This window comes from Cupressus sempervirens, chromosome 8 (assembly GCF_028749045.1).
Source record: "Cupressus sempervirens isolate cs-2001-9-10 chromosome 8, ASM2874904v1, whole genome shotgun sequence".
NCBI classification, from domain to species: domain Eukaryota; kingdom Viridiplantae; phylum Streptophyta; class Pinopsida; order Cupressales; family Cupressaceae; genus Cupressus; species Cupressus sempervirens.
The window spans coordinates 364,918,938-365,063,116 of NC_143125.1; the positions used below are offsets into that span (position 1 = coordinate 364,918,938).

Below are 144,179 nucleotides of genomic sequence, written 5' to 3' on the forward strand. Positions count from 1 at the left end.
TGAGAGATAATTCTTCATTTCCTCCATTTTCTTGGCAAGGGTATTTACGTCTGAGGCATTGTGTGGGCCATGAATGGAATTGTATGGAGGGATATGAGAGCTAGAAAATGAAGGACACATAGCAAAGAAAATGACCTTTTCTTGCGAACTTATTTTGTCCAAGAGTGTATTCTTTATTTCCTCAATTCCTATGGCGAGGTCATTTATGACAGAGGAATTATATTGGCTATGGATGGAATTGTCTACAGATGAAGGATAAGGAGATAGATTTCCCTTGTCAAAGGTAGGAGAATGACGAACATGAGATATATTAGAATTGAAGTGTTGAGAAAGAATTTGATATGGAGGAGGTACGAGACCATGTTGTCGTGCAACATTGTCAATCATTGGAAGAAGCGGATTTGAATCCATGGATGCAAGATGAAAAGTGATGAAAAGATTTGAAGAGGGAATTTGAACTTGGAATTAGGAGCTTTGTGCTGATTGGACTTTGATTTGATTTGATTTGAAATTGATTGCACTTGATATGATTCGATTTGATTGAATTTGAATTGATTTGATATTGATTTGGTTTGGATTTGGATTGGATGAGGGTTCGATTTGATTTGATAAGAACCCTATGATAGTGCAAACAAAGTGAATGTTTGATTTGAATGAAAGTCCAATGATAAAACAATGCTCCTATGTCCGAAGTAGAATATGTGATGTCAAATTGAAATAGAAGAAGACGTGAATGAAGTTTTTGAAAGATTGATTATGACTTGGATGACTGAATTTGACAAGGGATTGGATTAGAAGAATGCTGATTTGAAGGATCGAATTAAGAATGCATGATGAGCTTGACTAGGGAAAATTGAATATGAATAATGATGAATCATGACTAAGATGAAGATTAGGAATGTGATTGAATGACAAGGAAATGATTTAGATAAATAAAGAGGATGAAGATGTCAAGCAACGTTTTGAATGATGAAGGTAAGATATGTAAGAGGGAACGATGTCTTGGATGGAAGGAATATGTGATGTGAAATGATTTGGAATGATGATTAAGAAGAGGTGTTTTTTATGTTTTTGAAATGTTTTTTTTTTTTTTTTGGATTTTTGAACTTTTATGATTTTTTTTTGAATTTTTAGGTTTAAGATGCAAAAGCAAACAATGAAATATGTACAATACAAATGTGTTTCAAACACTCCAAACATACCAACAGTCCTATAAGGTTGAACTAGGCTGTACAAGGCTCAACTAGGGGGCGTCCTCGTTATACGCAAGGTACGTGAGGCCCAAATCTGTAGATGAAAGGAAATACTGCCACACAGCCGGGGGGAGACGGTAACCCAATCTCCTCCTTCACTTCCCAAAGGTATAAAGTTCTTTGGGGCTTAGCCAAGAGTGAGAATATTTACACTTCCAAGAGAGGTGTCTTTCGATTCACCTCTCGATTTTTATACTCCGCCAGAACGCTGGAGTTGAGGTCGTCCCAAAGGGTGATAAAATCCCCAAGCAGGCCTCCTAATAAAATGAAAAACAAATCTACTTATTTCTTGTGCACCCAAGGTCGCCCAAAGGCGCGAGGGGAGAGAATACGTAAGTGGACTTGGGGTTTAAAAGACACTTGTTCATTATCCACAAAAATTTAAGCTTGCTACTCTAATTGAAGACACGCGTGTTTAGAACATACAAGGTTCTTTCCAACTTTAAATAGCAGAAAATAAAATACTAAAAGAAAATGCTAAAAATGAAAATGCTGAAATGAAATTAATTTTCCTTAAGGCTTTGGATGTGATTTCATTTTAAGGCCCAAATCCAAATGTGCTCTATATACTAAATGTACCCGTTTAAAATGCTCCAATTTCAAATGTGACCAAGCCTTTTACACTCTAGTTCGTCCTCTAACATAAATCCTCGACCTGCAAACTCACAAAATGCTCAAGAAATAGTTAACCGTTAGTTTAAACCTCAAAAGTCACAGACGCTAATATTCGAAGATGCTTAAACTTGAAGACGACAAAGTACAGAGTGCAGACACCAAAGTGCAGAGCGCAGACGCCAAAGTGCAGAGCGCAGACGCCAAAATGTAGAGCGCAGACGCCAATTTCAGATCGCAGACGATAGATCACAGTGTGCAAATGACAGAGAAATTAGCGCAGACGACAAAACCCTAACTTAGACGACAGAATAAATTAGACGGAGACGCAAAAAAACGGAACCTGATTTTTTTTTTTTGGCGGCGGCGCAGACGCTTGTTCTGGGAGATGTTGATCTACGGAGACGCTGATATGCGTAGACGCTCAATGTAGACGACACAGAGACTATCAGAGACGACAAAATGCTAATCCGAACTGCAGAAAGTTTTATTGGCGGACTTCTGAAGTGAGATCAGGGACGTGGGTCCCACCGGGCGTGCCAAAATGTATTGCATAAAATTGTAACCAAGATTATGCAAACCTCAAACTATGAACAAATGAATAAGCAAATGACAAACAAAGACCATTCCACATCTACAACTCAACAAAGGCGTCCATAAGAAGCCCTATTGGTGTATCTTAGATGGAGAGTATGTTTGGTATGCTCTTAGGAACACAACAATGGATGAATCTCTTGGATGCGTGAATGCAAGTGTGAGTGATGGAATATGTACCTAGACTAGATGATATGAGAAATCAAAATGACAGAATAATGATGCAATGATAAGAGATTCTAATGGTACCTAATGGATGATAATTACTTCTAATGACTCCTAACCCGGCCCCCTCAGGGGAAAGCTTGAGACAAGACGTCTATTTAAAGTAGATGGAGGAAGCATCTAGAATGTGCTTAGAAGCCACTAGGAGATAAGGTTAAGGATTGACAACTAAGCACCTTATCTCACATTCTAGATAGATGGATAAGACTGATGAGGTAGCATGTGTGTGTAGAAGGTTCCTAGGGTGTAGACAACATGTGCTTAAAAGATATATGGACCCATGTGATGAAAACTCATATGAATGCACATACTTCTAGGCAGTTTGGATGAAATTTAATTTAATCAAGGTCTAGAAGAATTAATGGGAATATGGAGGATTTTAAATAAATAAAATTTATTTAAAAAAGGAATATGTGGAGAATCATGTGTTAATTTAAATTAACACATTAGAGCTAGGAGTATTTAAATTAAATTTAAATACTTAGGCAAAAATGAACCTATTTAATTAAATAAGTATAGGAATGTGACTAGTATTAATTAGATTAATATAGTCATTTGGGACGATTTTTGGTGTCTACAGAAGGTTATGGTAATGATGAGTTGGCACGATTTGAATTAGTGAAAAATATAAGGCAATTTTGAAGTGGTGCTTTGGGGAGTCAAAACATGTTTGACTACCTTGAATAATCGACAAGGAAAATCTTGTTGAAGGTTGACATGGTCATGATAAAAATGTATTGGGATAGTGGGATATGCAATTTTCTTAAGGTGTTTGAGTGGGAATCTTAATGTTTGAATTGATGGTTACGATTAAGAGGCAACAAGACATGTCTAATAGAGTTGTTCTTAAGAAGGTTTGTGATAAGAAAAAGAGGTTGGAATTGTGAAGTGTGAAGGTTGCAATTGAGATACAAAAAGAGCAAAGCAGAGAACAATTGGAGGAGTGCATAAAGCAGTTTGGATCTGATAGGCAAGTAGTGCCATATCCAGATCATAGATCTTGTTGTTTCCTAACTATTGCAAGAGACAAACCCTTGAATGGGGTGAAATCTAATAAGTTTTTATTATAAATCCTTTAACTGGGTAGACTCTTAGAAGAGTTTTGAAATCCTCTCACAACGTAGATCTTCATAGATCTATTTATACTTCTAACAAGGTACAAATCACTATTAACACGATGAATCCTCATAAAGGGTAATCATAAGCTCCCAATAGGGAAACACATTTATTGTAATAGTGAGGTTGTGGTATCATCCCCACCACGATTTTCACCCTATAATAAGGGTTTCCACGATACCAAAATATTTGTGTTTTGTGTGATGGCTATGTGGTTGTTTGACATTGTTATCTTTTATTTACTAGCATCAATTATATGTTTTGTTGTTTGAAAGTTATTATTTTAGTTGAGAAAATAAGAATCTTTACATTACATGTTTGTACTGATTCACCCCCTCTTGGTACCTAAGAATCCTAATGATGAAAGTCATTTAAGTATACTATTTTTTGATCTCTTAGACTATTCAGTCTCATGAACATAATTATCTCATTTAATTAATTAATTAATATTTCATTAAGGGTTGCTAACACTTGTCCACAAATATTTTCTTGGTGTTAATGGTCGTGATGTATCATGCCTTGCTTTGGTTGGCAAGGGATCCTGTGTTTGGGACACTCTTCAAAAGGGAGCTCAACTTATTAAGGATGGTCTCTTATGGATTCAGGAGGCTTTGATGCTTTGTTTTGGCATGACCCTTGGGATGGTCATCCTCCCAATCTTTTTAACTTCCCTCAATTTCAACCCCTCTCCCATAAATTTATTGATGTTGGGTGGATTAAGGTGGAGCATTTCAAAATTGTTAGGCACATATTGGTGGAGGTGAATTGTCAGAAGGGTCCTCATGAGTGGCCCTTGGGTGGTTCTAATGAGGAGCACATTATTTCGAGAAAAGTCTTAGAGGGTAGGATCTTCATCTCCCTTAAAGTGATAAACACTTTGGCTTAGAGCCCCAACTCAAATGATAAATTCATTGTTGGTTATGCTATGTTGGATAGACAATTACTTGACCCAAATGCAAATTTCTCTTATGGTTGGTTGTTGAGAAGAAATGCCTTACTTGGGAGAATATACACAAGAGAGGTTTGTAGGATTCATGTATTTGCTCTCTCGATTTCCATAGTGAGGAATGTAACTCCCATCTATTCTTTCACTGCCCCTTTTCTAGGGAGATCTAGCATAGGAGGTGGGAGACATGTCAACATGGTTGTATTCATGTTTCTTCTCTTATTGAATTCTGGGAGAGCTTGGATAGGCCTTTGACACAGACATCATTTCTTCAAGTGGCTTGGGCAATCGATCCCATTTTCATTATATGGAAGCTTTGGTTGGAAAGAAATTGTATTTTTTTGTGAGTCCAAATTGGAGGGTTGCGGTTATGGAAGAAAATAATCAACAAGCTCAATGAGACTATTTTTGCTAAGTGTGACATCTCTAAAAATATTGACCTTGGTGATCATGATATTATGAGAAACTTGAAATTGGGGGATAGTGGAGAGGGATGTCATGCTGGCATGCAACTATGTCATGTTAATCAAAAGGTTTGTTGTGCAAGGAGATGGTTGTCTCCCCCTTGATTGAGTCCTCAAGATTAATCAAGATGGATCCTCCCATGGAAACCCATAGAATGCTGGTATTGGTAGGAGCCGTGATAGGGATGCTATTTTTTTTTCTTCTCTATTTATAAGGGGCTATAGTCTAACAATTTGATGGAGGCCCTGACTCTTAAGAGGGTCACTTAGAGAGGATACTCTTTAGGTTAGAGGCATATTATTTGTGAGTCAAACTCGTAGATTCTTGTGAATATGTTGAGTAGTCAAAATTTTGATAATATTAATTGATAATATTAATTGATAATTAGCTTTAATGACTAGACAAATTCCAAATTTTTAAAGCTCCTTGGAGTATGTCTCCTCCTACTATATTCCTATAGAATAGAATAAAGTGTTAAAACTGTTTGGGAAAATGGACATCTAAGAATGTTGACAATTGGAATATTGATGAAAGGGATTATTGATGGAAGATAAGGTATAAGTAGTGATGTTGTTAGATCTTTCTCTAGCTGTCCTTGTGCTTTTGTCTTGTTTGGCTGTGGCCTTTACCAAGTATTTTGGTTATGATTGAAAAAATTTGATGGGCTCCCCAAATGAATTTAAACTTACGTGGTCACAACCTACAATAGCACGAGTCTTGAGGAGGTATATTCTAGCATGAATCCCGGACACATACCAATCTCTAGCACGTAAATAGTATATCTGCTTCTTTGTAGATTCGCACTCAATTAGGCGTTGACGGAGGGCCCACCGGCTCAGGGATACTAAAGCCTTCTCTCCTAACCACTATTAGGTCTCCACGTCACTCCAATCATAAGCGTCCTTACGTCCACGTGTCACTGACTTGAGTACGTGGCAGATGGCGGGCCCAGAAACGTGTCGTGTCGCGGAGCCCACACTGAGCCCTAAACCACCAGAGGAACCAAACCGTGTCGTGTTGCCAACAGAAGATGTTTCTCCATGTGAGCGCGGAGACCTGCAAAGCGGCGCCGCCAGCGGTTTGAGTTTTGTCTGAAATTGGCGGAAGGGGATTTGAGTGCGTGAATAGGTAGAGGAGTAAATAGAGATTCAAAGATAGACTCAAGAGTAGTGGAAAGCCACATTTACGTGTATATTGCCTGCTCTCAAGGTATTCAAGACCGCCTTCCTTAGGCTAAATAACGTTTTTTATACAGCTGTGAAAATCTCTATGGCAAGTCTTCTGTTTAAACTATCTTCATGCCTTTTGTGTTTATTTTTAAACGTTCTTTATTAACTGCAAGGGGCTTTCCGGAAGTTTGTAGCAAGCTTCATTTTAGTTTTAGCTTTGGCATCTTTTAGGCGACGTTTGTGCGATTTGTTTAAATGCTCGGCATGTTTTCAATCGCTTGTTTGGCATGAGCTTATTTGTTTTCCAGCAAATGCAAGGGTTTAGTTTAGATACATCATTTGTTGGAAAGCTTTTTATTATTGGAATACTCAATGAATTGTGTTCCTTTTCGCTGAGAATGTATTAATGCCGCTAATTCCAGAAACCATGCTTGTTTACTTATCTGCATATTTATATAATTTGAAGTGCTTGTCTTGTTCTCCACATTATTAATTTATCGTTGTTTTTACTTACCCGTTGTCGTATCAGATGCTATTTATTGTGGTATTAAAATCCAGAATTTACTTCCGAGTTTAAGTAACTTCAGGACCCTGTATCTCTTCGCTCTTCTTCCTTCAACTTTTTTTAATAAGTTTTTCGTAGTGCTTCTGATTTACTTAGTATACACTGTTAAATTGTCAATAAAATATGCGATTTTCTTTATTAAAAAATCAATCTGCTTTCGGTAGATTTGTTTCTTTCATGTTTGATACTCTCGATGCAACGCCTACAATGATCGATTGTATGCTCAACCAGAAAATATCTATTTATGATTCTTTCTAAGCTTTATTTGCTTGCTTGTTTATTGTGATTTTCGTTTTGCAATTATGGTTCCAATCCCACGTTAACTACTATCATCATTATGTTATTGGATGATCTCCATACATTGTAGTTAATGTTTCACGGTTAATTAGAAGACGTGCTTCTTTATGCATATTTTGAAGTTTATGGTTTCTGTTTACAGTCGGTCATCTTAGAATTCTATACATCTCAGCGATTGTATTAGTTTGTGTTCTTTCTTTAATTATATCTGTTTAGATTTTCTTTACATATCCTTGTTTTGCAAAAAATTACGCTGCCTTGATGGTAATTTAGAGTCTTTTACGTCTGCTGAAAAATACGACATCTGTTTTTGGTTTTAGCCATGGATCGGTACCAGAGGGTTGAAAAACCACGGCAGGAGGCTACAATAAATGAGAATGAAATCCGTATTACCACGCAAGGTAGAATGCGAAATTATATTACATATGCAACTACATTGCTTAAGGTGAGATTCATAGATCCGTTATTTATGCTTTATAAAGGTCTGAAAAGTTTTGAAGTTCGAGAAAGGGAAATGTTTGCCAGAATTTGAAAATCTTAGGAAGGTTCTAAACTATGTAAAAAATTAAAATGAAAACTAATCGTCACATAAGTAGTTATGAAGAGTGACATAGATGATTACTATTGCTTAGTTCATATTAGATGAAAGCTCGATACATATTAATACTATGCAACATTCGAAAAATAGCATAGCTCACTTCATGCCATTGGGGACTCTTTGCTTTAGAAAACTTAAAATCAAAAGCTATGTGATTATTAAATTCGTAGTCATTAGCAGCTTTCCAACATCATCTTTTAATGCATCTGCAGTACCACCAATTCTGCCAAAATGATTTATATTATTATGTTCATCTTTTTGAAATTACGCTTCCCTGATATGAGAGCTGTTATCCTCAAATTGAAGAAAATGTTCAAGCAATTGCATATTGCTATGAACAGGCTTAAGATTTCAATTTGTTGAGCTTCTATTTGATTCCTCTTGCTGCTGTGGGTTAGAAGCACCATAATTTTACGCTGTATCAGCCATTGCATACCTTATACCAAACAATTTCTTCTGAACCTTGAAAATGGTTAGTGGCCCACTAGCTCTTTCCCCAACTCGATCTTGAGGGACCAACGTATATGTTGCTTCAAATAAGCCTGATTTTATCTCATCTTCTCTGTTACAATCAACTTTTACTATTTTTATATCTAAATAAGTAGTAATTGCATATAAAGGACGGTGTAGAATATTTCATCTTTTGTCCACCATTTTCCAAATACTCCTAATCTCTTCCCCATCTTCTCTAAGGGCTTTTTGAATATCTTCCTTTGCTTTTTTTCATATCATTAAAAAATTACAAATGAAATCTGTGTAAAGTTTATCTTCATCAACCCTTATCAACATTTGGAATAGGGATACACACATTTTCAAGATGTTCTCAGCTCCCTCACAATATAGCTTTCTTGGGAAATGCTTTCAATGCATTTGTAACTGTTTTCCTTAGAAAGCTTGGAGCTCACTCATTTATCACTCCGTCTACCTTTGTCAAAACTGTCCTCTCTTCTAATTCTCTCTGCAAGTTGTGGCAAACCTTGTTTCATCAGGAAAGATTTTCCCTCATTTCGCAGAGTGCAAGCCTGGCCTTTTCCTTCTTATCTGCTTGGACACCTTTTGATCTCTCTATTTATGATAAATCCTCCAACAAAACATCTATTAAATGTGTAGCAAGTTATGTACAAAAGAGGTGAGAAAGCCTTTTCATAAGCCACCTTTCTGCACCTTTTGCAATTTGACGTGTTTTATAACAAATTTCACCAATCTCTAAAGTGGCAGCCTGGATGCACTGAGAATGAATTTAAAGTCTTTCTGTCATTGCTATGTTCAGTTGATTTTTAAAACACTGCACCATTAAGAAATGATATCAAAATATTTACCAATGTTTTATGCTTTGTATCACACTGTCCATGACTCATTATTGTGCAGCCTGTCCACCTAAGATTTCCAAACATCCTGTAATTCAAAGTTTAAAGTTTTCCACCTCTCTTTTTTACAAGGGCAGTCTTTAATGTCTAAATATTTGATAGTTTATAAACTTTGCCACAACTGAGAGCTCGTCTACGAAAGCTTTTTAGTAGGGTAAATGAATGACATGTAAAGGAATTGCTTCTGCAAAAAAGAATTTATCTGCCAAACCATTTACTTCATAGTTCAGTTCTTGACATGGCTTCTAGCCTTCTACATAGCCTTAAGTATAAGATGAAATTTTTCAGTTCCAAAAGATGATGCACGTGTAATGGGTATGATCATTGTGCAGTAGGTGTAAAATTGGGAGATTACTTGAAACTTGTAGTTTCTTTGCAGCTGATGCCAATAATGCAGCCATGCGCATACCATAGTTGAACCTTAACCGCTAAAAAATGCCTTTTGTCTGTAAGAATCTGGATCCAAAATGATCCTGATCCTGATTCCTCTACACTCTACCACTGCTTTTATAACTCAAAAAAGACAGATTGCGAAGAAATAATCTCAGAAATAAAGGGCAATCAACTGTATTTGTAAACAGATTATTTATATGCTTGTATTTGAGATTACAGAGTGCTAGTAACAATCTGAATAGGATACATAAGAAGTTTATTAAATGTCTAATTCTTGGCTAACTCGAGGATTCGGGACAATTACCTTGAATTTCTCCTCACTAAAAATTACAGTAAGTCTTGTAGACTTATGCCACTGATAATAAATAGATAATAATAATAGTTTCAAGAGTAATATGTATTATATCACCTTATAGAATGGTTGTTCTTCATTAACACTGCTTTCTCTGCAATAAATATGCAAATGATCTTATGCCTATTAGCTATCTCGGATTTGGCACTAAAAGATATGCTATAATCTTGATTGATAATCACTTATAGCATTTAATTGCCGTCATATGATCCTTAATTATGTGCAATGTATTAACTGATAATCAGTTATACCCTACGTTGCCGGTTTGGATTCAGGTACTTGTTCAACTTTTTTTGGGTTGGGTTCAGATTCATTTGGGATCGTCCATACAAGAATACATGTTTATATATATATAGATATACATAAACATATGGAGCAGCAAATAAGTTCATACACCACGTAGCTCACAAATTCACAAATGACACATAAAACAACCTTTTTGGTCTTTTTAGTGGTCAGTAGGGTCTAATAGGCCTAACTTGGCAAAAAAATCTTTTATCAAAAAGTGAACAAAAGGTCTTTTTGGAGTAAATTCTGCAAAATTCTGTCTGGATTCCTGCACTGGAAACCAAAGTTGCCCAAAATTTGTCTAAATTCTGCCTGGGTTCCTCTGTGAGAATGCCCAGACAATTTTGATCTCTGAGGCAGAATTTTGCTCTGACAAAGACCAGACTTTGGAATGAACTGAACTGGGAATTCCCAGGTCCAGGAGTGAATTTAGTAATGTAGTTTAAAGTGAAATGGTTGCTACTTCAGATTTGAAGTCATAATATTGCAACAAGTATGGATGCCATTTCTAATCTGAACTCTTTATCCGTGCAACTATGGTGCCTTCTCTGATTTGTACTTAGATTCTTGCAATCGATTTTATGTCAAATAGGCGGATGCTCTATTGAGCAGATCCAAAAATGGATAAGTAAAAGAGACATGTTTTCCAATGCTACTTGAAGGACTGAATATCATCTTCCTTATTTATCATTTCATAATTTATCGATAGTGTATTCTACTATTCCTTGATTTGTATTTTGATATAGTTGAGAACCACTATTCGTTGCCATTACCTTTACGCATTAAAATGCTTCTATGAATTGATCGGTTCTTTGGAGAATCACTTTTCATCTATGGGTGGCATTAATGCTTGCCTAACCATATCTGATCACTATCTCTCCTCTGTTTTAGTTGCTGCATAATATATAGTACTATATCCTTATTGTTACGGACTCCTCTATCATTGATTGCCACCTTTCCTTTGTATTATGATTGTCACCAACAAGATAGTTGCTGACCATATCTTTAATCATAGATTAGAGGATATTGTCAGATGATACCAAGTTTCAATTACCCTATGTTGATTGACATTGGAAGTGCATTACTGTTATTTAGAAGAGGTTGCCGCTATTACGATAATAGTTAGTCATCTATTATTAGTTAATGGTTATCTATTGTAAATATCTAGTTAGCTTTAGTTTGCTTTTGCTTTTTTAGCTTTCTCTATTAGAATAGAATGTTTTCGTTTCCCAAGGAAACATCGTTTTTTATTTTGTAAATAATAACCTTTCAGTCTTTGTTAATAACAAGCAAGTATTTACCAATTACTTCATAATATGGTATCAAAGCCAATACTTCAAATTTTTTTGAAAATTTTATAATTTCTTTCGAAATTATTTGCTCTAAATTTTTGAAATTATTTTTGGGTTTCTTCTTTCTCTACAACCTGACAAGGGTTTTCTGCTTTGAGAAGTTCTGATTGCCATTTTAGGGTTCCGTTTTTTGTTTGAAGATCAGCAAATCGCAAGCAAGAGAAAATCACGATTTTTTGCATGACTGAAAATTGCGGCTCCAAAATCTCTTTTGTTTTGATTGCCTCTGGTCTACAAACGTGGGTTTCTGCCATTGATGATCGTTTGCAGCAAAATCGCGGCTTAAAAACTCATGGTTTTTTGTGCATAAATCATGTTTTTTATCAGACAGCTCTGCCTCTCTTTCAAGCGCTTGTGACTGCACATTCTGCCATTTTTTTGTGTCAATACAATCATCTTAAATGCCATGTCTGCCTATAGCTGCGATCTGTGATGAAAAATGGCCATTTTTTTGAATTTTTCTTCTACCATTGCTGTCGACTACGATTTTCTTCGAAACCCTAATTTTTGGGCTTGAATTTTTTTTGAAAATTTTATAATTTCTTTCGAAATTATCTAATCTAAATTTTCGAAATTATTTCTGGGTTTCTTCTTTCTCTACAACCCGACAAGGGTTTTTTGCCTCGAGAAATTCTGATTGCCATTTTTTGTTTGAAGATCAGCAAATCGCAAGCAAGAGAAAATTGCGATTTTTTGCATGACTGAAAATCGTGGCTCCAAAATCTCTTTCGTTTTGATCGCCTCTAGTCTACAAACATGGGTTTCTTTTTGCAAATTTGGGTTTTTGCCGTTGATGATCATTTCCAGCAAAATCGTGGCTTAAAATCTCATGGTTTTTTTGTGCATAAATCACATTTTTTATGAAACAGCTCCGCCTCTCTTTCAAGCACCCATGATTGCACATTCTGCCATTTTTTTGAGTCAATACAATCATCTTAAATGCCACATCTTCCTGCAGCTATGATCTGTGACGAAAAACGATCATTTTTTTCGAATTTTTCTTCTACCATTGTTGTCTACTAAGGTTTTCTTTGAAACCCTAATTTTTGGGCTTGACATTTTTTTTGATCACAAATTCTCGGTGGGTTTGTTTGAGAGCTCAATTGAGTTGTTGGATTTTTCTGGGTGCCTCGATTTCATGTCTCGATTTTCAAGCCAGTGGATCCAAAAACGACACCATAGTCCTTATGGGTTTTCCAAGCTCTCATCTAGGTCACTCTCTGATTTTTCTGGGTCTTCCATTTTTTTGCCTTGAAGAATGTGCCTTCATAGATTTTCACAAATTTTCATTGGAAAATGTGCCATGGCATCTCTAACAAACATTCTGCTCGAGCACAACTCCAAAGTCAATGGTCGAAATTATGGCACTTGGAAGCAGTTGATCATCGCAATTTTTGAATATTGGAACATCGATCAACTTGTTTTGGGTGTTATGAAGCGTTCGACTTCTCCTGGTTTTGATCAAGATACATGGGATCTGAATAATCGAGAGGCAGTGATGCTTCTCAAATTATCCGTGGCTGATGATCAGCTTTCTTAGATTCCATTCGACAAGACAGCTGCTGAGATCTGAACACATCTCAAAGGTCTTCATGAGACTTCTGACAAAAGCAAAGCTTTCTTTTTGAAAAACATTGTTTTCTATTGTCATGTATGAAGGCACCTCGCTCCAGGCACACTTGAATAGGATTCAAGAAATTTGTGATTAGTTACGTGCCATCGGTCGCAAGATGGAGGAAGAGGATATTGTGGTTATCACTCTTCAGAGTTTACCAAAGTCCTACGGGCATTTTTTCGAGACTCTCAACACCACGTCTACTGGTGTTGATTTGGAGTTCACTAATCTCTGCACACTACTGCTTTAGTAAGATCGATAGAAACAACAGTTTGGTAGCAGCTCCAGCTCCACCTCTACAGAGCAAGCCTTTGCTGCTAAATCCTTTCAAAAGGATAAAGGCAAGTTTCAACAACCATCTTAGTAGAAGTCTTCTGCTCCAGCATCAGATGGTTCCCAAAAGAAGAACATTCAGTGCAACTACTGCCACAAGTTTGGACACATGAAGGTTGAATGTCGAAAATGCTTAGTTGCACAATCTAAGCAATCAGGGTCGCAACCCAAAGCGAATAGTGCAAAGCACATTGAGCAGGCGGAATTTGCCTTTTACACCTTCATGGCTAAAAGACCTGCAGATCATGTCAAGTCATTTGCCTGGTACATTGATTCAGGGGCCTCCCATCATTTCACTCATCGCAGAGATTGGGTTATTGACTACTGGCCTTATTCAGACTCTGTTATTTTTGGTGGTGGAGAAGAGTACACGGTTGTTGGCAAAGGCAACATTCAGATTCAGTCTTCTGGGAGGAATCTCATATTCCTCGATGTGTACTATGTTCCAGGGATGGAACTAAATCTACTCTCAGTCAGTTAGTTACTGCGACATTCTCCACACTTGGATGTCACCTTTAGTTCACATTAGTGCACCATCACTGATCGGGAGATGAAATCTACTATTACAGTGGGTCTTGAGGATCATGGTCTTTTCAGACTTACTGATTCTGGTGATTCTCAGGACTTAGCTATGGCTGCTCGATAGTCTTCTATTAGCACACTTTGGCATCAACGATATGGGCACTTAAATGTGCATTATCTCTCACAGCTTGCTCGGGATGAGCTTGTTCTTGGTTTGCCAGAGATTTATACTCAATAGCTTGGAGTTTGTGATGCATACTAAGCTGGGAAGCAACATCGCACACCTTTCACTAGTGGCGCTTCATGGCGAGCTTCTTAGGTACTTCAACTTGTTCATGCCGATATCTGCGGCCCTATGACAACTCCTGTTCTTGGGTCTAGGTATTTTCTGTTGTTTGTTGATGATTTCAATAGACAAATGTGGGTGTATTTCCTTAAAAAGAAATTAGATGCATTTCCTATATTTCAGAAGTTTAAACCTTTAGTTGAAAAGAGTCTGGGAAATCTATTATTACTCTTAGATTAAACAATGGGGGGAAATTTTGTTCTAATGTTTTCTCCAGCTTTTTGGATACACATGGCATCAAACGCCAGTTAACCACAACCCACACGCTACAGCAGAACAATGTAGTTGAACGTTAGAACAGGACAATCACCGAGATGGCTCGATCCATGCTTGAACATAGAAGCAGTTAACACTGCAGTTTATTTGTTGAACCGGTCACCCACAATGGCGGTTAAAGGTAAAACTTCGAAAGAGGCCTAGTCAGGCCGCAAGCCCAGAATCAGTCATTTGAAGCTTTTTGGCTCCCTTGCTTTTGTTTGGATCCTTGATGTGTCACACACCAAGTTGGATGCCAAGAGTCAAAAACTCATGCTTTCTGGATATAGCAATCTTCACAAAGCCTATCGCTTGATCGATGTTGAGACATCTCGTCTCATCTATAGTCGTGACGTAGTCTTTGATGAGCAGCGAGGACCTTTCATGCCTATTTCTTCTGTTCTTGATCCAACAGACTAGCCTATGAAGGCTCATGATTTGGGAGTTCGACTTCCATTAGGTCCACTTGATGGGAGGGCTCTAGTAGCTCTTGCAGCTCCAGTTATACTAGTGATTCTTGTACAGACACCTCCAGCTTCTCCTGTAGGATCACCTCGCTTTGTAGATGCTTCACCTGAGTTTGATCTAGATTCTTCTGATGAGGAACTTGATAATCAAGCATCTCCTAATACTAATATTGGTCATTCTCCTATTTGGCCTAAGTGGTGGGCTAAGACGCTGCTCTTCGTGATGATGAGCTCATAGATGGGAGAACTGCTCGGAAAAAGAGCAAAACTACATAGTTTGTTAACTTTGCTCTCATGGCCAACATTCACAGTGTGTTTGAACCTCAAACATACTTCGAGGCTAAAGGAATTCTAGAGTGGGAACAGGCCATGAATCTGAACACCAAAGCTTGTTGAAGAACAACACCTGGGTCCTTTCTGATCTTCCACCAGGGAAGAAACCCATTGGCTGCAAATGGGTTTACAAAATCAAATACAAATCAGATGGTACATTGGATAAGTACAAAGCTTGTTTAGTTGCGAAGGACTTCTCTCAGCGTTAGGGCATTGATTATGAGGAGAGCTTTGCTCCCACTACAAAGATGAGCACCATCAGACTAGTCCTAGCCATGGCAGCATAGTTTGGCTGGAAGGTCCATCAGATGGACGTTAAGAGTGCTTTCTTGAATGGTGATCTCCATGAAGAGGTTTACATGACGCAACCTCCTACTTTCAAGGTTGCTGGTAAAGACCATCAGGTTCTCAAATTGGTAAAAGCTCTTTATGGTTTGAAGCCTCGGGCATGGTACATAAAAATTGATAAGTACCTCAGTGATTAAGGCTTTAAGAAGAGTTCTTCAGACTCAAATTTGTACATCAAGACTACTGACAGTGACATCATCCTTCTGGTTATTTATGTGGATGATTTGATCATTACTGGCAGTTTGGCATCTTTGATTCAAGGAATTTTATCGAATTTATGCTAGTCTTTTGATATGACTGACCTTGGGCTCATGCATTATTGCCTAGGTGTTGAAGTTTGGGAATTCTTCTGGTATACTCATCTCTCAGTCCAAATATGCCAGGGCCTTATTAGACAAATTCCATATGCAGGATTGCAAGCTTGCATCTACACCTATGGAGAAAGGTCTGAAGTTATCCACAAAGTCCGTTTCTCCTTCTGTTGATGATACTACATACAGGCAACTAGTAGGCAGTTTCATCTACCTCTCTGCTACTAGGCCTGACATCAGCTTCGCAGTCAACTATACCTCACGCTTTATGACAGCTCTTAAGGCTGATCATTGGATGCGAAGTTCTAATCCTAAACTCAATGGGTTCACAAATTTAGATTGGGCAGGCTCTGTTGATGATAAAAAGTCAACTTCTGGATATGTGTTCAGTTTGGGATCCGGTGCAGTCACATGGACCAGTAAGAAGCAACAGGTAGTTTCTCTCTCCTCTACAGAGGTTGAATACAGAGGGACTGTTAAGGCAGGATGTAAAGCTGTTTGGCTTCGTCGGATGCTTGGAGATATGCATATGTCACCAGTAGGACCGACTACTTTGTTTGTTGATAACTCCTTATCAAGTTAGCAAGAAATCCTGTCTTCCATGAACAAACCAAGCATGTGTATGTTCACTGTCGTTACATACGATAGCTGATTGAAGATGTGACTATAGATTTGCAGTATGTTCCTACCATAGATCAGACTACAGACATTCTCACCAAACCTCTTGGTCCTGATAAGTTTGTCAAATTCAGAGGACAGCTTGGTGTTCTAGATAGATTAACCATTAAGGGAGGGTATTACGATAATAGATAGTCATCTATTATTAGTTAAGGGTTATCTATTGTAAATATTTAGTTAGCTTTAGTTTGCTTTCGCTTTTTTAGCTTTCTCTGTTAGAATAAAATGTTTCTATTCTTTACGATCATTTCTTAAATAAACATCGTTTTTTTCTTTTGTATATAATGACCTTTCGGTCTCTGTTAATAACAAGCAAATATTTAACAATTACTTCATAATAGCCGCTGCATATCGATATTCCCTTAATCCTGATTTGCCCATTGCTTGTAATCATTGGTTGACATTTCTTAAACGTTGTTCATTATCAACTCAGGTAATGTTCTTAAGTCAACATTATTATTCATGGTACTATCTATCTTTTCATCATTATGCACAGCTTTGCTTAATGATTATTCTCCCATATAGTGAGTCAACTATTGTTCATTGCTTAATGTTGTTCACTTGATAATATTTGATACCCACACAGAACCACTGCTTACTTGCTGGGGTTAAATCGACTTCTCATATCATTCTCAGTATTATACTTGCTGTTCTCTCATTTACAATTATGCATATCAATCTACTTGTCTTCTTTGATTCTATTAATTGTGTCGTTGAGACATAATCAATCTTCACAATGATGTCAGTTAGAAGCTGGTTTGCCACCTTTTGATGTTATTATCCTTAATGGCAATAATATAATTGCCAACTATAGTTTGTTTATATTACGGTATCTTTAGTCAATAAACACTTTGTCACTTCCTCCTATATACTCAATCTGCTTATAAGACACCTTTGTTGACATTATTACTGCTCCTTGCATACCTTAGTTATATAATGGATTCATTCTTGGTATTGTTCTTATAAGCTCTAGTCAAACTGATCACATAATCAATGATCTGCAGTTTGATAACTTTGGGTTATATTTTTGTCTTCAATCAACATTGATTCAATCATCTTCATCTAGTATTAATGTCCATATTGGTTATTGCCCTTCTCTAACTTTTGTATTGTTTGTCTTCAAGTAAAATCAAGACCCAATAATGATCTTAAAATGCTGACTTCTTTCGGTTCATTATCGCAATTTTGTCTCTTTAGAGACTTCACAAAATTGACATGTTTGGTTGCCGTCAAGTGAAAAAGGTGGGGACGTTATAGTTTATTTTGCAAAATATTGTGAACATACATTATTTCTTGTTGGTTCCCAAATCAACAGATAGGAAATCCAATGAGCTTGTCTGACTCAATGCTTGGACTTCCAACTGATTTGGCCAACGAATGGGAATGATTGTCTATGATCTTTTCCTGCTCTTTAGGTTTTGTAGGCCAAGATGGGTGCACTTATACTTGAACACTATCTCCTTGTTAAAGCTTTTTGTAGCACATTTATGATTGTATTTTGAACGTTTTAGTTGATCTCTCAAGATGACAATAGGATCTTGAGGAGAATCGAATTGTGTACTTTACAGTTAATGCATTTACTGAACTTGTGTTTTGAGAGTATTGAATGTGATTTTGATTGGTTGTTTATAATGATTACTTATTACTGCTTCCTACTAAGTATGGTCTAAATGATTTCACAGCCTTAACCAATGCATATGCTTGCTTCCCATTTATGTCATAGTTTAGTTCTGCTGTTCGCAAGGTTGTGCTAAAGAAGACAATTGGCTGCTCACATCCTTCTTCATTCTTCTGCAACATCACTGCAGCTATGGTGTGGAAAGAGACAAATGAATAGATCTAAAATGGCTTGGAAAAATCAGTACTTTAAAACAGGGGCTTCTTTGATTGCTCTTTTGATCTTTATGAAAGCTTCTAGGGCTTCTAATGTCTAATTCAATGCTATTCCTTTCTATAACATCTTGACAATTGGTTTCGCAATCTTTGCAAAGTTTGATATGAACCTTATGACAAAATTAATTTGCCCAAAAAATGATTGGATTGCCTTTACAATTTTGGGGATTGGAATCTTGTCAATGGCCTCTATTCATTTAGGGTCTATCCTCACTCAATCCTTTGATATATTGTGCCCCAAAAATTTCCCTTTTGTAACACCAAAGCGACATTTCTTAGGATTAATGGATATCCCATATTTCAATGCCCTCAAGAAAATGTTATCTGAATGTTTGTAGTGGTCTTCTACTTTCTTTGAAGAGGCAGTTAAATCATCTTGAAACACCACTAAGATGTCATCAATCAATTTTTCAAATGCCACCTCCATGGCCCTCTAGAATATGGCACTAGCACTTGTCCGTCTGAATGGAATTCTAACATACACATATGTGCCCCATGGTGTAGTAAAGGCAGTTTTATATTGCTCCGACTCCCGTACCTTGATTTGATTATACCCAGAGAAGCCATCCATCATACATAACAATTCATTTCCTGTCACCTTTAGTAAAAACGGTTCCATGTTTTGTAAAGCATAGTTATCTTTTAGGGAAGATATATTCAAGTTTCTGAAGTCCATGCATAGCCTTATATCACCATTCTTTTTTCTAATTGGTACCATGTTGGATACCCATGTGGAATATCTGATAGGTCTTATAATTCCTCCATCTCTCAGTTTCATCAATTCTTTTTTCATCTTGGGGCTAAAGTGGGATTGATCACCCTTTGTTTTTGTCTAAAGGGTTTAGCATTTGGTTTCAATGGTATTTCATGTTGGAACAAATCTTCTCTATATGCCTTAAGGTCATCATATGACCATGCGAGTACATGTCTATATTTCCTCAACAATGCTACCATCTCTGACCTGATTTCAGGGTTGAGTTTTCTTCCAATGTATACTTCATTGGGTGCATTATCTGTTCCTAAATTTATTTTTTCAGTATCTTCATCTTTAGTGAATGATGCCTTCATTTTAGTTCTATCATTATTATAAAAAATTCTTTCCAATGACACTAATCCTTTAGGAATTTTATTTGTTTTTAATTGCACAATTTCTTTCCTAATAAAGACTATTTTCCATTTTCTTCCTTTTCATACGTAGTAAAATCAATCTATTGTGATTCATACTGATCCTCGCACATTAAGAACTTCAGTATGTCATGGTTATCTTAAAAAATTTGCCAACTGTAGATATTATCTGGAACTGCAAGCCTAGTCTTGATCTCAACTTGTGCTATTTCATCAAAAAGACATATCTTCCTATTGGATAGCCAGGTTGGCCAGAAAGTCTGCCATGATATTTTTAGATCTGTCCATCCATTCAATAGAGAAAGTATCAAAAGCTTTAATCAGATCCCAAGCTTTATGCTCATAAAGTTTCAGTCTTGCATTTTTAGTTGTAAAATTGTCTCTAATTTTGGAAACAATCAATTTTAGATCACCCCATACCCTCACCATCTTGATCTTACATTTGGCAGCAATATTTAGACCTAATATTAGAGCTTCATACTCAACTACATTAGTTGTGCATTCAAATCTTAGAAGAAATGAATATTTGAAACTTTTCCCAACTGGAGCAATGAACACTATCCCGACACCATTTCCTTTTTTGCTGTAGGCCCCATCAAAGGACATCTGCCATAATTGATTTGATCTTTCCTCTGTGTGAACACTTATTGGTTCAGTGTTTTGCAATGTTGGTTTTGTGAGCTCTACCCTGAAGTTATCCATGCCTGAATGACAAAAGCATGTAATCTGATTTGGGTCTTCATCTTCTATGATGTAAAAGGATCTCAGCTCTCTATCTATGTGGAATCTTTTCCATTTACACGTACGGTGGCATAAGACAAATCTAGTTGAACATGTCTTCCCACAAGATTAGACCATTGCCTGGATAGTAACATCCCATAGTTAGGGGGAACATCCACTATTGTAATATCTCTTTTGTATGATGCTTTTGAACAGGCAACAATTTTGAACTCTGAATCCTTGCAGATCTGATTTTCATAGCATAACACTTACTATAAGTAGTATCCACCCACATTTCAAGCTCTTTCATGACTTCAAATGGCATGATAGTCACAGCTGCACCTATCATACAATTTTTTACAAGGTTGTTGTTTATAAGAAAAGTCATGTAACAGTAAATTGGATCCACCTGTGAAGGATTCTGGTGCATCTTGTCCTTTTGGTGAATCTCCAGCAAGATCTGATAGTAGTTTTATTGTCTTGTCTTTATGCTCTGGGAACTTCATCAGTTCCAAGAAGGGAATTGAGACTTCCATCTGTGATAGATCCTGTATGATGTCAAATGTAGATACACTCTCTTTAGATACTGGTTCAACAATGTATACTTCTCATTGAGTGGATTTACTAGTTTTGGGGTGTCAGCTACCTCAGGATTAGCACTCTTCTTTTCTATCTCTTGTGTTTTTTTTCATTTTTGATTACTGTCCTTCATGAATGTTCTTGCTGGCCTCCCTTGATCAACATTCACCATTCTATTTTTCAACTGGTAATTACTCCTTGCTTGTGCCATTGAGGCAATGTGTATGCTCTCTTTTCCTCATCAATAAGCTTCCTTAGCACTGAATTGTCTTTCTCATCATTTGAAATTTTTTTTGCATGCTGTATTGCTATCTACATCTTTGTGAGTCAATATCTATTTCATATTCATCCTAAAATGAATCATACTCATCTGTACCCCAACATGGTTCTATTGAAATAGCATTTACAATTGTTCTTGGTCATATTCAATCTCCTCAACAACATCCTCTTGCAAGCTCTTTGCTATCACACACTGTCGAGGTGAATGAGGCATGTTGCATGCTTCATGCCACGGGCTAACATTCACCATATGATTAGCCCTACCCAATGGATCACGGGGATCCCTATTTAAATTTTGCTAGGATGCTCAGGTTTCCCATCCTTCCAATTGGCATTGTATGGCATGTCATGTAATCTTGGTCTTTCATTTATGTAAATTTGCTGCTTATCTCCCTTACTTTGCTTTAATTATAAAACTTTTATCATACTTAGAATTTTATCAAACTTGTCCTCTCCAGTCTATTTGGGAGCCTTAAGATTATGCAATTTGGATCTTCCCTTTTGCTAATCCTCCCTGCAACATTTCGGTTGTTTTCAATGGTGAGTTCTACTTTGTGGGCTTCTTGCAAAGTAGTAGGGTTATATGATCTAATCTTTTAGTTTGTTTTACTGTCAAATGCACTCATGTAGGATCCCACGAGGAATGAATCAACTGGCCTCATACTCTTAAGTATTCTATTCAATAACTTATTGAACCTTCTATTGACCTCTGCAACAAATTCATTATAACCTTTCTTGAAACTTGTAAGCTTATGTAATGCAACTATGCGGTCATTGTGATCACCAAATTCTTCCAAGAATTGTGTTGCAAAATCAAGTCAACTTGTAATTGAATTATTTGGGAGTCCCTTATATCAATTGCCAACTTCACCAATCAAGGATTGCACAAACAATTTCATGAATATATCTTCCGGTTGAATCTCATAATTGCCTAGCGCATCTTGAAATCTTTTCACATGTTCTTCTTCCGACTTTGAATTATTACCATTGAATTTTGGAATAATAGTTCTCCATTCATTTTGTATATCATTGGGATATCCCACTATTCCAGTGAAATCCATTTGCTTGTATCCTATCTTTCGTTCATTAGGGTCTTCTCATAATTGTGTTATTTCCTACTTGATTATTCAATCTAGGACCATTGTTCTGTTGGTTTATACCATCTTGATTATGACATCCTCCATTTTATTGCCCCCCATGTTTATTATCATATTGTCTACCATTATTATACTGTCCACCACTGTTGTTATGTGCAGTATTATTATTGTTGTGTTGCTCCCCATGGTTGCTCTACCCACCACCATTGTTGTATTGTCCCTTCCGTCTGTGTACAAACTGATAGTTTCCATTTGTGTTCAAGCTGATAGTTTCCATTTCTAACTCTTCCATCTTCTTTGTTGTTAGGTTCAAACAATGGATTGTGGTGGTTTGTCCTCAAGTTTTGATCTCCTTTCCTATGGGGTGGATTATATTTGGGTACCTTGTCTTGTCTTCTTGGTTCTCCTTTTACTTATACCCAGTGAGTTAAGATCCTCCTGAAGATTTATCCCCTGTACCCCCACAACATGCTGTGGGAGATTTTTCATAAATCCATGCACCTTTTCATTAAGATCATGTACTCCTTTCGTGTTGACTATGGCAGCCAAGATTTCTTCTACCCTTCAGGTTGCTTCCTCCTGATCTATCTTAGGTTTGAACTTTGATGGGTATGACACTCAGAAGCTTCATTAAAATTGGTATTTCAGGGATTTCTACTCATCATAATCCCTATTTATGTTGTCCTCAAAATTATGTTCACTTGTGATGAGTATATCATTCTAATGATAGGTTTCACTCTCCCTAGTAGGGAACCTCTCAAACCCCCCCAATGTCATTTGGAATTTGGATCTCTAACATTACTTAGATTATGTCTTCTTTTAGGGCTCAATTCAATGTGGTTGCTTTGTCCTCTATTTAGTGACATTCTGCCCCACATAAATCTTAGTGTCAAATATCTTGGATGTCTTCTTGTCCTTTTACAAGTTACACCTTCATTCATATCCTATGTTTTGCTTTGGTAGAGTTGCCACCTCTCTTAAGAGGAAAATGTTGTATTAGTGTTCTGAGTTCTTCCTTTCAGTAGAGTAGCTTCTAGAGTCGCCAATCTGTTGGTTCCCAAATCAATATACCGCAAATCCCTTGAGCTTGTTTGACTCAATGCTTGGACTTTCCAATCGATTTGGCTAGCGATCGGGAATGATCGATTATGATCCTCTTCCCCTGTTCTTTAGGCTCTGCAGGACCATGGAGGGTGTACCTATACTTAAACATTATCTCCTTGTTAAAGCTTTTTATAAGAGATCTATGGCTTTATTCTGAACCTTTTAGTTGACCTCTCAAGAGGACGATAGGGTCTTGAGCAGAATCGAATTGTGAACTTCACACTTTATAAATTACTGAACTTGTGTTTTGAGAGTATTGAATGTTTTTAGATTTTGATTGCTTGTTAATAATGAGTACTTATTACTGCTTGCTACTTGTAATCTTTCTGACAAAAACTTCCAAAAGGATTATAGACCAGTGCCTTTCTTCAATTGGGTTATTGAGACAATTCCTTTTTCAACCCCATGTATGCTGATGTTTAATAGCTTCAGTTGGATAAACTATGAGACTGAATTGCAAATATATATATATATATATATATATATATATATATTATATGTGTGTGAGATATAATATATATCTATTAAATAATATATTATTATGTGAGATATTATTATTTTTTATTATATTAATATCTAATTATCGAATAGACATGTCATTTTGCAGAAAATAATCGTATGTCTTTATACCCCCATGAAGGGACATTTCTCTTCATAGCCTTTGCTCATTATAAATTAGAGATTGCTTCACTTGGAACATACATACCAATATAAATGGCAGTGTTAATACATTTGCAGCAGATCTGAAAATCAACATGGTATCAGAACCAACTACAAATGTAATAAAGAGAATAAAGACATGATAGATAGATTCAAATTTAGAGACTTAACACATAATAGCAGACTTATAGTCAGTGAATCAACTATGTTAGAGAAGATTATTCTTAAATGTTAAAAATATAAATTTTTCCACATTGGAAAGGGGTCATCACAACTGACTCTCAGATGCTTGATGCGGTGTGATACATGAGACTTATTGGACTATGGTATGAATAAGAAAAGTAGACAGCAATAATGACAGAAGTAAAACATTAGGGCATCAACAACCTTATGGAAAATGTACTTTGTACTCTGACAGATGTTTGTTTATTCTTCTTCTTGTGTCTATTGGTTATATATCTTGAACAGATTAGTTTTCAGTTGAGATGTTCTCTCTTTGCAATGACCTCAATACTTAATCGAAACCATAAGAATCACCATCATTTGGAATAAAATATTTGGTTTGAAATTTCCAAAGATATATCTAGTTTGAAACATACCTGACATGTGTAGTATGTAGATTATCAACAAATATTTTTTATAAGGGACAAGCCTCGATATTTATGAGTAATGCGATGTTTTTGTGTTTTGGCCAAGTCAAATTGTTTAAAGAAAAGCCATGAAACTACAAGTCAAGCGACCAAGATGCACACCAATTTACCATTCACAGATTACAAACACATAAAGAATAGATCGCAGAGGAGGTCAAATTCACTTGACACGTCGGAGAGGTCATTGTATCGCCACCTTTCCAAGACCCTTTCTATTTCAACTGAAAAGGATTGTCGGGATGAATAAATATGGAAGTAGATAAATGTCCTTAGATACGCCACACAAGTCATAGACCTTGTGTTGATAGTGGAGAAGTGATTACATGCGAACAAGTAAAATTCGTTTGGTAAGTGTAGTCAGTCAAAGTACGAGGGAATAGAAACATGTGAAATGCTGGCTTGGATGCCAACTTAGACGAATTGAGAGCTGAGGAGGTCTACGTGTAATATAGGACCCATTTCCAAAAGTTAAAGTGGCAAGAGGAAAATAAGAAATATCAACTAGCTCGATGCATACATATCGATGGGTCATGTTTAAGGAATCTAATAGAAACAAAGAAAAGCATAAGAGCCCCAAATTTGCCGATAATGTGAGGTACAAACCCCTTACCTTTACTATACAATATCAATTAGAATATGTTCTATATATTAAAGAGTTATGTGATTAAAACATGTTAGAGAGTAATAATATTACCCTGCATATATGATATGATACGAGGAAATCATATAAAGACTACTATTTTATATACATACATACACACACACATAGAGAGAGAGAGCATTATGTATTTTCATTCAATTGCAGATTATTGAATATAAATCTATATATATAGATATGTATATATATATATATATATATATATATATATATATATATATATATATATATATATATATATATATGTATATGTATATATAGATAGATAGATAGAGAGAGAGAGAGAGAGAGAGAGAGAGAGAGAGAGAATTATATATTTTCATTTTATAAGTATGACATTATTTTCTCTCAATTGCAGATTATTGAATATATATATATATATATACAATTTAGAATTATAATGTGAATCATGATAATAATGAGAAATATATTTATGTTGTTAGTAACAGGGATGAGTTAAACTACTAACATTCTTATTTGTATTATAAGTATTGTTTGCCTTATCTTTTTAGAGGATGCTATTGCAGGATAGTGAGGGTTGATATCTGATTTAGAGGGAATCTAGTGCTCCATCAAAAGTATCATTAGATAAGGAACTCAGATGATTGATATTCAGAGGGAGTTTGATAGTCCATATGTGTGATTGTATGATTTTAATGGGCCTACCCCTTGTGTACATCATGAAGAAGTGACGACTTCCAAATGATCATCACTTGTATTTGCAGAAGTTATTGTAAGGTGACGATCTTACAATAACTTAAGTCATGATATACATTTTATATAAATGTTGAAATAGATCATGATGGATTGTATCTTGTAAGTCAACAATTAAGTGTTAGATGTCATTCACTTGACAGTCTATGAGTTGTTTGTTTAGATATATGATAGGTAGTTGGTGAATATCACATGTTGATATTCTGCAGGCCATTACTCAGAGTATTGGATGAATATCATATGTTGATATTCTAGAGGCCAATACTCATGATATCAAAATGATGAATATCATGTGTTGATATTCTGCAAATCTTTACTTAGAGTATTTGGTGGATATCATATGTTGATATTCTAGAGGCCAATACTCATGATATCAAATGTGATATCAAAATGGTGGATATTTTTTGATCAAAGATATCCTTAAAATTTACCATTACTAATATTACCAATGGTGTAATATCTGTCTTGTGTTTATCCTCCCTAGCTAAGAGGGAGTGTTGATGTTTAATAGCTTCAATTGGATAAACTATGAGACTAAAGTGCATATACATATATGTGTGTGTGTGTGTGTGTGTGTGTGTGTGTGTGTGTGTGTGTGAGATATAATATATATCTATTAAATAATATATTATTATGTGAGATATTATTATTTGTTATTATATTAATATCTAATTATCTGAAGGAAATGGACCAATGGATGAATTATTTCTCCTAGCACTGCAAGTGGTGAAACAAACACTTTATTTTCTTGACAATAGCTTTGGGATGAAGATGCCTCTCAAATCCCTGATATATACTCAGGCTACATAATCTGCAAGTTTGTATGCTGCAGCAAGGCACAATCCCAATTCCAGCAAAACACATTTCCCAATTCTGGAAACTTTCAACCTTTCCATAGGTATTCATCATCGGAAGAATTTAATTTGGATCCCCTGCGATCCCACAATTTGTTCCACGGCCCACCTATACCTTCTCTTGGTTTTAATTGATGCAACTTTGATTGTGGCAGAGTCAGACAAGTGTAATTCACTGTGAGGTCTTGTTGATTTGATGTGTTTGACACTACAGAGTCGTGCCTGTCGGGGTTCGAACTCTGATTCTGAACCTTCCTCTCTTGGCCCTCACTTTCTCTTTTGCCATCGACACCGGATAATAGATTGTAGCTTATTATCACTTAAAATAAAACACACAGAAAAACAACCGACAACATCTATAGACACTCGACACACCCTTTTTGCTGTTCATAATGAATTTTATCTGAAGACACGAACATGAAATATATCTGCCCGAAGGTATATCAATTTGCAGGCATTAAACCAAGTAGACAAAAAAAACACCCCTAATGATTGATAGATGCTTAAATGGCAAAATGATCAATTATTGATCACCTGAGGAAGAACGCATCACACTGTAAAATGAAAATATGAGAAGAGTATCAAACACAAGGTAACGCCCACAGAAGACTCTTCTCAGCATGCAAAATCATAGGAATTGTTATGGTGATTAAAACCACCACCCAAAATAATAAAGGGTGGGCACGATAACATCACCGCACATAAATAAAAAATGAGACACAATGACCCGTTATGGAAGAAACTTATAACAGAATAAAAAAAGCCGCCATTGATACTTTTCCAAACCAAAAAAAAAATAAAAAAAAAATGATCGACAACTTATAATATGACAAAACGTTACATCGTCATAGAGCATATGAAGGGTAAACATTGACGACAGAGGAAGATGAATGGCATAGGAACCAAAAAAATATTAAACTCCAGTCATCGATTACCAAGGTGAAAGCTTCAGTTTCACTTAATCAGAATAAAATATAACAACCTGCTTAGAGTTTACAATATACCTGACCAAAATTAAGAAATTATTTGCATGATTTTCACAACGTGCGACTTAAATAAAAGCGTGAATAGACTTAACATTACACTACATGGTATTGAAACAGATGCCCGATATTGAAGACACACGAAATCGATAGAAGAGACAACATAAGAATTAGAGACAGAGATCAAAGAAAACTTCCTAATCGATAATCAATCTGAGCATCATTTAGACACATCCGCCCATGAGAGATTAGTCGGAAGGCACTGAACCACCTGCCGGGCATGTCACAACAGGATTTGAGCAAAAGAAAAACATAAAATGACTCTTGGGAAGTGATGACACAGAAAGAAATTCAAAAGATAATTTAATGCAGACAATATTATGGATCTGAAGACTCAGACACAGATATACAAACTGAAATAAGAAAAACGTCCTTATAAGCTGATATCTAACCAGGCTTTGATACCATGTTGGAATTAGTCCAAAAATCAAAGATAAAGGAACAACTCTTTTGTAAAGGAACAATACCAACTATGGTAATTGTTGTTTGTGCAAAGAGGAAATACAGTTGTACAGTGCTGATATGCAACAGTGGAATGCAATATGTTCGATTAGTACTGTTGTGTGATCTGAGTTATGAAGTACACACTATGGAATAGAAATGCTGCTATGAATATATGCATTATGGCACATGGATGCTGCTATGAATGTATGCAGGGAATATGCTAATGCAAACAGTAGAGACTTAATCGAAGCATGAAGCATGAATGCATTGTAGTTATGTAATGATTGTGGACTGAGCATAATTATGAAATACAAATGAGATTTGATGGTATGTAATTGTGAATTATGCCAAAGTGATGAACATATGAAATGGTAGTGAATATCAATACAATGGATGGATGCAATTTATTGAAATGTGAACATGAAGGTGGTTACATGATGATGGGTGGACTTAGCTGACCATCATGTTACTGCTCTTTCATCTAGTCAATATCACATGGTGCAATTCATAAGTGATCATGTAGGTCACTCATAAATTGCATCATAATTGTTCTGGCTTCGTGGAGAATTAATGTCAGGGATATCAGAGTTGGCAACTTTGGAGTTAAGGAGTTAGTATGAACAAGAAAAATTTAGTTGAAGCAACTGCCAAGTTCTAGGGATAAAATCAGTTGGAGTTAGATTGAAACAATCAAGCTAATTAAATTCTTAATGGATGTCGTCTCCTATATTGTAGCCATTCTTAATTGATCATTCTACATTTCAATGATGGTGGTAAGAATCTTAATTATTTCTCAAATGAAAATTACTTATTAGCTGAAATACGATTAAAAATATTCATGGTGGTAAAATAGTAAAGGTTAACTCTCTATCTAGGAGGGTAAAATAGAGTTGTAACTATTGAAAAGGTTGACTTGAAGCTAAATTTTTATGGGCCGACTTAATGAAGATGAAGGTCGTGAAAATGATTAAAGATAGTATACAAATACAGTGAAGTAGATTCATAGAAAGTGGTTGACAATATGATTAGAGAAGGAAATCATACAAAAGTGGTTAAAATTTGACACTAATCATTGAAATCGATATTAAATAAGCTTGTGGTGACTTGTTTTAATAAAGAACACCTACGATGTATTTGCCAAAAAGAAAAAGAAGCCAGTAGCATGAGTTTGTTGTTTAGAGATCTTCCAGGACTTAAAACCTTGAACAATGCAAAGGTACACATGTCTATTTGCTAGATTACAGCAACTAATACAAATGCACAGAGACTTTTCAAAGGAACAGCAATGAAAGATAAAGACCAAACAAATTAGAGGTTTGTGTTCAAGATTAGTGATTTGTCAGTCAAAAAGACATGTCAGAAAATCTAATAAAGGAGATAACTATTAAATAGGCAGCAATTAATAACTCTCAAGGCAGTAACTCAAGCAAAGATAATATGCAGTTACCTAATCTGCAACAAAGGTGGCAATTTGATTAAGATATCACTCAGCATTTGAAAAGGAATAATGACAGAAACTTGTGAAGTAAGGGCAGCTATAAATACAAAGAGCAAGGCACTGATACAGACTCAGAGATGGCAGATTCATACAAAGCAAGTCAGCAACTAGAACTATCTAATATGCAGCAATTTCTTCTATAGCTCTGTTGTGATTCATCTAAGAAAACCACACCGCCTATAAATAAGAACAATATGATTTGTTTCATATAGTGTTACCCAGGTGTGGGGGGACGTCGGACGAGTTTTGGGTGCGTGAAAAAAATGGCCTTAATTTGGGGACGGTGGGGGGGCGGCGGGGGTGCAGAGTGGGGGGGGGGGGGACGAGGGGTAGGTGGTTGCATAGTATATATAATATATATATGAATGAAAGTGCTAGTTATGAAATGATACTTCAATATATTATATAACATACTAAATATAGTTGAATAGAGAAAATTGAAATGTGATTCACAAACCATAAGTTCAAACTTGAAACTTGAAACTTTATAACCATTAACAATGACCATTTAACAAATTAACTTAGTTCAAGATGCAAGGTTCAAAATTTATTGTTCAAAGATGAATATCATATATGATATATCATAAAGATGCTCATGATGACAATGAGCTTAGTAGCATGAAACAAGGAAATGAAATAATGTATCATAGCCATATCAAAGTGAGTACAATCAACAAAATGACAAAATGTCAATAATGAGAATGGAATCATCCCAACTGCTCTCTAAGCATGCATAAAAAACAAATTAAAAAAGAAAAGAAAAAATCATTTAAAAAAAAAAACTTTTTGGGCCATTCAGCCGGCCGCACCTTGCGAGCACCTTGGGAGCACCCCCGCACCCAAGCACCCGAGCACTCGCAAACCACCGGGGTGCTCGACTGGTGCGGCCGAGGTGTGGCAGCGCATTTTCGGCCAGCGAGGGTACTTGGGTGCGTGATGCACCCGCACCGGGTGCTTTGGGTTTTTGACCCGGGTGCATGCACCAGGGTTACATTGGTTTCATATGCAAATGACAAATATATCAAGGTTCAAATTATTAAGACAATAAAATTTGGATGATTGGGGCCAATAAGAAGTAATAAACATTAGCAGTTTATAAGAGATGATAAAAGACATTGATTTGACGCAACCTCATTAACATCGCAATATTAGCGGCTAGTCATTATTGTTAAGAAGCAAACAGCAGTGATTATATATTTTGGCAAGCAATATCTATGAAGTTGGTGATAAATGTTTGGCAAGCAGCAGCGACTCATGGAAATTTGAGTGACTTATGCAATTCAAATTGGAATGATTTTCAAAGAAAGGGATTTGAATAATAACTATATTGCAGTGATAAATGTTTAAAGCAGCAACTAGTTTTATGTCTAAATGGCAACAATAATTGGTAAGCTTTATGTTTAAGGAGGTGTGATTAATACCAAGGAAGAAAATGATTTTTTTTGTTTAAAAGTATTTAGGGAAAAGAAACAACCAGCCAATGGTTGTATTTGCTTTGAAAAGTCATAGTCTTTCCACAAGACGTCATATGGAAGATATAAAAGGCACTTGTAAATTTTTGAGAAGGGTGTGTGAGTTGATTGAAAATATAATATATTATTCAGACTTTGATAAAGAGTAGATATACAATGTATATGTGAAGGGTATGCATGGAAATAATATGAAGAATATAGAAGATTCTTGAAGCAGAAGATATGTAAATTATTGAAGGTAAGAGCAGATTAATGGAGAATCTATAGCAGAGCTTTAACAGACCTTGAACAGATTTATAGAGAACACTTCTAGTAGATTCAAGAGCAGATTTATAACATCATTCACAACAGATTTATGAGTAGAGTATGTGCAGATTTAAAGAAGAAAAGCAAATGAAAGGGATTGCATCAAATAGATGAACAAAGGATAATCAAAATTTGCAAGGACGGTATATACTATATACAGATGTGTGAAGGAAAATATATGCAATTGAGAAGAGGAATATCTGCAGATTTGAAAATATTGTTATGTCCATCATTGAAGAAGCGACATCTTGGTGGTGGAACATGAATTTGGAAGTTGGTTCTTTCTAAAGGAGAGATTGGTGTTTCTTGCTAAGTTGGTGCTTCCAGTAGGTTGTTGCCTACAAATTTTGAAGAGAAATTAGTACTTCTAGTGTGTTTGTGCTTACAAACTTAGGGGTTGGTGCCTGCAAACATTCTTAAAGAATTATATAAATTTTTTGATTTGCAATGGTTTTCCCCCATTAGGGTTTCCACATAAACATTGTGTTCTTCTTATATGCATGATTGTTGAAAGTTAGCGAATAATGTTATCATGATTGATAAAGTGTAAATTGGTAAATATGGTTGTTACACTGATTCGCCCCTGCCTTCTCAATATAATTGTGCGCTCTTCACATATGTAAATATAAAATTCAAACACAGTTCAAGAACGGGTCAGGCTTCCTAACCTACCACTTCACTTGTGGGTGAATGCTCTCCTTGAGGTGGTTGGCGAGGCTCTTGGAGATTTTTTAATGGTAGATTCAGAGTCCTCCAACATTTTTCAGTCCACCTATGCTCATATTCTTGTTGATATTGATGCTTCTAAAAGTCTTCCCGTGGAGATAAAGCTCTGCTTTCATAAAGGCTCATGGATTCAGCCTTTAGATTATGAAGGATTCCCTTTCAACTGTAGAAAGTGTCTCAAGACTGGGCATGTGGTGGCTAAGTGTGATGTTGAAAACTTGAAAGATTTAAGTCTAAAATTCCCTCCACCTGATGGAAAGGGGCTCTTCTCAGCACTACACGGTATACAAAAATTCTTCCCAAGCAGTTCGGATTCAAATGTTCTTGGTTTGGGCTTGGCACAGGATGCTCTGGATGGGAGTGAAGCCCCCCTTGCTAGATCTGCATCTAAAGTTGTTTCAGATAAGGCTTCAGAGGTTCCATCTTTGTTGGATATCAATGATCCTGTTGGTGTGTCTGCTGTGTATGGACAAAAGACTGATCTGACCCCTGCTGGTCTGACTGCTAGACCTGTTGCTGGGGTGAATGCTGGTTATGACCAAATAGTTGTTGCTGTTTCTGCTACGGGTATGTCTTCTTGTTTTGCCCAGAATTTTGACCCTCACTCAGCTGTCACGGGTTCTCTTGTTGTGTGTGTTGGCTTCTCATTGCTTGCTTGGCAGGATGAGGCTGCCAAAGTGGAAGAAGGTTGGATCCCGGTTACTGGTAACACTCTAAGAAATTGTCTCCTCCTTGTGTTATAACGTATGACTCTATGCTCCCATAAGAAGGGAGCCAAAGGGAAATCTTAATTGTTTCCTTTTGTCTTGCAGGTTGTTTTCAAAACCCATTGGGGCAGTTTAGGCATACTGTGTATCTTTCTTTGCTGCCATTCCTTGGTCTTCGAGGTTGGTACTGCCTTCAGTAGTTTTTCGTATGGATGCATTGGGCTACTAGACATTTTTTGTTATAATTGTGGCATTATTTGGTTTTTATGGGGTTCTCTCCTCCACTCTGCTGGTCGCAGGTTGTTAGCTAGTTTTTAAAGTTATGTTCCAGCATTCTGGGGTATCTATTGCTTAATCTTTTGTGCTCTTTTGTAAAGGGTTTTTGGTACCTTCAAAACCTTTTTTTGCATTTAATCAAAAAAAGACAATGGGCAAGAGCTCTGCCTTTGGATGACTAGAAGGGAAAATCTCACTTCTAAATGGAGGTTACAATGTTTCTCTCAAATTAATGCATTTGTGCCACCAATATTGGCACAAAGCAGAAAGCTTTAAGTAGTTGTATTTCTGATCTTAAAAGAGTCAGACAATAGCTATCTGTTCCATTGGACAATCACTACACCTTATTTTCTTTTCAGGCATATGAATATGCCAGTTAATTGTTAAAGGCCTGTTCATTGGTCCATGATTGATGTGAGAGATTCTATATGTTATTCAGACTTGTAAGTTCTCACATGCTGTGCACTGTTTCCAGAAAGATGTTAAATTGATAATAATAAATTGCTTTCCCTGAGTCATGTTATTTTTGTTCATTCTGCAGTATAATTAAACTACATTTCAGTCTTCTCTACCACTACTTACCTTGACAGTGATTAAATTACTTATTTTGAAGGTTACTAATTTAATCTTATCTTTCCGAATTTCCAAGTATGCAATAACTATTTGTTTACTTCTGTGTTGGTTTCGTACATTTCTTTGATGCCTTATAGGTGTTGGAGAGATGATTTCCTCCTAATACCTTTATAGTGTGTCTTATGATATATTGACTTTGGCGCAAGCACTGTGATTTGTCATGAAATGTATATAGTAAGGTTGCATAGGGACGGGGGCACTTAAGAGTATTGGTATGGGTACGGCTATTTAAAAAAACTAGGGGATGAGGGTACTTGGGTATGTCAACTTTTCTAATATAATTTAATATCTTATAAAAAATCTGAAAATATGAGTCATGGCAATGAGTTTTCAAAAGGAGAACAGTGACAAAGTTAGTAAATGTAATGTATTTTTTCAGTTTCAGATTTGCAACATGTTTGTAATAAATTATAATAAAATATGCTAAATGTTCAGATGCATAATAGAGAAGGCAAGCATTAAACATGAATGAGAAGATAGTAGATCATATAACAGTGACAAATTGCAAATGATTAACTTCCAACTTGAACAGTGATAAAGTTAACTAATCAGTATTATATCAAAGTTTCGAACTGACTATGTATTGAATTAAGTTTGATTAACAAAAATATGATATGCAAAGAAAAAACTGAAACAAAAATCAGAAATCTTAATCAAGGACCTTAGCTATTATGCTCTCTACTGAGTACCCACCGATTGCCCATCAAGTATCCAGTACTCAGGTACGTATACCAGTACCCAGTACACGTCCCAGGGGTATGGGTATGAGTACCCATGCAACATAGTTTTCTATAAACTAGGGATCAAGTTCACTATAATGGGCCTCAGTAATTATTTTTTTTAGAGATGAATTTGTTCTCATCCTTAAAAAAATCATAAGAATTTCAAAACCTTGTTTGTTGCAGATGTGTTAGATGCCAATCTTCCTCATTTATGCAATAGCTATGGTTTTCTTCTGCACTGTTTCATACTTTTCTATGATGCATATCATGTTTTGGAGATATTTTTTCCTCTTGATACCTTTATAGTGTGCCTTATGATATATTGACATTGGTGTAAGCGCTGTAATTTGTCATGAAACGTATTTGTAAACTGGTGATCAAGTTGCCTATAATGGGCCTCAGTAAATCAATATTTCAGAAATGAATTTGTCCTCATCCTTAAAAAAATTGATAAGAATGTCTAATCTTTGTTTATTGCAGATGTGTTAGATGCCAATCTTCCTCAATTGTGTTTAGGTTTGTTTCTGATTTGCTTTGTATAGAATTCATATGATATAATGATTCATTTGGTACAATTTGTATCCTCTGTATCTTCTGGAAGGTGAAGTATTATATTTGACTGCTTCCCTGAATAGTTTGCATAACATTTGGTCTTAACTTGTTAGTTGTTGAGGCAGAGAAGTGGATGAATTGGCACATCTGAGAGCAATGGAGAGAGCATCAAACTATCATTTAATGTTACAAATTGCTTAACAAGTTAAATTTACTGTATGATATGTGTTTACTTGTGAACTCGTGATGTTGGTTACGCTTTTTAGTGTAGATCTGAATGCAATTACCTATTTTTTTTTGTCAGTGGAATCTGGTATGAATGCTAGTCATTACCTTCTGCTATGTATAGGTGCATATAGCGGACAGTCTATAGCAGGATATCTAGAGACTGTTCTTCTCTAAAGCATAATATTTATTTCAGTATTTTGCTTTAAGCATATTTATTCACCACCTTTATTGTATGTTTATGCTTCTATCTATTTTTCAGTTTTCTGTTACTGTATGCAAGGCTTTTCATGCTAGTCATTACCTCCTGCTATGTATAGGTGCGTAAAGCGGGTGGACAGTCTATAGCAGGATATCTAGAGACTGTTATTCTCTAAAGCATAATATTTATTTCAGTATTTTGCTTTAAGCATATTTATACACCACCTTTATTGCATGTTTATGCTTCTATCTATTTTTCAGTTTTCTGTTACTGCATGCAAGGCTTTTCATGTTCTTTTCCTGGATGATTTTTGTGCTAATAAAATTTGCTTTATGTTTTAAGGATAAGGGATCATCTGAAATAGTCCTGAAAGCTATGGGAAGAGCAATTAACAAGACTGTGACTATTGCCGAATTAATCAAGGTAATTCACAGTTATACTTGGTCTCTTGTTAGGATCAAATTTTAAATAAATCAGGAGTTGGACTCTATAGCACAATTGGACAGTTGCAATGATTCTCATGCAATGTTTTTTGTTATATGCAATTTGTCAATCTGCACCTATTTTTATCCCGCAGAGAAGGATTGCTGGTCTTCATCAAAATACAAGCATTGGATCAACCGATATTACAGATACATGGGAGCCTCTAGAGGAGGGGCTTCTACCGTAAGCATTATTTGAAAAAGTCCTGTTTTTGTTTTTATAATCTGGAAAGATTTCCTACAGGAACACAGATTTTTACTGGTATGAATTGGCATGAAGTTTATAGGTTTAGTTTCTTGCTTTTTGACTAATGGCTAGTTGCTTACAGGCTTGAAACTACACGACATGTCTCTATGATTACAATTACTCTGTCTACCAAAGAGCTGGACACAAGCTCAATTGGGTAAATGATGATGTATCGGTTCTTTTGTTGTCTGTTCCTCTTTGTTGTATTTTATTTTACAAGTTATTTGCAGGGGGCTAAATGCCTTTTCCTTGTTCAGGTATCAACCACCTCTGCCAGAAGATCAAGTTAAACCATGGACTGAATCCGAGTATGAAGGAGGTAGGTATCACTTTGAAAGTATGTCTTGGATTGTTTAGTTGGGCTTCATCTTGTCAGAGTATGCCACTCATAAATTCAATTCCTTCCTCATTCGTTCTGTAGAGGGTTCACATGGAGGAAGAGGCAGGGTACGTGGTGCTCGGGGGAAAGGCAGATCAAGAGGTAATTAGCATGTTTCAGAATAGTGTCTTTGTAAATATTTTCATCAAATTTCTTGATCATCTAGTTATACGCCTTTGTTGAGTCTGATGATGAGAGTGTCCCCATTCCAGGGAATGGCAGATTTGGTGGTGAACATACTAGTGATGCGAATTGGGAAAGGAGCCGTGGTTCAGGTCAAAGTAGTAGTAGAAGAGAAGGAAAGGATTATGGTGCTGCATCAGTTGAGCAGAATGCAGGTGGATTCAATGATATTGACACATCAGAAATGCCTGTACAAGACTCCAGTAATCATCTTTGTGCACCCAGCTTTTGTGTTTCTCTTTTATTGTAAATTGCACATTCTTTTTACTGCCAAATGCTCTTAATATTGCTCACAATATTCACAAACGTCTTGACTTGTCTACTAGTTAGGATGGCTATAATTTGAACTTTTTAAATATGCAATTTCTCAATGTTTTCTTTTCAACTATCCTAAACAGCTTTTCAAGTTTTTGAAAAGAGATAAAAATTTATTTTTGTAATAGTATGAGCACCAGACAATCATATGCAATTCTGCAGAAAAACTATTTTTAAATATTGGAATCCAATTTAGACCATCAAAACAGTATCTTGTGATTGCAATAAGTAATTAATGAAATATTTCCATTGGTCAATCTTATACCGTGTACTTCACATTGTTGATCAATATCCTTTTACCACTCATGGCTTTCAAGTTCAAATAAGTTTAGATTCAAGTTAATACTAAAAACTTTTGTAGAAACACACTAAATCTGTTGTTTAGAATAGAATACTAAACTTTCCAAATAGAACCTTCCTATCACCAGCCGCTTTCTATGGCAATGTCATAACAAGATCGTATAAACAAAAAAGGACCATTTTTTTTGATCGGTAAATGACTGAAGCCTTATATTATAATAGATGAATGAAAATGTAGCTACAGAAGTCCTCCGTTCAAATGGGCACTGGTAAGAAAAAACGGAGTAAGAAAACCTCTAGTCTTGCCCAGGACCGAAGTCCTATATTATACAAATTTAAAAGGGGCATACCCCAGTATTAATATAATCACTTCTCTTTCAGAGTTATTCATACATAGATGAGTCAATTTTTACAGAGTAACTTCCTTGAAAAATTGAACGCAGTTTGTTCAAGGAGATGTCAGTTTCCAATTCTTGCATCGAATATCCTTCCTTGGTATACAGATCTAATTAGCATCTCCATGATAAAAACACAGCTAGCTTCCAAATTGGGGTCAGAAGTCAGCATCCAAGTTTAAGTAATAAAAGGAACGCGCCAAAAATCAGAACACAAAGAATAGAGCGGTCTATAAAGCAGAATCATTTAATAAAGCTTCCTTTCCTTCCTTATTAATAGTTAGTGCACTGTCTTATTGTCAATAAATAAAATCAAATTATATATAAATGGGAGGGGATTACCCCCTATTTTTTATCTATGTTGATTGAATTATACCATTTGTGTTTAAGCTTTTTTATAATTGTTTCCTAATCTAATTCTCTACCCATTTATTTTCAATATCTTTCTAAGATTATATTATTATCTAGCTCCTACCTAGTCCATAATGTTTATGTATAGTATTCATATCTATCATGCCTCATTTAACACAATGTGTTAGATTATTATACTCATCATTCCTGTTATTTAGTATCTTATGATTCCTACTTATTATAAGTTCATGTGGTGATGATTCAACATTGTGTTTGTCCTCAGTCCCCACTACGATTACCTATTTATAATATTGCCTATAATCATTATTAATTAATCTCCTTATATTTGTTTATTTTATAATTTGGTTTGATTAATATGTAATTCTACTCTTATAAATGAAAAATGGTTTATGTTTTATTGGTTATGATATATAAATATATCCTCTCCATCCACTCCCTTGTTTGCCAGATAATCTGCTTTTTGGTTTCCTTCTCGAAATATATGTTGAATCTTTGTTTCTTCAATAAGGTTAAATAATTTTAAAACCTCTTCTAGTTTTGAGTTTAATACCCAATTTGGGGTATCCCTTTTTCTTAAAGCATTAAGCACTATTTGTGAGTCCCCAACTAATATAAGCTTTTTAATACATAAATTAAAACTTAATTTTAGGTCCTCTTGTAGGGCTTCTAATTCTACTAAGTTATTTGTTATGTTACCCATAAATTTTGCTCTTTTAATGATCCTTTCTCCAAAATCCTTGTTTATAATGCATCCTATTCCTACTTTTCTTAGATTGCCCCTAGAAGCGCCATCAAAGTTTAATTTTGAGCATCCTCTTGAAGGCAGTTTCGATCTACATTTAGCCCTTGCCTCCTCGCTGCTTTTCTTATATATTAGTGTTATTCAATTTACTCCAATTTCTTCTCATCTTGTCATCCCAGTTTGTGAACTTACCTTCCTCTTTTACTGTTTTTTGTAAATGAGTGTTCATGACTTCAACTATGCATGCTTCTATTTTGTTAATTAATGTAGAGGTATTCATTTCCTTCTCACGAAAAATCCATCTGTTTCTTTCTTTCCATATTTCCCACATAAGGATGGAAGGGCAGATATTCCATATTTTTTTGTAGATATTGAGTGGGCAACCATTAGGCCATCCGATTAGGTTGCTCTTAAGGTTATCAAGCAGTGGTGATGTCCAGGAAAGCTTTTTCCGTAGCGATTTCCAACATTCTTTTGCATACGTACATTGGAATAATAGATGTTCTGTAGACTCACTTTCTTTTTTGCACAAAACACATCTCGACAGTCCCTTAATCCCTATTTTCCTAGGTCTTTCTGCTGTTGAAATCCTCTTTTGGAGAACTGCCTAGAGGAAAATTCTTGCTTTTGAAGGCATGTAGTGTCCCAGCATAGTTTATAAGAGACATATTAATTGCTTCCCATCTTTGCGATTGAATAATAAGGTTATATCCTCTTTTGACACTGTATTTACCACCTTTGGATGCTCCCCATATAAGTCCATCTCTTCTTTCTATTTGATTCACTTTTCTCTGTTGTAAGATATTTTCGAATGTCTCCTTTCTTTGGGTTCAAGATTTATATTTCCTAATGATTTCCATACCCACGTTTCTGTCCCATTTTCCACCTTCAAATATTTGTAGTTGCTTACTTTTGTCCCCCATAAATTTACTAATGTGTTTTTAACGTTTGCTGGAATACCTAGGCTATCCAGGGGGGGATGACCATCCCATGAATCCTCCCAGAATAATGCTTCCTCTCCCCTACCTGTGTCCCATGTGATAAATTTTCTAGCCAGAGATCCACATTTTACTATGAAACTCTAGCTTCTTGAGCCTTTTGATAAATTGTGCATTCTGAAAAGGGAAGTGGGATTAGTTGCATTAAAATATTTATTATAAAGAATTTTTGCCCATTTTTATCCCTTTCTTGATATATACACCATACTAATTTTGCTCCTAGGGCTTTGTTCTGCCAGTTCAGATTTTTTATTCCTAACCCTCCTTGCTCCTTGGGTTTGCAGATATTCTCCCATTTTATGAGTGCCATTTTCTTATGATCCTCTGTGTCATTCCAGAAGAAGCTTTTGAGCTTTGCTTCTAGCTTCTTATTTACTTTTTTAGGGAGTGGTAGGCATGAGAGTTGATAAGTTGGAAGAGTTGAAAGTACTGCTTTAATTTTTGTAACTTTGCCTGCTTTTGATGGTCACCATCCTTTCCAATTTCCAACTTTCTTATCCATTCTATCTAGGATATTATTCCAGCCTTTATTGTGTCCCGTACCGTTTTCCAACTCTATGCCTGGATATTTACACGGGAGTTTTCCTTTTTTATAACCCATAATATTGCATATCTGGTTTTCTACTGCAGTTTAGTATTAATAAAGAAAATTTCAGATTTGTCAGCGTTTACTTTTTGACCTGAAGCTTCCATATATTGATGAATTATAGTTTTGAAGTTTTGGGCCTCCTTTTGTGAGCTTTCTCTTGGCAGAATTGTGTCATCAGCAAATTGTTGATGCATTATATTTGGGATATTATTTGTAACCGTAACACCTTTAATTATACCTGCTGATTGTGCTGTTTTAATAGCCCTCCTGAAAGCTTCTGCCATAAATTTAAACAGGAAAGGAGACAAAGAATCTCCTTGTCTTATACCTCTTGAGATATTGAAATATCCTTTTGGGGTCCCATTAATAAGGAGTGATATTTTAGGGGTTGATATGCATTTGAAAACGAAGTTTATCCATTGATGGGAAAAGGACCTTTTATTAATCATTAAAATATTATATATTAATACATGGTAAAAGCCATGCTTTTTTAATCCTTATTCCTCCTTGCAAGATTTAAATTTTTTTTTATAATAATTGTATTGCATCTCCGAATGTGTCTTCTTATTTTGCCTTTTTTTGGTCTCCTATTTATATAGGAATGAAAAGCTGTGAACGGATGAACATGTTGCTTCATTTAAGTAACTAATATTAATTAATAGTAGTTTAATTGTTCATTTATCTTAGCATGGAAGATGACCTGGGTATCAAGCTTTATAAACTTGTTTTGTGATCAATATGGGGCATCTGTAGATAATGGTTGCCAGGTTGAGCATTGTCTCCAAAAGCTCTCTATCTTCTTCACCTTGCTGCCTGTCACGCTACTTATCAATTCAGAGGTTCATAGAGACTTATTTTGTAGAACATGGAAGCCCCTCTTAACTCCCCAGATTCATATATCAACAGATGCTGAAATTGCCTTACACACACCTGTGATTGTCTATCTTTTTCACTCATGGCTTATGTATTATCTCGCAATCTTGAAGGTATACGGGGTGCAGGGGCTGATGAACTGAAACCACCCAATGTCCTGCCGGCACCATGAAAAGGTCTATATGCTTGTTCCTGAACACAGCAGTCCTCATCCCTCCTTGATTAGAGTTGACTAAGTCTCTGTGTTTAGATGGTGTTCTATACTGATACAGAACTGGATGTGATTATATACTGATAGAGAAAGTGACATGTCTGGACTGGGTGTTCGCTCTAGAGCTTTATGCAAGTAGCATTTGATGCACCTGTCTGGATGTTGACTCTTTAGCCATACGGTGATGCGATTGTTATATCTGATGTGATCTTTATTATAAATGCAATGATGTCTGATATGTTGCTTATAGCAATATTATTGCCATCTCAAATGTGGATTTTAAATACTTGCGTTGTTTGATATCAATATGGCTTTAGCAGTGATAGAGCTGCTGTTTTACATATGGTTATATAATCATGTAACATTAATCTGATGCTTTCCATGATATATCTGTGACTATCCCTTTCAATCAATGGTGGATCTTGTGTCTGATATATATTCCTTATTCTCTGCAATCCTTAGATGCCGTCACTGATTGCCATCTATGAAGCGTAGTCTGAAAAACATTTCTTTTTGTCTTGTGTGTCGTCAACACCCTCCTCATGTTTCCACAGAGGTTCACTATTTCAACACTCCTGATGGTAAATGGTCTTCGCACGTCATATTTAGGCTCGCTTCTCTTCACGGGAGTGCACATATACTTCCAGGTCTAGTATATTGAATACTTCCTATTGCCTGAAGCTGAACACACAGAAAATAATATCTATCTACAGTATGTGCAACTCCAGTCTCCGTGATGTTACAATTGCCATCAGAGGCCCTGCCAATTCCATTTATCCCTCCTTGAATGGAGATACCAACTTTCTTGATTTCCTGAGAATGATGCACCATCAGATTGCTGAAGTCCCAAAGTAACTGACACGCTACCACTTCCAGAAAACCTGCTGATGAATGAATCTTGTTCGTACCTATTAATACAACTGAACTGGTATGCCCCTGAGCTTTCATTAACATTTGCAAGAACCATGTGATTCTGAGCAACACTGTAGCCATCATTGTTATGTCTTCCCCTATTGTACTTGTTATCACAAGTATCTGCAGGACAACTTAATGTCCAGTTATTGTTATAATTTGAATCAAAAGAGTGCTCAGACTTAAAGCTGTCACTCGTCATATTTTGTTCTTCACAGACTACATCCTGTATCTTGCTACCAAGGTGTGATACTGCATGTTTCTGCTCATGACTATAGTCGCTGTTGCTAGGCCCTTATCCAACTTTACCTCTTCCTTTTTTTCAACATTTTCCTCGCTATGTTTTTCATTTGATGTTGTCCTGACTCAACTTCATTATTTTCTTCCATATACATTTCTTCTACCATGGGCTTCCAAAGGTGTACATGTGCATTTACACGTGCATTTATGAACCAATTAGATACCTAACTTCTAGTCAGCCCTGCTTGCCTTGCTTTGTAATGGCAATGGTTTATTTCTCTGAAAGATGCAATCCTCGAACAGCCTTTTGTTTTAAATGTATAATTTTCATAATGAACTACGCAATGAAAACATAAGACAGTGCAATTGCTGAGTTAAAAGATATGGTGACCTTTTTATAATTGGTTGATGGAAGACAATGACTTATGTGAATTTCAAGGCTTATGAAGTTGTGACTTAGAGATAAAATAAAATTCATATCAAAAGGTCATAAAATTGCAAAATATAACACTAGTTTTTGCATAGAAGATTAGAGAGGGTGCTCAAATGGGAGCCTGAAATTTTACAAAAATTTGGGTTCCATCACTAAGTATCTCAAGGACCGTATGTTACAAGGACTAACTTTTGGTTGGAATTTCCCTTAAAAGACTGAGCATTAGGAGTGGCCTTGGGTACCGTCTGGATGCTACTGCAGTAGTATTTGAAGTTCAGGAGGATACACTCAAAAACTTTGTTATTGAAGTCTTAGCAGTTGGGCTATACACTCAGGCAATTACACTACCATTACAAATAGCTTATGAAATTCGATAGAATTTCCTACCTCTTGAATTTGTGAATAATTTCTATAACCGCTTGTATTTTGATGTGTTGAATGATTAATAAACTTCCAAAGATGGTAGTTTCAACAGGTATAGGTGTTATTCTGTTTGGAGGAATCTAGTGGACACACATTTATCAATAAAGAAACAGTGACTAGATTAATTTGAAGGCTAGGCTTGCAATAGTTATTGATATTTGTGCCAGATTTCACTGTAAGTGCCGTGATTAATATTCGAACCCATAGTGCCATGAATTTTGTTCAAACTGTGGTGGATTTCCCTTGGCTAGACATGCATTACGGCTGGAGGCAATGATTTGTATTTTCCAGTGGAGTCGATAAAGATGCTTATTACGGGTTCAAATGGTTAAGTCTGAATTATTCTTGGGTGTTTCAATGAGCCGTTGGAAATGTTAGAATTTCTCCATCAAGACTGGCCACTTGCCACTACTGAAGCACAAACTTTATTGGTAGAGAAATAACACCTTATTGTATGACACTTTTGCATTACATGGCTGCAGAGTTATGGGGGTCGGAAGAGAATCAAGCCATTTATTGCTTGTTGAATGACGATGTCGTTATCACATGGATATGAAGCTGAAATTTCTGGGAAATATTGCTCTGGAAGGTGTTAACGAGACTGGTTCTATAGAAGATTATAGCTGGTGCTCGGATATTGCCATTTGTTTTTTATCTTGAACTTGGCCTCTATTCCATTGTTGTAAGGGCTAATTTATTTCCGTCATGAGGTTGTTGAGACATTTTTCCGCTTATCTCGTTGGTATAAACATTATATTCCGTAGCATCAAGGGTTGAAACTCAGTTCTGAGCAAGTATTTAGAGGCAGCTAGACTTCATTGAGCAGCAGTAGTCAAGAGACATGCTCAGATTTGAATGTTCTGACTTCAGCCCTTTCTAGTCCAATGTGGGACTGATCTGAGGGCTTCATAATTACCTATCTTCCTACTTGTCATGCAATTATGGCATTTCAACTATAGGCATTCAGATTGGTACACAACTATAGAGGTGGTTAAATATGTACACAAATCTCTTGGTGTATGCAAAGCTATACAAAATTCAAACTGTGATAATGCTGTTGATATTAATAAATGTACAAGTTTTTCTTTCTTACAAATGCATGCTGATTTAATTGTCTGCTGAAACTGTATCATTCAACTGATCAATCAAAACATACAGAAAACATCTAAACTGAAATAAGCAAACCATTTGTCAAAATTGTAACTAGTGGAAGCAGTGCAAAAGAAAATTAGTGGCAAACTGAGTTGCTTATTACAGCCTATTGGGCAGTTCAAAATAAAAATTTCTCAGTTTTAAATGACGCCAAAGGACATGTTAGGGTGGGCCAAAATGCTTTATGAGACGGCTAGCAAAATCAAGTTGTAATCACTGACAAGGAGAATATTCTCAACATTTTGATCTGTTTGGAAGGATATTTGTCCATTGTAGGGCAGTCACCCTCTGATTTGCTGCATGTTGCTCTTGTTCCTATAGTAATAGCATTGAATCAACACAAGTGGCTGAAATATTCAGATGGCAAGATAAAACACTGTCACAAGAATTCTAGCACCTCAAGAACCTTATGAAGAAGACATAATGAATGAGGTCCATCAACTTATCGTTGATGGTTTTCAAAATCTTGGGAACATCAATAGTTGTCACTTCTCTAGAAGGGTTGTCATATCAAAATCATTTGCAGAAATCCGATTGTGCAATCTTCTCCTTGACTTAGGATTGTATGATTTAATTTGTACCACGTTTCAACATTGCTTGGGCAAAATTGGGGAAGAGCACCATGCAGATACTTTTGTAGCTATGGAAACTGTTATGGCTATGACCATAAATGAGAGTGATACTCATTTTCAGCCTCATATGTTGTTAGCAATTTCAAGGCAAGACCAAGATGCTTCAAAATTTGCTTATAAGTTGGTCAACAAGGTGGTCAAACAATGTGAGCCAAAAATTGAGAATTGCAAACAACAATAGGCTAAAGAAGAATTAAATACAATGGGTTTATAAGTTTCAAGATCTCCAACAAAGACTAAAAACCAGATGAGGAAAGACCAGATTTGCTTCTCATGTCAAGAGGCCTGGACGCTTGAACATATTTGTGGTATTATTCAAGAAGAGGACATATTGCAGCTTTGTGGTGATGAAGGAAAAGTTGTAGATGAAAGAAGTGTCATGACTAATGAGGAGCAGATTAAAGATACAACTTTGAATATATCTGTTACCAAGCAATGCACACGATGAAAGAACAAAGGTTCAGGTCTCCAATCAGCCGAGTTGGATACCATAGAGGAAGAATCAATCATTAAAGGTTAGGAGTATTCAAAACTTTTTATTGGTGATTTGCAGATCCATATTGACAACAAACGTGAGGAGAGAAACTCCTTTGAGGATTCCTTAGACAGTCATAATGCTGTTCCATTTGTGCCACCTAAAGATTGCATGACATCTTCTAGAGATTTAATGGAGTGTAGTGCAATTGATGTTTTCACAGTTGAGAACAAATCAGAAAATTTAATGTGTGACAAGCATTTACCCTAGATGACTTTGAACTAAAGCCCAGATTTGAAGGAAAGATAATTGGTGACGGAAGAGAGGGTTGTAGAACTTTTAACAAGGAAAAATGAGTCTCACAAATACATTGAAGACCTTATGCAAAAAACTCAAACTAATGAGAGGCAAAAGGGAAATTCATGTGGAATCACTAGTACTCAATTGCACACAATTAAAAAAGACTTTGAAAGGATGAAATCAGATTATTTGTACTTGTTATGTGATAAAGATTTTGCTATGAAGTTTGCAGAAGATAAGGAAAGAGAGGTGGATGAACTTTGTTTGCAGTTGAGCATGACTCACCACTCATTAAACAGGACTGAAAATCAAACTTCTATTGCAGTCATTCACAAGGAAGATGAGATAAAATTTAGGACTATGAAGATGATGCAGATTGTTGAAGGAGTTAACACCATTTGTGAAGATGCAAGTGAACATATCATTCCCACCTCTCTCTATTCAAATGAGACATATGATATTATGCTAATAATGATCAAAGAGAACAGCAAGAAGTCAGATTCAAGAATTCAGATTTTTACAATAGCTATTGTATGCCTTCACATGTTGATGAGGCTACAACATTTTCGCATAAGAATGATGATAAATCAAGTGATATTAGTTTAGAAATCTCAATTGGTGATGATCATTTTGTTGATGAAGGTCAAGAATTGATTGGTAATACTCCCAATAAAGCAGAAAATCCAGAGTTGTCATTAATGTGTACTGATAGTTTTGGCAGTTTGTCTAGAGATTTACTACCAAGTTTTCATGAGATAGCTGCTATCTATTTATTGATTGGATATCTTGTTTATAGGCCTACTCGGTCTACCATTCTATTCTCTAATTGGGCTTGGCCTATAGGGTTTAGTGAGTTGCAAGCAGATGCATGGGGACATCACACTTTGCAATGTATGCCTTATGAGATATTTATCTCTCTAGTTCAGTGGCTTAGTGATGACATTATTGACATTCTTGTTGCTGATCTGGTTTATCGCAGCAATATCTGGAGATTCGATGAGTTGATTTTTATGCATATGCGGGGTGTATTTGGCATCGACTTGTTCAATTGGCTGATTCAGGAGGTTGGTGGATTATAGGACATCTATTCCTACTCCCAAGATTGTGTCGATAGGTTGATTTGGGATCTAGGAGTTTACAGGATAAGTGTCTTGCATTTTTTGGATTGTGTTGGGTTGACTATTTGAGGCAAGGAGCAGTTGGGTTTAGAGTAGTGCAATGGACAAAGGCTGCAGTTTCTCTTGGGTTGACTTGGGATTGAGGGATCTCACTGACGGATGATTTGCATCCTTCTTTTTGGTTTCACGACATGATAGGTTCTGGTCTCAGAGCTACCAGTGTTGTCCTTCATTTTGTCATCACAAAATGGAGGCAACACTATGAAACTTTTCCAATTGACTTTCTCTTTTCTCTAAGGTAACTCATTATTTTATTGGCAAAAATTGATCAAACGAGTGTCACCAATTCATACAATGAATCCTTTTATTGAAGGCTCTTGTAAAATCTTTTTTGTTTTTTCAGTATGTCAGTCTATACTTGATTTTTGAGACTTCGAAAGTCCCCTTTGCATTTTGAAGTGTTTGTTTAGATTGTTTTAGTCTTTTTGTTTCCTTCAATCTCTTGCTTTTGATCATTTGAGATATCTTGGGGCATGAACGAAATTGTTAGTCAAAAGATATTAAGGATTAAGCGCTCAAAAATGGGTTCTCCAACCTCAACTGCATAATTAAAATATTAACCTTATATTTTAATGTTGAGTTGCACTTTTTCAAAAATATAACTTAAATTCACTTTATGCTATGCTTTTAAGTTACTTTATGACTTTTAATTCATCACTTAAGTAATTTAAGTCATTATAGTGCACTTCATGTTATAATTTGATGTTGAGATTTACTTTAATGTTTTAATTCAAAACAGTTAAGTGAAATATCACTTTTTAAATATATTTACACAGGATATGTAAAATATATTAGTGTAAATATGTATTTGACCCCTTTAAGTGAATTTTGTAATGTCCCTATCTTTTTAGCATCTTAGTGGAGTTCTTAGCTTTTACATTCTCCGAAGGCTAAGTGGAGAAATAAGGAGAAATTGATTAAATTAATTTCTTATAAAGTCAAAGAAAAACTAAAATTAAAACATGATTTTATATTTAATTAATTTAATTTTCTAGAAGCACAATTAATTATTGTATTGCAAGGGAAAAGCTTCTAGAGAGTGCATTTTATAGAAATACAATTAATTATTGTATTGGAAAGGGGGAAGCTTCTAGAGAATGCAATTAAATAATATTTTATTTCCTTCTAGAAGGGTGAAGGAAAAGAACAAATAGAAGTGAGAGCTTCATTGTTAATCATCCGATTATTGTGAATTGCATTTGATATAAAATTGAGAGAAGAAACTAAGGTTTCCGATTTTAGTTAGCCATTGGAGAACGTCAAGTCTTTAGTGTTGCAACCATTTGAGGTGGCGAAATATCCACTGAATTTGGTATTCAAGAGAGCTTCAATTCAGGAGTTCTATTTGTGCTAAAATTGGATAATACATTTATTGTTGGCTGCTACAGTACGCAAGAATGATGCCGTGCTACAATACTTATGCTTGATTCATCTCCATTCTTGGGCATCACTATTATCAGGTTCCTCTTGCAACTATTAGTAGTTAGCATTGTAATTTTTAGGCATATGATTTTGCTGTGATAATTCAAAATCAGATTTTGGCATTACTGTAGTCATTATTGTAAGCCCATTTGTCTTGGCAAACTCATAGCAACATTGTACATGAGAATGAATTCAATAAAGGAGATACATGTTGCATACCATTTGTTTGACAAAATGTCCATCTAATAGCATATATGATCAACATAATTGTTGTATGTCAATTGTTTGTCAAAATGTCAATTGGATGTAGGTATGCATTCCATATCTAGTTTCCATGTATCTGCATTGAACCAAAAGAATTGTACTTGCATATTAGTTCATTGTAAGAGGCATTGTAATATCATTTGCGAACATTCTAAATTTCTTAGCATTGAGAGGTAGCATACAAGTGTTTGACAATATTCCTTGAGCTAAAATCATTCAGTTTGGGCAAGGGATATTACATTGGTATCAAAGCTTGCTTGCAAAGTGTTTCACGAAGTTATAACCGGTTGGCAGCAGAAGTGGGTGAACAAGTTATAGTCCTATAACTTTTATATTACATCTTTTAAGGGGACATAGAATGTAGTTGCTGATGCTTTATCACGTAGGCCCCATTTGAGCTTATTGACAGACATGTCGGAGGATTGGAGACACTTGATTCTTGCAGAGTATGCAAAGGATGCGTGGATAGTCGGATTTATAGATGGAGCTATTCAGGACAACAGATACACCCTTGTGAATGAGCTCATCATTTACAAAGGGCGAATATTTTTTGTCCTAGGCTCAACAGTGAGGAGGATGGTTCTGAAATCTTTTCATGTTTCACCTATGGTAGGACATCCTGGTTTCTACAAGACATACCGGTAGATTAGAGAGCGCTTCAAATGGAAAGGGCTCAAAGCAGAGGTACTTCAGTATGTTAGGGAGTGTCCCACCTGCCAGCAGAATAAGCAGGAACACTCCTATTCAGCTGTTTTACTTCAGCCACTTCCAGTTCCTGATAGGAAGTGGGAGTGTTTATCTATGGACTTCATCACAGGATTGCCTAGAGCCCAAGGTAGGGACTGCATATATGTGGTTGTGGATCGCCTTACGAAGTTTGCACACTTCTTTCCGATCATTGCTACATACATTGCTACACAAGTGGCAGAGTTGTTCTTCAAAGAGATATTCAGATTACATGGCTTACCTTGGAGCATTGTGAGTGACAAAGACAACAGGTTTATGAGTCTCTTTTGGAAGGAGCTATTCAGGTTGTGTGCGACAGAGCTTACTCCGAGTACTAGCTACCACCCTCAGACAAATGGTCAGATGGAGATAGTGAATAAATGGGTGGAGGGATATTTCATAAATTATATAGCAGGGCAACAAAAGGCATGGGTAAGGTGGATTTATCTCTGTGAGTATTGCTACAATACCACTTATCACATGTCTATTAAGATGTCACCCATTATGGCCCTGTATGGGTATGAGACACCCAATTTTATGGATCTGCTTTTGAGTGACAGTAGAGTGCCTAGTGCAAGTGATTTGTTACAGGAGAGTCAAGACATTGTTAACACTCTCAAGGATAATATAACCAAGGCACAGAATCAGCAGAAGCAGTATGCAGACTAGAAGAGGACTAAGAAGACTTTTGAGGTTGGAGATATGGTGTATCTTATGTTGCAGCCTTACCGTCAATCCACTCTCAAGAAGAGTGGTTTTGAGAAACTTAAGCCACGATACCATGGTCCATTCAGGATTATCAGGAAAGTGGGAGAGGTGGCTTATGAGTTAGATTTGCTGGTGGAGAGCAAGTTGCACAACAATTTTCATGTGTCATGCCTCAAGAAGGTGCTAGGGCATCATATTGTTCCTTCTACAATGCTTCCACCCTTGGATGATGAGGGAAAATTGGTATTGGTGCCAGAGGCTATCATTGATTTCAAGGAAAGGAACTTGAGGCGACGTACTATAAGGGAGTATTTGGTGAAATGGAAGGACTTGCCCTTAGAGGATGCGACATGGGAGAATGAGGAGATTTTGCACCATCCGGACTTGAAGTTGCTTGAGGACAAGCAATTTCAGGGAGGGCAGATTTTAATGCCCCCATCTTTTTAGCATCTTAGTGGAGTTCTTAGCCTTTACATTCTCCGAAGGCTAAGTGGAGAAATAAGGAGAAATTGATTAAATTAATTTCTTATAAAGTAAAAAAAAATTAAAACTTAAAGGTGACTTTATATTTAATTAATTTAATTTTCTACAAGCACAATTAATTATTGTAATGCAAAGGAGAAGCTTCTAGAGAGAGTGCATTTTCTAGAAATACAATTAATTATTGTATTGGAAAAGGGGACGCTTCTAGAGAATGCAATTAAATAATATTTTATTTCTTTCTAGAAGGGTGAAGGAAAAGAATAAATAGAGGCGAGAGCTTCATTGTTAATCATCTAATTATTGTGAATTTCATTTGATATAAAATTGAGAGAAGAAACTAAGGTTTCCGATTTCAGTCAGCCATTGGAGAACGTCAACTCTTCAGTGTTGCAACCATTTGATGTGGTGAAATATCCACTAAATTTGGTATTTAGGAGAGCTTCAATTCAGGAGTTCTATTTGTGCTTAAATTGGAGAATACATTTATTGTTGGCTGCTACAGTACGCAAGAACGATGCCGCGCTACAGCACTTATGCTTGATTCATCTCCATTCTTGGGCATCACTATTATCAGGTTCCTCTTGCAACTATTAGGAGTTAGCAATTGTAATTTTTAGGCATATGATTTTGCTGTGATAATTCAAAATCAGATTTTGGCATTATTGTAGTCATTATTGTAAGCTCATTTGTCTTGGCAAACTCATAGCAACATTGTATAGGAGAATGAATTCAATAAAAGAGATACATGTTGCATAGCATTTGTTTGACGAAATGCCCATCTAATAGCATATATGATCAGCATAATAGTTGTATGTCAATTGTTTGTCAAAATGTCAGTTGGCTGTAGGTATGCATTCCATATCTAGTTTCCATGTATCTGCATTAAAAATACCAAAAGAACTGCACTTGCATATTAGTTCATTGTAAGAGGCATTGCAATATCATTTGCAAACATTCTAAATTTCTTAGCATTGAGAGGCAACATACAAATGTTTGACAATATTCCTTGAGCTAAAATCATTCAGTTTGGGCAAGGGATATTACATTGGTATCAAAGCTTGTTTGCAAAGTGTTTCACGAAGTTATAACCGGTTGGGGTTATTACAAGATTCACTTAAGTGAATCAATTAGACATGAGCTAAATAGAAAACTTAAGTGATGCAAGTCCATTACATGTTATTTTTGTTTGAAATACATGTAACTGCTCCGCCAAACCATGTTTTTGGCATGCGAACCACTAGTATCTCAACAAAACAACTTGCTAGGTGGTTGCACTTGCATTTTAAAACATGTAGATGGATCCTCTAACCCCAATTTTCCTCTTTACACATAAATGCATCACATGTAATGGCATCTTGTAACCCCGATTTGCTAAATAATTTCATTTACATATAAATGCAAGTCAGGAAACTATGCAATTACCCTTTTTAAGCCCGATTTTGGCATGGGCTCCAAATGCATGCAAGTGCATTGCATATTTAAAACATGCAATCACTTCCTCTAACCTCGATTTTCCAAAGGAATGAAATTTTGGTCAAATGCAATGCAAAACGTCACATGCAATGGGCTTTCCTAAACCCACTTTTGACTTACATATGTTTTCATTGGACATTTTAAATATGTAATCTCCCCTACAAGAACCCGATTTTGGACTTCAAGACTAAAATCATTGCATGTAATGTCCTCTAGAGAACTAGATTTTACTTTTGAAGTGATTTATTTGCATCTCCATTGCATATATAAGATATGCGTTAGAGTCTAGTGTCATGTCCCCTCTCTAGTTTGACTAGCAGAGTCATGAGAGTTGGCCTATTATTGGAGTCTCGTAGGCTAGCAATGGTGGATAGAGACTCATACTAGATACTCAGTGACCAGAGTTGGTTCTACAGTCAGTTAGAGAGCCAGTTGGGGCAATTCCTTAATTTTAGGTATTTTCGTAAAATTTAGAAGGTTGTGGCAGTGATTAGGTTTGAGGCTCCTTGGGACCAGTATACGGTTTCAGTTTCAGGGTGACAGGGTATATTCCCTAGCTTCTAGGAGCATCCCTAGTTTTTAGGGATGGGATTGCCAGTTCGCCCACATTGCCCCACATTAGTCACAGGCAGGTGACAGGACCCATTTATTGATTATTTGGTTGGTTTGGCTTTCCAATTGAATAAAAGGGAAATATTTTTAATATTTCCTAAGTTTGTGTTTAAAAAAATTAAAATAAAGCTATTTATATAGCTAATTGGAGTAATAAGGGGATTTTGGCTTCATCTGGTCAAGTAGGCCTATGTTATAGCTCGTTGGAAAGGTCTTGAATTATTATAATTTACTTTCATCATCCGGAGACCTTCAGGTAGCTAGAGTTATGTTATTTGTGGATAGGGGTGTTTTCCCTATAACATAAAGGCCTTTTAATTGAGAAGGTGCCATTTTATAATAAAGGGAAAGGCATACTCTCCCTTTAGGGTTCAATTGGCTTTGAGAGGGAGATAAAAAGAGATGTTAGCTCATTCTTTCATTATCTTTTACATCTTCATTCTTGGTATTTGCAATTTTGCTCCAAAGAGCAATTCTAGAGGACTGAGACGCAAACCCTAGAGCTCGGCTATTGGGAGGCAAACCCCAATAGATGGTTTCAACAACATTTTACAATATTATTTCAGCAGTTGACAAAGATTGTTAAGTTCAGCATTTGGGGGTGCTTTTGCATTGCACATTGAGGGTCTTGTTTGACACATTGGGAGCTGCTTGCTGTCTTGGCGTGACTATAGCAGCCATACGGCTGCCTTTCAGCTGGCACGTGATTTGTTGGTTGACTTACATCAGCGATCTCTACCCTTTTGGTGCGTGGCTGGTCCATTCTTGCAGCTGGCGTCTTCATTCCTTGTTTGTAAACACCTTTGCTGACATATTGATTACATATCTTGCCTGATACGATTTGTATCTATTCTGGTTGACTGAATATTATATTATTTGCTGCTGTTATTAATTATTGTTTTACTTATATCTGGAAATACAAAAAAAAAGAAGAAACAATCTTTCTGCAACTTCTGTCTAATTCTCTAAGATCACAAAGAAAGCACAAGAAAATCTATTATTTTAACTAAATTCTACAGAAGTTCAATGAAAGGATCCTTTTGGGATCTTTCATCTAGGGATCTTTCATCAAGAGACCCCAATTTTGGTTTGTCAATGAAAACGTGGCATTCAAAGGCTCTTTCTAAACCTGATTTGCATTGGACATTGGAAAGAGAAAGTCTTAGGAATGCATTTACATAAAAAATGTTGCATGTAATACATCTTTCTAAACCTGATTTTGACTTGGGAATGAGTTATATGGAATTCATTGCATGTTTAAAACATGCGTTTGAGTTTGGAGTCCATGCAATAGGGCATCCAAACCACGTTTTTCCAAGCAGCTTGAAAGGAAAGGTATTTACAACAAGTTTTTTGCATCAAATACATGTACATGTAATGCAGTTCCTAGACCACGATTTGCATTGAAGAGGAACATTTCAAACATGCAAATCACTCCAAGAAGTGTGATCTGCACTTAAAAATGCATTTGCCACAACATTGGCAACATCTTGCACATGCATTTGCATCTCTAAAACACGATTTTAATCTTTCAACGGCATTTGGTCATTACATGCAAACACACTCATAGAATTTGATTTTGGAGAGAACAAATTCATTCCAACTACTTCTTCCAAATTTCTCTCTTTGCTCTCCAGTAAGTGCAAGAATCCAGTTTTGTTTGCATTTCTTCATCACTTTTCTATTTGTTGCATTCTTTGGCTCTTTATCATCCATTTGTTCAAATGCAGCCCTAGTTTTTTGCTTCAAGTTATTTAAGTTTGAAACTTTAATTTTTTTTGCAAATGCAAAAAGTCTCTCATTGCAAAAACAAAATTGCATGCAAAGTGAAGTTTTGAAGTTTATCAAGTTTGATTCAAAGCAAGATGTATGTTTTTCTTTTTGTTTTAAAGTTATTATATTTTTAGTTGCTTGTTTTGGCTTGTTTTTGGAGAAAAGTTGGAGATCATCCCTCAAGAATGCAAGTACATTTCCATGCTTTCACCTTCCCATTTCATCCATCATCCAAATACATCCAAACTCCATATTCCTAAATATGTAATCTCTTCTCCAAAACCTAGTTACATATTTTCACCAAGAAAAATGATGAGTATTTACCACATGTAATTGCATCTCCTAAACCCGATTTTGGTTAAAACTCTCATTTTTTTACATAAAAACTTTTATCCTACACAAATCCATATGCGTCCAAGTTGCATTCTAAGCCATCCAAAGCAAAAGCCCAATTTTGCTCACATGTAATCCACTATCTAAACCCCGATCTTGGCCATCTTTGCCCAAAATACAAGTTGTTCCATTCATTTCCAGCCTTCCAAAGCGTTCAGTAAGTATTTAATCCATACTTTGAACACACCTAGCCTTCATAGATCTGTCATTGCAATTTAAATCCCAAAGCTTTCATGGATCCAATCACATTGCAAGATGTTTTCATTCTTTGGAATTCTCATGCTGCAGCAAACTCTTAAAGTCAATATATTTTAGAATTTCTTCAAAGAATAGAGACATCATGCCAAGAAGATATGCTTCGAATCAAAAGAAGCAATATTCATTTGGTCTCCACTTTCCCAATGGCTACCCTAGAATCTGAGTTTGTGTGGGAATGAGGCAAGCACTTTGATTCAAAAAATAAAAATAAAATAAATATAAAAAGTTAAAGATGCTGATGGGAAAGTTGTTTTGAGTTTACATTCAGACATCATTGAGAAGGTTTTCAAGTGCCAGAAAATCTAGAATGTGCAAATCTGACAAAGGAGAATTCACAACTTGGAATCAGAAAAAGCTTGGTTACATCAGGTTTTCAAATGACAAATGACAATTCATCAAAGAGAATCAGGAGGCTATTAAAGGATGCAGCACGACAATTATCAAGGTGAATGGAGTGGTGCGAAATACAACAACTCACGAAATACAAGAATTTCCGATCCCGCGACCATTCATGATTGCAACACCAAGTACAAGGTCTTTGCTAATAATTTACATGGTTGATACACTCAGACTCAACAATTTCAACATTTTTTTGAGTGTATTTTCAGTTTTGTAATTTCCAAAGATAGATTGCATGTAATCCACGTGCATGTAATCTGATTACACGAACCTTTAGTCATGTAATCTAATAAATCTTCTTTCTTATTAGACATAGTCAAGGTGGTTGAGTTCCTCCCACACCTTTCTCCATTTTTCTCTCCTTTTTCCTATATAAAGGAATGCCTTCCACTGTAAATATCATCTTTTAATATATGCAAAAAAGCTCTGTCAAATTTGTGCAACCATAATCGTGATTGTGTAGTGCAATTTTGAAAAGAAAAAATAATATTTTGTTTCGAAGCTGTCTTTATAAACATATGTAATAGAATCAAATTGGAAGTTGTGACTGCAATTTGAGTTTATTATTTTTTATTTATGATAATCTTGTATGTGTTTTAGAACATAGTGAGTATGAGAAGCAACTGAATTCGAAGTTGTGACTGTGAGCAATTACGGTAATATACATTGGAAGTTGTGGCTGTGGTTTTATATTATATTTTGTATGCCATATAGAGTTATAGTGTAGAAATCATCTACTTCTAGAAGTCTTTGTGCCCCAATGGTAGAGATTTACTCTTGTTTTATAGTTGTTCTTATAGATTAGAAAATATAGACATAGATCTAAGCCGATACACTTTCAATCAGCCTTTGAGTTGATGTTTGGTATTGGTATCACTTTTTCCAAATGTTAGATAGATGTGTAGTTATAGAGATCAAGCTTGCCCATTACTCGCTCCGCGAGTAAGTGGAATCTTTCTTGAAATAAGAGGAAAGAATATTGGTTACACCCCTTTACAATATCTCTTAACTTCTTGCTTACCTTGAGTTGATCCAAGGAACGGCGAGAAGAGGGAGCCTTCCGTTTAAGGTAGGAGAGATTCTGTCTCACATGCTGTGGTTGGTCAACCTATTTTGCGACTGGATTTGCATAAATTGTCGGTTGCAAAATATCCACCCAACAACTAGTATGAACTCCAAAGTGGCTTGCAGATTGATATGGGATCCTAGTAACAATTTATAGATCCGTGATTGCTTGACGACAAGCAATCTCAAGGAGGGAGGACTCTAATGTCCCCTTTTTGGGACATTAAGAAATTTAAGCCAAATTCATGTAATATTAAAATCGCCCTATGAGAGCTTAATGGAGATTTATAAAAAGGACAATTTAATATTATAAAGTGGATTAAAAGGTGACAAAGGGGGGAAAAGATGAAAATACTAGAGAAATAGTTGAAGGGTTACAACTTTGAGCAGTAAAAGAAGAAAGCTAGTTGATTTTCAGCATACTTGGATTTGGATATTGTTTTGAAATTTCTCTTTGAGAAAGTGGAAGCTTGTTACTTTCAATTTCAGAACCTTAGGATGGAACCCCTTCAGGCTTCTCGTAGTGAATCAGACGCAAAACCAGTTCAACATTAACTGTGGTGAATATACATCTGAGTTGACATCTAGAGTTATAGGTGAATATCATCATTTTTTTTCCAATCTGACTTTTGGCATTGTTTTTAAGATTGGATATTAATCATGTTATTAGATTGCTGGTTTATAATACAATAACGAATTCTGGAGAATTTTAATATGAGCATTGTGCTGGTTATTTGCTGGTTTTTATTGCATGACAATTATCTGCTATATTCTGAAAATTGTTGGTGAGAAAATTGGGGAAAAATATCTAGTTGAATATTACAATTGGCTCGGTGAGTTCTAATATACTCCATACGGCCCCACCAATCATCATTTATATCATTGCTTTCACTTTTTGGGCCCTTATTGTGCCCAATTGGTTGCTAATCACCACTTGTGACAACGCCTCTTTTATCATCACAAGTTGTCTCAAGATGATTGTGTGAGAGGCAAAATGAGTTTCAACCATCGAAAAACATGTTAATAGTAAGTTAGTAACACATTTAAAATATGTAAACAATTTTTTTTAAAATTTTCATTCGATTATGCAAAACATAACATAAAATGATAAATGAAACTAAATAAATTAAATTGTTTACCTTCAATAGTTCCAATTTGAAGAAAGTTCTGAAATTGCTTGTGCAATATGGTCATTTGTCACAAACATATGAATCTCCTCACCCTCGTAAATTTGTTTCACCCAGTCTTCTTGGGTGCCAATTGCTTGCATCACCGAATTAAGAGTGTACAGCTTATGGTGTCCAAAAGATGTGATCATTGTTGGAAATATTCAAGATATAACAGGTTACTGAGAGGGGAGGGGTGAATCAGTAACAATACACCTTTTAATCAATTCAACATAAACCAATAAAGTATTCATTCACCTAATCTGCAGCATGTAAGAGATAAATAAACATCCAAAACATATATACACAAAGCTTTTGGTGACCCAGAAACCTTCCAAAATAGAAAGTAAAACTGGGGTGGGGATGAAACCCACAAATCTTCTTTACTGCAGTAGGAAGTTAGCCGGTTAAGGCATACAATGATCACTTATGGTGATTTGCCCTGTTAAGAGCATGAAGGATTGCTAGATCCACCTTGTTAAAGGATTTGAAACACACTTTATAAGTATGCACTCTATTAGGAGATTTTATACAAAGACTGTTAAGTCTACCTGGTTAGAGGATTTACAAGATGATTCACCTGTTAGGATGAACCAATAAGATCTATATATGACTTGATTAGATCTTTTACAATTGATCACCTCTTGTGATTGATGAAGTCTTTGCTGCACCTTGTAGACCTTGCTAATATACTGTTCTGCTGCTATATTCGCATCACACATCCTTTCATTGTTATTATTATTATTGTTGTCTCCTTTTTACAAAATGTAAAGCATTATTTATACCATTCCAGTAATAATAGATGCAAGGTCGGCTGAACACAAGTAAACAAAATACAACTGAGTCGGCCAAATGGTAAAATAAACTCGGGCTCTTCAGACAGACATGATGACCTTTTGATACACGGCAACCACCACGTTACACGGCATCGTCATGCACTAGGTAGAGGTAGGGGCGCGGTTCATACTAGTCATACAACGTTGCCTGGAACTCGGTAACCATTGGTGACTCGGTAGATATAGTGTCACTCGGCAGAAACTAACTTCTTTGCTTACCGACTGAGCTCGGTTAACGTTGAGTCCTTCTTTACTCGGTTAATACTGCTTTCGTCTTCACTCGGTTAATACTACACTCGGTTATCACTGCTTCTGTCTTCACTCGGTTAACACTAAGTTCTTAATTAACCGACTGAACTCGGTTAATATTGAGTTCTATGTTAACTGACTGAACTCGGTTAATATTGAGTCCATCTGCTCGGTTTGAATTGTTGTCACCGACGCTCGGTTTGAATTGAGTCTTCAACACTCGGTTTGAACTGTATCTTCGATGCTCGGTTTGGACTGTGAGAAAAGTGTTGTCACTAATGGCAAATAACTTTATGCCAACAATCTCCCCCTTTGGCATTAGTGACAAAAACAATTGACATACAGTTCAAAAGTTTTCAAAAATGCAAATCTTATTAGATGTGTCTACATATATGTCTCCCCCATACAATATGCACAGTATTTACAAGTCAATACATATGTCTTTGCATAGTTAGCTCTTGAAGTTCTATCTCCCCCTTTTTGACAATAATGCCAAACAATTTACACAGAGATTCCAAAATGAGAGATAAATCCTGAATGTACCTTGAGAATAAGAGCCAAAGTCTTATCCCAATTTTCTTGCAAAATTTTGCTGGCGGAGAGTGCTATTTGAATTTCTGCAGAAAGTTCAATCATATGATCTGCAATTGAGAAGTTGTTGTCATGGATCAATGTTTTGGAATGGGCAATATGCTTTTGCATTGTATCCATGATAGGAAGAATCATATTTTGGATATCAATCAGAGTAGACCTGATTCTTGCTTCCTCTCTCAGCAATTCTGCCTGTTTCTCTGACAAAAATCTTATTTTATGATGATGGGATGAACTTGCACTGTGGTCAGATTACAGCATTTGGGCACTGACCTTCATGTCTTCATCAATTTTATTCAACTTTTCTTTGATTTCTTTGGTATACTCGGTAACATCACAAAGTTTGCCAAAAAGTGAAGTTACATTATTAAAAGAATTCTCAAAATTACTCAGAATTGTAGACAATTCTACCTGTTTTAATGCAATATGCTGAGCAATGTGCTCAAGCACCTTATTGTCAAATTTTTTCTCTGCCTTTTCAATCAATTTTTCTTGGCCGGAGGTATCCTCATTGAATTTATATACAGCCTCTTCCAACTGAATCAAAATGTGTTGAGTAGAATCTACTTCAACACCTATAGCCTCTGTTATTATATTTTTAGCACTTTCAATAATGCTATATTCCTGGTCTCTTTCATGCCTGAGCTGTTTTTGCCTAGCCTTCTGCTCTAATAGCTGACTGAGCATTCTCATTTCATCAACAGATGATGTATCTAGATCTATTTTAGGAATGACAATGTCCTTATCCAAGTCAATTTCCTCATCCATTGTCTTGCTGGAAAACATGTATCTTTTTGCTTTTCTTGCAAAGACTTCACCTTGACCCTTGGAAACTGAGATTATAGTTGATGAGGCAGGGCTGGCTGACAAAACTAGAATAGGACTAAGTAGAGGAAGACTGAGAGATGTGCTAATAGTATCAAAAATTGATGTTACTCCCAAAATTGCTGTACAGGATGGAGTGGGAGAACTAACAGTTGCCAAAATTGGAGCAGGAGAAGTCAAAATTGTAGTACCTGTAGGTACACTTACTATACACTCTGTAGTAGAAGTTGATGTGCTTGATGATCTTACTGCTGTGACTGAGGAAGACTCGGTCAATGAAGGTGGCTGCAGCTCGGTTGATGAAGTGGTTGACACTTGCATAGATGGTACCCGGAGCTGAGAGGAGACAGGTGAAGATTGATCAATTGATGAGGTCAGTGAGCTCACAATCTCACCAGTAGAAGCTGTAACTGTTTTAGGTGGAGAGTGTGGAAGAGATGCAATGACTTCAGCTGCAATTTTTACTGGATCTTCTTCCTCTTTGTCTTGTTCATCTTCTTCTTCCTCCATTTCTTTTTCAGCTTCTTCTTCCTCAATTTCTTTTCTAGCTTCTTCTTCAACTTCTAACATTATTGAATGGAGATCCCCTGGAATATCTTCAATATCATCATCATCATCATCATCATCACTGTTGTCAATGTCCTTGATTTCAACAGTATCATCACTGGATTTGTGTAGATGATAGATGTTTTTCCACATGTTTGTTGCATCATTTACCACATGCTCAATATCTTTGACAAGTATCAAACAGGTGTGGAATCTAATCATCATGTTACCTTCGTGGTCTTTCAGTGATGTCTTCACTTCAGCATCAGTGAGACTCGGCAGGAGATTCCTCAGGGTCTGCTCATAGATGTCTTTGACAGTCTTGGTTGTAGCTTCCCATCTTGATTGCAACCTCTCCAATAGTTCTTTGGAGATCTGAGAGGCTATCTGATCCGGTGAGTATTTCCATTTACCCATCTTGTTCAGTACCAGTTCCTCAATCTGCATCTTTTCCTGTTTTGTTCTGGTTTCAAACTTCAATGCTTTGAAGTTTGTGAAGCTAGCACCTGCTTCTAATTGCTTCAATCTTGCCTCAAATGTGAGTGGAGGCTTAACGAGTACAGGTTCCTTCTTCCCCTGTCTTGTTCTTCTGGAGAAAACTACAGAAGTTTCCCTTTTAGGTTTGGTGATGATCACCTTACCTTTCTTTCGTTGAGGCTCTTTTTCTTTTTCTGACTCGGTTTCCTCTTCTTCTTCGTCATCTTCTCCTTTGCCTTCTGTTATCATAAGAGAACCAACTTCTGTTTTTAGTTGGGCTATCATTCTCTTTCCTTTGCTAATGGCCTGAGGGATTTTAATTTGAAGCTCAATTCTGGCCTTAGCTTGATCATATGTTCCAAAAACTAGTTGCCTTGGGTCTACTGGTTCATTCACCAGTGCTTCTATGATGTCCCTAGTTTCATCAATATTTACCTCATAGGGAAGAGGTTTCACCCATGCTACCCGAGGCCCGATTGCCTGTATGTATACCTTGTCGCAGTCTACCATGAAGCATACTTCTTCCTTGTATTCTTCAACAAGTCTGGGTGGAATTCGGAACCTATGGTTCATTCTTTCCTTAAAATCTTCAAAATAGTTATACAAAACACTGTCAAAATTTTCGCCTAATTCTGCAATGAACTCATTTATCTGATAAAGAATTGGAATATCTTTACTCCATACTACTGACCCCTTTGATGGAAAAGACTTTTGAATATAGAAAAATAAACAAATCAAAAGCGAACCGAACTTGCAGGGATTGTTTTTGGAGGTTCTTATGCTTTCCATATTCTTATTGAATTGGGACAAAAGCAATTCCGATAAATCAAATTCTACATTCTTCTTTACTATTTTGTATGCCAAATCCATAGCTTCACAGGATACACTGTTTGGACGGCTTGAACTGTAGATTTTGTGAGCAATGACGTGAATACCAAATCTCAATTCAACGTCAGCTATTGTACTGGGCTTAAGTCCCCTACCATCCCATTCTGCTTGGGTCAGTCTCTGCAATTCTTCCCGACCTAGGGTTTTGGTAGTCTTGGCTTTGCTCAACATAGGGAGTTCAGTAATTTTGCTAATCATTTTCTTTGTGATGGGCACTGGTTGCTCTAACCACAATTGGCCATTGTGAACCCGACTGAGTACATACCTAACCCATTTTACATGAAATTTCCTTGGCAAGTGCGAAATGTGGGTTAACCCTTTTGTTTCAAGATGTTTATGTTCGGGTTTCAGGTTTCCATTTATGCTCATTTCACCTAGGGCATTATCAATTTCTAGGTTTCCAAGTTCTTGAATGGAGCATTTGAAATGAGAGCGGATATCATTAATAAGTACCTTTGTAGGGATTTGAGATTGAGCACCGTTAGGGTCCAGTGATTCTGCAATAGCTGGTGCCAATTTGAAGTTCGGCACCTTCCATTCTTCTCCTTTAACCAGCATTTCTAAACCTTTCTTGGTCTTGGAGCTGCCACTTCCAGATGCCATTGCTACTCGGTAGGTGTAGAAGAATTCTAAACTGATTCTTTCTCCCTTTTGAAAAATTCGCTCGAGAATGTTTTAAGCTCGCTCTGAAATCGCAGAAGATAACTTAGCTCTTTCTTCGCAGTAAAAATTAAGATCAAATTTTGCTCCTTTTGATAACAAATTCGCCATAAATGTTTTGGTACGATGGTAGATGAAATGACAGGTTGTCATCCACTAGCTCGGTAGATATTATCAACTCGGCGATCGAATGAAAATATTGAAGTACCGACCTAACTCGGTTAGGTCACGAACCGACCTCGCTCGGTTGACACAACTTGGTTAATGAAACTTTGTTGCGTCCGACCGAACTTGGTAAAGTCTCTTACCGACTCAACTCGGTAACTGCTACTCGGTTAATGAAGCTTTGTTACAACCGACCGAACTCGGTAAAGTGTTGAACAGACCTGGAATCAAAGTGTATCTGAAATACTGATTTGATCATTCTTCTTCCTTTGGAGCTGCTTAGGATAAATCTTGGAGGATGCAGTTCCAATATTTCTTATATGAATATTAATTGGAAATGGTGGAGTCACCCATTTCTTGAGTGACATTTCTATCTGACTTATCTTGCTCGGTAGATTTTGGAATCCATTGCTATTTCATTTGCTTTCGAATGTTGTCTGTTTTGATTTTCTTCTCATCTTCAATTCTTTTGATATTCATGCAATTTTTAGCTATATGACCAAGTTCTGTACATGTATAGCACCTTACAGTAGTGTCCTTCTTCCTTAGGTGATGTCTAGCACAATTTATGCCAGTATGTCCATATTCTCCACAATAGTGACATCTGCACCAGGTGTTGTAGTCCCATCCGAATATAGCTTTGACAAGTTGTTCAGCTGGATTGAATGATTTGGATTTGCACTGGAATGCCTTATGACCATGCTTTTTGCATTTGTGACAATTGCCCTCAAATTTTGGTTTTTCTTTACACTCATTTGCCTTGTGACCATGCTGATTGCAGTTGAAGCATTTACCATTGAATTTTGCTTTCCCATTGCTCCAGCATTTGTTTGATGTATGACCTAACTTGCCACAGTGATTACAAGTGAGTCTTTTATTCCTTTGTTCACCTTGTTTGGAGGATTCACCAGCTTCCTTGTATCCAAGACCAGCTTTGCCTGTTTGTCTGTGAAGATTCTGCTCATTTAATTGATTCACATCTGCCTGAGATTTCATCATCCTTTCATTGACTTGCCTTTCAGAGATTAGGTCATTTTCCAAGCCTTCATTGATTTGTCTCTCAAATCTTAAGTCACTCTGTAGACTTTCATTGATTTGCTTTTCAGTGTTTAAATCATTCCTTATTCTTTCATTTTGTGCTCTGAGAATCCTGATTTCTTCATTTGCATTGGCAAGTTGGTCTATAAGATCATCATGCTGATGAGATTGATTGTAGATTTCATGACTTCTATCTTCCAGTTCTTCTTGTGCTTTGTTTCTTTGATCCAAAACTTCACATAGCCTGATTGACTGTATTTCTTGTTCTCTCTTAAGCTTTCTTACCTCTTCTTGTAGAGATCCATTCTTTCCTAGAAGTTCTTTGATTGCTTTGTCAGCTTCTTCTGAATTGCTTGATGGTAATAGATCTTCAATCCTTTCTTCAACATAAAGATGGTCACTCATTTGTTTTGCAAGTACCCTTCTTCTTTTTAGGGATTGAGAAAGATGTTCCTTTGCTTCTTTGAGTTGAACCATGGCCATTTCTAGATCTAACTTTTCATTTTCTATAACTTTCTCAAGTCTGAATATCTCCATTGACTTTGATCTTTGCTCAAGCTGTCAAGCTTTGTCCTGAGAACCAAAAAAGCTCTGATACCAATTGTTGGAAATATTCAAGATATAACAGGTTACTGAGAGGGGAGGGGTGAATCAGTAACAATACACCTTTTAATCAATTCAACATAAACCAGTAAAGTATTCATTCACCTAATCTGCAGCATGTAAGAGATAAATAAACATCCAAAACATATATACACAAAGCTTTTGGTGACCCAGAAACCTTCCAAAATAGAAAGTAAAACTGGGTGGGGATGAAACCCACAAATCTTCTTTACTGCAGTAGGAAGTTAGCCGGTTAAGGCATACAATGATCACTTCTGGTGATCTGCCCTGTTAAGAGCATGAAGGATTGCTAGATCCACCTTGTTAAAGGATTTGAAACACACTTTATAAGTATGCACTCTGTTAGGAGATTTTATACAAAGACTGTTAAGTCTACCTGGTTAGAGGATTTACAAGATGATTCACCTGTTAGGATGAAACAATCAGATCTATGTATGACTTGATTAGATCTTTTACAATTGATCACCTCTTGTGATTGATGAAGTCTTTGCTGCACCTTGTAGACCTTGCTAATACACTGTTCTGCTGCTATATTCGCATCACACATCCTTTCATTGTTATTATTATTATTGTTGTCTCCGTTTTACAAAATGTAAAGCATTATTTATACCATTCCAGTAATAATAGATGCAAGGTCGGCTGAACACAAGTAAACAAAATACAACTGAGTCGGCCAAATGGTAAAATAAACTCGGGTTCTTCAGACAGACATGATGACCTTCTGATACACGGCAACCACCACGTTACACGACATCGTCATGCACTAGGTAGAGGTAGGGGCGCGGTTCATACTAGTCATACAACGTTGCCTGGAACTCGGTAACCATTGGTGACTTGGTAGATATAGTGTCACTCGGCAGAAACTAACTTCTTTGCTTACCGACTGAGCTCGGTTAATGTTGAGTCCTTCTTTACTCGGTTAATACTGCTTCCGTCTTCACTCGGTTAGTACTACACTCGGTTACCACTGCTTCCGTCTTCACTCAGTTAACACTAAGTTCTTAATTAACCGACTGAACTCGGTTAATACTGAGTTCTATGTTAACCGACTGAACTTGGTTAATACTGAGTCCATCTGCTCGGTTTGAACTGTTGTCACCGACGCTCGGTTTGAACTGAGTCTTCAACACTCGGTTTGAACTGTGTCTTCGATGCTCGGTTTGGACTGTGAGAAAAGTGTTGTCACTAATGGCAAATAACTTTATGTCAACAATATCTAGCCTCTATCAAAGCACCTACTGCCCTGCAATTTTTTGCATTATCTATAATTACTTGGACAACATTATCATTATCCACTACCTCTATAGAGTCTCTCTGAGAATCTGGGAAATAAACTCCACATCTTTTTACTTCTGCCTCACAGTGAACCACTGTCACAAACATTGCTCCGTTGGGGGACAAAACAATAACATTGATCAAGAGACAGTTTTGCAATCTTTCCATCCATCATAGACAATCGATACATTTGTTTGGACCTAGAATCTCTAATTGGTTTTAATTGGGCCTCTACATTTTTTCTCTCTTTATACAATAAGGTGGTGCACACCTTTCCAAATCCAGGACCTTTGTAACCAATAAGTTCTTTATTTATTCATATTGCTGTCACCATCTCCCTCCAATAGGGTGACATCACTAGGTTAAATGGAAGACCATTCGCATAGAGGCAACGTGCAATTTTTTCATAAGCAATGTCTCTTGCCTCGTTTTGAAATGCTTGATGTAGTGGGCCTCTCTTGCGCATGCTGACTTTTGGTTCATCTACATCTTCATCCTTCTCCCTAGAAGGTATAGGCAAGAAGGGATGTCTAGAGGTTGGTTGAGTGGGTGGTGGTGGTTTTGGTTTTGTTTTTTTTAACCGAAACTATAACCACTTTGTTTTTCTTTTGCAACTAATTTATCCACATCTTCTTTTTCTTTAACGAGTACTGTTATTTGTCCAAGTGGCAGCCCCTTCTTATCTCCCCTGTTGGTCCCTCACACATACTAATCCCTTTACCCCCCAAGGCCCATAAAATGAAGTTTTACTCAGTAGTGGAAGCTTCTATATTCTGAGTTACAAAAAATACATTTCCATACAAACCCCCCATGTCTAGGATATTGAGAAATTCTTTAGTGTATTTCCATAGAGGACAACCTTTATCAATTTTAAATTTATGAGACCCACCCACTGAACTTTGACTACTCATTGGTGCAATCTATAACAAAAATGGGGAAAAAGAAACATAATTCAAAACTTCTACGAAATCAAAAAATAAAATTAAAATGTTTTAATTTTTTGTAACAATCTATAAAAAACAAAAGAATATGGTTGAAATGCATACCTTAAACACTTAAATTTGCTCTTAGAAAAGTATTTGCAACTCCACAATCAGTCTCCTTCCAATCAAATCGCCTCACTTCAAACTTGCAAGATGGAGAGAGCCAAATGAGAGAGCAAACGTGAAATGGAATGTGTTTGTAGCCTCCTTTTTAGGGTCCTTTGAGGGTTAGGAGAATACAAAAAATGAAAAATGCAATCTAATATGTTTTTGGGCGCACAATCTTCTTTTTTGGCCACGGGTCCATGGCGGTCTGCATGGATCCACACAGAGTGCGGGTTGGGTACCTCCAAATCCGCACTTGGGCCTGTGGTTTTGTGATGATTCACACCCACACGGATCCATAGGTCCAAGTGTAGACCATATGACGAACCCAGACTGGGTTTACACCCGGACCCAGTTCAAGGGTCCAGGGTGTGAGCCTAGTAGTGATAATGTAGAATGAGGGACATAGACAATGATTAATTAGGTGGTTTTTAAAATGTGCTAAGTATACTTTCTTAAAATATCCAAATCCTTTTCAGTGATAAAAGTTTGTGCCCATCCACTATTGAATTAAACCACCTTTTCTAATGAAAATACTTTTCAGGCTTCGAACAATCGGGAAAGGATTATAAACTTGATATTACACTTGTGAAATCAATTCTTCTTCTTCACTAGTAAGCAAAAACTCTACCATCTTCTGTTGCAACAATTTACCATTATGCACATCCTGTAATCCTGATTCCTTATATTCTTCATACCATCTGTCAACCAGTTCAATTTGTTTTCTGTGCACTTTCACAGGCATATCAGGGCAATTACACATGCAACATCCCAAAAATTCTTGCTTATTGTGATTAATCTCGATACCCTGTTTCTAAATGTCCATTTTTTGACATGTTGGGAGGATGTTAGCAGATGTTATGAAGCTTAGTTTTGTATCTTCCTGTTGCATTTGATCAAAGAATTCTCTAAGGGAATTTCAACAAGCCAAAAATAAAGGTTTCCTACAATGTTTGCCATCAATAAGACACAAGCCAGTGAAGTGTTCTGCTAAAGCACTTCATAGCTTCTGAATATTTTTCTTGTCTTTGCTTCATATGCATTCAAGATTCCTTTTGAGAACCCTCCAACTTGCTGACAATGCATTCTATCTTATATTGTTGCTTTACAAATAACTTGACTGCTATTTTCAGCCTCCGTAAACTTGGTAAATATGGTCTTCTGAATATGTAGTATATTGTTTTCATATTTCAAGGCTGAAATAACGTTAATGGTTGACCAATGAGCCTGTATACTGTGTCAACTCATCAGTGGTTTCAGTCTAGTTAGCTACAGCTTACTCAAGCAATGATGAAGCGGTGCTTGTAGTAAAGTTCAAATTCATTTAGTGCAAAGGCACACTGAAATAAATCAACTAATTTTAACTTTTATGTTGAGGGTACTTTTTATCTAGCATCAACAAAACTTAATGCGTAGCTATTTTAATTTGAATGTATGGAAAATATTTATTTTTTAAACTGTTGAAAGTTTTGGCATATGCTTTCCCTTTCATGTTTCTGAATAGGCTCAAATTTAATAACTTGCTTGCTAAACTAAATTCACCCAATGTGGTGAATTGATGCAACTGCTGTTTCCTTTATGATACAGTTTTTATGGTTTGATTCACATGTATAAATGTCCGGCACCATGCTCTGGTTAAGAGATTTCATTGTAATAAAAGTTCATGGTTTTTGCTTGACAAACCATTCATATAGTTTCAATATTGGAGATATGATTTACAGATTGAAGTGAGTTTAGTATAAGGTTTCAAATAGTGCATTTCCACTTTTATAATGAAGAGATTCTTACTATGAGAATGCTGTCTCAAATTTTGGTGTCTGAAATATCATTGTTTCCATTATGATGTTTTGTAGGGCGAGGTCGAGGTCGTGGTCGCGGTCATGGTCGTGGTCGTGGCAGAGGAAGAGGCCGGGAAAGAATGTACAATGTCATATCAGATGGACCAATTGAAGGAGGACCTGTGGCAGCTTGACTATGGGAACATCAGCATTACAATATATGAATGTCTGGTCTATGGTCGTGGAATTTTCACAAAGTTCATTGTATTTTTATCTTGGTATCTGTCAAAGAGTCTCCCCTTGTGAGGGATGACTGCTTTTGTATATCTTTTTCAAAAATGTTTCATTCATTGTTAAACTTGTTTTTTCTTTCAGTTTCATGGGAGGTAATTTCTATGTTTTCTGTTTTAAAAAATAGAACAATACATTCAATTTTCAGATACTTTAATATGCCTTTAAGATTCCATTATTCATTTAAAGCTAAAATTCATATCAAGCTCAAGCTAGGTGGTAATATGGCATACTTGGGACACATCCTTGCCTAGTTGGTGCATCATCCCCATTCCCTTAGTTTGATCTTTTGTCATCCAGCTATTTTGTTTTGAAAATGTTATCCTTAAGACTTTGGGCTTACTTCTACTGATGCCCTTTTTTGTATTCCTGATTTTAGACTTGATGGAGCAGTCTTACGAGAAACATTCAAGAAGACCTTGAATGGGACAATGTTTAGTTTGGGACGCATCTAGAGCTAAGTTACCATAATCGATCATACATAGGAAAAGTTGAGGGTCAATTCCTAGTAAAGTTGTAGTCGGTTCAAAATCATTCTAAATTCAATATTCCTCAGAGTAATTTGCTTCAAATTCGGTAAAATGGGCCTTGAACGAATTTAATTACATTTGCAGCGAGTTTTGATTTGAGCGTGCGAGCCTAGGGCAAATTTGGGTGAGTTTGAGCAAATGTCAGACGATTTTGGGCGAATTTGGGATTCTTGATTCTTGTTGATTTTGCAAGACAATTTTTAAATATATATTTTTTCAAACAAAACTTTAAAGACAAATTTTTGGCACCCACGAAGTTTCTATCTCACTCAACATTGTTTGGTCTTGCACAATATTATTTGGTCTTACATGACATTCTCCAAACATTTTTGGTGTCCATTACGAGTCTTTCCTCAGCAACAAGTTCCACTCTTCATTCTGAGGCATGATAGTTTATTATTATTATTATTTTCCAAACAAAACTTAAAAGACACGCATTTTAGCACCCACAACGTTTTTATCTCTCACACGAAATTGTTTGGTTTTACACAACACTATTTGGTCTTGCACGACATTCTCCAAACATTTTTGGTCTCTGTTTTGAGTCTCTCCTCAGCAGCAGGTTCCACTCTCCATTCTGAGCGTCTTTCCCTAGCAAGATTTTTGGTCTCCATTTATCGATGTTGGTTCCACTCTCCACTCTCAATTTAAATATTTTTCCACTCCACTCTTCCTCGGTGGCGTCTTCTAACAGCAGAGCCCCGTGGACGCTGCTACAGGTTGAGGCAATTTTTTTTTTAAAGTATCAGTTTATTTTTACAATTTTAGTCTAGGTCCGAAGACTCTGAGTGGATATATTTGCGTGATGATCTTAAATGGAGAAAAACTAGAGCTAAATATCACGTAGCTGAACATCCTCACTTTAGTAGCACCAGACCTCAATGTATTGCATGTAATTACGGGATACTAGATTACAAACAAGCTTTTGAACAACCTAATTGCTACAAAATGAGATCATTGATTGTATATGTTATAGATGGCAAACTCACCGATTAAACGTTGAGTCAAACACACTTCGAGTAATTCAGAAAAAAAACAATCTCACCACTCCGACAAGACGAGTTTTTGTCGGTCAAAAAATTGCCCACACGGCAATGACAACATTAAGATGCGTAAAAAAACGAAGTTCTTCATTTCGTTTTTGATTTGCAACGTCTTGACTTGTGAGTGGAGGAGGAAAGTAGTCTTCCAAGCCCTTGTTAGGTGATTGCGAAGTATTAGAGGCAGATTCGAGTGGAATTAAGGGGGATTGTTGTTTGGTGGAAACTATTTACTATATTGTTTCTACCCATCATCGTTATGCACAAGAATGTGATTTTATACATACTTTGCATTATATGTATCTAAATTTGCTTGTTTCTTTTGTGTTGTAATTAATTAACTCATTTGATGCATCTTCTTATTGGATTTTACAATTTAAAAACATAAAATAATTAAATTTAAGTTGTTTGTAATGTCCTTTTTTCTAGCCATTTACATTTGACACGTCGTTAGCCTTTTTCATTATGGTCTTGTGGGCTAACTAGGTCTTTGCCAAGGGTCAGTATGAGTTTGACACATGCTTCTTCACTTTCAAGCCAATCAAAGCCGAGATAACAAGGGGGTCTTGATACTTACTATATATAGTAAGTCAGTTGGGGTCTATATTTCTAGGTTTGCAGCATGGGACTTCGAGCGTCTTGTTGAGAACTTTCTGACAAGCTATTATACATAGCTTTCTAAGTGCGACAGGATATTTATTTTAATGTTTGAAGATCAACTTTTTTTAATAAAGTGACTTTAAAATTAAAATGAGAATTAATAAGTCCTTTTAGCTTATAAAGTTATATTACTCTCTTAAGTTGGGAAAAGACAATTGAAAGTGAAAAGAGAATAAAAATTGAAGAGAAGGTAAGGGAATATGAAGAGCCATTATGTTGTGTTTAAAGCAGATTAGAGAGCTCTTTTTCAACATGTTTGGATATTGATTTGGTTTGAGATTTATCTTGAAGAAATTAGGGAAGCTTAAGCTTCTATTTAGAATTTGAGGACACAAACTCCTAGATTCTTCTTGGCTAGATTGGACATAGCCTCGATTCATCAGCTGTGGTGAATTCATGAGGAGTTAACAATTACATTTCAGGTTCATTTATGATTATCTAATTTGTCTATTATCAATATTTATACGATTTGATCGTTATTTTATTGTTGGTTTATAATGAAATAATGAATTCTGAAGTATTTGTTGGTTATTTACTGGTTAATGTTGCTGGGTATTCACTAGTTATTATTGTATGAATTCTTGTTTATGGTTCTGAAAGAAAAATTGGAGAGAATATTCGACTGGGATATTATAGTGGTATCAGAGCTAAATTCCTGTGGAATATGTTGAGAATAGTTTTTAGAAAGGTTTATCAGATTTTTTTTATTAGAAAAGCTTTATTAGAGGTCATTACAACATAGTATAGATGAAGTAATATGCATTTGCAGATCTGGAACTTTAATTAGAGTTGGATAAATAGTTGAACAAATGTTTTCTATGTCATTAAGGATAGTGGATTTTCACAAATTAGCATTTTCTCAGAAGAAATTATGAAGCCAAATTTGTTGAAATACTATATTATTTAGGATTGGAATTTTTTTTGGAAGACAACATATTATTTGAGGCCTTGTTATGGAAAATATTTTTTGTGAAATGTATGTTGGCAAAAGTAGCTCTATAAATAATATAGAGACAAAAATATCTAGGGCTTGCAGTTTGGATGAAAACCTAAACTTATTTGGGCGCTGACAACATAATTTTTCGTTGAGCTATAGATGGTCTATAGGAATTGTTGGAAACTACAATTGAACAATTGTTATGTTGTCATTGATGTCAAATCTTATTGGTAAGACAATTTGCTATTCGATTTGAGTGCCATGTCTAGATGATTTTGATGAAGAGGATTTGAGAAGTTGGTCATAAGAAAAACACCTAGAGGAAATGTTGAGTTATAAGTGAAGAAGACAGTTGTACAAATGCCTTGAAGAAGTGATCAAAGATTAACCTAAGCATAGGCTTGACCGAGCAACATAGCAGAAGACTAAGAAACTTGAAGTGCATGTCGAGTGATGCTAGTGTTAACCGAGCCACAATATGTGCTGAGTAGAAGTAGTGTTGACTGAGCATCAGTATTGACCGAGCGTCAATATATGTGTCGAACAAAAAGTTAGTAGCGACCACGTAACCTAGTGATGATCGGGTGTTAGAACACAATATTGGCCGAGGGACAACATTTTAATAGTTTATGAGGAAATCATGATTTCTAGTTGACAGAGTTGATTTTTTGGAATATGTAAAGCATGTGGAAGGTAATGATGGATGACCTGGAACATTTAATGCAAAGAAAGAGTTAGGTAAGTGATCAATGAATTAATTTAAGAGAAGTTTTTAGAAAAGAAGAGAATGAATGAGAAGGTGGACATATTCATTGTAGGTATTGAATATAATAGAAACCCTAATATTTGTGGTGGTGTTTAAGTGACAAAAGATCAAAATTACCTATTTAAAAGAGGCACAAGAGCTAAGCTCATGTGTGCACGAGTGAGTGTGAAGATCTAGCAAGGTTGGAGCAGTTGTTGATGCTATTGATTCGTAAACTTAAGTAAGAGGTTGAATAGAGTTGCTAAGAAGCAAACAGTGATTACTTGAAGGTTTGCCAAGCGAATCAAAGATTGAGATGACAATGAAGGCCAGCTAGTGGATTAACATTTGAGTTGAATTGTGATACGTATTTGCAAAGTGAGTTGTACTTATTCAGATCAAAACTCGCCGTTACTTTCTAACCATTGTATTAGTATTGAAATCCTTTAATCAAGGTTGACCTAACAATCATATGTCAAAAAGCGACATTCTAATGGAATGTTCTAAAGTCCTTTAACAAGGCCACTCTTAACATGGTGATTAAATCCTTTAACAAGGTCACATTTAAGAGTGTGTTTTTTAATCTTTAATAGGGGGTATGAGTGGTTGTGAAGATCTAGCAAGTTTGGAGCAGTTGTTGATGCTATTGATTCATAAACTTAAGCAAGAGGTTGAATAGAGTTGCTAAGAAGCAAAGGGTGATTACTTGAAGGTTTGCCAAGCGAATCAGAGATTGAGATGACAATGAAGGCCAACCAGTGGATCAGCATTTGAGCTGAACTGTGATATGTATTTGCAAAGTGAGTTGTACTTATTCAGATCAAAACTTGCTGTTACTTTCTAATCATTGTATTAGTATTGAAATCCTTTAATCAAGGTTGACCTAGCAATCATATGTCAAGGCGACATTCTAATGGAATGTTCTAAAGTCCTGTAACAAGGCCACTCCTAACATGGTGATTAAATCTTTTAACAAGGTCACATTTAACAGTGTGTTTTTAAATTTTTAATAGGGTTGGCTCCTAACAAAGCTCATTTCAGAAGAGTGAAAAGATTGGTGACATGTTACTGGTGCTTTTTCCCAAATTGGGTTTCCATGTTAAATTCTAATGTCAAACTTGTGTGGATGTTATTTGTGATGTTTTACTATTAATGTTTAGATTCTGTAAGTTTGTTATATTTAGGACAATGGGCTGCAAGTTTATCTTACTGAAAGTTTACAATAGAGGTCGAGCTAATGGATGTTGAGATTTGAAGTGGTTTAAGTGTTTGTTTGTTCAATTGGTACATTTAGACCTTCGATAACTGATTCACCCCCTCCTCTCAATTATTCTAATCATTCTAACAATTGGTATTAGAGCGTTGGTGCTTGTATCAAAAAGTTTGAAGGTACTTGAAGCTAAAGATCAAGATGTACAGGGAGGTGCCAAGGTTGAACAAAGAGATCTTCCTCGCATAACAAAGTTTGATGAGGCTACATCTAGTAGGAATTTGAGATGGTGCAATACATTTTGTGGACAATGCATATGTGGAGATAACTCTTCTTCCTTTGACAGCTCAACAGTTGAAGGAGAAGTAAGAACACAACCAAGCTATGCTGGAGATTGCATCACCTCTAAGCTATGATGACTTTGATGACATAAAAGATTGCAAGACTGCTAAGGAAATGTGGGATACATTGCAGACCATCTATGGGGGAGACAAGAATGTCTTGAGGGAAAAATCAGAAAGCTTGAGAGGCAAGTTTAATGAAATGAGAACGATGGAAGGAGAAAATATAGTCCAGTATTGTGGACGAATCAAAGAGGTTGTAAATGCCATAACAGGAGCACATGGAAAGATTGATGATGAGATTGTAATAAAAAAAGTATCGAGAACTCTACTTCCCATCTGTGCAAGTAGATTTTTGCAATACAAGAACTAAGACGTACTCCTGTTAATGACCTAACTTTAGAAGGTGTGATTGGTAGGCTTACTGCTTTTGAGATGTCAAATTTTGACAATTTATTCCTACCACTATTGAATTTACTTTTAAATCACAATTAGTTCTTAGCAAGAAAGAAAAAAGAAAATATGTGAAAAGTGACAGTGAAACTTCTGATGATGAACTTGATGGGCTTGAAGCACTAATGGCTAGAAGACTTCCAAGAGGCAAAGGAAAATACAAAGGTAAACTTCCTATAATATGTTTTTCATGTAACAAAGTTGGTCATATTGCTGCAAGATGTCTTGACAAAAAAGAGGGAAAACAAGTACAAAGGAAGAAGAGATGATCAAGACAACAAGAGAAACAAGGACTACAAAGACAAAGGTAAGAAATTTTGTTACATTGTTGGAGAAGAAACTGATAATGAATATGAAAGTAATGATGAAGAAGTTGTCTATGTTGCTATGAAAGAAGAGTATGATGAAGACGATAAAAATCCATTAATATCTTCTGTGAATAAAAGTGATAGATGGATATTTGATAATGGTTTTTCAAATCACATGACTGGTGATAAAAGTAAATATGACACCATTGGACCTTATAAGGGTAGTTGTGTTAAGTTTGGTAATGATATACCGTGTCTTGTGAAAGGTGAAGGATCAATAAAAATGACTGATAAGATCAAGTGTGACAATGTTTATTAGATTTATGAACTTAACTATAACTTTTTGAGTGTTTCACAGTCGAACAAATTAGGATACAGAGTTGAATTCCATCATAGGAAGGCCAAGATATTTGATGCTGATGGTGAACTAATTGGAATTGGTGATCAAACAAAAGGTAACTTGTTCTATCTAGATTTATCTGATGAGACATGTTTGTTTGCACAATGTGAGGATATATGGCTATGACATAAGAGTCTATGCCATGTGAACTTTGACAATTTGATTAGCCTTAGTAAGATGAAAGGAGTAAGAGGTTTGCCAAAATTGAAGAAACCTAATAATGCTATGTGTAAACAATGTCAATTGGGAAAAACGACAAAGTCTAGTTTCAAGAGCAACACATATTCATTTGATGATATTTTGGAATTGGTTCATACTGAACTTTGTGGACCTATTGGTGTTTAGAGTTATTATGAAGACAAATAATTCATTCTATTTGTTGACGACTATTCTAGGATGATGACTATGATATTTTTTAAAGAGAAATCTGATGCTTTTTAGTTGTTTTAAGTGGTATTTGGCCTGAGTTGAAAAAGAAATTGGAAAGTATCTAAAGTGCTTGAGATCTTATAGAGGTGGAGAATTCATCTTTAATGAATTCAATATATTCTGTAATGATAGAGGAATCAAAAGGCATATGTAAACACTTAAAACCCCTCCCTAAAATAGAATAGTTGAAAGGAGAAATAGATCAATAATGGATTGTGTTAGAATACTGATGATTGAGAAGAATGTGCCATAGAAATATTGGAGAGAAGTTGTAAGTACAACAATTTATACTTTGAACAGAGTGCAAGTGAAGAAAGTTACAAATGTTACACCCTTTGAACTGTGGAATGGATATGCATCTAATGTGAAATATTTTAAAGTTTTTGGAAGAAAATGCTATATACTAAAGGATAATAGAAATTAGCAACTTGATGTTAAAAGTGATGAAGACATATTCCTAAGTTATTCCACTAAGAGCAAAGCTTATAAGTCATGTTTGAACTCTAACACTAATAGAGTTGTGGAAATTGCACATGTGAAAGTTGATGAATATGCAAAAAAGAATGGAGTTGAATGCAAGATAGAACTTGAAGACCACATCACATTCATAAATGTGAATGAAGGTGCTTCCTACACCCCACCTGAACAAGAGAACAAAGCTACAAATCAACAACAAAATGAGAATGCCAAGTTGGAACAATGACTTGATGTCGAGTTGCAATAATGAGTTGCTGAACAAAAGACTGTGGGTGTGAAGCAACAATAAAATGATGCCGAGGTACATGCTGAAGGAGATGATCATTAGGATGACAATGCCAAGAAAGTAGAACCTAAACTGGAAAGAGTAAATGAACTTGTAATCATTTTTCAAGATGAACTTGTAGAAGAAGAGAGAAGGAAGGAACCTATACTAGCAAAATATGTGAGAAGACATCATGCACATGAGAAAATCATTGGAGATAAAGAATATGGTGTTATGAAAAGGAAAAAACACAGAAGTGCCACATGTTTACTTTGTGAGTTTGAACCTAAATCAATAAAAGACACTTTGGAGAATGATGACTCGAATCAAGCAACAAATGAAGAAATTGAGCAGATAGAAAAGAACAAAACTTGGATACTAGTACCTAGACCTAAGAACACAAATGTTATTGGAACCAAGTGGGTATTTAGGAACAAGCTAAATAAAAAAGGTGAAGTCACAAGGAACAAGGCTAGACTGGTACGCAAAGGATATGCACAAGAAGAAGGAATTAACTATGGAGAAACATTTGCCCCTGTTGCAAGATTAGGAGTTAGAACACTACTTGCATATTCTACTTATAAAGGATATAAGGTATACCAAATGGATATCAAATCTTCATTTTTGAATGAAATTCTTGAAGAAGTTTACATTGAGTAGTCAGAAGAATTTGTTGATCCTAGCAAGAAGAACGTGGTATGTAAGATGTGCAAGGCACTATATAGTTTGAAACAAGCCCCTAGAGGATGGTATGAAAGACTACACAATTACTCGGTGAAGATTGGATTTGCAAGAACTAATGATGACAACAATAGGTACTTCAAGACTAGTAGTAACAATGAGGTATTGTTATCTAAAATTTTTGTTGATGATATCATATTGGAGGAAAAGAAGTATTATGCAAGTCATTTGCAGATGAGATAAAGAAGGAATTTGAAATGTCTATGTTTGGAATTATCAATTTCTTTGTTTATTTACAAGTATATCAAATGAAGCAAGGTATTTTCACCACTCAATCCAAATACATTAAGGAGATATTGAGAACCTTTGGAATGGAGGATTCAAGACCAGTTAGTACACCTATGATGACATGACATAAGTTATCTAAGAATGATAATTCTACTAATGTGAACTAGACATTATACAAATCAATAATTGAAAAACTATAATATGTTGTTCACAATAGACCTGATATTGCATTAGCAGTTGGGGTAGTTGCAAGATTTTTTTCAAGTCTTAAGGAGAATCACATGATGACAATGAAAAGAATACTAAGTAATTTGAAAGGAACATAAGACTATGGATTTTATTACAAGAAGACTTATGAGTTTGAACTTAAAGGGTTTACTGATTTAGATTGGGAAGGAAATGTGATGACAAAAAGAACACAAGTATAGGAGCATTCTTTCTAGGAAAGATACTAGTTTCATGGACAAGCAAGAAGCATAACTGCATTTTTTAATCAACAATATAAGCTAAATTTGTGGCAGCAATAGTGAATTGTTAAAACAATATATTGATCAAGTAATTGTTGAAAGGAATGAAGGAAGAGATCACTGATCTCGTTGCTATCTATTGTGATAACACTATTTCTATAAACATATCAACGAATCATGTGATGGATATACAAACTATGTTAGAAATAGGGAATATTGAGAGGGGGTGGATGGGGGGCCAGAATCAGTATTCTACAAAATTTAGGTCAAAAGTGGATGTTATTAATTTCCTTAAAACTTAAAAATATGGAAAAAAATTAATTATACTAAACAACAAGTGTAACCATGCAATACGAGAACTCATAACACCATATTTTGTTAACTAGGAAAGCCTTGGGCAAAGGAAAACCTTCGTGGGAATGGTACCCACAAATTGATCCACTAATCAAAAGTATTTGGTTAAGGATATTGAGCTTGTTAGGAGTTTGTTGCATGCATATAGTGTCTTGGTTCTTATTAGAGGACTTAGGCCTTGTTAGAAGTCTCAACCCTTGTAGTGCCCCGCCTGGAGATCCTTGGAAACAAGGATTCAAATCAAGCCAAGATATATTTTTTTTAACAAGTATGAATGCACAAGACAACATCATACAGGGATCTCAAAGATCGCAACGGAAGACTTCAACACAATCTCAGCAACCAATGAATCTCTGAACGCCACTACCCAACTGACACACCCAAACAAAAGCCAACAACCACCACAACAAGATGAGGGCACAAGAAATGACCACTCATCAACAAAAAACCAAGCTGGGGTAAAATGCAGAATCCCAAAATTTGGCTAAGCTTGAAATCCTGAAGCCCTGAAAATTGACTAAGTCTAGATTTTTGAAGCCCTGAAATTTCTTAGAATCCATAACTTATCTTCGAGAGGTCTGAAAACTATCTCAAACGATTTGTCACATATATTAAAATATATCTTAAGTATAAGAAATTAAATATACGTCAACTTCTACTTAAACGATATATTTTAAACCCCAAGAGACTAAAACAGAAACACGAAAACTCGATTTCAAGAGAAATCGACCCAATACAAAATGCAACAGCATAGGGTCGAAGAACGCCCAAAAGGGTATCCAAAACCACTCTCAAAAAGATCGGATCACGAAGAAAAGTGCCCGCCGATGGCACGCGCAGGTTTTTCACAAAAACTGTGTGACACTTCTCCCTTACTCCGTGCGACACTTCTCAAGAAGGCGTGCGATATTGGAAAAGTATCGCGCGACATTTCTCATAAAGCCGTGCGACACTCTTCCAGTGTCATACGACACTTCTCCAGTAATGTGTGCGACACTTTATAGTATCGTATGACATTCTTTCTATGGGCGTGCGATACTTTATCAGTGTCGCACAATGCTGAACAAATGTCACCCATAGAAAGTAAAAACACTTCCAAAACTCAAAAACAGGGAAAAATCGACAAAAGAACCTCCACACCGGAGAGTACCGGATCCACGAAGGCTCGAGGAATGAACACTCGAGCGCAAGAACAACATAAAAAGGAGAACATCAATCCATCTAAACTACAATAGCAAAGAACACACTAAAATAAACATCGCAGAGAACAAAAGCAACATCACAATGTACATAAATACATCTCAGGAACAAAACAACCAAACTAAGTACGCGATTCCTCCCAACCGTCAATAGCATCATAAGACCATCGTGGATCCTAGCCATCCCCCACGCGTAACATCCCAAGCCACTGACCAAATCGTTAGTACTGTCGTAATAGGGACGTCACTGCTAAAAAATGCATAATAACAACATAAGAAAATCTAACATGCTAGTGATAATGCATAAGATAATCGTACAGTAGATAACATCACCTATCACATGCTAAACAACAGTAAGCAACAGATATACTACTAAAGCAAATCACATCATCTAATCATATGCTAAACATCATAATAAGGGAATGCGCCAAATAAAATAACATCATCTAAACATGATATACAAGCATCCTAATGAAAGCATAAATCACAAGAAAGCATACTCCGGAACCCAAAGTACCAAGTGAAAAGATCCAGCAATGGTCGCACTAGGACAAAAGATCGTCTCTGTACACCGATCCCTAGCAGTGGTGAAGGTAGCTACGCCTCCCAACCACGTGGCACCCGTAGGTCCACACCCGCTATGCTGATGGAGATAATGATCCAACCACAAACACACATAAAGCACAACATCCAAGGCTAACACTCACGCTAGATAGTATGATGGTTGAACCAAGAACCTAAGACAATGCAAGGAGTAAAGGTCCTGGTCAAACACTCAATAGGCTACTATGTAGGGGCTGACATCCTGGAGAGTCGCTTGGCATCAAAAAGCCCAAGCTCGGATCGTGTGTCCTCAAACTTAAACGGGTGCTCACACATTGTGTCCTCGAACTTAATCGGGTGCTCACACATTTTACTTATCTTAAGTTTTATTAACAATCACACATTTTATTTACTTATCACTTGCTTAAAACTTCTTATCCTCCGTCAACCTCTGGCGCCATGAACGCCGAGCTGCGAGATAGAAGCCCCCTCCAGATGCTACCCTACCCTACCCATGCTCATCCTACAACAAGTGCCTCTGGGTATGTATACTTCCATCCCAACCCCAATGATCATAACTTCCGGCAAATCCACAAAAGATCGGGCCTCGCAAGTCACCCAAAAAATGTACGCGCACGTACTCGTGTGTGGCGCACCACCATCACGAAGATCATAACACAAGGACAGGAATGAGAACATAATGCAAAGAAAACACCCAACTGAAACCAACACGGGAAGGACGGATTCTACACGAATCCCAAAGCCAATAAAATCATACATCATGAAATCACTCAATCGGCCTCAATCTGAGAGTATGGATTCTACACGAATCCCAATGATATAACAAGACCAAACATCGTGAACTCACTCAACCGGCCTCAATCTGAGAGTATGGATTCTACACGAATCCTAGTGTTCACGAAGCAAAAGCAAAGGTCCAACAAAAAAACATAACAAGTACAAAATCACTCAACCGAACACAACGTTGAGAGTATGGATGCAACACACATCCCAATGCAACATAAAAGGTACAAAAGTGGTCTGACTGATATCCAAATGGATCATCAAGGTCCACGACCCACATTGTGCCAAGAAAACTCGAGAAAACAGGGCGGCACACAAAACGAGGTAAAAACTCCAAAAATTTGGAAAACTTCAAAATTAAAACTCATTTGGCCTTTGGGTTCAAAAACTCCAAAAATCCAAAAATAAATGGAATCGGACACCGTATGCAAAAATGGGTAGCATAATGGTGCAAAATCCCAAACCCTCATCCCAAAAAACAGGGAAATGTTCATACCTGCCCAACTGGGTAGAACTAACATACAGAAACGGAGGGGAACACCAGTTCTCAGCCTCCAAACAAACGGCTACCAAAAACAGAAGCTAAAACAGAGCATAAATAATAAAACGGGAAAGCCCTACCTCACAGCCAAAAGGGCAAAACGGGAATCTGAACCATAAAATAAATATCTCGCAGAAGTAGCTGAAAATCGCGACAATCCAAGGTTTCCCCGAGCTGGATCCAACGAGCCCGACCTCGCGACGATCCCACGCCCGTAGCTCCCACAACAAACAAAACAGTAAATCCTCATGAAGAGGATTTTGGGTTTTACTCTCCAACTTTCCAATTTGAAAGTGAGAAGTGAGGAATTAAATTCCTCTTTGGATATTTATTCACTTTTCGGGGGAATAATCAATTAGGGCATTTAACCAGCCAATCTAGTTAAACCCCGAATCGACCCAAACGAAAATAGGCTATTCCTATAAATAGGAATTCATCTATGGCAAAGCTGCTAGAAATTAAAATAAATCAATTAAAAAGCTCGAAAACCCAAAAATACATAAACCTCCTTAATAACTTTCGCGACAATGCGAACTTCTAAATGCACAAACACGCTTACTGGTCTAATCACATAATGCAAATGAGTTCAGATTTAATAATCACCAAAAGGTTTTAAATTAAACATTTAATTAAGGATACGTCGACCATACAAGGACGACATTGGTAAAATATGAATGGCCGAATCACTAACTCCATGTGCCATTGCCAAGGATATAAATACTGCACACTAAACAATACGATCAAGTGCAATTGCATATAATAACATAGCCGAAGCAATAAATGTATTAAATCACCTAATTTAACCATTTATTTAATTATATTAAAATAATCTATTTACATCACTCACGTTCGCATAAAGCATAACAACGCATGAATGAAGTAAATAACCATAGCATTAAATCCATCACATAACATAATAAGAGATATGTCCAAATCCAGATAACCAGATAACATCATAAAACACACTGTTATCTCAAAATGGCATCATCATGCAATATGATTAACTGAACAGCATAGTAGTCTAAAATCCATGATACTGGAATCAAAGTGTAGCATCTGACTCTCAGGTCCTCTCAAATGTAAACATAACATGAGCAACAAATATCTCTCTAATTAGAAATATAACAAGGTAAATGTCCGCAACACATAACCAAAGAATCCAACAAGAACAATCCATTTCTAATCATTAATGAATTTAATAATGATTGATTACTCTACATTAAAAAGACACTAAAAACACATAAGCAAACACAGTCAAAAAACATGACTAACCACTGCTACAGGAACTTAGTCCAGAGTAGCATGGTAAAAAGTACACAGTGCAATCTCTACACACATCTCAAGGTAATCACGAAACAACCTCATGATACCACATCGATCCTGGTAACCATTGGCACAAACCTCAGTGAACCAAAAATCACATCATAATCACATAGATCAGTCAAAAGCATAAATAAAGCAACTGATACAAAAATATAAATCCAAACACCTCGACGGTGTAGACCACTCAGGGTCACAATCATGATCCATCACAACAAAAGATCAGCAAGGTTGCATCCATCAGGATGACTTACAGAAGTCAAATGGGAGAGGCACTACAACCCTATTAGGAGTTTTTATGTAAAAATACAAAATGTATGGAAGAAGAACCCATTGCTCAAATATGTAATGTACAATGTAATTCTTTGATACAAAAAGTAGATACAAAAACCTCTTTGCTTGCTATTGATATCTTCAATATCTGCTATAACTCTTACTGCTCTTCACAAAACTCGCATGCCTTTGATCATACATCATAATTCATATCATATAGTGTTCACATAGTCTTCCTAAGATACATACTTTACTTAGCACTTACAAACTTTCCTTTATACCTTTGCAATTCTCAAAATACTATCCAATCAACCTTCAAGCTTTCACACGCTTGATAAAATATATTATTACAACTTGCTGTCTTAGGGTTAACATCTAGGATGTCATCCCTAATTAATTAAGTAATTATTCCGTAACAAAATAAATCCTTAATCCATAATTATCCATTTCTTGTCATACTATGCTCTTGTCTGTATGATGTTGCAACTGGTAAAATTGATATATCTCTTTTTGTACTGACTGTATTAACTTGCACACTTAAAAATGTCATCTTGACATTTTGTCTAGTCTGCACCTATGTGCACATGTGCCAATAATGCCTCTGTCAACTGCGCATATCAAAATTGTATCTTCTGTGCCAGATAAACTAACTGATACTTAAACAATGGGTACTTAGACTAGGTTTGGTTTTCAAAGAAAGTATTAGATAATGGGTACATGAAGTTGGTGTAGGGCTTTAGACCTCCTCTACTAACCACAAATAACTCAAATCTACCACTAAAATGCTTCCATCCATCCCATTCATCAATTTCTACTCTTTTTGCTCTCAATCCTAGCTAAATACATTAAGCTATTTAGCCTAGGGCTTGATGCAAACATGGTTAGTCCTTTAAGTCACTTCCTAAGATTTAGGAATCCATAAGTATACCATCCTAACTTGCATTTTGTAGAATCTTAGATAATTCCACTAGTCCCAATGCAAGTTAGGACTTCATTTGTGGAATGAGCTCTTACAAGCGTCTTCCTAGATTGTTTCTAGAAAACTTGCTAAAAACACTCTAAATCAAAACTAAACTACTTCAAATTAGTTGGAATGTCACAATAACACAAAAGAGATTCAAAACATCAACTTGGTTTGTAAGAATCACCCTAGATACGATAGTACAACTTAGAAATGCTCATAAAAACTTTTCATCTTCCATTAAAATTGCATCAAGATCATACATCCAAACCTCCTCTTACTTGGGCTCAAAGTAACAACTTATAAACACTTAAAAAATGAAGTCCAATAGATCCAAAATGTCCCATGACTCTTGGGTTTCCATCTTGCAACATTCAAGAAACTTTTGGAGTTACATGAGCAACATTGTTACATCTTTTTGCAACATTTTCAACTTTTAGTCTTTTTGGAACTTTTGGAATTTTGAATGGATTCTAACCTATCCAACTATCAAAACATGATCAAATCAACATGGATTAAATAAATTCCAACCTTAGGTCTTATTAATACATGAAACACACCTAAAGCAACTTAAAGCTAAAGAGATGATCCTAATGGACTAATGCATCTCTAGGCTTATAAAATTGCCTAAGAGATCCTTGACTAAACAAATGGATCCGAAACCAAAAATAGGATGATCTTCCAAGATCTATCGAGTTATTACAAACACAAAGCAAGAAATCGATGACAGTCATGGGTGCACTGCACCACTTCATATTGAAGATATCTTGCCATAAGTGACAATATTCAATATTTACCTTAGACAAATTACCAACAATCTACCCCTTTGGCATTGATGGAAACATATGGGAAAATTAGATAAGTCCCAAAAAAATTTAATCATTAAAACTTTACAAAATTTGGCCATATCAAAATTTTTAAAATTCAAAACTTATGGATCATTGTATTTAACCATCCTTCCTTATACTCCTGATTATATTACATAACACCCCCTATCATATATCTTAATTCACTCATATACCTATATACAATTTTCCTTATCTCTCCCCCTTTGAAATTAATGACAAAGGTGTAAAAAACATATATACAGTTCAAAATTTAAATCTATACCTCTGCATTAGGTGGATAGCCATGCCATACATTCATCAAATCTTATCTTTAGACTCTTGAAGTTCTTCTCCCATGAATCTCCAACTCCTTCTAATATCAAAGTAGGGTGAAAAGTCCATAGGATGCAATTTCAATTGCATTCAAGTCTGAATAGACAAATGTCTCAAAAGATGTCTTTGCCTTGAGACATTCCTCTACTTGTCATTCCAGAATTGCTATTTTCAAAGAAAGATTTTCTTTGAGAAGTGAAAACCTTTAAACAATTCTCTCTTTTTTCATCTCAATAAGACTTATTTCATTATAAGTCTTTCCAATTTTAGCCTCAATGTCTTCCATCTTCTGATCAAGCTGTTGAAGTTGATTTACAAGTACTTGGGGTTCTTTTTTTTTAGCTCTTCATAATTATGTTTGGTGAACTTAAATGATAATGTACACTTTTCATACAATGTCTTTCCTTCCTATTCACATCTTCTTAGCTCCTTGATACATGCATCAAGAGCTCCCAAATCATTTCTTATATTTTGATAGATAGTGTCAAACATTTGTGTATCATGTTTGGTCTGTGCTTGAATGTTTGCAATATTAGATAAACTTGTAAATTCTGCATCAAAATCTTGCACTACAGCTTTTTCTCTGTCTTGCAGATCTGACTCTGTCATCTTCACAGTTAAATTTTTCTAAAACCTCTCTGTCACTTCCATCAAAGAGTTTTGTAGTCTTTTCACCTTTCTATTCTTCTCAATAACTTGATGTGTGATGAGATTAGTTTAGTTTGATCACCATCATCTGATCTTGTCCGTGCTTCTAATGTAAGGGGTTTCATAGAAGAACTAGGTACAATGGCCTTTTTCTCATCTTCCTCCCTTTTCCTCTTCTCCTTTTCTTCTTTTCTTTTCTTATATTCTTCTTCCTTTTTCTTCTTCTCATCTTCTTCTTTTCTTTTCTTCTCTTCTTCATTTTTCTTCTCTTCCAATTTGTTCTTTTCCTCAATTTTCTTCTTTTCTTCCTCTATTTTCTTGTGTTCTTCCTCTATTTTCTTTTTGTCTTTTTTGATATTTTTCTTCTTCTCATCTTCTTCAAGTTTCCTTTTCTTTTCTGCTTCTAATCTTTCTTCCTTTTCTTATCTTCTGCTTCTTTCTTTTTATTTTATTTTCTTTTTCTTCCTTCTTTTTTTCTTGTTTTTCTTCTTCCTTTTTCCTTTTCTTTTCTTCTTCTTCTTCTTCATTCTCAAAGTTGGTATAGCTCACCAAATTGCCAACATTGGTGCCATAGTCTTTGAATGGATCTTTTATTGTATCAATTGTGATATTTGTGCTGTCAATCTACATTGTATTAGTGCCAATGGTAATTTGTGGACTAGTCTCTGTCATTGTTGTGTCCTTTCCATCCTCTTCTACTGATGTAACTACTGGTATGGTTATTATAGGCTTCTCTTGCACTATTGCGATGTCAATTGGAAGTGTCTTCTTTTCTATCATAATGATTGCTCCCCCTAAATCTCTACTAGGTCATGGAGTACTAGATGTAGAAGTCATGAATTTCACAATTGGTGATTTAGTTTCTTTATTTACCTCTTCATAGTTACCACCCATTAACAAAATTCCTCTTCTTTTATTTCTTAGCAAGGGTTCAATGCCCTTCACTATTTTGTCTAAGTCATCATCAATGTTAACATAAAAGAATTTTTTGATTAGATTTTCTCTAATTCTTTTATCCTCTTCTACCACTCTTCTCCTTTTGTTAATCAATATTTTGGTATGTTCTTCTCAATATCTTCAAATTTCTTGTTTGTTAGAACCATATGCCTAACTACTGCATTCTCCGATTGCAGTCTATCAATGTTATTATAATGGTCATAAAATTTATTTAATTGTACCAAATTGTTGTTGTTGATAATTTGAACATTCAAATTTTCAAACTTTGGATTTCATGTTTTTCTTCCAGAAGATTCCTTTACCTCTATCTCTACTCTTTCAATTGGTTTGTCCTCTATTTCTTCTTCCTCATGAGATTCATCTAATTTAATCACTTGTAAACTTTTTCTTCTCTTGCCCGGTCCATCGGCCATCTTCTTTGTTCTCTTATTTGGTTGTGACTTAGCTTGTTCTTGCTTCACTTCTATCAACCTCATTGATCTCCTAGTATTGGTAGTTGCTAAATGTACTTTTATTATAATTACTTCTTCACATTTCTCCTTTTGCACTAGTAGTACAACTATGGGTTGTATTTGTGAAACTACGAGATATGGTATGGTGGATGCTGCTACTTGTGGTTCTGCAACTTTTATGTCCTTAGATGTTCCTCCCACTACTAACAATTGCACATACATGATTCCTTCTTGACCAATCTGCTTCATTGTAGTAATAGTTTGTCTTATTGCTACTACTTCTTTTGGTGTCATATATGCTTCCTATATGATTTTCTTCATTGTGTGCTCAACCTTTTTCTTTGAAGATTTCTCAAGCTGAGCTTGAGATGTCAACTGCATTATCTCTTTATAGGTTCCAAATCTATTAAATTCTTCGTCTATGGCTAATTTTAGGATTTCTTCCACATATCCTTCTGCTTGTTTCTCAGTAACTTCATAACCAAGTGGTTCAATATAGATCATTCTTGGTTCAAATAGTTATATATAGGTTAAATATGCATTAACCATGAAACATATATCATCTTTGAAATTATTCACAAGTGAAGGTGGAATTTATTCCTTTGTCTCATCTCTACTTGGAATGATCTTATAATCAGATCTGCACTACTGTCAATATTATCTGCTGGGTGTCTTATATACATACTAGTTATCTTCTCAAATGCACACTTATCACTACCAATTAGTTCAATCAGATAAGAATGAAAATATTTTAATCAAATGGAAAAACATATAGATAATCAATGATCTAAATCAGAATTGACTATTTTTTACTCTCTTTACCCTTTCCAAGATCTGTACTAACTATGCTCTCAGGATTTCACACATATTGACCTTTGCTCTTTCTACACACATTTTGTAGGTGACATGAATGAATCTTGATGCCATGTCATCCTCTCTAGAGATGGCACATATCGTTGATGCCATAATTTTTGCATATGAATCTTAGATCATGCTGTTTATCTTGCTTATTACAATGCCTCTCCCATTATACTCAGACTTGGTGTTTTCTAACACTAGCTCCTTAACATTATTTTCATTTATATTGGGATTGATCCTTCATTTCATAGACCAATCAACTCATGAATTAGGTTAGCTTATATTTATACCATATTATCTCCTAACTAGAATTTTCCATCATGAATCCTACTCAGTATGATCTTTGCCCAATCTTCATTGTCAAAGTCATGTGAAAATAAGTTCTTAATCATTTCATCTTGCTCTAAGTATTCATAACCACTCTTAAAGCCCATGTCCTGGTTGTAGATGTGATCAAATTCCTTTGATATGTTATCTTGACCTACTATTTCAAATTTTCTCCTAAGATAGCTTCCTACTTTCCCCAAATATAATACTTAGTCTAGAATAACAGAAAATGCTATTGTAGGGTCTTCCTCTAAAGGTTCAAGGGGTGTATCTTCATTTTTGGTTTAACCTCATCCTCAACATGATGAATCAAACTCCTATCCATGATTATCACAAATTCTAATTTCAAATTCATAGATGAACTCTCAAAATTTGATAATATCTTAATATTGTAGAATGTAGGGATTATGATAATTTTGCTTCAATGTTGCTTAGATTTCCTTAGATTCACACTCAATTATCTCCTTAAATCACCACATGCTCAAATGGTACACAATATCCCATTCACATCCTTTAAATATTACAAAATTGATCTTTGCATTAATTGTACAAGCATGCAATTCGTGAAAAGTTATTTCTGATTACCTATAGACTTGTTTTCTTTTGTGCACACATACAATCTCCAAATCATATGCACTATTAACCATAGCTTCTACTCATCGTGAAATACCTCATACTAATTATGAAAGTTATAATTCACCATCTACTACCTTTTCTATCTTTCTGGAGCTTATTTCAGTTATAAAAGATGCTTAATTCAAATAGGATGAATCACATATATTTTTTGACTCTAGTCTTTCTTCAGGTGCATCAAATGACTTCTCTTCTAATACTAAATATGGACTGGATAGATTTTTGGCTTAAACAAATACTTCTTTGAATTCTTCTATATGCTCTCTCAACTCATCTTTCTGATTGTTACTATTGCTATTGTTCCTTCTGACATTTCTTTTGGTGTTCATTCTAAAATTTGGGTTCCTCATGATGTTCCTCATATCCATTCTGTAAAATCTTGCTATATGAACCAAGTTACTGCATAACTGACATATTGGTGCATTTTTTTTTGTAATTAGGTCTAGGCTAGTTAATAGGCGCTCTACAATTTTTGGCAATATGTCCAAAGTTGTTGCATTTGTAACACACAATGTTGCTTCTTGCCCCATTAGCTCCTTCATTTGACCTCCTCCTTTGTCCTACAAGGTTAGTACCTCTAAAATTATACTACTGCTACTATTACTATCAAATTTAGGTTTCTTACAATCAACTTCTCTATGAAAAAAATCATGACAACTAAAACAATAAAAGTCAGTGACATGTTTAAATGGATTACTTGTGCATTCCCTTTTCATATGAACAATTTTATTACATGCAAAGCATCTACCTTTAAATTCATACCTTTCTTTTTTGGGTGATTCAATATGCTCAAGTTGCTTAGGCTCATCAGTGTTTTTAGGTTGGTCAACTTGTTCAATCTCTTTAGGTGAATTATCGGATTGATTTGCCTCAACTTTGTTTAGTTCTTCTTTCTCTTGTGTAGGATGATGAATCTCTGAACTAATTTAATTTCTAGCATAATATTTTTGGTTGACTTTTCTCCAATAAAATATCCATGACCAGTCTTATCATAGGAAGGTCTTTAAAAATATAATTTCTCATCAATTTTGTCACACTGGAATAGAAATTCTCTAATTGTTGCTTAGTTTGGGTTAACTCTCCTTTCACAATAGTGTTATATTTCTCAAGTTCTGCATATTCTAACTTGGTGGATTCAAGTTCAAATGTAACTTTTTAAAAATGAGATCTTATATTTGTATTCTCAGATTTTAGATTTGACTCAATTTTGCTATCATCTTTCTTTAAACTTAACTTCAGTTTACTGATTTTCAATTCATGTTTCAAGATCTCATTTTCTTTCATCAATCTTGAGACTTCATTTCTATCCTTAATTTGATCTTTAGGTTCCTTTTTAGATTTGAGATTACTAATCTTGTCTTTTAACTTACCAATGTAGTCTTTTACATATTCATATCTTTCATTTAGGTTATCTCTTTCTTTTGTTAGGATGTTGATATGATCAAGAGCTTCTTCTAGGTTGTTCTATAACTATTCATATCCATAGGGATCTTCCTCAAGCTATTAAATCTCTTCTGAGTAACTCTTCTCTGATACCAATTGTAGAAATAGGGAATACTAGAGGGGTGGGGGGGGGGGGGGGGTGGTTGAATCAATATTCTACAAACTTTAGCCCAAAACTATATATTATTAATCACCTTAAAACTTGCATATCAAAGAAAACTAATTACAGTGAATGGTAAGCCTAACAATGCAATAAAAGAACTCATAACACCATATTTTTTAATCCAGGGTAACCCTAGCCAAGGGAAAACCCTGTTGGAGATAGTGTTCACAAAATGATCCACTAATCAAAAGTATCTAGTTAAAGATATTGATCATGTTAGGAGTCTATTATATGAATACAATGTTTCAATTTTTGTTAGAGGTCTTAGGCCTTATTACAAGCCTCAACCCTATTAGGAGTTATTATGTACAAATACAAAATGTATGTAAGAAGAGCCCACTGCTCAAACATGCAATATACAATGTAATTCCTTGATACAAAAGATAGATACAAAAACCTCTTTGCTTGTTGTTGATATCTTCAATATCTAATATAACTCTTGCTTCTCTTCACAAAAATTGTATTCCTTTGACCATACAACAAAATTCACATCATATAAAGTTCGCATAGTCTTCCTAAGAAGCACACTTTGCTTCACACTTAAAAAGTTTCCTTTATACTTTTCTAATTCTCAAAATACTATCTAGTCGACCTTTAAGCTTCTACACGCTTGATAAAATATATTATTACAAATTTCTAGATTAGGGTTAAAATCTAGGATGTTGTCCCTAATTAATTACGTAATTATTTTGTAAACAAAATAATTCCTTAATCCGTAATTATCCATTTCTTGTCATACTCTGTTCTTGTATTTATACTCCCACAACTGGTATAAATATTATATCTTCTTCCGTACTGATCGTACTAACTCACACACTTGAACACACCATCCTAACATTCTGCCCAATTTGTATCTAAGTGCACATATGCCAATAATGCCTCTGTCAACTGTGCATATCAAAATTGTATATTCTTTGCTAGATAAACTAACTGATACTTAGACAATTGTCTAAGTATGAATGCCATAACTTCATCTTCAAGGTTTTCCTTCTTCATACTGAAGATATGTTTCCATAAATGAAAACATTTAATATCTACCTTAGACAAATTTCCAACAAACTAAGCATATTTCTATCAAGTATCATTACTTTAGAGAGCCAATTCAAGACAAAGAAGTGAGATTAGAGTATATGAGCACTACGAAGAAAATAGATGATGTATTCACTAAGGAATTACCTAAGGATTCTCATGAGTATCTAAGAGGTAAATTAGGGGTGATTCCCCTAGAAAAGGATACTTAAGTTGAAATGGTTCTTTACGTCAAATAGGTTGATCATAATATCTTACAAATTGATATAGATAGTTCCACTTTAGTAGTTGCCTAACGTAGTCATGGAGGAAGGACATAATGTTGTATCAATCATATAAAGATGATAGATGATGAATTTAATACTAACATGAAGATATCTAAATTGAAAAGATGTATGAGATAAATGAATTGTCTTTGGCATTATTGTTAAAGAGGGAAAAGATTCAGGGATTCAGTTACCATGAGGTAATAAGCAAGAGAAAGAAATCATAGAACTTATATGTCAAGTGTTGCAAGCAATATAAAAGAATCTGATTGATTTCATGATTTGATATGATAGAGAAAGTTTTGAGAGCTGCATGGATGAAAATCAAAATGAAACTAAAGGATAGAAATTGTTAGACATAGAGCTAAGAATCAAAATATAACTAAGGATATTAATAAGGTCTGATACTAAACATAGAGGGAATTTGTTTGAAGTAGTACATGTTTTGGATTGCATGGTAACTAGGGGTGTTACCATCAATGTCAAAGAGGGAGATTGTTGTAAACTATAATTGGAATAATTGTTATGTTGTCCTTGATGTTAAATATTATTGGTAAGACATTTTTCTATACGATTTGAGTGCCATATCTAGATGATTGATGAAGAGGATTTGAGAAGTTGTTTACGACAAAAGAACCTAGAGGAAAGGTTGAGTTATAATTGAAGAAGATAGTTGTATTGATGCCTTGATGAAGTGATCAAATATTGACCAAATGCATAGGCTTGATTGAGCAATAAAGCATAAGATTAACAAACTTGAAGTGTATGCTGAGTGATACTACTGTCAACCAAGCCAAATTATGTGTCAAATAGAAGTAGTGTTGATCAAGCATCACTATTGACCGAGTGTTAGTATATGTGTGAAATAGAAAGTTAGTAGTGACTGAGTAACCCAATGATGATCGAGTGTTAGAACATAATGTTGGCCAAGGGACATCATTTTGATATTTTATGAGGAAATCATGATTACCAACTGACATAGTTAATTTATTGGAATATGTAAAACATGCGGAAGATAAGGATGGATGACCTAGAACATTTAATGCAAGGAAAAAGTTAGGTAAGTGATCAATGGTAATTTAAGAGAGAAGTTTCTAGAAAAGCATAGGATGAATGAGAAGGTGGAAAAATTCATTAAATGTGTTGAGTCTAATGGATACCCTAAGATCTACGATGGTTTTTAAGAAAAAAAAATCAACATTACCTATTTAAGGAGGCACAAGAGCTAAGCTCATATGTGTGCTAGTGCGTGTGAAGACCTAACAAGGTTGGAGTAGTTGTTGATGCTATTGATTGATCAACTTAAGAATAAGGCTTAATAGAGTTGTGAAGAAGCAAAGGGTGATTGCTTGAAGGGTTGCCAACAAAATTAGAGATTGAGATGACAATGAAGGCCAATTATTGGGTCAACATTTGAGCTAAATTGTGATCTATATTTGCAAAGTGAGTTGTACTTAGTTAGATAAAAACCTATTGTTTCTTTCTAACCATTGTATTAGTATTGAAATCCTTTAATTAAGGTTGACCTAAAAATCATATGTAAATCCTTTAATCAAGATGACATTCTAATGAAATTTTCTAAAGTCCTCTAACAAGGCCACTCCTAACAGGGTGATTAAATCCTTTGACAAGGTCACATTTAATAGTGTATTTTGTAACCTTTAACAATGTTGGCTCCTAATAGAGCTCACTTCAGAAGAGTGAAAATATTGGTGACATGTTACTAATGGTTTTTTCCAATTTGGGTTTCCACGTTAAATTCTAGTGTCAAACTTGTGTGGACGTTATTTGTGATGTTTTACTTTTAACATTTAGATTCAACAAGTCTATTATATTTAGGATAGTGGACTGCTAGTTTATGTTATTGAAAGTTTACAATAGAGGCCAAGCTTATGGATGTGGAGATTTGAATAAGTTTAAGTTTTAGTTTGTTCAATTGGTACATTTGGACCTTGGATTACTGATTAACCCCCCCACTTAGTGTAAACATTCTAACAAGAACAAGTATAAATCATGATTCTTTCATAGTGTGGAGATGCTCTATATAGCTTTCCATAAAATAAACAATCGAAAGAAATATTTTTTGGCGAAAGAACTAATCATTGGTCACAACATCTAGTGGGTAGAATAGTGAGTGGGCATAGTTGAAAACCTTGTTTGGAGAAATTTGATTTGAAGAAATTGTTGTGCTTATGGTAGAGGTATTGTTAGATTCAAAGTCATTTGGAAAGAAAAGTATGCATTCTTTCTAATATTTGTGCCATGTTAGATACCTTCAAAGGTAGAATAATTAAACTGTCGACGAATTGAAAATATTGAGAGGAGTAAATTTTTTGTAACTAGACTATAGTCCAAAGTTAATCACCTATTTTCATTATTGGAAGCTTTGTCATCGAGAACCAAAAATTGTAAGGTAGTTTTGGCATCAAGATTGATTTTATTGCAAGAAGCTATAATGTTTTGAAACACGAAGGCAAACAAATGCGAGGTTGGAGCAAATTATGCTAGTTTTTGATAGATCTACACTTGGAAATGAACACAAACATGTAAAGTTTGATAAAATTCCAGCATTGAGAGAAGTAGTTAGAAAACTTAAGGCAATATTAAGATTCCCGTCCTAAGTTTGTTTAGTTAGCTTCACAAGGTTTGGGTTGATGTTGAGGATTATAGGCTTGAGCCTTCTTCTTGGAGTACTATCTTAGTTAATATAATCAATTATTTGGGCCCAAAACTCTTCTAGGTAGCATAGTTTGTGGAAAAGTTCCCATACTTCCAATTCTCTATTAGAGACTATGTTGATCTTCATGAATGGGCTATAGATTCACAGGAGTGGCATGTGTACTACCCCTAAATTGGCACATTGGCATTCTAGACCAATTTCAGTGCATCAACCTTACAACATCTATTTGTTGATCAATTGAGTCCTATTGTACTAGGCATTTCTAATTCTTATCATCTTTACTCGATCTAAGTGTCAAATGAAAAAATTCCCCAATCTGTATTAATCACATACTTTATTTAATTCCTAAATATTGATTGAAATTAGCTAAATTAATCTCCTAATTGAATTATTTTTAATTATAAGTCCTACGTACTTTAATTAAATTAAATCCACCCTCATAGTTAATACACATAAAAAATGAATTAAAATACATTGATATATATATATATATATATATATATATATATATATATATCATAGGTGTTGAAACTAATTATTTAGTTAATTATAATATCTTATTATGACATCATATTTGAATGGATCAATATCTTTCCTAATTCATCTCGTGTGAAAAAGTAATTAAAAATATTGATTTAATCAATTATGTTCATCATAATTGTTGAAACTAATTATTTAATTAATTAAACAAGTAATTATGAGCACATATTTTAATGAATCAATGTTATATCCTATTTCATCTCATTGAACTCCATCAAAAATAAAGGATTCAATCTCACATTACATTTGAATTGTACACTTTGTTTAATCTTGACCATTGATTGGATCCAATATTCTATCAAAAGAGACCCCCAACCTCTCATTTGGGAGGATGCAAGTGAAGAGTATCAATTCGATGGTGAATTGATTACCCAAGCATCTTGCCTTCAAATTTATATTGCTTTTACATGCTCATCATTTATATTACAATGCATTCATCTAGCTTTATTTATTTTTCATTGTTCTTAGATTAATTTGAAAATCATCTAGATTAATTCATATATTTGCATAGAAAAATATCAAAAACATAGATTAGATTGCATTTTCATTCATTCAAATCCTTCATACTAGTTTGGTCTAGTTATTGAACTCTCAATTCTAGGGTGTATAGTAAAACCCCATCTAGTTAGAAGGCAATAGATCACCTTATGTAGACATACTAGATGAACATTCTCATGTTTATTCTAGGATCTTACTAACAAAAAATGATCATGTTGAAGTGTGTGGTTGAATTAGAGGCCCATATTTAACACTCACACTTCTGTCACCCACTGTGGAGCAAAAAAAATCAATTTTCTGGCCTCATTTTAATTCATTTTCGACATTTTGGATTTTTATCTATACAAAACAATGAATCCTCAAGCTCCAAGAAGTTTTCTCATGAGAGAAACCTAGAAGTTCACCTTGGTATATGTACTTCCTTGCATAGGAAAGCATATGGTTGCATAATCAAAGCACTTTCTTGCGTGACACAAAGCGAATCCTTGCTTGATAAGGTGCATAGTCTCACACAAGACTTGTTAGAATATATATTCCACCAATATAGCTAAGGAGGGGGGGTGGTGGGGGGGGGGGTGAATCATTTATCCAACTAATATCACAATTATCAAAATTATTAAACTTTTACCATATGTGCAATATAATTCAAAAACACAACAAAATACTCATGCACAATAACACCAGATATGTTAACTAGGGAAACCCTTGATTAGAGGGAAAACCCTGATGGGGAGGGTGCCCAAAAGATGATGTACTAATATAAATATTCCTTGTTAGAGGATGGACCCTACTAGGAGTCATAACAACATTTAGTACATATCAATCCTTGTTAGGAGACTTTGAATCCTTGTTAGGAGATTCCAACCTTGTTAGGAGTTGTGCCAACCCGGTTAGGAGTTGTGGAAGATAGCTAGACACATTGCCCAAACAATGTCAAGGGAAAGATTAATGAACCCACTATTCAAATGATCTCTATATTATTCCTTATAGAAAAATAGAAATGAATAGTACTGCTCCTTCCTCTTATTGTCCTATCAACTAGACTTCTACTCCTTTTGATCATGTAACCAGATTACAAATCTTGCATCCAATAATCCCTTGGATTGCTTACTCACATTCAATAAATAATCTGCTCCTTTTCACACTTTGCATACACTTCAATCTTTTTTGTGAATTAAAAATAAGGAAACATCTTTCCTTTATACCATATCTTAAAAATAATTCCTTGAGTTGGCCTTGAGGCTTTCCAAATTAATTATAATAAGATAATTAATTAGTTTACAATGACAATAGCACTATCAGCTTATAGTCTATACAACTTCTCACACACACGATACTGGGACTTGCACATTTGCTAAAGTCATCATTAGACTATCATAAGTCACTAGCTGACTACACATCAACATATCATATCACTGTCAAAGAATATAATTCAAACATCAGAAACTGCTTCTCAAGTACTATGTCTCTTAACTGATGTCTATAAATCAAGTACAACTTCTATACCTCTTTGACTTATGTTCTACACATTTAACCTTCACATTAGGACATTGTATTGAACAAGTCCATGAACGCACATCACCAGAAAATAAAAAAATTTCCCGTACAACTAAGATCTTTGTCTGCTACTCTATCAGTCTTCACAAACTTACTGCTATGTTGACATCAATGACAAATAGAGTCATGAATGCAACAAGTCAATACTCTCCAATTCTTTGAAAACTGCCTCCAAAGGAATATCATCAAAATCAGGGTATACTTTAAGAAACCCCTCCTTTAGAAAAGGTGTAAAAAATTGGCGAAAGGTGTAAAACACCTGACAAAAAAATTTATTTTTTGTGGCAAAAAAAAAAGTTTACAAAGAAAAAACTAATAATCTCCATTGGCGAATCATTCATAGTCTCTCAAACAATGTGTAAAATCTGGGTGAATTGTGTTATTTTAAAACCATAAAAAAATTATACATTGGCAAACAAAAAATAATAATCACATTAAAATTTGAATTTTTTGGGTGAATCATTTCATTGTATTCAAGGTTAAAAAAAACATATGCGAAGTCGATGGCATCGGAGGTTCGCAAAGGGTTTCATCAGTTTGAACTTTTATGTTACGAAGTCGCGAAAAGGAGATCGCATCATCGGAGGTTTTAGTCAGCCAGTTAGTCTGTTGGTTGCGAGACTGCGAAATGTTAATTCAAGTAGTTGTCGCATGTTCGCAGCGGTTAAAGGAAAAGGACTTCCGAAAGTCGCGAAAAGGGAGATTGCATCGTCGAAGGTTTTATGTAGGCAGTTAGTTTGTTGGTTGCGAGACCGTGAAATGTTAATTCAAGCAGTTTTTGCATGTTCGCAGCGGTTAAAGGAAAAGGACTTTCGGAAGTCGCGAAAAGGGAGATCACATCATCAGAGGTTTTATGCAGGCAGTTAGTTTGTTGGTTGCAAGACCGCAAAATGTTAATTCAGGTAGTTTTCACATGTTTACAGTGGTGAAAGGGGAAAGATATGTCATCCTGCGAAGTCGTGAAAGGTTAAGATGAAGCAGTGTTCGCCACTTCGCACCGGTTAGAAGGAAATGGGTTTTCACAATTGCGACAATGCGATTTGAAACGTGTAAGTTTTGAAGCTGCGACAGAAGGGGAATCTCATTAGAAGAGGATATAAGGCTTATCGCAGGGTCGCAAGGATAAAGCCAATATTTGATTTAACTGTTGCGATAGCCCGAGAAAAGAAAAAGAAGGGTTTCGCAATTTCGTGAAAAGATTTCAAGGTTAAGTTGAACAGATTGCGATAGAGCGTAGAACAAAGGGTTTTAAAACTCATAAGATTGTACAATGATAATGTATTTTTGAAGCTTGAAACTTTGAAAGTACAAAAGAACAGGTTTTCAAATCTATTATCTGATTTCAGACAGCTAATGAGTTGACATTCTAAGGCAAATGAAATAAAGGCAGTAGTTACTACTAGTAGTGATTGATAATAGATATCCATACACGTGCAAGCTTTTAAACTTTAAAGTAATTAAAATTTAACAATTTAACGCTGTGGCCCATCAGGAAGTTGCAAAAAACTAGAATTCTCAGGTATCTACAGCTAACAGAGAAAAAAGATTCAAGAATTTGCAGTAAGATTAGAATGGCAGAAGCAGAATCATCAGTAAAGAAGGGCACTGGAGAGGGCATCAAGGTTTCATTGTCTGCCAAATTTGCAGAAGAATGGTTGAAGATTCTCCCTAAATCTTCCAATGCTCAAAGTGCTAGTTTCCACGCATTTAGAGATGCTTACAGCTTCTGTAGAGATGCTCAAGTACCGTACACCAATGGAACTGAATTGTTCTTGTACTTTTACAAGAATAGGGTGCAGAGTGTTCCCGTCTCAAATCCATGGACGAGGAACCTGGAAAAGTTGATAATGTCAGAGGTATATGTGGATGTTGACCTTATCAAGGCACTGGTAAATGCTTATAATCCAACCACTCAGTCCTTTCATAGAAAGGATATGAGCGTTCTTTGTACGTTAAGTAAGGATGCTTTTGTTGAAGCATTTGATTTGCAGGGTCCCATGTCAGTTCCTATTAACCTGGAAAAATTGGCAGCAACATTTGAGCAGTAGAGAGATTTCAATACAACACATGCAATGTTGCGACATATCCCGAGGGAAAATCAAAACAAGATGAAAGGAGAATTCCCAAAAATGGTTACTGATTTTATACCCTTGTCATATTTGTGGGCATACTTTCAGAAAATAGTTTTCGGATTGAACAAACTATTGGGAGTAGATGGATCCATGGATGCCTCCCCAACATTGTATGTGATAGCCCTAGACATTCAGGACCCACATACTAATGTGGGGTATGATTTTGGAACATTCATTGCTGATAGTATTCATCAGCAGATGGTGACAGCTCGGCAAGGTGATCTTGACAATTTCAAATTTCTACATTACTCGGTGCTTATGCATCTCATCCTCTTCTACAACGTGGGCCATGTGGATTCCAGTTTCATTGAAGGTTTGGACAATTTCAGAGAGGCATTGCCTGTTTAAAGATGGACAAGATTATGGTAGAGGTTCTACTCTTTTTCTAATTCCCTCTCTTTTTATAATGATTTTGTTGCAACTATTCATAGGATGTTAGGTTCAAAATTGGAAAGATTACCTAGGTTAATCAGGAAGATTGTTAGACCAACTTTGTGTTTTGATGATGAGGGACCAATTGATCATGATTGGGGGAGTTCCTTTTTGTTAGCAAACTGTACAGTGATTAGAATTTTTGGTTGCTCCCAACCCCCTCATTTCTTGCCAAGATATGTACTAGAGAGGGTGGGTGTAGTGGAATTTTTTTGGCAGTTGTTATCCATGAATAGAGAATATCTAGGGCCAACCATTAAAAAGGGGTCTTTTCTGTGTAGAAATTTCAAAGTAGGAGATTTTGAAATTGGTAAAGAGGCCATTGAGGAAGTTGATGCCTTCCTAAGAGAGTTAAATTTCCCCACTGCCCCCACTAGGGTTTATGACCCATATAACATTGTTACAAGTGCTCTTAAACAAATGAGGGGTTATAATGTCATCATTGGAAGGAAAATTTGGGAAGAGGATGTCATTAGGGATGTATTGTATGAAGATGTATGTGCTGATAGGATGTGGAAGTGGAGAGAAATCCTCTCAGTAGAGGAAGAAATGAAGAAAGTAGATCCTAATTTCTAGGGCTTCTATTCTAATTTACCCTATTTTAAACAAATTGATAAGTCTATTGAGGAGTTTGATAACATTATGGCTCAAGTTCCTCAAAATTCTAGAGATAGGGTATACCCTTCTTCTCCAGAGGCAGATGTTGTATTGGAAATTAGTGATGATGAAGATCAGCCTGGCCCTTCAGACTGGGATAAAGGGGGCAAGAAGAAACAAAAAATGATTGAGGTTCCAAAAAAGGCTAGAGAGAAAGCCTTACAAGTGCTTCCAAAAGGAACTAGGTATTTTGATGATGCCAGAAAAAGGTTCTTAATTGATCAAGCTACTGAAGAGGAGAGGAGAACCAATAGTTTAGAACTGCAGTCCATGATGCTGGATGACAGAATTATACAGGCTCAAGAATTCATGAAGGATGATGATTTTATCAAGAGTGAAGAATTCAAAAGTTTTTTGTATAAACTCAAATAGAATGAACTTTCTTTGCATGTAAAACCTAGAGACACAGATGAAAAAGTGTTTGAAATGGTGCAGAAGCTCCAAGCCTATGATCCTAACAGTGAAAGCCTCGCTGTAGAGGAGGCTAGGGAATTGGTACAAAGGAGTGGTATGATAGTTTTCCCAGGATGGGATATTAGTTCATCATTCCTGCTTGATCAAATGAGGAGACAAGAAAAATCAATCTCTTATGAGGAGATTAATCCATTTGGTGAATTGCAGGGGGCAGGATTTAATATAGATACTAAGACAATGGCTATTTGGAGTGTAGCTCTAGAATCACAGAAGCCTACCTTGATGGAAATTAAAGAGACACCGGCAGGTAATGAAATTTTTTGGAATGCACATTCAACTTCTTCAGATCAAATTTACAACCTCCAAAACACTGCTGCTATGCTAGGCAAGAACAAGATTGATATTCTTCAAGAACAACTAGTGCAGACATATGAAAAGTACCTCAACGCTAGGAAGAAGTATGAAGAGGAAATGAGAAAAACATATGTTCTGCAACACGCTTTGGAGGAATAAAAAAAGGAGAATGAAGATTTGAAAAGAGAAGAAAGGTCACTAAGAGTAAGGGAGGTACAAGACCAGAATATTCAAACTGACCAGATAGCAGAAGAACCACATCCAGTAACACATATGGATGTGGATGAGTTTGAGATTAGCAATGATGCAAAGATCAGGACAATGAAACAGTTTTTGATTCATAGAATCACTGCTTTAAAGAGAGCCTCTGTAAATGTACATAGTATGTACATTACTCTACAGAGTAATGAATACCAATGCTCTGAGGCTTTATCACTATTATCTCCATTGTTTGCCTAGTGGGGGCCATACATTCAATTCTTTGATAGGTTAGTTCCTTTACTCACATAGAAAAAGGAACTACCTAAGGAGATCATTGTTCTGATAAGGAAAATGATACATCAAGTTAAAGAATTGAATTCATTCTTCATTGGTAAGATCGAAGTAGTAAGGGGAAAATTGAAAAGCATAGCATTGGGTACCCCAAATTTCATTCCAACAATTTTGAACAATGAATGGTATGTCAAATCTTGGCAAGAGTGGTCTGAATCTTTTGATCTAATATTAGACCATCCAAGATTTATAGCATTTTCAAGAGGTGAATCAAGTGATCAAGTTGTATATGATATGATTGATATGGCATACAAAATTGAAGTAGATATGAACAAAATTACTGGAGAGGGTAAAGCCATCACAGATGCAAAATGGAATAAAAACATCAATGAATTAGAGGTAGTTAGAAATACAACATGGCCTGTTGTGGATACAGATATTGCCATCTGGGAGGTTATAGAAGATATCAAAGCAATCCCTTCAGTAGAAGGTGATTAGCACAAAAGATGGTGGCCCCGAGGAATCAATTGGAGGACAAGTGTTGCAGAAGAATATCAAAGAGAAGCTATTCATCATAACATATTACCTTACCTTTGTGGTACATCCGCTATGGGCAATGCTGTAGTTAGAACTGGAAGACAAGCTTAATCACTTTCCACTTGTCACATTTTGTAATTGTTTCCCCTTTTTCTGTTAAAATATGTCACAAAAGGTTTCAACATTATAGCAGATATCAAAGCAATCCCTTTAGTAGAAGATGATTAGCACAAAAGATGGTGGCCCCGGGGAATCAATTGGAGGACAAGTGTTGCAGTAGAATATCAAAGAGAAGCTGTTCATCATAACAGATTACCTTACCTTTGTGGTACATCCGCTGTGGGTAATGCTGCAGTTAGAACTGGAAGACAAGCTTAATGATCACTTGCCACTTGTCACATTTTGTAATTGTTTCCCCTTTTTCTGTTAAAATATGTCACAAAAGGTTTCAACAAATTGTAATGATTATCTTAATTGTTGTTATCTTTTGTCTTTTGTAATGAATCATTATGTAACCTTTGTAAGCCTGAAGCTTGTTGCAACTCAAGTGATATAAATATGAGTTCCCAAGGCTTAGAAATGGTCCGATTTGTTGTTATTTTTCAAATTAAGACTTAAGTATAATTTTCTTTAAGAGCAGATATTGTTCCAACTCTATGTATTTCAATTTTCCATTATGTTTTATAGTCAGTAGTTCTCTGTGATGTAATGGGCTTTGCACACGTCTCTATTATCTCTTTTTTAATTATCAAACAACTAAATCAAGAGAAAGATACAAAAATAACATTGTGTCAACAATATGAATAGAGTAACAAGTAACAAAAATCTTAAACTCAAATCAAGAGAAAGGTACAAAAATAACATTATGTCAACAATAGAGTACCAAAAATCTTGAACTCAATTTTTGTAAATTGTAATTGCAATATGACTGAATAATGAATATGGAAGAACTGAAGTAGACCTATAAATTCCTTAGAACTGAATGCTACATTACTAAATCACAATTCACTTCATTGACTCAGTCTTAAATATGAAACTGAAGTCTAACTAGTACTAATAGGTTCCTCTTCATTCTGAATCGGGTATTCAAAATCCGTAAAATCTTCATCTTCATTTTGACTTTGAGACCTAAATTCATCATTTATGTTGGAGTCAGCAGTAGAAGTAGAACCACCATCTTTTAAAGTGTTGCAAAGGCCTCGTCTTTCATGTGTGGAATTCCAAATGCCCAATGACCTATCATAAGGAAAATCTCTAACATTGTATTGAGTAACAAACAACCTCAAACAAGTTTCCAAATTTTTGTCTAGTTTGTTTTTGACATTTGATTTCAAAAACCCCAATGCACTGAAAACTCTCTCATCTTCCACCGACCCTAATATCATTGTTTGACATAAATCAGCAAGTTTGAAATATTCTGATATTGAAGTACGTAATACTTCACTCTGACTTATCCTTTTCCAGAGCCTTGTTATTGCACCAGGATCGAATGGATTCTCAAAGTTTTCCATCTGGTTTTTCATACACAATGCAAAAAGTTTACATTGATTTTTAAGATTATTTGAATCTAAGATTCCTTGTATTAGTTGTCCATTGCAATCTGTATGCTTTGAAAACTGTGTTATCAATTCGTCAAGTTTATTATGAAACAACTTTGCATCAGTTGGATTATGTCCAAAGTGTTTCCAAAATTGAGGAAACACACAACTCATGGCTTCAAGAATTTCTTCTCGAGGGAATCTTTCACGAATCTCACTTGAAAGTTGGTAGGAAATAGACTTCACATTTTCACTAACAGATTTAACAATCTTGTCAAAATCATCCTTTCTAACTGGTAGTACTCTGTCTCTCTTGGTTGTTTTAGATTGGTGCATTGGTATTTGAAATCCTTTCACAAACACACATAGCTCATTTTTTCGATTGAATTGTAAAAAATCCTCAGCATGATTCAAATCTATAATTATCTCCCACCTTGAAAAAATTGGGCTATGACCTGAGAGATCTGAATACAAAGAATCCAGAGCCATGCATGTCATTTTATGTAAATCAGAATACTCATGAATATACATAGTTCTATCTTGGGCTTTCTTAACAAGTTTGTTCATTAAATCCAGCATGGGGAGAAGACTGGCTAAAGTTAATAGGTTCTCTATATCACTTAACTTATTTAACAAATCAGGAGCTCTATCCACTGTAAGGCGTTGCTCATATAGAACTCCAATCAAGGATTGATATTCTGCTAGAACTCATTCTGCTAGTCCATGCAAAGATATCCATCTAGTCTCAACATCCTTGAGAATGTTATTTCCTATTGTTACTCCCTCAGAAAAAATCTTAAATTTTGCAAAGCGTTTAGGACTTCTGCAAAAGTACGAGTGGAGCTCATGGATTAGATCTTCAACTTTTGACACTGTAGGAAAAGTACTTACAATCTTATATGCTAAATTCATTTAGTGGGCCATGCAGTGTATGCCAAGCATATAAGGTGCAATACTAGTTTTTAATCTTGCACAAAGACCAGTCCTTTGCCCTTGCATTACTGCAGCTCCATTAGCTCCGACACACACTAACTTCTTTGAAATTGTCAAGACATCCATACCAGCAATTTCATTCAAAGCTTTCTTAACTTCTAAATATAGATTTTTTGCAGTTGAATTGGTCCTCATTTTACGAACACAAAGAATATTAGCTTGATGAACATGATCTTTTACAGTATATACATGCATACAGACCCAAGCAGTGTTATCTATCGCAGTGACTTCATCTAAGGATAACGAAATGAACTTGGATTCTTTTACTCTCTCTTGTACATTTTTCTTTTCCACCTCAGCAAGACAACTTGCCATTTCCCATCTAGCGTATATTGACCAATGTGACATAGGATAGTGAGGAACTCTCAAAAAAGATAATAAATTACCATATTCTGAAAAGTCTATCATAGGATGCCCTCTAGATAGATTATGAAAAATAACACTCATCTGAATGGTCTTTGCCAAGTTTGCATCATTGGCTACATGTTGAAGCCCATCCTTGATTGGATTTCCACTACTGCCACTACCAATTATCGCTATTTTCTTGAAATGCTCTTCATATTCTATGGCATACTTAACATGAAGGCATTCTTCCTTTGATTTCCATCTCACTGCCGCTACTTCCTTTCCATCTATGATTTGTTTTTCATAAACCTTACCAATATGTTTTTCTATAGTGTTGAGCTTTAACTGCAACTTTTTCTCTCTTTTAGTTTTTCGGTTACAAATCATACACTTGCATTCTATTGGTGGTTCATCATTGTTTGTGACTGGTTCAATAAACCAGTACTTTGCTACCCAATCAACCTGGAAAATCCTTTTCATTTCCCACTCCCGCCCCATTTTTACATTCCTTTTTATTTTCTTCCTACCAACATCAATATTATCTTCTGTTGTTCGAACAATGTTATCCTCGTTTGATGCATTTTGATTTAATTGAATAACAACCTGCTCTTCTAGTGGTGGTGAGGTATTGTGATTTCCTTCTGCACTTGTACTTGCCAAAGTTGGTAGGCCAGAAACATTGTCAATTCCAAAGAAAGCCTTTATGGTAGTATCTCTAAGTTTTCGGCATTTTGATGTAAGATTAATCCCTTCACTGCCCTTGGGGGTCTTTCCCTTGTCACTTCCCTGAGACTGAGCAATATTAGTTACAGACTCACCCTCCCCTGACATCTCAATCCACTGATAATCCGTTTAAACTTTACTTCCCTAAGAATAAGCAGTATTAGTTTCAGTATCCATTTAAAACCACAAAATATTTTTACATTGGTGAACAAAAAATAATAATCATAGTAAAATTTTAATTTTTTGGACGAATCATTTCATTGTATTCAAGGTTAAAAAAAACATACCATGGAAGGGCTAGGGAATTGGTACAAAGGAGTGGTATGATAGTTTTATCAGTTTGAAGTTCGCAACTTGGCAATTGCGAAACTGTGAGAAAGGCTTTAACAGGTCTATCAAAATGTCGCTATCAAAGTGAAAGTTAATAGTTTGTGTTTTGCAAAACCGCGAGGAGGGCAGAGATCCAATCATCGTCGGTTGAAAAGATAAAGGAGATTGTGTTGCGAAACCGTGAGGAGGGTAGAGATCACATCATCGCCAATTTAAATGATGGTGAAATTTTATGTTGTGAAGTCACAAAAAAGGGAGATCACACCATCGGATGTTCGCACTTCGCAGTGGTTAAATGGAAAAGACTTCTAGCAGCCGCGAGACCGCGATGGCAAAGATTTTTCATGTTTGCAGCGATTAAAGGGAAAGACTTCCAATAGCTGCGAGACCGCGATGGCAAGGATTTTGCATGTTTGCAGTGATTTAAAGGAAAGCTTTTAGCAGCTGCGAGACCGCGATGGCAAAGATTTCGCATGTTCACAGCGGTTAAAGGGAAAAGACTTCCAGCAGCCGCGAGACCGCGATGGCAAGGATTTCGCATGTTCGCAGAGGTTAAAGGGAAAAGACTTCGAGGGAAGCTTTCATGAATCTCACTTGAAAGTTGGTAGGAAACAGACTTCACATTTTCATGAATCGATGCATGAAAGCTTTAAATACCATTAACGTCGCTGGCAACTTTCAACATTGCGTCCACTTTTTGAAAAAGATCTAATGAAAATGAGATAAGAAAGGAAACTGTAGATAAGCTTCTGATTAAATTAAAATACATAAGCTCAAGGAGAGTATTTTACAGCACAGCTGCACATACCAGTGTACCACCACTTGTGGAAGCTATCTCTGGAGTCTGAGTCATGCCTGCGATGTGTCCTGCGCTGCCAAAAATTTGATGGAGTGCTAGCGGTATTTAGTGAATGTCTCATTGCTTGGGAAAATTTGGATTTATACATATTAAAAATCAATATAATTACCAATTTACCACGCCAAATGAGCCGACTCCTCCACTTCCCATAATGTGAAACGAGCCGACTCCTCCACGGTAAAATGAAACTGGGATGGCGAATTCTCCCATACTGCATGAAACAGAAACTTGAAACCTGATGAACATTCCACGATAAGCATTACCTGGTCGGCTGCGTGAAAGGTGATACTGCCAGGGAAAAACTCAAACATAACATTTTCCTTGGCGATTACAATGCTAGGCAACCAGGTAAACCCAACAAAGCTTGGCGACCAGGAAACCATGGAAGGGCTCAGAAATTGCCAAAAATAACATTGGCAAAACATCAAATTAGCCAAAATACAAAAATTTGCCACTATATTATACCTTGATCAAAATTCATGCTAAAAATATCCCTCTTTGGCATTGATGACAACATAGATGAAAATAATATAAGCTCCAAGAATACCAAATAGTACTCTAATGCTGCTGCTGCTATTCTCATCTTTTCAAATCTTCTTCATCAATCAAATTTGAAATCCTTTGAAACACTACTTTTTTCTTCTTCTTCTTTAAGATCGGCAATAGTTGTTCACCCTAAACAACTCACCATACATTAATATTCCTTATACAACATATCTCCCACATAGAGATATTCCACTTTCTTTTTTTCATTAATCTTTCTAAAACTCCCTAATAAAGTAGATATTTTCACACACTCTTCTCCCCATACATTCTTAGGAGGTGTTTTTCATGCATATTCTCCCCCATTGACATCAATGACAAAGGCATCATTATGTTAATTTATTGCTCCAAGTCTTCAACCAACTTAAGTGTCCAAAGAAATTGTTCAAGACCAAATACCAATAGTCCTTAATGAATCAACTCATCACAGATACTCTCCCATATAGGAAGCATCAACATTCAATCCAATATAACAATAGTTCTATGTTCCACTAGACTAATGTGTCCTCTGCATCATCTACTCAGAAGTAGGTAGAGGCATAACCCCAAGCATACCTCTCAAGTACTTATATGTAACTTTTGGTAAGGGCTTTGTAAAGATATCTACAATCTGATCTTTAGTACTCGTATGCTCCAATCTAATCTCTTTTTTTGATTCCTTCTCTCTTAAGAGATGATACTTAATAGATATATGCTTAATCTTAGAATGCAATACATGATTCTTAGACATACTTATAGTACTCATGTTATCATAGTATATGATAACTAGTTCTGTAAATTCAATTCCAATATCTTTCAGCATCTACTTCATCCACATAACTTGATTACAATTATTTGCTATTGTTACATACTCTCTTGTTTCTTACTCAGCCAAGAAACTAATCTTTCTCCAAGAAAATATTCTCCACCATTGGTGCTCTTTCTGTCATGCATACTACTTACCCAATCTGCATCAGTATATGTATCTGAATATCCTCTTTACTACGACATAATGATACTCTTTAGGATCAACTTGAAATCAAGCTATAGTCCCAACTCCATTTTCTAAATTTGGTTTGGTGTGAGTTAGATATTACAAACCTCCAATCATTGATCTATACTTCTTCTACCCAACTGTAGGTGTCTCGTCTTTTCTAGATAAGTTGTGACCAGTTATCATAGGTGTACTAATAGGCTTACAAATTTTCAATCGAAATATCTTCAACAAGTCTTTCAAGTACTTAGCTTGTGAAATGAAAATACCATCATTGTTCTACATAATCTACAATCCTATGAAAAACTTCATTTCTCCTATCATACTCATTTCAAACTCCTTCTTCATCTCTTCAACAAACTTATCACTTTCTTTATCATTGTCTCCAAATATGATATCATCAATAAATATTACTAATATCAACAAACCATTCTCAATTTCTTTCAAATCCTAGTTACTAATTTTCCTACCTTTAGCAAATCCAAGTTTTTCCAAATAGCTATCCAACCTTGCATACCATGTTCTAGGTGCTTGCTTTAGTTCATATAAAGGTTTCTTTAGTTTGCATACCATATATTTGTCTTTTGTCAGAGAAAAACCTTCAAGCTTCTTATATATACCTCTTCTTCAAATTCTTCTTTTAAGAAAGTTGATTTAACATCCATCTGATGTACTTTGAACTTCTTATTCACTACATAAGCCAAGAACATTCTTATTACTTCTATTTTGGCTACAGGGGCATATGTCTCCTCATAGTCTATGCCTTCTTGCTGTGAGTAACCTTTGCATACAAATTTGGCCTTATTTCTCACAACTACACCTTGTTCATTCATCTTATTTCTGAATACCCATTTGGTTCCTATCACATTCTTGTCTTTAGGTCTAGGAACTAACTCCGATATTTCATTCTTCACAATCTAATCCAATTCTTCTTTCATTGCTTGAATCCAATGATCATCTTTATAGGCTTCATCTACACTTTTAGGTTCAACTTGAGAAATCAAACATAATTCCTCATTAAATCTATTTCTTGTCATCACACCTTTGTCTTTTCTTCCAATTATCTACTCTGGAGGGTGATTCTTTGTCATGATTCTATTAGAGGTAGGAGTTTACTCAACTCTTATCTCATCTCTTAGTTAGATATATCTTCTCCTCTTTACTCAATAGTTTGTACATCATTTTTTAGATCATTGTTAGTCTCAAAGAGAACTTCTACATTTTGTCTAACAATTCCAATATTATCGTCTTCTTCATCATAATTGTAATCTAACATCCTTTCCTTAGCTCCAAAATTTTCATCAATCTTTACATTTGCATATTTAAATTTGGTCTTGGTTCTAGGATTAAAACATCTATATGCCTTACTTTTCAATGAATAGCCAAGAAACACACCTTCATCACTTCTTTGATCAAACTTAAAAGTATCATCATCTCTCTTAATATAACACTTGCTTCCAAATATTCAGAAATACTTAACTGATGGTGAATGACCAAACCATAATTCATAAGGGGTCTTGCTCATACCTTTTTTGATCTGTACTCTGTTCATAGTGTACACTGTTGTATTGAAAACTTCTCTCCAAAATGTCTTGGTTACATCATTCTCAAACAACATCGCTCTTGCTACCTTTGCTACTGATATGTTTCTTCTTTCAGCAATACCATTTTGTTAAGGTGAAGATAACTATCTCTTGATTCCATTCTCTCCACAAAACATATTAAAATCTCTAGAGGTGAATTCTCCTCCTCTATCTAATCTCAAACATTTTCTCTTAACAATAGATTCATTCTCAACTCTATTCTTCAATACCTTAAACTTCTCAAAAGCTTCAAACTTCTCTTTAAATTATGCTACCCACATCATTCTAGTGAAATAATCAACAAAAATGATGAAATACTTTTCACCATAGAATCCTCTTGTTCTAGAGGGACCATTCAGATATGTGTGAACAATTTCTAGATTCTATATGGTTGTGAACTTCTTTCTAGGAAATGATACCTTCTTCTACTTAGCCAAAATACATTCTTTGCAAACAACATTAGTAGACTTTATTATCTTAGGAAAATTTCTAACTGGAAATGTGCTACTAACTTTTACAATATTATCAAAGTTTATATGATAGAATCTCCTATGCCATAACCAATTGTTATCCACTTTAGCAACCAAACATGTCATTTTAGTGGGATTCAACTAAAATACATTACCTTTGGACCTAGTTCTAGTTCCAATCATCTTACCATCTTTATCCTTGATAGTGAAAGTCTTTTATGTGAATTTCACATAATACCTTTTGTCCACCAACTGTCCAACACTCAATAAATTATGCTTTAATCCATGAACAAAATAAACATCATTGATCCAAAGTAATGGATCCAATCCCTATAATATGATAGGTTGCATTGTTACCAACTCTAACAATACCTCCATCATAGTTCCTAAATTTAAAAAACTTATTCATATCACCAGTCATGTGATGTGAACAACCACTATCTATTATCCAATCAAATTTCTTTTCAACTTGGAAAACTAGAGCCTTTTCTTCTTCAATTTCTCTATCAAGATCATTTTCCTTAATAGCTAAAAATCCTAGCTCCTCATCACTTTTACTCTGAACTTTTTCATCAAATTCTTCTTCATTAGCATATAAGAAATTCCTAGGTCTCCTAGGATTGAATTTTCCTTTATACTTTTTCTCTCTTTTAGGACATTTAGATGCATGATGACCAAACTCATTGCATGTCCAATATTTTATGATATTCTTACCATATTTTTCTCTTCTCACAAGAAGTGCTATACCTTCTTCAATCTTCTTGTCATCAGATCTAATTTTGCTACTACTAGAAAAATCTCCATGTGTACTTGTGCTTCTAGATAGGTTTGGCTAAACATTTAGAGCATTGAAGGCTATCTCAATTCTAGTCAAATATCCAAATTATCTTAGACCTAGTTCTTCTGCTTCCAATCTTTCAAGCAATGTCTCCCTAGAAAACTCCTTAGTACATGGAATTAGTAGTTCAATCATATGAGCTACTTGCTTGAATGGTGGTGTTAAAGTTTTTAAAATCTTCTACACCACTTCATCTTCTTCCTTGGTTCCACCATATGACTTAATCCCTATAAATATTTCTAATATCCTACCAATATAGCTTCTTACAGATTCATCTTCCAACATTTTAGCATCTTGAAATGCACATATCCAATTTTTCAATCTTACTCTTTTTGTATGTGTATATCTTCAAAAATACATTCTAAAGTTATCCAATTCTTATGAGATGTTTAATTTGAATTGACTTTACTTGACTACATTTTTTCTCTAGAAGGGCTAATAGTAAAGCTTCTCTAGCTCTCATGTTGTACATGAACACATCTCTCTTTGCTTCATTGCATTCTTCAAGTTTCCCTTCTTCCACAATTATCTTTTCACTCTTTTTCAAGATCCAATAACCTAGACCCATACAAAGAAGATGAGTCTTCATCTTCTCCTTCCAACCATCGTAGTTGACCCCATCAAATCTAGGACTATCCTTTCTGAAAAGATTTTCCATCAATCTTTCGAAGTTGTTAAGATTATCCTTTGAGGATGTGACTCTCAGATACCAATTGTTAGAATATATAGTCTACCAATATAATTGGGAGGGGGTGGGGGGGGGGGGGGGGGGGGGGGGGGGGGGGGGTGGGGGGTGAAATAGTTATCTAACTAATATCAAAACTATCAACCTTATTAAACTTTAACCATATGAGAAATATAATAAAAAACCACAACAAGATACTCATGCATAATAACACCAGATATGTTAACTAGGGAAACCCTTGATCAAGGGGAAAACCCTAGTGGGGATGGTACCTAAAAGATGATGTACTAATATAAATATTCCTTATTAGAGGATGGATCCTATTAGGAGTCAATAACAACATTCAGTACATATCAATCCCTATTAGGAGACTTTGAATCCCAGTTAGGAGATTCCAACCTTCTTAGGAGTTGTTCTAACGATGTTAGGAGTTGTGGAAGATAGGTATACCCACTGCCTAAACAACTTCAAGAGAAAGATCAATGAACCAACTATCCAAATGATCTCTGTATTATTCCTTGCATAATAATAAAAATGAATACTATTGCTCCATCCTCTTCTTGTCTTGTCAACCAGACTTCTAATCCTTCTGATCTTATAACTAGATTACAAATCTTTTATCCAATAATCCCTTGGATCACTTACTCATATTCAGTAAATAGTCCGCTCCTTTATGCACGTCACATACACTTCAATCTTTCTTGTGCATTAAAAACAAGGAAAGCATATTTCTTTTATACCATATCTTCAAAATAATTCCTTGAGTTGGCGTTGAGGCTTTCTCAATTAATTATAATAAGATAATTAATTAATTTATAGTTAGAATAGTACTATCAGCTCACAGTCTATACAAATTCTCAAACATGCAACTCTAGGACTTATGCATTCGCTAACACAATCATCAAACTATCATAAGTCATTGGCTAACCGCACATTAATAGATTATATCACCACCAAAGGATATAATGCAAACATTAGAAATTGCTTCTTAGGTAATTTGTCTCTGTAAATTAGGTATAACTTCTGTATGTCTTTGACTTACATGTTGTGCATTGAACCTTCACATCAAGACACTATACCAAACATGTCCATGAATGCACATCACCAAAAAAATAAAAACAATTTTCACACAACTAATATCTCTTTCTGCTACTCTGTCAATCTTCATAGACTTATTTCTATGTTGACATCAATGATAAACACAATCATGAATGCAACATGACAATACTCTCCAATGCTTAGGATACTCCCCCAAAGGAATATCATCAATATTCATGCTAACAAGACTTGACAATAGAGAATGTAAAATTTTCTTTTTTAAGTTTGTCAGTTTGGATTTTTTGGTCTAACCTCTAATTTTGAAGCATCTGTTTTATGATTTATGGTTTCTAAAGCAACTTAACAATGATTTGTAGGATGATTATCAAAGATACCTTGAAATAAACATACAAACAATAATAATGGCTTGATTGCAGGACATTTGTCAAAGATCTACTTGTCAAAGAACAAATTCAAACCTACTTAAAAAATGTGTCTATTTTAATTCCTTTTAATATACATAGTGTAATAGGGCTTGTGAACTTCATAGGGCTCTAGACAAAGGAATAGGGGAGTATGCTCTTTGCTACTTGGATGTGATGCCCAAGAGTAAATCATAAAGCTAAATGCCTTTGGAAGACAATACCCTAGAGAAGCAAGAAAGGTAGTGGTTCTCCCAAGGAGAGCTTTTTATGAAGGGATGATGCTCTTTTCCTTTTAGGAAAATCAATATCTTGGAAAAAGACAAGTTGGGATTGATAAGCTAGCTTAGTAATGAATATGTTCTATGTGTTTAGGTAAGGTGACAAGGTAGAGGAGTATGCTCTTTTCACTTTGGGAAAATTAGATACTTGAACCCTTTAATATGAGCTACAGTCTGAATCAACCTTTAGCGGACCTGTCAGAGCAATCCAACCTCTGAGAATGACCCATGTGAGCATGCACCTAATGCCGATGATTCCAATTTACTATAACAAAGAAGCTTTGTAGAGTCAAAAAATCCAAAGCCATGTTAATTTCTTCTTCTTGATTTTGATATCACATATCAAGAGGAGGATCTGTCTGTTGTACTAGGGTATGCCATGCCTTCAGTCTTGCTACTCAAGTGTGTGCACTTTTAGGTGTCAGTTTGGGCTGTTGGCCTTAACCTCATTTGTGAGGACATCAAGTATTAATGTGAACAGAAGACTATTGAATTTTTTTAGTCATTTGCTACTTGGTTCACCTCTAAAAAGGGGCATAATCTTTGTGCAAGGAGGGGGAATAATCTCTCCTATAGATACTCACCATAGGCATGTACCTAGATGCTGGAAGGTGGTATACACTCTTGACCCATACCACATGGGTGCTCATTGAGTGTATATGTCATTTAGTCCTTAGAATGCACCAAAAACACAGGCACCCTCTAGTAGGGTGACATGACTATGTTAGGTGAACGCATGCACATAAGTTGTGAGACAAAGCTTTTGTTGCCTCTACCATTTCTAATTACAAGGATAAAAGAGTGTCTTTTTTGAGTCTATAATTATCCAAACTATCCAAACAAAAAAGGTCAAGACTTCCCCCCATCCCTCCAAGTTGCTTTGTCCTTAGTTGGATTTTTTACTACTACTTGCATGCCCTTGTTTGAAAACCAACTATTTACTTGTCAAAACAATCCAAAATGGTGTTAAATCTAAAAATGATGTCCATATTTGACTGAAAACTACAAACACTATCGATATTTTGTCTAGAACTTGTCAAAACTTATTAGGATCTCTTCAAATTTAGTTAAACCTTTTAGTCTATCCTTTACTCACCAAAAATTTTGCACAATTTTGTGCAAGTCAAAATCTTTGGGTTAGTCAGTCTGCTTTTCCTCACACAATACTCTATACTTCCTCATATGGGAGTCTGAGTTTCCTCACACAAGCATATCACCAAACACTATCAAACTTGTATAATTATGGTCAAAAAATTATTCAAACTGATAACCTATCATTTCCTTACATGGTCCAATACACAACTTTACGTGAGAAAACACACTAGAAATTGCTATTCTATTACCTCACGTGGCTCTGCATATTTCCTCGTGTAGTTCTTCAAAAATATTTGTGTGAGATTTGGTCATAAAACTATAAAAAACTATTAACATTGGTCTATCAAAGTTCTTTATGCGCATGGTCCACAACATTAACTCACATCAAAGTCCTTTCCTTGCGTGAGTCTATCAAGAATTGCTTAAAAATAAGAAGATATTCTGAGGTCCCTCGTCAAAAAATGAGCACAATCTCATCTTTGTCTGAAAAAACTAAGTCATTTCTCTATTTGAAGTAGTCTAAAACTCAGTCATCTTGCTTAGTTGATTACTTACAATCCACATATGAACTAGTCTTGTTACCTAGTTGTCCTATTTTCTCTCTTGTGTTTGTCATATCTTGTATCATGATAGTCAAAATTCTCAGCTATTCTAGCAATTTGTTTGACTATCCATACCTAGGTATACAACATACTTACTTATTACTTACTTCGAGACAATGTTCTAGTGTGATCCTTGTTCAAAATTTTTCATAAGTCATTGTCTATGATTGTTGCAACTAGGAGTAGAAACACTTTTCCTCCCCATAGACCAAGATGAGGTAGAGATAGAGGTAGAAATCATGGTAGAGGTTGTTCCCAATTATACATACAATCCAAGTACAATGAAGGTTCCTCACGATCTCTTTTACCTATTGGTCCACCTAGTGCTCAAAAAGTCTTTTTCATAAACTTGCAACAAGTTAGGGATCTGTTATTTCAAGAACATCCAGACATTGACAAGACACATAAGTCTTTAAACATAACAATTGAACTTCTGTTCAAAACACCTATACAAACTAAACAAACTAAAAACTTCTATACCCCTAGAATGGTAGATCAATATCAAGAAACAAGTGAAATAATAGGAGAGCACATAGAGAGGACTTCAAAAGAACCAAAAGGCTCAAGGATCCTTACACCTACAAAAATGATTATGAGGATATTGAAAAGATACCCTAGAAGACATAGAGAAATGTCGTAAAGATACAAACTTCCAAAAAATGATGAAAAAGAAAATTATTTTCCCAAAATTTCTCAAGAAGGAGAAAATCTACCTCAACACTTCAATGCTGAAAAAATTGTCACACCAGAAGAGGAATCTAAAACCTCCAAGTTACAAAAATAACTCTAGGCCATGCAAGGGAAATTGGACCAAATATTGAGAGACAAAGATAAACTGGCTAAACAATACATGTTAGATAGTATTTGTCCATTTCATTTTGACAAGAACTTGTACATGCCTCTTTTTCCTAGAGGAGTTGAGCTACCCAAATTTGACAAGTACTTAGGAACATCTAATCCCCAAGATCACTTGAGGGATTTCAGTGCTTCATCCATGGAATTCTTGCATAATCAAATATATCTTATGCATTTATTCCCATGGAGTCTAGGTGGTCAAGCCATGGAATGATTTTCACAGTTACCTAATGGAATTAAAACATTTGATGAGATTTCTAATATGTTCATTTAGTAGTACTCACCCAATATCCAACATCTAGTCAACATACAAGATTTATGTAACCTTAGAAAAAAAATTGGAGAAAATTTCCTAACATTCCTCCAATGATGGAGACAATTATATACCAGATACCCAGATAGATTCTCAAAATTGAAAAACTTGATATCTTCATGGATAATATTTTACCTAATTTTTAGGCATAAAATACAACTTAAGGTCCACATAACTTTGAAGACATGACTACACAAACTATCTAAATAGAGGAATTCATGGTGAAGAAAGGTGAATTAACCCTTCAAAAAGACATCAAACAAGGGTCTACCTCTAGCAAAGATAAATCCAAGTATGTTAATAAAAACTAAGAGGTAGTACATGATGGAGTGGTAGATAATATCACTCCCAAACCTTCTAAGGTTACCTTTAATCTCATAGATAACATTCATATGTCTAAAATCACTGAAAAATCTATTCCAAATAACAAGACATTATGAAGCAAAGCCAAAAACCCATCTTGGGTTTCTCAACTCAAACATGAATACACACCTCTGGGTGAGCCTCTCAATGTGGTCTATAAGACTCTACTTCAAAATCAAATTATTACTCCACTTGATAATTCTTGTCCTTATGATCCACAACATGACCCACATGGTGGAATGAGAATGTGTATTGTGAATACCATCAAAACGAGGGTCACAAAAAAAACAACTGTATTAATCTATGACATAAGGTTCAATACCTCATTGATGATGGTGAAATATTTGTGAGTGGACATAACAAGAATTTTGATCACAAAGATTTTAAGGAACCATTTCCACATTATGATAAGGGAGAAATTTCTAAACAAAAAAATAACAAGGTCAACTATATATACCACTAGTCATAACACGATCAACATGGTTGAACCTTTAGACTTTGAACATTGTGATGTTATCACAATTAAAGGAAAAAATGACAATACAAAACCTAATACTCTATTTGTTTTACAAGGTGCAACATCTCTTACATTTGGTTACAAATAGTCATAATCTTGCACCAATGCTGTTATATGTTCTTGTGCCAAGATAGTACTCAAAGGCCCTATGCATTCTACTCCTAAAGTAGATCAACATAAAGGCAAACCTATTGCTTATCCATCCAAAAAAAAAAAAATGAAAAGTCATAACATCCTCCACAATTACAAACTATAGTATCCGTGATCAATTGCAATGAAAAACTTCTCAAGTAAACATCTTTGAACTATCTTGATAAAGCCCTCATTGAGGCAAGTATACCTAAAGATCTTGATCTGGACAGGTTTTAATCTATGGTAGGTCACTTGACCTCACCTGATTATTTATCCTTTTCTGAAGAGAATGATAATTCTTTGAGTCATCCTCATAATCAAGAGTTACATATTAAAGCCATGATACATAAGAAACATGTTTGTCATGTTCTTATAGACAATGAAGCTGGTCTTAATATCTATTCTATTGCTCAAACAATTAGTTTATGTTGAAGAGTCTATTGATACTCATCACAAAATAACCATCAAAGCATATGATGAAGTAGACTGCAAGTCCCTAGCTCTTGTTGTGTTGCCTCTTCAAGTTGGTCCTATAGAAAGAGATGCTACCTTTCAGGTCCTTGATATTCCTTTAGCATACAATACACGTTTAGGAAGACCATGGATTCATGAAATGCAAGCAATACCTTCAATATACCATTAATGGGTCGAGTTTCCATTCTAAGGATAAGAAGTTACTATACCTACTAATACTAGTTACACATATAACATTCTCAAGTCTACTGATACTTTTGTTCTTGCTAATAGAGAGTTCATAGACAATTATGTCAACAAGATCAAAGAAATGGAGAAGAATCTCAAGTTAACAGAAATAGGAATGGGCGAATATCACATTGAACCAATTCTATTTTTGACATCTCTTCATAATTCTCCCCATCATTATGGGAGACCATTTGAAGTGAAGAGACCTTTTGTAGTATCACCTAAGATTGTATTCAATGGTGCCTTTGTAAATGCTAGTGTACCTCTAGAAGATGAAGATGAAAATAGAGCCATCGCTATGTAGTTATAAAAAGAAGTCCCAATTGATCTCAAGACTAGTCTCATGAGATAACTCCTAAAAATTATGGACTAGGTCTTAAATTTATAAAATACCTTGGCTACAAAGGGAATGGTCCTATTGGATGTAACAACAATGGGATGATTGATCTGATCAAAGAAACATATAGAAGGCCCAGTGACATAAAAGGCTTAGGCTTGATGAAAGTTCTCTTTTATCGAGGGATTAATAAATTTGTGCCAGAATCTAATAGTTCATCTGAAGATGAGTCACAAACTGAGTTTGATAATCAAGCAGACAATTTTGATGATAAGGATACTTTTCCTTATCCTATTTCACTAGATCTTTCTATGCTATTTACAAAACTAGATGACTTTGTACCATGTGTCAGTACTGCTGACCCTAATAGTGATTCCTCTAACAATACTACCGATACTCCCCAAATTCAACAAGAATAGGACTATTCTAGTCATACTATCATTGTTGAATGACTTTGTAAAAATCAAGGATAAATTTAGTGGCTAATATTCGCCAATTGGCTAATCTCACAAATTGGAGACCCTAGATTTGGCTAATTTTTTTGCACTTTTGGGGTGTCCATGTCACTTGCAATTTACCAAAATTAGGTCCCATGCTTAGGCTAATTGCCAAAAACAATAAAAAAGTATTTATATTTTAGTGACGACTTCGCCAATGGAATCTAATTTTTCTACTTAGAAATTTAAATATATCCAACTACAATTTTCAAGTCTTTTTTTAATTTATGGTAATATTTTCCAATATTTGGTAAAAAATTCAATTATAGTATAGATAAGTATGTAGATTTGACATGTGTCTCTATTCTAAAGATTTTTCATGAAACTTTTTATCCTTTCTCACTTTTACGCAAAATAGATTTGATTGGGGATATGTTCTTTACTTTGGGAACTTTCTTTAAAACTTGGTATATAAATAGGATTTAGGCCATTGTTCTAGTATAATCCAACAATTAAAAATATTAGGGGTGCTTCCCCCAAACCACCATTCAAGAATTTGGAGGGAAACGACAATGATAAAAGTGGACTAAATTTAATCTTAAAGTTTGATAATTAATTAGGCTCCATATAATAATAATAAAATCATTTTTTATAGGCACATGTATTTTTTTCCATGAATTTCATCAATAATGAAAGATTCACCAAGATTTTATAGAATTTTCATATGATTCAAAATTAATTGCCAATAAAATTAAAAAAATTCCTACTTAAAAATAAAAATTAGCCAATAGAAATTAAATTTTCCCCTCTGAACTAATGTTTGTTCACCAAAATTTTATACTTCTTTCTAAAGGGGGGTTTCTTAAAGTTTTCCCTGGTAAAAATCAAGATGATAATGAAAGTGGAGAATGGATACCCATAACTGATGGGGAATTCTATAATCTAACTCCATATAGCATAGACTGTCAAGAATATAAATTTGATTATTTCTCAAAGGAAACTTCTCATAAGAATGTAGATCAAGTTCAAAAATATGAAAATAAACTCAAAATAGGAGAGAAATCTAGGGTTTGGTTTTATGAGTCTCATTCCTCCTAATATCAACTGGCCTTTGACTGATTTTGTTAGAACTCAAAGGAATACAAACATACCATTGGAAAAAATTAGTTTAGGTCTTGAATTACTTGTCCACACATTTGATGACTATACTATGAATGCAATCGAACCCACCACTTCTCGTTTGCTCACTTATCTTGAGTTAATATACTGGAACTCCAATACTACACCTAGTAAAGTCCTAATGTTCTAGAATGACTATGCTCTCATCTACTACCTACATGTTTTTGAACTAGTAATGTCTTCCACCAATGAATGGAGTGTCAATATGACTGAAGCTAACATCAAATATCTTAGTCATACAATTAAAATTAAAAAAATAGACATTCCGATGGTGAAAACCACATTGTGGTAGTATCAGAACAAAAAATAGTAAAAGAAAAAGATGTATCCAAAGGTGAAAAACTCTATGAGGCACCTAAGGATGAGATATTTGATGCACTTTCAAGTCACATTTAGGAGAGATCATCAATGTTGATAGATCCAAAAAAAATAATCAATTTGGGAATTGAAGAACACTCTCATATTATACATCTTGCACAATCTTTATTTGTAGAGGGAAAAGAGGAATTTTTTGCTTTCTTTCAAGAAAAGAAGATAAATTTTGCATAGAATTCCTTAGAGATGCTAGGTTTAGATCTTGATCTTATAATGCATCATTTTTGTATCACACTAGGGGTGAAACCTGTCAAACAAAAAATAAGGAAGATGCATCCTCATGTGGCACTACTTATTAAAGATGAACTAGAAAAGCTCTTGAAAGTTGGGTTCATTCATGCCATTGATTATGTTGAATAGACCTCAAACATAGTTCCAGTTTCAAAACATGACAAGAGTTTGTATAGATTTTCAAGATCTAAACAAGGCATGTCCCAAGGATGACTTTCCACTACCCAATATTGATATGATAGTGGACATGACAATAAGATATGAAATGTACTCACTAATGGATGGTTTTTCTAGTTATAATCAAATCAAAATTGCACTAGAAGACCAGGAGAAAACTACTTTCACTTGTGTATGGGGTACCTTTTGCTGGAATGTAGTACCCTTTGGCTTAAATAATTTTGTTGCCACATATAAATGAGTGGTTATAAAAATCTTCCATGATATGATGCATAAAATGATGGAAAACTATGTTGATGATACCTTGGTTAAGAGTATGCAACAAAACTCTCATCTTCAAGACCTGAGACCTATCCTAGATTGTATGGAGAAATTTAGTCTTAGGTTAAATCCCAAGAAATGTGCTTTTGGTGTCACATTAGGGAGGATACTTGGTTACATTGTGTCTACAAAAGGAATCAAGGTGGACCCATAAAAGGTTCAAGCTATAATGGAAACGCCTCCACCTCATAATATCAGTCAAATGAGGGGGCTAGAAGGAAGACTTCAATCTATCCATAGATTCATCTCATAGTTAGTGGATAAGTCACAACCTTTTACTAAGACTTTGGATAAAGGTGTGAAATATGACTGGAACAAGGATTGTGATAAAAATCTTAAAGAAAATTAAGAAGTACCTTGCTAATCCATTGATATTGATGCCTCCTATTTACGGGAAGCTTCTCATTTTGTATATCTCTGCAACAGACTTGTCTTTAGGAATCTTGCTAGCTCAAGAAGATAACAACAATAAGGAATGAGTTATTTATTATCTCAATCATACATTGATCTCCTACGAGATGAACTACAACATTATTGAGAAAGCTTTGTTGGTAATTATTTTTGCTTCCCAAAAGTTGAGACACTACATGCTCACTCATACTACATCCTTTGCAGTATTTCCTTAGAAAGGCTACTCTAAAAGGAAGGCTAGCTAAATGGGTCATGATCCTCAGTGAATTTGACATTGAATAAGTTGAAAGGAAAGCTATTAAAGGACGAGAAATTACTAATCAACTAGTAGAAGCACCAATGCAAAGTCTTCTACCATTGACTATTGAATTCCTTGATGAATCTATTTTATTGCTAACATAGCAAACATGGGTGATGTTCTTCGATGACTTCTTCACACAAAACAGATCTAGTGTTGGAATTTTATTTATAACACCATAGAAATATTGTTTACCTAAGGCATAAAAGATTCTATTTCCTTGTACAAACAATATTTTAGAATATGAAGTCTTAATCAATGACATGAAAATTGTAGTTTAATGGAGGGTATATGAATTGAATATCTTTGGTGATTCACAGTTAATAATCAATTAGGTCAATGATGTTTTTTAGAAAAAGGATTAGAAGTTGAGACCTTGCAAAAGAATGGTTGATGATTTGAATAATTAGTTTACACATGTCACTTTTGAGTAGATTCCTCAGGTAAATAACAAGGTGGCCGATGCAATGACCACTCTTGCTTCCATGCTACAAATGCCAGAAAATGAATTTTGACAGGAATTCTTGGTGGAGATATTATCCTACCCTACTTATGATTCCCCTAAATCCCAAATGATCTGTTCTATTATAGGAGATGATTCATATCACTACCATCATATCCACTCTTACCCACATGACCAAATTGTTCTAGACAATCTAACCCAAAATAGAGAAATATCACCTAATCCAAAATGTTTCACTATATTTCATCATTGCTAATAATTTGTTTAGGAGAGGTCTTGACGATACACTCCGTAGTTGTATAGAACCCAATAATTTAAAATGTACATTAATAGATGTACATGAAGGCATTTGTGGATCACACTTAAATGGCTTGACACTGGCTCACAAACTTATTAGATCTAGAGTAGAAATGGAGAAAGAGGTAATTTCTTTCATCATGCTTTGACCATTTGAAAAATGAGCCTTTGATATGGTGGGTTGGATTCATCCATCTTCTTTGAATGGAAACAAGTTCATTATAATAACTATAGGCTACTTCACAAAATGGGTGGAAGCATCCCCTCTTTCTGAGGCTAATGGAAAAATTGTAGCTCTGTTCATTCTCAATTACATAATCTAAAGGTATGGTGTACCATCCTTTATCATTACTGATAATGGGGGATAGTTCAAAAGTAAGGATCTCAAGGAGCTCTGTTTAAAATTTAAAATCACATAACATTAGTCTTCCATCTACTACCCCCATGGTAATGGAAAAACAAAAGCATCTGATAAGGCAATTCTAAAGATCCTACATCACATTGTCAACAAATCTGGAAGGAACCGGAACTTTTAGATCAATCAAACTCTATGGGCTTAAAGAACAAGTATAAAAAATCCTATGAGAATAATGCCCTTTGCTTTGGTATAAGGAGTAGATGTTGTACTTCCTATTGAGGTCGAGACTCCTACTTTGCAAATATCTTTGAAAGGCCTCATCACTAATGATAATTACATAATATCTCACCTACAAGAGCTAGAACTACTAGATGAACATTGGCAAGTGGTGTTCGATCATCTATGAACTTATCAAAAGTGAATGTCTAAAAGATATAATAAGAAAGTCAAACCACATGACTTGCAAGTGGGTGACCTCATCCTAAAGGAAAGCCCTAAGTATCAGCAATAAAAGATCTAGAAAAGGAAGTTTGAACCTAATTGGCTTGGTCCATACTTAGTCTTTGCAGTGTTTGGATCTAGTGCTTATCAACTCTCAACAACTAAAGAAGAATCGTTCAAAGAGCCAATCAATAAACTTCATTTGAAAAGTATCTACAATTCACATGATTTTGAAGCTATTTGTATATATATAAAATATCATGAAAAAAGTCTAAAAATTGCAAAATGTGTTGAAAAAATCTATTATCTTGGTGAAAACCTAGCAATAGGCACCTTGGTAATACCAAAAACATTAAAACATTAAAAAATTGAAAAATAAAAAATAAATTTGAAAAGAATGATAAGTGTCATTGATGAAAACCTAGCAAAGAGGCATTGTGATAGAAAAAATAGAATCTCTACCAAGAAGGGGAAAACTTGGTAAATAGACACCTCTTGTTTCAAATGCTACATCTTGTAGTGCATCTTTTGGCTCCTATACAATTAATTTCCTACTTTAGTTTGCTGATTTCTCTCATGCATATGCTCTTAGCTATAGTCAAGACTTTTCCTGATATCCACATGGATTGAATCTAGTCATAAGTCTCAGGGGAAACACTGTATTCTTTCAAAGAAGATCTCTTTTGCGTCAGTCACCTATTGTTCTAGTTGTGTCTATCTACTATCACTAACTTTACTACTGAGATTCCTCTCAAAGAAAATTTCTTTCATTTCAATCATAGGTTATTCTAGCCATGTCTATCTATTGTTGCTTACTTTACTACTAAGATTCCTCTCAAAGAAGATCTCTTTTATGTCAGTCACCAGTTGTTCTAGCTATGTTTGTCTACTATCACTTAGTCTCCTAATGAGTTTCTTCTCAATGATGATTTCTCTCTGATGTCAGTCACTAGTTTGCCTAACCAAGTCTATCTATTTTTTTCCTACTACTAAAGAGATTTCTTACACATATGTTCTAAACATCAACACTTGACATCTATCCACTGAGACTGGAACTTAACTAAAAACACTTAAATTATTTGAACTATGTTGAGATTTTCTTTATGTGTTTTTCTTTTTCTTTTTCATTATCCTTTGAGAAACTTGAGGATGTCTTATTTGACTAAAGAAGTGAAGACTAGGGGCATGATCTTTTCTTTATTTTCTGCTTGATGTTTTAGTCCCAATGATCAGAAGGGTACATATAAAAGGGGTGTCCTCTATAAGAGCCTCTATCTCATGTTGGATGGCCATGTGTACCTCAACTCATTTTATATGAATACTTTAGCGAGGTTGGTTCTTCTCCTTGAGTGTTTGAGTGAATTATCTATGCTATAGTATACTATAGATATTCGTCCTCATAAGTGAATGTATGGGTCACTGTGAGTATACTTAGCACACTTCTATCCCAAGTTACAAATGTAAGGGTCATTGAAGACATAATATTTACTAAGTACTTAGCATTGAGAAGGATCTCTCATGTGCCTAGTGTATTTACACACAAGAACATTCTAGTCATCCTAGCATTTATGCTATGATGCTTATGTTCGCTTGCTACATTAAAAGGGACATATATCTTGGTCATTCTGGCTTCTTGTGCCTTAATGATTATATCTAATCTTGAAAAAAATAAGACACATGTCATATTCATATTCTCATGATTGCAATGTCATGTGAATTGTATGAAATTTGAGGGTCTACTAAAAAGCTCTATGATGATAATTACCATACGAGTTTAGTAACTAGTCCTAGAGATTGCATCTAGGATAAGATTACATTTCATATCCAAATTGTATTAGGGAACATATCTAGTTACTTCCTTGTATTTTTTGACTTGAGAGGTCACTAATTTTTCCAATATATCATGTTTGATCTTGACGACACAAGCATTCAATTCCTTGGTCAATCATTCCAATTTTGATGAAGCACCTGTCATGAGAAACAAATGTGAAACCTACATGAGATGTTAGTATATATACATTTCCATTACCATATCATTCATCTACATGTCATCATGTCATGTCATAAGTGTACATCATATCTCAAAAATCACATTTGCATTATAAAATCCATCTCATCTATGCTACATATACATACTTCATATAAATTCATATTAATCAAAATCATATAGCTACACATCTCATGTATAGACAATCATAAGAGAAAAATTGTGACACATGCAATGCTACCAAATAAGAGCTTATATATATGTGTATATATCTCCAATAGAGTAAGAATGTACATCGATACAATAATGAGTACTACTTGAGCACTATCAATCTAAAAAATGATACAAAAAGATGCTAATATACCATCAAATACATGATCAGAACATAGGTATAAGAGAGTAAGCTAACTACATCCTTCTCCTTCATCCCTAGGTGGTGGTGGAAGAGTAGGTGCATCTTCTCTCACTGGTGGATGTGCACCCTCTGATGCTCTCACATACTTAGAGAAATGGGGCACTTGCTCTTCTACCTCCAGGACTATGCCAACATAGGCCATATAATAATATGCCACTATCGCTATCTGTGTATGGGCCTTGTCCTACTTGGACTCTAGCTACTCTCAAATCTCATAGATCTCTTTATCCCACTCTTTCTCCAAGCTACTATTGTGCTCTCTAAACTTGATCTCAAGATCTCCTTAGGGAATCATGTGTCTATGCCAGGATGTCTCCACCCTGTGGCTTAGGAGTAGGCTGATCTTGCATCTCCTTATCACCTCCTATGTGCTCTTCCTATTGCAAAGGTTTGTCTACTACTGTCATCCTCTATGCCTCTCTACCAATGAAACCCAAGGTTCCCATCTCTCCATGTAGTATCCTCTACCCATACCCACTCCTACCAATACTTGGTTCCACTCTCATCTATCATGGAGGCACCAAAACTTGTATATTCCTCTATCTCATACCTTGTTACTATGGCTACTATTGTGGGGCCTAAATTGGCTGTACGAATACTGCCATCCCCACCATATCTATAAACCATGGAAAGGGGCGTCAGACAAAATGCTCTCCATACTCTAGAGTCACCCCTCAATATGTTAGAGCTTTCATATAGTCCTAGTGGGCCAGCATGATATTGTGTGCATCAATCATAGACCTCCTAGGGTCTAACCTCACTGACCACCCCTTCTTCACCTCCTTGGTGAACGAGGCATATGTGCAGTACTCATGTGATATATCCTATGACCAACCATACTGCCTCCATATGCCTATCAAACAAAAGCTTTCAATCAAATTGATCGAACAAAAGATCAGTGGTCGAGAGGCAAACATATAACTGAGTTGTTCTTAGGCATCATTCTACACCTTTATCTCTGAGTAGGGCCACCATACTAATGGTACTAAATCATCCAACTATGCCCCCCATTACTCGATCTTACCTAGAGCAGTTAGGGTCATCTTTCCTCTATATCAAAAGATATAAGGCTCATGCAGCTGCCGCTCATCCTCACATATAAGTCTGGTAATGGGTAGGTACTCCCATGCCCATATCTAGAGAACATATACTCCTGTTGCTATGCTCTTTGTCTCTCTATATATGATCTCATGTATCTCATGGAACATATGGGATAATATGCACTAACCCCACCCAAAATGTGTTGGCTTCTTCGACATCCTCTGCAACATGCATCCCCATCCACACTGCAATCTATGTTTACCTCTCTCAGATATTAGATAGCAACCAAGAAAAGCACCGAGTGCTACTGCCAGTTTGTGTGTAGGCCCATATACTTGCACCAACTTCTCCCAGGGAATAACCCTACCCTTGATGATATCATCTTGGAAGATGGATCTCAGTGCCAATGTACCAAGTCATGGATGTGTATCATACTCTATCCGGGGCTTGTAGAATGGAATCTAAAGTATTTTGTAGATATCCTTGGGTGCGATAGTCATCTTCCTGAAGGGAAAATATATTTTTTAAAAATATTCAAGTGGGAAAACTCTACCAAAGATGTCAATAATTTGTGGTTTACCCACAGATTGAGGATATCACATAAATGAGAGAGATCAAGTATATGAATGTGTTTTAGCTCCATCACATCAAATCTCCTAATTAGTACTCCAATGCTAGGATAATGTGACCAAAATCCTACATTTGGAAAGTCAACCTACAAGCATGAAAACAACATAACATGATCAATATTTGATCTGAACATGAACTTTGCAAATAATATAATACTGAAATACAAATAACATAAAATCATGCTAAATTGATCTAAGACATCATGAACTAGAAGGAAAACATTATAATTTGTATCAAATTATTACTTGTTGGTCCTCAAAATTTTGCACACACATACAAATTCTTGTGTGAGAAGCCTCTTTGTCCCGCACAAGGAAACTCCCTCTAGATGAAACATGACCCTATTTTAGGTCACACAAGAGATGGGTGTCTCTCAAACAAGGAAACCCTATATTCCATGCGATAAAGTGCCCTAGTGGCACTTCTTTGTTTGATCTATCTTAGAGGCTCAATTAAAAATTCGATCCTTGTGTGAGGACCTTGATGAAACACAATTTAAAACAATAATAAAATGGCTAAAAATATACCAAAAAACATGAAATTTGAAACAAAAAAGAGTTTTATTGACTACTCACTACAAGTCCATAATCCATCAGTTGACTGTGTTGCTTGGATCACTCGAATCAGTCAAAAAGCATGAGGACCACCAGTAATTTCCTTATAGTTCTTTCTCCAACAAAGACAAATTCAAAAATTAATTGAAAATGACCCTTTGGGCCCTTATCTATTGACATAATTTTTCAAAGTGTTCCTATGGACATGAAAATAACCCCTTGGCTTATTAGATTGCTTTGAACTCATTTTTGGGATCAAAATTAAAATTTGACACACTTAAACAACTCAAAATCACATTAAATTTTTTTTGGGACCGATGCAATTGAACACTTGTGTAGTTTATCTTTCTAATTCTTTATGAATCTTAGAACATCATCAATTCAACATTTCTCCAAATTTCTCAAAATATTCAAAAAAGTCAACTATGGTCAAACTTAGTCAACAAGACCTCAAATTTACTCTTAATCATCTCTAACTTTTCTCAATGCTCTTTTGAACTATTCTACATTCTTCTAAATCTCTAATCACTTCAGTATCTTCCAATCTAATGCTCTGCATCACTATTCTAGTGTGTCATCTTTTGATTTCCCTCCCAAGGGGGTAGGATGATTACATCATGGAATCTTTCAAATCTGACTTCAACTTAATTTGAAAATAATGTCCTAATCACTAGGGGCATCTCATCACTTAGGAGATCTTTGTTCCCTCTATCAGGCATCATATGCTATCGAATCTTACTTATTGATCAACTGATCAAACTCATAACAATTCTACTCATAGATCAATGGATAGGTATTTAGGTATTCTATCTAGATTCTTGAGGATTAAACCCCATTTTGGAGATAATCATATGACTCATGATTAGGTCTTCTTATCTTTTATGGACTAGTATTCATGTTTTTTATCTGAAATCTAAATGATTAAGCTTCGTTCTAGAGATAATTCTAAGATTTCTTTCAATCACTATTTAATGGATAGGTATTAGGGCATTCTAACCCTAATTCCCAATGATTAAGCCTTGTTCTAGGGATAATTCTATGAATCATGATTAATGTTGTCATCTTTTAGTGAATAGGTAATAGGGTATTCTAACCTTGACTCCTAAGGATTGAGTCTTGTTTTGGGAACAATCCTATAAATTTTGACAGTCTTTGTTCTATAAGACTGGTATCTAGGTATTCTATCTAGACTTTAGAGGGTTAAGCTTCATTCTAGAGATAACCCTAAAAATCTCATAAATTGGTTTCCATGTCATTAATCTTGGAATCAATGTCAACCCTTCATCTATACTTTCGACTTCTAATTTCTTTGAATCAACATGTTACTCACACATTTATTCAAAGAGGGGAAAATGTAATACCCCTAAATTGGCACATTGGCATTCTTTTGGTGCATCAATCTTACAACATCTGTTTGTTGATCATTTAATTCCTATTGTACTAGGGATTTCTGATTCACATCATCTTTACTTGACCCAAGTGTTAAATGCAGAAAATCCCTAATTTGTATTAATCACACACTTTATTTAATTCCTAAATATTGATTGAAATCAACTAAATTAATCTCCCAATTGAATTAATATAATTTTAAGTCCTAAGTACTTAAAAAAATTAAATCCACCCTCTTTAGCTAATACACATAAAAAATAAATTAAAATATATTGATTTAATTAAATATATATATATTTCACAAGTGTTGAAATTAATTATTTAATTAATTAGAATATCTTATTATGATGTCAAGTTTGAAAGGATCAATTTTTTTTCCTAATTCATCTCATATGAAAAAGGAAATAAAAATATTGATTTAATCAGATATGCTCATCATAATTTTTGAAACCAACTATGTAATTAATTAGAAAAATAATTATGAGCATATATTTGAATGGATCAATGTTATCTCCTATTTCATCTCATTCAACTCCATAAAAATGGAGGACTCAATCTGAACCATACACTTGGTTTAATCTTGACCATTGATTGGATCCAAGTTTTTATAAAAAGAGACCCCAAACCTCTCATTTGGGAGGATGCTGTAATCACCTAAAAATGGTCATATAGACTATTAGCCCCCTTTTCAACATTTTGACTAAATTAATTTAATCACTTACCTAAGCCAAATTGCTAATAATCAATTTATTTGATTATAACCTATAGTTTGACTATGCTATCCTAAGTTCATTATTTGATTAAAAGAACATGTCCCCTTTTAATTAAATAAAACACCCCATTCTTCTAACCCACTTAAAGTGCACACATAAAATCATTTTTCTATTTTACAATTAAAAGAAAAGGCTTGTGAGACTTTTGTCTTAGGTGACAAGTCAACTTATATTCTATTGGTTGACTTGTGTGTGCACATGGATCACTCTTCTTTTCGAATTCCACCGTTGATCATCCACCATCTTCATCTTGATCTCTACCATTCGTACAAATTTAAAAGGGAGAGAGCTTTCCCCCTCAAATGATCCATCCATCATTTGAATATTGTTATGCTGCAGGTTTTCTAACAAATTTCTTTGGAGCTTTGTGGAGAACTTCTCTTTCTTGTCTACATTCTCTCATCCATGGCATTCTAGCTTAGCTTAGCTTTCATTTTTACATGTAGCTTAAAAAATATAGTCTAATAGTTGGATTGTAACACTCTCATCCATGCTTACAATAGCTGCACTTTTCATATTCATGCTAGCTTAATCTTTAGTTGCATTGCATCCTTGAGGAACTCCTAGGGACATTTGCATTCTTGCATCTTGTCTTTAGAACCTCCCATTGCATGGTTTACTAGCAAGAAGAGTATCTCTAAAGCTCATCTGAGAGCCTTCTTATTCTTGAAATATACTCTCTTGCACTCTATGGATAGGGAGCTCTAAGCCGGCATCCAAGCATTCCAAACTCATGGAATCGTTTGGATAGAAGGGTTTAGAGTGGGACAATTTCGAGTGTACATTTTTGGCGCCCACCGTGGGGCTTGAATCAAGTTTCTAGCTCCATTTGCTTTTATTTTTCATCTCTAATTTTTTACAGTAGCATATTGGATCTAATCAAGTGCTTTTGTAGAATTATCACTTGGGTTTTAAGGCCAACCCATAAGTAGATTGGTTTGAAGGTCAAAAATCTAGTTGGTTTAAAGATTTGATCATATCTTTTAAACCGCTTGGAGTTTGGTTCTGAATTTTTTTTTTTTTGCAGGTTGGGTATGTGTTCAAAATATCTCAGTCCGATTTTTAGAGCATTTTGATGTGATTTTTGAGAGTTATGAATTTTTTTTTCTTCATAAAAAGTCATTTTTGATCGCAAATAAACACATTTTTTGGAAAAACTTACATTTTTAGAAAGATTTTTGAATTCTAAGAGGGGTACTCTCTTTCTGTTTTGTCTTTTGAGGTTGTATTAGGGATCAAAAACTCGATTTGATAAATATGTCCTATTTTGACAAAATAGATCTCTAGGGAGCAAATGAAAAGATTTTTTTGAATTTCTTGCATTTTTGGAAAGCTCTTTGATTTTTGGTAGGGGTCTCTTCTTTTCATTTCTGTTTTTAGATCCGAAATAATAGCAAAAAAGTCTAATCTTGTTGACTAGATCAAAAGCAAAGAGTAAAAATGAGAGCATTTGTGATTAGTTTGCCCTTTCTTTGCATACACTTGATTGGAAGATAACTTGGATATTTGAGGAAACTAACTACTTTTCATTGCATTATTTAATGTTATTTCACACTAACTTGTGGTGCTAACAAGTTGTGATTGCAGGTTGCCATCCTTGTGAAAAAAAATTGAAACATTGCATAAAAAGAATGCATGTCAAAGCTTCAAATGCAAAAGGGCTACTAGAATGATTGTTTGTAGGGTTGCCCAATGCATAAAAACCAAAATTTGTTTGTTCTTTACTTTTATATGTGCGACATATACTAGTTTTTTATTTTTAGGAACATTAAAACTTACAATTGGGATCTTTTGGTGATATGAGAGTATGCTCTTCACCCTTGTGGTGAATCCAAAATCTTTACTTACCATTTGATTTCAAGAGTAAGAGGCAACTGAATCTTCTTGGCATGTTTGGGAGAAAACGATTGGAATAGGAGAGTATGCTCTTCACCCTTGTGGTGAATCAAAAATCTTGACTTCCGAAAGTTGATCCACTCTTTGTGTAGTTAGAATCCTTTAGAGGGCCTGCTCTCGAACAACCTGAGAGGAACGACCCAAGTGGGGACAAGCAGATTACCTGTCTCTTCCAACCCACTATAAACTCAAGGCTATCAAGGACACAAAACCTTGGTAGACATAGTGTTTGTCTTTGCCTAGTGTGATCACTTATGGGATTTTGACCATAGGGAGATCACTAGGCAAGAATGCTTAAGGTACTCTTGTGGTCACGAGATCAGTTACTCATCGCAAGGTGAGGTGTCCTGTAATTGGGAGCAAGAGGAACACTATGAATGGAAGCCCTATCTAAACATCCTAAGTTAGTAACTACCCTTTTTAGCCGCTCAACTTCTTGGTGCAAGGATTGATCCTAGTGGACTACCCGAATCACCCCAAGATTTACACTCACCATATGTGTTCCCTTGGTTATACTTATGGCATTTACATGACAAAGCCAATATCTCTTGTGGGCAACCACTTGGTGTGAGGCGAAGGAGCATCAAGCGTGGGCCAAGTTGCTGAGTAATGAACCATGTCCTTTAGGTAGATATTGCTTGATGTGTTCTCGAATGTGCTAGACCTATGGAAATATTTGGAACATACACATGATGATAGTTATACGGCTTTCTTTTAAGACCTCACATATGCTTGTATCATGCAAGGTTTCTTTGTCCCTTGCTTGATTGTTTGAAGACTACTCCATGTGTCACTATCTTGCTTGGAAAGAAATTTCTTTTGAACATCAAACTTGCTATGCTATCAACTATTGTCAAACTTTGTCAACCAAGTCAAAACATCAAATGCAAACATTTTCTCGTGTTTCTTGCTAAGGGGAGTCTCATCATTTGATTTTTATTTTTTATGTCTCTAGTTCTTGAACATGCTTAAAGTGGCTCTTTGGTCTTAGTGCTCTTGGTCTTTTTGTCTTCATGGTCTATGCATGCTTGCTAGTTATCCTTTTGCTAAAATGGTTACCTTGATTTCTTGACTACACTCTTGGGTTGGTAAAGTTGTTCACTTGTTACCCCACTTGCTCTATCTATTTGGCTATTTGGGCATCTTTCCTAGCTATTGACTTGAGTCATTCATGTCGTAAGTTTCTTGGACATATTGTTTGACAAGTCACTTTAATATCTCTCTACTATCTTGGCAAGTGAACACTCTCCCTCCTATAGTTTCAACATCAAGTTATCTTCTAGGCTCTTTTATGCTTGGCTTTGCATCTAAAACTATGGGATCTAAACCTTGTGCTACCAAAATTCAACCGAATCTAGATGATCATGATATCCTCCATGTCACTAAAGAGTTTCAAGATCTATATGCACAATACAAAGAACTAGAAGAGACAAATGATCTTTCTTACCTTCATCTCTCTAAGTGCATGACAGAAATGAAGTCTAAACTTGAGAAAAGGTTGGAGGAGAGGATTGCATCATTACATGAATCTTCCTTAAGGTCTTTACATGAATGTGAGTCACCTTCTTTGAGGTCATTCTCTTCTTCTAGGTCTACATGCTCTACTTCAAGACATCAAATGTCTTCATCTTCTAGATCTAAAGACCTCTTTAGAGAACAAGCAAGTGATACCTCCTTTGAGCCTATGATAAAATTTCATGATGGACCTATCTTTGACCAAGATAATGATGAATACATGGACACATACCATTCACTTGAGAAACAAAAAAAGGACTCTAGACATACTTCTAATAGAACTTTTTCTCCCTTGGAAGATTCTTATGATGACACTTTGCAAAAACTTCTTGGCAATAAGATCATTATGTTACCTAAGTCTAGCTCATATGGAAACCCATTTTTGGATATCTATTGTTCTTATCATCAACATAATGAGCATAGTACTTCATATTACATTGAGCTAAAACATAAAATCCAAGATCTTATTGATAATGGAATTATTGATACCTCTAATGATTCATGTGATGAGGATACTTTTCTTGAGAAAGATCATATTAATGAACCTATGTCTAGTGATGGTTTCCTTGATCCTCCACTTCTTCCAACACTCGTGCATCTCCCAACATTTCAAAGCTTTCCAACATGCCTCCATCAAATAAAGAACCTAATGCTTTCCACATTGACGGCGTGTATCCTCAAGGGCTATCCCTAAAAGAAACTCAAGCTAACCTTCACTTGGCTGCAAACCTTTTCCATGCTACTAATCCTAAACATCCTCAACCTTCATGCACTACTATGCCTAATCCAAGCACTACTCCATTCACTCTTCATTCTCCCTTGTCCTTAGAAGTGGCTCCATGTCAAGAGGTCTCTCAAAAAGAAAAAGCTATAAATGTCAAGAAAGATCAAGATCAAGTACCCTTTCATCTCTTTCAAGATTTTTACCCTCCATATCCTATATCTTGTCCACCTCCTAAGTATGATGAAGATACCACTTCCATTATCTCCCTTGAGCTTACTGAAAATTATGAGAAAAGTTGCCTTCATATGCTATCCAAAGCTACTTGTCAAGATCAAAGCATCCCCTCATGTTCTACTTCTTCACATCCACTTCAAAATTGTGCTCAAGCTTCAAGTGCTTCTATTAAAAATGTTGTTCCTATCAAAGGTACTCATGAGTCTATTGATGGATTTGACCACATTGCTCACTCTAAATATGTTGATATCCCTTTTCACTATCCATTTGCATCTCCTAAGTCTATCCTTGGTCCTTATCCATCAAAGCTAAAGCCTTCAAACCTTCCATCTATATTGGGACCTTATGTTGCTTCATCTTCTACATTTTTCACTCCTAGCTCATTCCCTAGCTCTCCTATAATACCTCAAGATCAACAAAGACACTCATCCTTGATGACTTTTCACCCATCTATCCATCTAAACCAGTCATATCAGCCTTATTCATCCACAAATCCCAAGTCCTTTGGAAGTGAGAATAAACATAAGAATCCATTGAAAAATAAAGATCACTATGTCCCATCTAATCAACATGTGAATGCTAAGAAGGAGAATGCACAAAAGAGACCACAAAGGTCCACTATTAAAAAAGCTAAATCAAAGAAAATATGGGTTCCTAAACCCATTATTGAAGAAATGTATTTTGAAGTATCCAAAGGAAAATCTAAAGCTATATGGATTCCCAAGTCTCTTTTAGAAGACTTGAATATTGAAAATACTTCAAAGTTGACATTCAAGCTTCCAAAGGCTTCCATTCCATCTTCTTCCAAAAATCTTCCTAAAAATATTCTAAAGCCTTTCACTCCACTTTTTTCCAAATCTCTTCTACCACCTCATACATCTAAATCTCAAGCTATTTCATCCATGATTCCTCCATCATTCCAATACCCTTCAAGGTTTGTGTCAACGTTGATCTTGTCCAATATTTTAGCTACCCTCATGAAATCCTCTAAATCTTACACTTAATTTCTATACATGAACTATTATCCTCCATATAATCTTCCTACTACCATTTCTCTTTCATCACCCTATCAACATCTTTGAGCATACCTTTCTATGGTCTTGGCTTATCATGACTTATCTTTTCTATAAGAGCACTATCTACATTCAAATAGCTTGAGCTCTTTCTAAAAATTCAAAAAAAAAAAAATGAAAATGTGCCTTGGTGAAAACCACTTCTTGTGGCACCTTGGTAGCAAAATTAAAGAGAAATAAATTTATCCTATGGTGAAAACTACTTCTTGTGGCACCTTGGATAAGTACCATGATGAAAACCTGGCAAACAGGCATCATGCATAATTCTTCCATCATCCATCTATCCCCTCTTCTCTCTTTGATCTTGACAATGTTAAGCTATCTTTTCATATTGGCTATCTTATCCATGAGATTTTCTATTGTGCTCTCCCATTCACTCATAGCCTCTATCTTGAGCTTTATTCTTATTACTCTATCCCATTGCTATCATATCTAGTTGACCCCTTGGTCTTGATCATGATAAATAAAAAATGGTTCTTAGGTCTCTTGACATGTCTACTCTCTTGGATTGCACGCTTTCATGCTATCTTACTCATTGGCTTCCATTGCTTTTCTTAAATTCTATCGCACTTGTTGGCTTCACCACTTATCCTACATGCTTTCTTGCTCATTACTTCCATTGCTTATCCAAAATATGCTTCATATGACTATTTCACCTCTTTCCCTAGCTTGGGTACTCTTGAGGAGTCAGTCCTTGAGGATCACTTTCACTTGCTTCATACTCTTTTTTCATCCATCTTTGCTTATCCACTGGCTTGTTGCTCCATCATATCCTATACCTTGCTAGACATTGGGAGAAATTGATGTGATCTTGCCTTAGAATTAGTGATATCTAAAACCTTCTAAAAAATTCCAAAAAAAAAATCATATATGATCCTGAAAAATATCCTAAAAATCAAAAAATGTCCTAAAAAAAGATCATCTTAGTGAAAACCTAGCAATAGGTGCTTTGATGTATCACCAAAAAATTTTAAAAATTGAAAAATACAAAAAAATTGAAAAAAGGTCTTAAAAAAATCTATCAAGTGGTGAAAACCTAGAAACAGGCACTACTTGAAACCCTTGCACCTATGTCTATCAGTCTCAATCACCTACTTCGCTACACATTTCCTGGCTTGGAATTGTTTCTTGTCCTCATCTCAGGCGCATAGCTACTTAGCCTATTGAGGTATTCTTGTGCATTAGGGTTTCTTTGACAACTCACAAAATAGTGTTTCTCAACACTTCCCCCACCTTGACATCTAATGTTTTTCAACACTTTTCAGATAGTTTACCTATGGTCTCCGATGTCACAATATTTCTCACTATCAGAATCAAGTCTTGAAGAAATGGCCAAGTGACTTACACACATGCACTTTAACACTTAAAAGACTGAGCTATGCTGATATTTATCTACTTTGTGTGCTGTCTATGATGATTTCTTTACTATATGTTCCATCCTTAATAGTCTTTCAAGGATGTCATTGACTAGAAGACTGGGGGCATGGGGCATGTTTTCTTGATTTCTGCTTGTGGGTATACTTTATTTGCCTATAGTGTTGTAAACATTTATGCTTGTCCTATCCAACATTTTGACTTACAAATGTATCATCCTTGACTGTTTTGCAAGAGCACACTCGGGGTTTATCTTGGCGCTTATGCCTTGATACAGGTGTAATCTTGCTAAATTAAACTTAGGGAATCTAATCACGTAGTTATCTTGACTTATATGTCTCTGATACTTAGATTGGATTTCCACATCCCTATCTGATATTGATCATATTCATATACTCATAGTTATACTAGTGATGGTTGTATGATCTCATGATTTCCCTAATAAATGCTCAATGATGAAATTAAGAGTCTAAATGTTATGCACTTCTTGCTGGTAAACCACTTTGCCTATTAGCTTGCATTTTAGGTTCATTTTCTAGCTTAGTCTGCATTCTTTCATATGGGGAGAGCTCTCTATTCATCTTTTTGTGGACATATCAGCTAACTCCTTTCATATATTTCTTTACTTTCTTCTTGTTCATGTCTTTTCACCTTCTTAATCTTTCACTTCATCTCTTTTCTATCTTATCATCACATTATATAAAGTTTTGACCTCTTAAATAATTTTGATGTCTTGGATTCATTTTCGGGATCGAAATCCAAATTCGAGTTCATCTTGATGGTCAAAATTGTCTTTTAAAAATTCTACTTTCTTACGAGCAGTTATCTGACCTTTTGAGGTCTAATCTCTAAATCATCACTGGGGCATCTTCATTTCTTCATGTCTTCATCATTTCCATACTTCATATCTACTTCAATTCATTGTTTCATGTCTAAAATCACCTTTCTACTCATTTCTACCTAATTTTTATGCTATATCCTTCAAGGTCAACTCTAGTCAATCTGAGGCATTTTATCAATTTTTTTATAGTCATTTTTGGGTTCTAATCATCTATTTGTCATCTTGGACATTGCTATATTCTAATTTTCTCATGTCTAGCTAGTTTCTACATCCTCTTACCTCATTTTGATTTCGATCCCGAGGGGGCAAAAATACTCTATTACTGATTGTTACAACTATCTATTTCTTAGGAGCATTTGTTTGACCTTATCAATTGCTCTCGATCTATTCACTTTGCTGGGTGTTAGAATTCTTTTCAGATCCTAACATCATCTTCCTAGTGTTCAATACTACCGCTATCAGGCTGTGTATTCAGGACTTGCCATCTATTTCTGCATTTCATTCTTTGAAATCAAATATCTATATCTATCACCGCCTACTTGGCTTTCTATTTTCTTTGACATAATGTATTCCCAGATCGATCATGCATTAGTCAAAGAGGGGCAAATATAATCACCTAAAAATGGTCATCTAAACTATTAGCCCCCTTTTCAACATTTTGGCTAAATTAATTTAATCACTTACCTAAGCCAAATTGCTAATAATCAATTTATTTGATTATAACCTATAGTTTGATTATGCTATCCTAAGTTCATTATTTGATTAAAAGAACATGTCCCCTTTTAATTAAATAAAAAACCCCATTCTTCTAACCCACTTAAAGTGCACACATAAAGTCCTTTTTCTATTTTACAATTAAAAGAAAAGGCTTGTGAGACTTTTGTCTTATGTGACAAGTCAACTTATATTCTATTGGTTGACTTGTGTGTGCACATGGATCACTTTTCTTTTCAAATTCCATCGTTGATCATCCACTATCTTCATCTTGATCTCTATCATCCGTACGACTTTAAAAGGGAGAGAGCTTTCCCCCTCAAATGATCCATTCATCATTTGAAGATTGTTATGCTGGAGGTTTTCTAACAGATTTCTTTGGAGCTTTGTGGAGAACTTATCTTTCTTGTCTACATTCTCTCATCCATGGAATTCTAGCTTAGCTTAGCTTTTATTTTTACATGTAGCTTAAATAATATAGTCTAATAGTTGGATTGTAACACTCTCATCCATTCTTAGAATAGCTACACTTTTCATAGAGTGGGACACTTTTGAGTGTACAGATGCAAGTGAAGAGTATGAAATTTCTAGTGAATTGATTACTCAAGCATCTTGAATTCAAATTTCTATTGCTTTTACATGATCATCATTTTGATTACAATGCATTCATCTAGTGTAATTTTTTCTCATTTTTCTTAGATTAATTTGAGAATTATCTAGATTAATTCATATCTTTGTATACAAAAATAACAAAAACATAGCTTAGATTGGATTTTCATTCATTCAAATACTTCATACTAGTTTGGTCTGGTTACTAAACTCTCAATTCAGAGAGCATATAGTAGAGCCCCATCTAGTTAGAAGGCAATAGATAACCTTGTGTAGACATACCAAATGAACAATATCATGTTCATTCCAGGATTGACAAACAATTATCATGTTGAAGTGTGTGGTTGAATTAGACGCCCATATTTATGTTAGCATGAATGTTGATGGCATTCCTTTGGAAGAGTATCCTAAGCATTGATGGAACACTTGGGGAGATTGTTAGCATGATTGACATGTTGCATTCATGACTATGTTTGTCATTGATGTCAACAAAGCAGTATTTCTATAAAGACTAGCAGAGTAGCAAATAGAGATCATAGTTGTACAAACAATGTTTTGATTATTTGGAGATGCACGGTGAAGGACATGTTCCACACTATGTCATACTAGCAAGGTCAAGTGTGCGCAATATAAGTTGAAGATATACAAAAGTTATATTTTATTTATGGAGAGCAGTGCAAAGACAGAGTGGTTGGAAAGCAATTTTTGATGATCCTATTATATCTTCTAATAGAGATATAATTTGGAGATACACAATTATATGGTGATAAAAGAAAGCTTGATGATGATGTTAGTGAGTGTGCAAGGCTTGAAGTTGCACGTGTGAGAATTTGTATAGATTGTGAGCTGATAGTGATATATGGTTGCATAATAATTAATTATCTTATTGTGGTCCTATTATAATTAATTGGGAAAGCCTCAAGGCCAACTCAAGGAATTATTTTGATGACTTGGTATAAAGGAAAGTATTTTCTTTGTTTGTAAGTGTATGGAGAGTTTAAAGTAATAAAAGAACTGAAAATAAGAGAAAAGTATTTGAAAATATGAGTAAGCAATCTAAGGGATTATTCCATGTGAGGTTCTGATCTAGTAATGAGATCAGAAGGAGCAGAGGTTTGGTTAATAGGGGAGAGAAAGAGGAAGGAGCAATACAATACAATTCTATTATTCAATAAGGAATAATATAGAGATCATTTGGACAGTGGGTTCATTGTTCTTTCCCTTAAAGCTATTTGGACAATGGGTTCATCTGACTTCCACAAATCCTAATAGGATTGGCACAACTCCTAATAGGGTTGGAATCTCCTGATAGGGATTCAAAGTCTCCTAATAGGGACTAATATGTGCTGAATGTATTTCATAGACTCCTAACAGGGTCTATCCTCTAACAAGGAATATTTATATTAGTAAATAATCTTATGGGTACCATCCCTATGGGGGTTTTCCCTATGATCAAGGGTTTCCCTAGATAACATTGTTGGAAATTTGTTCAACACTCCCATCAAGATTCATGACAAGGGCTTAACAACATGTTTGATGTTATTGTACATGAGTATCTTTTTGTGGTTTTTGATTATATTGCTCATATGGTTAAGATTTAGTAAGGCTAGTGATTGATAATAGTTGGATAACTAATTCACCCCCCTTCTTAGTTATATTGGTGGATTATATATTCTAACAATTGGTATCAGAGCATTAGGTAATTGAAGGGCTTAACATGAGCTTTGGAAGATCAATGGCGAGCCTTTTCAAAAATGAGAGTCCTAAGTTTGATGGGGTGAACTAGAAAATGGATGTTCACATCACATGACTCATGATATGAACAAATTTGTTAAATTTAGGAATCATGATGGAGGTATTGTTAGATTTGGTAACAATGCAACCTATCACATTACAGGGATAAGATCTATTGCTCTTGATGGAAAGACTAACATTGATGATGTTTACTTGGTTGATGGTTTAAAGAATAACTTATTGAATGTTGGATAGTTGGTGGATAAAGGTTATCGGTTGCAATTCACTAAAAAGACCTACATTGTTAAAGACAAAGATGGGAAGTTGATTGGAATAGGTGGGAGATCCAAAGGTGATGTATTTTAGTTGAATACTACTACAATGACATGTTTGGTTGCTAAAGTGGATAACAATTGGTTATGGTATAGGAGGTTTTGTCATATAAACTTTGATAACATTGTGAAGGTTAGTAGTACATTCATAGTTATTGATTTACCTAAGATAATAAAGCCTACTAATGTTGTTTGCAAAGAATGTAGCATGGCTAAGAAGAAGAAGATACCATTTCCTAGTAAGAAGTTCACCACTATAGAGAAGTTGAAGATTATTCAAATAGATTTGAGTGGCCCTACTAGGACAAGAGGATTCTATGGAGAAGGATATTTTATGGATTTTGTTGATAATTTCAGTAGAATGATGTGGGCAACATTTATTAAAGAGAAATATGAAGCATTTGAGAGGTTTAAGATTTTTAAGAATAGAGTTGAGAATGAATATGATGTTAAAATAAAATGTTTGAGATCAGATAGAGCAAGATAATTAACCTCTATAGAGTTTAACATGTTTTGTAAAGAGAATGGAATTAAGAGACATTTATCTTCACCTAAGATTCCTGAGAAGAATGGAATAGCATAAAGAATAAATATATTTGTATCAGAGGCAACAAGAGAAATGTTGTTTGAGAATGATGTATCCAAGACATTTTGGAGAGAAGTAGTCAACACAATAGGATACATCGAGAATAGAGTGCAAATTAGAAAAGGTATGAACAAGAAACCTTATGAATTATGGTTTGGTCATACACCTTCATTAAAGTATTTTAGAATCTTTGGAAGTAAGTGTTACATAAACAAAGATGATGATGTTGGCAAGTTTGATACAAGAAGTCATGAAGGTATGTTTCTTGGTTATTCATTGAAAAGTAAATCTTACAGATGTTTTAATCATAGAACCAAGAAAATAGTTGAATGTGCAAATGTAAAAATTGATGCAAATTTGGAATTAAGGAAAAGATGATGGATTACAATTATGATGATGAAGAAGAAATTGTTAGAGGAAATGTTGAAGTTTTCTTTGAGACTAACAATGATCTACAAAATGATGTGCAAATTGTTGAGCAAGGAGAAAAATGATCTAAGCTAAGAGAAGAGATAAGAGTTGAGTTAGAAACTCCTACCTCTAATACAAACTTGATAAAGAACCACCCCCCCAGAGAAAATAATTAGAAGAAAAGACAAAGGAGTGATGAAAAGGAACAAAGTTAATGAGAAAATATGTTTGATTTCTCAAGTTGAACCTAAGAGCACAGATGAAGCATGTAAAGATGATCATTGGACTCAAGCAATAAAGGAATAATTAGATTAGATTGTGAAGAATGACACATGGGAATTAGTTCCTAGACCTAAAGACAAGAATGCTATAGGAACCAAATGGGTATTTAGAAATAAGATGAATGAGTAAGGTGAAGTTGTAAGGAAGAAAGCTAGACGTGTGTGCAAAGGATATTCATAGCAAGAAGGAATAGAATATGAGGAGACATATGCCCCTATAGCCAAAATAAAATTAGTAAGAAT

The 144,179-nt window shown here is 35.3% G+C and overlaps 2 protein-coding genes across 3 annotated transcripts; both read left to right on the forward strand.

The window, feature by feature from the left end:
• Positions 1-6,225: 6,225 nt before the first annotated feature.
• On the forward strand, positions 6,226-70,000 carry LOC149542840 (uncharacterized). 2 transcript variants are annotated; one of them, XM_089797730.1, is made up of 9 exons: positions 6,226-6,420; positions 7,563-7,687; positions 36,282-36,362; positions 36,517-36,605; positions 36,751-36,825; positions 36,926-36,987; positions 37,090-37,149; positions 37,260-37,433; positions 69,628-70,000. In XM_089797730.1, exons 2-9 carry the CDS (start codon positions 7,565-7,567, stop codon positions 69,744-69,746), a joined length of 783 nt encoding a protein of 260 aa, XP_089653856.1. In that variant the 5' UTR covers positions 6,226-6,420; positions 7,563-7,564; the 3' UTR covers positions 69,747-70,000. The 2 variants fall into 2 exon arrangements, with proteins under 2 accessions (XP_089653856.1, XP_089653857.1); XM_089797731.1 differs by having other exon boundaries at positions 6,334-6,483.
• On the forward strand, positions 31,576-33,617 carry LOC149542841 (uncharacterized). The gene is made up of 2 exons (XM_089797729.1): positions 31,576-33,327; positions 33,435-33,617. Exons 1-2 carry the CDS (start codon positions 32,631-32,633, stop codon positions 33,527-33,529), a joined length of 792 nt encoding a protein of 263 aa, XP_089653855.1. The 5' UTR covers positions 31,576-32,630; the 3' UTR covers positions 33,530-33,617.
• Positions 70,001-144,179: the final 74,179 nt, after the last annotated feature.

Excerpts from the sequence above, each read along its gene's own strand:
- LOC149542840 (XM_089797730.1), top strand. The coding sequence starts at position 7,565 with ATGGATCGGTACCAGAGGGTTGAAAAACCACGGCAGGAGGCTACAATA. Across the intron at positions 36,363-36,516 it reads CTATTGCCGAATTAATCAAG|AGAAGGATTGCTGGTCTTCA; the intron begins GTAATTCACAGT and ends TTTATCCCGCAG. Across the intron at positions 36,826-36,925 it reads CTGGACACAAGCTCAATTGG|GTATCAACCACCTCTGCCAG; the intron begins GTAAATGATGAT and ends TTCCTTGTTCAG.
- LOC149542841 (XM_089797729.1), top strand. The coding sequence starts at position 32,631 with ATGGTAGATTCAGAGTCCTCCAACATTTTTCAGTCCACCTATGCTCAT. Across the intron at positions 33,328-33,434 it reads AGGTTGGATCCCGGTTACTG|GTTGTTTTCAAAACCCATTG; the intron begins GTAACACTCTAA and ends TTTGTCTTGCAG.